This window comes from Loxodonta africana, chromosome 1 (genome assembly GCF_030014295.1).
Source record: "Loxodonta africana isolate mLoxAfr1 chromosome 1, mLoxAfr1.hap2, whole genome shotgun sequence".
NCBI lineage: Eukaryota > Metazoa > Chordata > Mammalia > Proboscidea > Elephantidae > Loxodonta > Loxodonta africana.
The window spans coordinates 119,022,154-119,145,324 of NC_087342.1; the positions used below are offsets into that span (position 1 = coordinate 119,022,154).

Below are 123,171 nucleotides of genomic sequence, written 5' to 3' on the forward strand. Positions count from 1 at the left end.
ATTCCAATTAAATACACCCTTTAATTCAAAAGTGGTCTCAGTCCCCAGTTCAGAAGGGTGAGGGTGCCTTAAAGATTCAGCAAGTGCTAAGTTAGCAAAGCCAACTGAAATGACTTTTGCATCTGTTCTGCTTGAGGAAAACATTACTTTCGTATTTGCATTACAATGACAAATGCACCAACAAATCCTATATTAACGATGTGTTGACATGCTGGTCATGTCTACAGACTCCACATGTCTGTGTATGGTTTACAGAAACTGCATGACAGAAATAGGGGAAAGAAGTAGAAAACGGGGTGATTGAACCGACAGAGAAACAGGTTGAAATAATTTTTCTTTACTTTCTTCTTCTTCTCTCTCCCTTTTTTTTTTTTTTTTTCTCCCTTTTCCCTCAGCTTCAGTTCTCCCTCAACGGGGGAGGAGGCTGTGGGCTGCTGCGTACTCAGTGCCGGAATGAGGAGTCATTGGGCTTGAGCCGAGCCAGAGGTAGCTTTCTCCTCCCGGTGTCATTGCTGCAGCCTCCAGTGCACGGTCCCTAGTCCCTCAGCCACCTCTCTTCCCGGTGCAAAATCGCCTGCAAAGACAGCAAAGCCGCCGCAGAAGTTGCCGGGCAGAAGACTCCGGAGGCATTGGCTCGATAACTTTTCACGTCATTTTCTTCTCTGGAGCTCCTTCTCGCCTCGCCTCGCAGCCTTTCCCACCGCAAATCACCAGTGCTCATGGGGCAGGGGAAGAGGAGCTTGCAGCACTGAGCAGAACCGGACCCGAGCCCGTGATGTCCGGCACCAAATTGGAGGAATCCCCCCCTTGTCGCAACTGGTCAGCTGCGTCGGAGCTGAATGAAACTCAAGAGCCTTTTTTAAATCCCACTGACTATGACGACGAGGAATTCCTGCGGTACCTGTGGAGGGAATACCTACACCCGAAAGAATATGAGTGGGTCCTGATCGCAGGGTACATCATCGTGTTCGTCGTGGCTCTCATTGGGAACGTCCTGGGTGAGTCTCGTCCTGGGCAGCCCTCCAAATGGTTGTCACCTCCCCTCCGCCTCAGACTGCAAAGGCTGAAGCCCCCTCCCTCCCCCTGGGATGTAAACAAAGAGGTCGCTGCTCTCACGGTGGGGTTTTCTACTAAAAAAAAAAAAAAGTTTTCTGATTTAAGGAACCAGGATGGAGCTCTGGAATTGTTATTCCTTTTCCTGCAGGAATAAGAGGGAAGCCCCGTTTCTTTTGCGTGCACCTAGGTCACAAGCGCCAGGAGAGGGGCAACAACAGGAGTGTCCAGGTGGATTTTGTTGAGTGTGGAGGCATTAGTCACTTTTTTGTAACACGGCTAGGTGTTTCAGGGGGGTTGTGGAGAGGTAAACATGTAGAATGCGAAGCCAAGCCCGGAATTTTTTTTTTTTTTTTTAAAGCAAGCTCTCTTTGGCTGTTGAAGTCACAAAGGATTTGTGATCTAGGCAGAGTGCCCTTTGGCAAGGAGGTTTAGGCTACCGTCAAGAAGTGGTAATGAAAGGGCACAGGGTGCAGACAGGGGCAAACAGGGATGTGAATTTAGGCTCTGAAGGTGAATTAAACAGGAACCACATGCCAGCAGCAAGAAGGAGGGGCATCTGAGAAAAGTAGCAAAGAGATCGCAATCATTCATCCCTTCATTCATTCATTTATTCATTCACACTTTAGTCAATATTTTTTTCAGAGCATACTAGGTACCAGGCTCAGGAAATATTTGTATTAACTGCTTTTCCTTCCCTAAGATGAGACCAGGCTTAATCCTGAACTCTGTAATTGTCCCTATCTAGATTTGTATACATACCTAGATTCCCTAGCTCCCTCTCAATCCCCTCACAATTTCTGGGGGTTGGGGGTAGGATGCTTTGGCGATATGACGGCTGTGGTGATGGTGGTTATTATAGCAGGAGGGGAATCCGCTTAAGGAAAAGGAGCTTTGGAAGGGAGGGAAGACTTAAAATAAATTGTGAATGGAAGGAGTGTGTACCTGAATGGAGAGTAGGAGGTGTTCAGGATGCAGAGGGCAGTGTGGAGAAGTCTCTGTTGAAAATGAAGGGGAAGGAGGGAGGCTAAGAGAAGATGCTCTTGATTTTCAGTTATAAAAAGGGGGAAGGTGAGTGAAGTGTGATAGGCTGGGGGGCTTTGAAGTCAAAAGCAAAGGATTTGTAGCTGCAACGGAGGATGATAAGGAACCTATCAGGCTTTCAGCAGTAGCCTGATTTTGCCGTCCCTCCCCGAGTGAGCAGGTCTGGTAGGAGCATCCAAAGTAGTCTCTCACAGATTCAGCAGGCAGAGCCGCTGATTGTGTGTGACTGAGAGGAATTCTTGAGAGAGTTAGTGGCATATTACTTGTTGAGAGCGGTAAGAAGTCTCTGGGAACTTTACTTGTCTCTTTCTATATTATTTTCATGCTAAATATTTTCCTTTTATTGATTTTTTAAAGGTAAACATCAGGGAGAGAATCTTTTTGGGATGCAGGCAAAGTGAATGAAGGTGGAAATACATATCCTTAGGCCCTGAGGTTACAAGGCTTTAAATGATAACACCCTTTTCCTTGCTTCCCTTCTTCTTGCCATCCATCTTTAGGGTTACAACTATTAAGACACACGGTCACTCACATAGCAACACTTTACTGCATTATGCAAAAAGTTAATATGTAAATAATCCAAACTGAACATCTATTTTGTACCTACTGTGTCCCAGACCCTTTTACATATACTCTCTGACTTAAAAATCACAATAACCCACATTTTACAGAAGACACAAGACTTAGAGAAAATGACTTATTAAGGGACATGATTCAGATTCAAACCCATTTATTTCGACCTCACATCCAGAACTCTCTTTTTCTGTTGCCATCCCACTCTAGAGCTAGAGGGAATTTTCTGGTCTCGGTTGCCTGCACACCTATTTAATGTGCTTCCTGATGTCCCCTGCATATATGTCCACTGTCAATAAATTACTGTGAGGGCTTAATGGCACTGCCATTCTCTCCATCAATAAACCTATCCTGGTAAGAACATGATTGCACTGCAGTAGAAATATGACTTTTTTTTTTTTTTTTCAGGAACAGCTACAAACTGTAACTATTTCCCTTCCTTCATTTTATTTCAGGCATTATTTCTGTGATAAAATGTGTCCCTTTTTGCAGTTATTTCATGTAGGTTTGCAAAGACCTGTGTTGCATAGCCTTCATATCCTAATTGTATTGTGTAGAGGTACACATCTGCTAGCCTGGGGAGTTTTAGTCTCAAGAAGTAAACACTTCTATGGTTAAGGCTACTGGTTTCATAATTTCAAGGAAAGAGCACTGTCCACAACCCACAGTGCTGAAATGGCTAATTCCACTCAGCTTTTCAGCTTTTTAAATTTACTCAAAGTACTGTGCTCTTAAGATACTGATAGCTATTTAGTTCAAGACTGAATAACACTGAAATCCTCTTTGGCTGAACTGAACCCCATTCTTTACAGACATATTCCCTGAAAGCTGATGCGGTTTAGGTTTGACATTTGAACAAATGAGTAGTGTCATTACTCACACACAACTTCCTGCTCTTTGATGTCACTGTCAAACTTGCAAAACGGATTAGATGGAGAATTGCTTTTTTTGCCCCTTTGGTATAAGTAATCTTCTGCAGAGAGTGACAGGACAAGAAATCACATTATTCATGCAAGATAAAGAGGCTACATTAGGTATGAAGGTGAAATACCAGTCTAGGCAGCAGATGTAATCCTTGCTCCTTCAGGGTCCAGTCACCATTTGCACTTTCAAAATCTCAACCTTGTTGACCTTGCAAATGTAATGCCATCAGTTAGAAGTCATTTCCCCCACGATGTCCTATTGTGATGTGATGTACCAGGATAGTCCCTCAACAGAATGACAAAGTCTTGATTGTTTCTACCTCTTTGTCTTCTCCACACAGTCCTTCTCTCTCAGTAAGACCCCCTCTACACTGTCAAGTGCTTCTTCCCAGAGATGGAAAGCAGTCCCCTGGGGGAAAAAATTGCGACAAAACTCATTTACGATAAGGTATAAATCACTCTAGATATAATTTCAGCAGTATTTGAATTTTAATAGGAGATACATAATGCATGTATCATTATGGAATTTTAAGCCCTAGGGAGGAGGATGGGGCAGGGTTTTCTTTGGAAGGGTGTTTTACCAATAACTGCAAAATCATGCCAGATATAACCTATTCCTGAGTATGTTTTTTTTTTTTACTATAGCCAAGTAGATGTATCTACTTATTTGACAAGTACATTTTGAACAATAGTGTGTATTTAAAATTAATATGTGTGTTGTGGAGGGTCTTTGGGACACTTGAAGGAATGTATTTGATGCAATTCCTACTCATGTTTCCTTCAGTTGAAACTAAAGGAAGAGTTGGATTTTGTCAGTTCAGAAATTTAAAAGCTTGGAAAAATGAACAATTCTACACCTGACTGTCTTAGTTCTGCACCCAAAGATATCATAATTTCCACCTGGCATTCTTCCCTGTTGTTGTCTCCATATGAAAATGGGGAAGCTATCAACAAATGTAGATGTCATTCCATCTGTGCTTCTCCCTTTGTGTATGACCACTATTGAGCAAGTTATTGAGATTTGCAAGTCTGGTTTTTTTTTTTTACAATTGCAACATAAGGTTGATAAGGCCCTGCCTTGTAGAAATATCATGAGGATATAGCAGTATTTTCTATATAGAGATATAGAAGGAAAGTTTATAAAAAATATATATATATATGACACTAAGTGATGCCAATTTCCATCCCTTTGTTGCCAACATTGAAATCTCTCCTTGATGTGATTTGCAGCCTTCTTCTGCCTCCGTGGTCAGTCTGTAGCTCTGTCGCTCTTTATGGCCTCTGTTCTAGCCTTTTCTTAATTGTGTTTTCCTAAAAGGTGTCAGTGGAAAGCAGCTGGCACATGTTACTCTCTTCCATACCAACTCCGCAAGGTGTTTTTGTGTCTTCATATAGACTGCTTAATATTGCCTTTCCACCACTCCATGAAAGCCATTCCTGACTCTCTTGATCATTTTTATCTCTTTCTCTCAATTTAAATTTGCCTTCACTGGGTTTCTTTCATTCAGAGATTTGGAATTGTTGGTTAGTCTATCATTATCTCTCTCTATCACACATACACACACAGACACACACACACTATGTTGATATAACTTAATTAAAGTACACTGCCCATTAAAGAATTTACCCATTAATATTTATGATAAAAATGGGTCGGTAGGATGGGGAGAATATTTGTGCATAGGGTTACTTCTTACAGAGCTAGTCCTATGTCCCAGATGTTGAAATGGCAGAGTTTCAAATTTCTTCCACTCTTAAGCCTATAAGACATTTTTGCTTCTCCCACTGCCTAATCCAGCTCCATAAATATTTGTGAACCCACCCTTTCTTACACAGAAAGCAGGAAGAGGTCTGATATAATGCATTATTCATCCCTATGAAAACCCAACAGAAGTCATGCATAGTGACTGTAAGAGGTAATATTAGCCATGAAGCTTTATGCCTGTTATGTGTTTTTAGTTACAGACTGCAAAACGTACTTATCTGAGTGTGAATTAAACTGATGCCTCCTCGATTTTGCTAAAAACCATAACCGCTTAGTTTTACTTGGTAAAATGAATCATGTCTTCAAATTGAACAGATCCCAGTGATAACTTTTTAAGTGGCTATGTTATAGATAACTGCAGCATTTATCATAGACGTACGATAATGAGAATAACATGTGCTAATGATAATTTAATTCTAACAGATTCTTCCTACATTTGAAAAAATATGAGCAAGGTGAAATTATGAAAAGCTACCCATCATCAAAAGAAGTCAAATCTCAAAAGTCAAATATGAATTAATGCAATGTTCCAACTTTTCTAAGTTCCCTTGGTTTTGTTGCTGCTGTTGTTAGTTACCATCTAGCCAATTCCAGCTCATGGTGACCAAGTGGACTGTGATCCATGGGGACCCCACCTGTGCAAGGTAGAACTGCTACATAGGACTTTCAAGCCTGTGAACTTTCAGAAGCAGATGGCCAGGCCTGTCTTCTGAGACACCTCTGTATGGGTTTGAACCACCAATTTTTTGGCTAGTAGTTGAGTATTTAAGTGTTTGTGCAATCACGGGATTTCCTCTTGGTTTTAGTAGGTCATAAATATGTTTTTCATGTATTTGTATGAATTTTAATTCTTTTGCATTTTAGATTATATTGTGATTGCTCATGCAGCACAGCTATGTTAGTGTTCCAAAAATCAAAAACCAAACCCTTTGCCGTTGGGTGTTTTAAAGTCCCTGAATTTGCACTCAGCTCCTCAGATTTCGGGAGCATCCACAGTGGGTATTATTTCACTCATGAAAAAAAGAAAGTTTCATCTTTCATTCTGTAATATTCCCAGCATATCCCACACCCCTGGGGATGCTGGCCTGGTTAAGTGATGGCTTACTAGTACTGTTCAGTCAAAGGCATGTGATGGATAAAGCTGAGGGTATCTGTCTTCAGCTCCTCTTTTCACAGCAAAGGAAAGGCAGATGTCTTTGCCAGCCTCCACTCCTAAGTATTGTGGTGATGCCTCACAATAGTCTTGCAGGAAGAGATCAAAAGTTTTATTTTACAAATGAGAAAAAGGAAAGGTTAGTCGGGCAGTAAGTGGCAGCCTTAGGCTTCAAATATGGATTTATCAGGTCCCATCCATGATCTACACTTGTCCCATTACTTCATTCTGTCTCTCTCCTCAGCTTCAAACTCTGACTGGAGAAGCACAGGAGCAAGGAGGGCGAAAGTGATGCTGAAGCGTATCCTCTAGACTATTTACACAGTCGGTCTGGCATATTGCTGTGCTATTTCTCTGATGGCCTCCATTTCTTTAGCTATGCTGATGAGTTTATTTGATAAGCTAATTAAGGTCAGGCTTGAGTTACTTTAAAAGAGAAAATTTGAAGGTAAAACAGGTGCTGCCAAAAATGCTTTTGTCTGCTAGGGTTGGGGAGGTGACTCACTGGAAAAAATGTTAGATAATTGTGGCCAAGGATTATTTTGTTATTGAAAGTTCTGTGGTTAGACACAATTGAAGGCTGAAAGCCTCATCATTTAAGACCTCAGATGATATACAGATCTTTTATTTCCTTTCTCCGTTTCCAAGGATAGTCATGCATTTTACTTTAAAAATATAATTAATGTTTACTTAAAAAAAAATAATGTGTTTCTATTGATTTTACTGATCAGGTCAATCTTTACATCTCATGGTAGATTTCTGACACCTAATAAACTGTAAGATAATAAACGTTTCTTGTTTTCAGCCACTAAGTTTTAGGGTCCCAGGCGTCTTTGGATGGCACAAAAGGGTAAGCACTGGGCTACTCACTGAAGGGTGGGTGGTTTAAACACACCCAGAGGCATGTTCAAAGGCCTGGAGATCTGCTTTCAAAAAGTCACAGCCACGAAAACCTATGGAGGGCCATTCTACTCTGAAACATACTGGGTTGCCAAGAGTTGGAATCGACTCAATGCCAACTGGTTAGTTAGTTAAACTAGAAGTTTTGGGGTAAGTTGTTATAAAGCCTCTAAAATTGTCATGATGGGGGAACAGTGAAGTGGGAAACATATACCAGCCCTTGCCTCCCTTGGCCAAGAAGCAACAAATACCAGCCATATTCATAATCATTTGACCAAAACTAATCACAATGTATCAACCCAACTGCAAGGAGACTCGGAAATGTAAGGGAACCTTGCCTCTGCTACAGAATCCATACAATAATTAAATGTGTTTTATCTTGCATAGTCTCAGAACAAGGGATTTACAGGAACCAAGTACTTAATAGTGTAAGGCAGAATAAGCTGATATATTTATTTCACATTTTGGATCTCTTCCAATTGAAGTAATTGATAATATAGAGAGACTTTGTGCCAATTACTATGCTAAGGGCTGAGGATACAAAGACAATAAAGCCTGAGATCAAGGAACCTACTCTCTGGTTGAAGATACAGACAAAATGTATAATCTCAATATAACATGGCAAGTGCTATGATAGATAGGCGCACAGGATACAGTGGAAGCATATGAGAAGGGCAGTTAGTTGTATTTGAGGGATTAGAGAAAGATCTAGGAGGAGATGTCACCTAAATTGAGTTTTAATGGATGAATTCAAGTTACCCAGGTGAGAAAAATTGGGTAAGGATGTTCTAAGCAGAGGAAACAACTTGAGCAAAACCAAAGAGGCGTGAAATAACATGGGCTATGAAGAGAATGTTAAGCAATTGGATAACTCCAGTGTTAGTGCAGATGGGGAGACTCTGGAGACAAGGCCAGAGCTGAAGACAAGGGTTGGGTCAGGAAAGGCTTTGTGTACCATAGTCAAGATCTGGGTTTGACACCACAGTTTAATGCGAGTCATTAAAACATTTTAAGGACAGTGTTGTCATTGGTTTGTATTTTAGATGGCAGGAGTGTCGGAGCAGTGTAGAGGACAGTGCAAAGGGATCAAGACTTATAAAGAGCTTTATAAGCTCTTTATAAGTCTTGTTTGTCAGATCAGCACCCTGTTTGTGGCTGATCTAATGAATTAAATGTGAAAAAAAATTATACTAAAAGGCATAATCCAAATCCTTTATTTATATTTACTTCCAGGAGGCTTTTGACATGCTGAATAAAGAAAGCATGAAAGGAGAAAGGAAGAAAATAAGTGAGGAGGAAGTAGAAGGATAAAAAGATAGGAAAAAACTTGTTATATTTAAATTTGAGAAGTATTTTATATTTCAAATGTTTATTCATTATTTCTTTTCTTGAAGGTATATTTATGAACCTTAATATTGCATGTAATAGTGCTATTGGTATGGTCCAATACCCTATAGATTTCACTAAAATCACTTCTGTAATAACTATTGGGATTTCGGTAGTTCACTATACACCAAACCATCCCTCATTTTGGCTTTTAAGTCATGTTTTGACCTATACTGAAACGCAAAAGATGAGAAATTTGAGACCTAATGAAAATTTTTCGTATTTTCCAAATAAATCCTTAATCTTATATCCCAAATTACTTACGACTTTTAAAGTATTCTCATTTAAAAATTGATTTAAATGGCATTTATAACGTTCATATAATCAATGAAGACATCACAATAGCCCCGAGTCTGCCCTTATGGAATTTCAGTGCACATTTCTCTACAGGTTGTCATGGCAACACACTTTAAATTTCTAAAACTACTGGTTAGTTTAAGAACTTTTATTTGCTATTCTCAGCTCACAATGGGAATATGGCACTGATTAAAAATCGTAATATACTTTCCTAGATTCTCAGTGAGTGAGTGTTTATCCCTACTCATAATTCTAAAATGAATTTATAAGGCTTGCAAGAGTGCTTTGTAACCATGTGGGGTCTTGATTTTATCACTACATTGCTAGAAATGTGGCCAGAAAGCTACCAACTCTAATAATTTGTTTCAATAAATCAGAATGAATTTGATGAGTCATCCACTTTGGTAGAGAACAATATTGCTTATAAATGCCATTTCGAAGAATATGATTTGTGCTTTTTAAAATGCCAAGATAGTGCTAATCTTTCTCCAAAAGGAATGGGAAGGTATGGTTACATGTTTACAAAACCATTTTGTCATTGTGTGAAACTGAATAACTTTTCATTTTAAATAAAACTGCTGAAAACTTGATCTCCCCTATTAGAATACTTGACACAAAAGTTACCCAGTTTTAGAAAGTCTAAAAACAAATACATTAACAAATTTCACTGCCTAGTTCAGGAAAAGGACTTCAGAGCCACTGGGACATTTATATGCTTGGGCTCAATTTACATTTTGGACACAGGAAAACCTAGAAAGGCCTTATTCTTTAAAATCATCATAAATGGTGATGATGACTCAGATTCCTGAAAGTCAGTAAGATTACCCTAGCTTATACATTTATGGTTTCCGCCCTACCCACCCTCCCGCCCCCGCCATAATGAACTTTGTGAACTGGTCGTTGACAAGAAGCCAAACTGTCTCAGAGGAAAAGGGAAAAATAGGAATTTAAGAACTAAAAACACATAAATAAAAAAACACGCATACACACACACACACAAGCACACACACGCACACACACATTATGGAGACTGAATGAGACGACTATTTTAATACATTCCAGTTTATTTCCTTCAGGATTAAAAAGCTATCTTTCAAACTTTGAAAACGCCAACAGCTGAATATAAGGCCTTGATGGGCTTTACAAAGTCAAAGAATATAGGAAACTATCACCTGAGTAAATGCACTATACAGGCTTTAAATCAAAAAACCAAACCCGTTGAGTAGAGAAGATTCCGACTCATAATGACTCTAGAGGGCAGAGTAGAACTGCTCTGTAGAGTTTCCAAGGAGCAACTGGTAGATTTGAACAGTCAACCTTTTGGTTAAAGCCGAGTTCTTAACCACTATGCCACCAGGGCTCCATAAATATACTAGGTATGAGTAAAGACACCCATATAAAAAGGAGCACCCCTTGGGTGCTTGATCATCATAGCATAATTTCTTTCCCTTGAACAGGCTGCATCTATTCTGCTTCAGAGTCTTTACACTTGCTCTGCCCCTCCCCCGACTGGCTTCTGCCCAGCACACATGTCAACTTGTCAGAGGTATCTCAGAAGGCCCAGTCTAAATCACTGTCCCTCTTGATATATTACCATATCATTCCATTTTATTTTCTCCGTAGTGCTTATTTCTGTTCAAAATTACATTAGTTATTTTTTTCATATTTCAAATGATCTCCCATATGTAAAATGCAATTTCCATGAGAGTAGTTTCCTTGTATTTCCTGTTAACAGTTGTGCCCTCAGTGCCTAGAATAGTGCCAGGTATGCAGCAAGTTTTATCTTAACAAATGAACTCAAGTTTAAACTTTTACCAGAAAGAGTACTTTAGGTACAAATACATTTTTAAGACTAGGCATTACAAACTTTAAATTTCTTCTATATGAATATTTAAAATATTATTAAGCCTCAGCAATTCAAATTATGTTTGTGATATTTTTGGTCTATATCTTAAGGAGTGCACACACATTATATTATATATTATATAAGTACTGAGGCAATGATTATGGAATACCATTTGGAAAATCTCTCCCTAGCGCTAAGATCATTTTGATACCATGAAGCTATTTTGCTCTTCTCGTGAGGAGCAAATGGGGTTTACAAACTGTGGCAGTTCTTTTATTTTCCTCAAGCAAGGTACACTAAGGTCTTTCCCCAAGTAATATGCTACATCTCTGCAGTAACTAAGAACTTATGCAAAGCCTCTTTGTTTCAAAATCATTCTTGGTTGTTTTTATGTTTCTATAAAAATCTAAAGAAACATCTGACCATCAACTTCCCTGATGAGTTAAGATAGTTTTGACTGAGTGTTACCATGAATCCATACTTTCTATGATAACCAAAACCACACTTATCCCCATCTGAGCCAAGGATATTTCATAAACGTCCACAGAAGCCCAACTTCAGGAATCGTCTATCATTCTCCCCCATTGACTGTGACTTATGCCAATTCTAAGGCTCTGAACTATTCAGGCAATTGAAAAAGAAATCACACTGTCGGGGGAGCATAAGCATAACGTTAGTAATAGCCAGACATTTCTAGACACTTCATTTAATAGGAAAGAAGGGAAACAATAAACTTCTTTGATCAATTCTGGCCCTCAATTTTTTTTTAAACAGCCATCTAATTATAAATTAGAAAATAAATAAATAATAGTACAGCCTTGCCCAGAAAAGGGAGGCATCACTAATTCTAGTAGACCCTCAATCAGTAACATTGAACCAATTTTATTAATATTTTCCCATAATTGTGAATCAAGTGAAGGATAGCAGAACTTAAGAGTTGTGCTTTTTGGAGTTGTTAGAGAATTGAAATCAACTGGATGGCAGTGGGTTTGGTTTAGTATAGAGCCTAAATTACATAATTCTTTCAACAAAAGCATTTGTCAAACACTGTTAATCCTACAACCAGTGTAATAAAGGCTATTATTGGTTCCTTTTCCCAGACAGTGAAATTTAGTATTAGAGAGCTGCTATTGTGTTAGTTGTCTGTAATAGTTTAACATATTACCACTTGACCTCCCTATTCCTGAACAGTAACTAAATACAGTGCTTTGTTCCCCACTTCCATTTGTCCCTTGATAATACGTCCCTGCTACTCTGCATAACAAGCTGAAAAACATGATCTGTAAAATTTAAGGGAGACACAATTCTCATGCACATTTTCTGATAAACTCTGCATAACAAGCTGAAAAACATGATCTGTAAAATTTAAGGGAGACACAATTCTCATGCACATTTTCTGATAAACTCAACTGAGAAAGACTTGAGTTCCCATGGCTAATCTCTACTGTCTCAATGATCTGTGACCGATTGTAGGTACCTGGTCACAGAGATCAGAGAGGAAGAGGAATGAGGAATGGAGGAGCAAGAGTCAAGTAAAGCATAGATTTTATCTCTTAGGAAAAAGGAGGGGAGGTTCCTTAGGAAGTTCTGAGTGCCGAGTCACTGACAGCAAAGAATGGAAGCATCTGTAGATTGTTGGTTTGAAGTCATCCAAGCAAGTCTTTATCATCCCTGTAGAGGTAGAAGCATTGTACAGCAGCAGAAGACTCAGCCCATCATAGTAGCAAAAGGAGCACAGAAAAATAAAGCAGCCTGAACCAACACTCTGGCTTTGTAGGGTTTATCTAATTTGGAGCTATTTCCTTTTCTTATTTCATTCAGCAAATATTTATTGAATATCCATAACATGTAACCTGCTCCGTTACATTCTGTGGAAGAAATACAGAAGTGAATGAGGCATGGTCCCTACTTATAAGGAATTTCTAATGTTATGGGGGAGACTAGCATGTAAACAGTAGCCTGTACTACCAGGGTTATTGAAGAAACACAGGCTAAGTGTTAGAACACAGAAGCACAAAAGTTGGATTCTGATTTGTAGTAAGAATTACTTTTTCACTAACTGTTGTCTTCAAGTCGGTTCCGACTCACAGCTACCATGCAGAACAGAGTAGAACTGTTCCATATGGTTTCCAAGGAGTGGCTGGTGGATTTGAACTGCTGACCTTTTGTGGTTAGCAGTCAAGATCTTAACCACTGGTATTATTGACTTGTGAGTATAATTTTAAAAGATCCCAAAGAGGGAAAAGAAAGTCTGTCTCAGTTGATGAAGTAGTAAGAGTAAAATTATGATGGACTGAAAAACATATAATTTTGCATAGGCCATGCAGAAAAAAATCATTCAGGAAGTTTCAATAAAAAGTTAAGTCTTTAGTGCACTTTTCTGGTAATAAGAACTTTTTCAAGTAGTAGGAATTTAAGCTCCTCTGATGCTTTTTGTTACTTCCATGGTCTTCTTTATTCTGTGGGTATCTGAATCACTCTTATCTTTAGTGTCGTGTCATGGTAGATTGGAATAAATGAGTTTTGAAATCCCTGGAGTTATTTGAAAATGACTTTGTTCTGATCCCTCAGAGCTTCCCAAAGGAAGATTATGCTAACGGCAATGGTAAAAAAAAAAAAAAAAAAAAAAATGGTAAGAACGGGTTAAACTTATGGGAGACCAGAGACTTGGGAACCAGTTAGAAGCCTGTCAAGGAAGTAGAAATAAATACGACAAAAAAAAAAAAAAAATGAAACAAATACATAAGACACTCTGGAGGTAGAAATCGGCAATTCATCAGGTGTGAGGAATGGATAGCAACAGAAAAGAATCTGCTGATTAATAGGAGTTTTTGGCAGACGAAAGTGGGGTGATTGTCCTGTTTGTGTTTTTCTTAAGAGAGACAGGGAATGCCAAAAGAAAAGTAAGTGGGGTGAATAGACAGGTCATGACGAATTTGCCCAGGTGCAGACTGAGTTTGAAGTGCGAGAGGAGTATCCACGCGAGAGGAGTATCCATGTGCACTAGCCAGCAGGAAATAAGACCTGTTCCCCAACACCATTCAGTTTGCTAAATTGAGGTTTTTTTGTTTTTTTTTTTTTCCTTTTTGTGTGGCTGTGCAAGCAAAATATGCAGTTTATGTGAGATTTGCTTAGATAATGTATTTGGAACAATTAAAAACACACAAGAGAACCTGTTAACGGATACATTGAGAAGCAAGACCTCTGTGCTGTGTTAAATAAACAGGAATTCATTGTTCAAAACATATTTACTGTGCAAGTATAGCAGCAAATAAAATAGATAAAACTCCTTCTCTTAAAAGGGAACTTATATTTTAGTGGTAATATTTAGAATATATTTTGAGAGAAGAACCAACAGAATTTGCTAATGGATTGCATATGGAGAGAAAGAGAAGAGTTAACTTTTTTTTATGCCAAGTTGGTGTATGGTGATGTCATTTAATGAGATATGGAGTCCTGGGGGAAGAGCAAGTTTGAAGGACGGGGAATCAAAAATTGTTTTGAAACATGTTAATCTTGAGATAGTGATTAGAAATACAGGAAGGTGAATAGTAGCATTTATATATAAATAAGGAGCTCAGGTAAGAAGTCAAGTCTGGCGAAATAAATCTGAGATTTATAACCAATATAGCCTTTTATGTCCATACCTTATTTCATATTTCCCATAGATATCAAAATCTACAGAAGATATTGCATAGCAAATAAATATTTTTTCTTACAGATTATTTTACTTTTGGTTTTCTCCTGTGTGAATTCCTCACAGCCATATTTCCTTAAAAGGATCATCTTTTGAATTAAGCAAAAACAAAACAAAACAAAAACAGGTATACCCAACCCAGTGCCGTCAAGTCGATTCCGACTCATAGCGATCCTATAGGACAGAGTAGAACTGCCCCATAGAGTTTCCAAGGAGCGCCTAGCGGATTCGAACTGCCGACCCTTTGGCTGGCAGCTGTAGCACTTAACTACTATGCCACCAGGGTTTCCCAAAACAGGTATACATGGTAAAAGTTCTGATTTCAGGAACAACCTCTGACTTGTTGAGTCAGAATTCCAGGAATAGGAGTCTCTGTAATCTACATTTTAAATACTGCCCCAGTACACTAAATAGGAGGATCCCTGCCTGAGGGAAAAGTAAGGGTAGGTCTCCTATTTGAGAAGAGCCAACTGGAAAGCCGTATATTTTTGTACTCTTGCTTCTGCTGATTTTTCAATTTCCATTGGGTTCTTCTTTGGCCTGCTTTTTAACCAAACCCTAGTCCTCGTCCCCATACTTCCTTCATGAACTCTTTTTCCAGTTCGCTTGTCTTCTTTCTTTCCCTCACATTCTTTCTTTCTCTAAGCATTGGAATAAAATGAGTAGCTTAAATAAACAACCAATGGTATAGACAAGAAAGTAGAAATATTTAAAAATATTTTTTATGCCTCTGTTGCCCTTATTTTTACTGTTATCTTGCTTTCATCAGTCTGGGATTTAAATTTATATTATGTTGTAAATATCTAGCCTACAGAGAACCTGTCATTTGGTGTTAACATTTTCATTTCCTCAGAATAGTACCAAATCCTCTTTTTTCTTGGTTTAGGATGAAAGGACTACTCTATCACTAGGGGAGGAGGAGAATACTACTTTGTTTTAGAAAACCTCCAACATTGGTATTTTTTTCTCTTCTTAGATTTAAACCCTGTGGTGAAATGGGTCACTTTTGTGTGGCCATTCTCTCCAAGGTCTTGTAACTCCCACTCACATGAATAGGTGGAAGTATGCAAATAAGGTAATTGTGGCCCACCAGGGGGATTGGATAGCTTGCTAATAATGCAAATAAAGTTAATGGTACCTGCATGGGGATGGAACCATGCAAATACAGTATATAGAACCCTAACAAGGGGATTGGTCAGTTTTGCCATCCTGCTAGGCTTAAAATGAGCCATCCCAGAGGTGGGAGGAGAGGATCTCACTGCCACTAAGGAAGAAGAGCCAGGACTGGAGTATATCCTTTAGACTTGGGAAACTTGCTCTGAGAAGCTCCTGGAACCAGAAGACTGTGAAAGAGACCTGTAACACAGTAGACTACAAAAAGCAGTGACAGAGAAACAGCGGCAGCAAAACCAGGAGACTAGTAGGAGATAACCCTGCCCACATAGTGAGAAAGCTGAGTGCCTTTGGTCAAGCAGTTTGTTTGCTGATGGTGGAGTGGGGTGCCTTGGGGCACTTAACAGTGGAGCTAAGAGAGCTTTGTAACACTTCCCCTAGCAAGGCACAGGCTGAGGGTCAGAGAGAGGTGTGCCTGTAGGCACTGCTGAGAGGTGAATGTTCTGATGGAAAAACCGTATCCTGGAGTGTCCTGGAACCTGAACTGAACCTGTTACTTCTTTAATAAACCCCATAATCTTGAGTGTTGTTTATGAGTTCTGTGTGGCCATTACAATGAATTAGCGAACCCAAAAGAGAAGTAGAGAGTGCCATGGGAAAGGCAGTTGGAGTCAAAGCTGATGAAGATGGTGGAGAGAGGAGGCAAGCCTGAACTTTGTCCCGTAGGAATTAGCCTTGGGCTGTTGATCTTGGTTTTCCTTCCCCCTTGGTGGTGGGTTTTTGTGAAGTTAGAGGAGGCAGACACCATACCATTTTTACAAACCCACTTGATGGTCCTATCTGTTGGATTTTTTTTTTTTTTAGTCTGTATATTGCATATGAGAATACCTAGTTCTAAGATGGTTGTGAAAATTAATGAGGATAAAAGAAAATAATGTATGTGAGTGTGCAAGGCATGATACCTAGTCCACAGTAGGTTTAAAGAAATGTTTGTTGGATCTAGCTCTTAATAAATGGCAAATGTCTTTGTGTGTGTGTGTGTGTGTTTGTGTATCTATGTAAATTGAACCATGAAGACGGGAATTGGTAGCCCTATCCAATGTCAGTAACAAGGGGAGAAGTCTGTTTGGATTTTAAAGAATTAAAATCAGTGTGAATAAAGAAGATATTGGCTAACACTTGGTTAAAAAAGGAAAATACTCTTTCTGAAATATGTTTATTTTCAAAGCCTAAAGAAATTATCTACTACTCTCGTAAGGACCTCCTTTAGGGGCATATTTTCTAAACACGCTTTCCTCTTGCTGATTATCTTCCCACTTTTACCCCTTAAAACATTTGCAGTCTCATGTTGTTACCATATTGGATTAATTTCTTCTGAGTAATCATTTTCAGTAGTGAAGTATAAAATAATGGTTAAGGGGACAGTCTCAAGATTCCACTTCCCAGCACAGTTACAGCCACATGATCCTAGACAAATTTTCTCTTTTCTCTGTGTCCCAGTTTCCTTATCTGCAAAAGGGCACTAAGCATAGTACAGGATCTCTGGTGGTCCAGTGGTTAAGAGCTACAGTGAGCTTTGACTACTAACCAAAAAGTCAGCAGTTTGAGTACACCAGTCGATCTTTGCAAACCCTATGGGGTGATTCTACTCTGTCCTATAGGATTGCAATGAGTTGGAATTGACTCAACAGCAATGGGTTTCTTTGGCAACGAGAAGTATACTACATATTATGTTTAATAGTTATGAAAATTAAGTGAATTAATATTTCAAGTGCTTAGAAGAGTGCTTCTCACATGATAAGAGCTATATAATATTTTGTTAAGAATTGCGTCTTAATGTCTTCTGTCAGAATTAAGTATTTTGAATTATAGCTACTCTTAATCAGCATGGATTACCAGACTTTACAGCTTCAGCCTTATGCCTCCTCTGCTTTGCTCTTATCTTTGCTTTATTTGGTTTTATTATTCCATTTTTCATGCCAGTTTAATTTATGCTGTCTTGTAGTATTGCATGTATTTTGGAAAAAAAAAAAGAAGGCACCATAAAACCTTTCTGGGAAAAAGAAGTACAAAATAAACATAAAATAAACATCTAAACAAATTCAAATTCAATCAGAGCGTTTTTGTCAATAAAGTGCTATTAAAGGAGAGAAAAAAAATTGTTTTAATTGTCCTGAAAACAGAGTAGGTATGTGCAGTGCAATGAATTAATATAGCCCTTCTAGCCGTAGTCTTTGTGACTCCCACATAAGGATTCGGTGGGACTATGCAAATAAGGTGTATGGAACCTGTGCTGGGCCATGGTTTTCAGTAGTTCAGTAGTTTTCAGTTCCAGTCATCCTCCATTTTGTTATCTGATGTAATTATTCTCCATTTTGTAATATATTTTAAATCTTAGCCTCTATGTCTGTGGCTATTTGGGAGTGAGTTTTCCATTATGTTAATGAGGCAGGATTAGGGTGGGATGTATCTTGAGTCACCACCTTACTAGAGAGTGTGACTCAAGTCACCACCCTTACCCCATTCTCCATTTTTATCACTCTTATTCAAGTCATACCCTTACTTGAATCATATCTTACAAGAGATAAAAGGAGAGAGAAGCAAGCAGAGAGTGGGGATCCATTACCACCAAGAAGATCTAGGAGTGAAACACATTCTTTGAACCCAGGGTCCCTAAGCTGAGAGCTTCATAGACCCAGTAGACAGCTGTAACACTGGAGACAGCACAAGATGGTAACAAGCAGTGGCAAGTGCAGCAGAGGACTGGCAGCACCAGAACCAGGAGACCAGTGGGAGATAGCTCGGTGGGCTTTCAGGCCCACGGAACCAGGTGGCTACAGTGAGTGAGTCAACAAAGGATCAAGCTGAGTACCTTCAGGCAGGAGGTTTCCCAGCAGAGTGGGGTGCTTCTGAACACTTGTTGGCAGAGCTAAGCTTGCCAATTCATAGAGCGAGAAGGCTGAGCTCCTCTGGGCCAAGGCTTACAGACGGAGTGGGATGCCCCCAGCCACTTACTGGCAGAGCTAAAGCGCTTTGTAACCCTTGCCCCAGCAGGGCTGAAGATAGGCTCACTGGCCCAGGGGCTGAGAGGCTTGCCTACAGGCACAGCTGAGGAGCTCTCCTGACCGAAGAACTGTATCCTGAGTTGTGCCTGATCCTCAATTGTAACCTGTTACTTCCCTAATAAACCCCATAATTGTGAGTATGTTCTGTGAGTTCTGTGTTGCCATCGGAATGAATTATTGAACCCAGCAGAGAAGTAGAGTGTGTCATAAGAGGTGCAGCTGGTGTGAGAATTGGTAAAAAGTTTGGAGAGAGGCAGTGTGTCTGACTTCCGTCTCATAGTAATCAGCCTTGGGCTGTTGATCTTGACTCTCCTTCTCCCTTGTGAAGTTAGAGGAGGTCAGATGCCCTACCATGCCATTTTTACAGCATGAAAACAAGAAAGTGCAGTAAAAAGATGACTAGGAGTTTGAGGAGATCAAGGAAGAGTTAGATGTGTGGATTTTTTTGGTGACAACTTTGAAATAATTTAGTTAGGTAACATTTCAAGTAGAGGTAATAATGTGCACGTTACATTGGAACAATTTATTATTGTATTAGGCAAATAATACACTTTTTGTTGTTATTGTTGTACAACTTTACCAAAACAAGGACATTTCAGAAGTCTGAAGTGATAAGCAGAATTCACTGTGTAGTGGAATTAATAGTGCAACATTTTTCTGTGTTTTCTAATTTATGATTTTCTGTGTGAAGTCAACCTTTCAGAGTTAAAATGAGCATTTTTTCCTTTTACTGTGGCCCCTAGAACCATTAAACAAAATCTGCACACACATTGTTACACATAATAAATGTAGCCAATCAATTACAGCATGGAAAGAATTGAAGGGTTGCTATGAAAACTGAAGATGTTTCATCTCAGAAGTATTATGAAAGACCAGCTTTGATTTAGACCTAGTGGTGCTGATTTATTAAATCATAAATGCCAGGAGTTGGTCATGGAGTGGGTATTAGGATTATGCAAAATTCTAATAACAGTAAAAACCTTTTCAGGCAATAATATTGGGGATAGAAAAGTACTGGATGGTAAAGATTAAGATATGGAATAATTCTCTTCCAAGGACTTGTCCACGTTCAGATTTTAGAAATGCAATTTTCACTGAACTATCCTTAATCCTCTGCATGGAAACAATAATCATAAGACTCTAGCAAGCTTTATCTAAACCACTGCAGACAGACAGGTACCTACTCTGTTCTTCAATACGATGGTAGTTTGCAAATATTGTACCTCCAAAGAGTAGGTATTGCCAAAATATTGTGCAAAATTTATAAGACTTGACATATATTTGACTATGGCTGTTAGAGAAGAGGCATTTTTGCTTTGAACTGCCACAACTCGGATTCAGAATGTGTAAGTTTACAATTTTTCTCTGTACATTTACATATGTGCGTATATACAGAAAAACCTGTGTGTACTCATATGTATTTTACGGGATTATCAGTGGTATTTTATGGGATTATCAGTGGTATCAGTTATAGCTAATTTGATTTTCTTTTATATTCAGTTCACACTACCCAAATTTAAAGCTCATATTTTCAGCCTGACAAAAATATTTAGGATCTATCTTGGCTTTTATTAAGAAAGTCGTTAATTATCTTCCACATTGCTAATACACATCTTCTGCATCTGGATCCCAAGTTTTCGCTTTGTGTTTACTTATAGTATTGATAAATACTGATTGATAAAAATAGTTTAAACTCATTCTTCACTAAATCTAATTTCCTTCCTCTTTTGCAGACAATCTCTAAGTCTTACATATTAATCTACATATTCTGAATATAACAAAGGAATTAGATGTATGTTGTAGTTTGTGTACCCATTTTCTATTTAATATTAAAATTAAGGACATAAAGTTTTATCTTTAGCACCAAGTATAAGAGAAACATGCTCTGGGCTCAGATTTTAGAAGTGAAAAAAATTTACTAAAGGCTTCTGGAATAATGACTGCCACATCACAGGGAGTGGGTTCCTTTGGAAACTCAAAGACAACCATTTTCTTGAGAGGAAATGTCCCATTCCACAACCTGGGTCCTGATGTTTTCCTGAGATCTTATCTGGGGTGGTGTGCTACTGTTGAATGGATATAAATTAAATCTAAATAATGTGAGAATATGTATTCATTCATTAATGAAATAATTATTGAGCATTTTTTGATCGCCAGATACTTTCCTTGGACTAAAATAAGCAAAGATCACAAAGATAATGTTGTCCTCAAGAAGTTCATGTTATTGTTAGGTGCTACCAAGTTGGTTCTGACTCATAACGACCCTATGTACAACAGAACAAAGCACTGCTTCATCCTTCACCATCCCCACAACCATTGCTATGCTTGAGTCCATTTTTGCAGCCACTGTGTCAATCCATCTCTTTGAGGGTCTTCCTCTTTTTCTCTGACTGTCTACCTTACAAAGCATGATGTCCTTCAGGGACTAGTCCCTCCTGATAACATGTCCACAGTATGAGAGACAAAGTCTTGCCACCCCTGCTTCTAATGAGCATTCTGGCTGTACTTCGTCCAAGACAGATTTGTTCATTCTTCTGGCAGCCCGTGGTATATTCAATATTCTTCACCAACACGGTAATTCAAAGGTATCAATTCTTCTTAGATCTTCCTTATTCATTGTCCAGCTTTCACATGCATATGAGGCAAATGAAAACACCATGGTTTGGGTCAGGCACACCTTAGTCCTTAAAGTGACATCTTTGCTTTTTAACACTTTAAAAGAGATCTTTTGCAACAGATTTTCCCAGTGCAATGCATCATTTGATTTCTTGACTGCTGCTTCCATGGGTATTGATTGAGGATCAACACATCCATCAGTTTGTCTTACTACAGTGGCTTGCGTGTTCTGTGATGATGAAAGTTATGCCACCAGTATTTCAAATACCAGCAGGGTCACCCATGGTGAACAGGTTTCAGCTGAGCTTCCAGACTAAGACAGACTAGGAAGTAGGATCTAGCGGTCTACTTCTAAAAAAATTAGCCACTGAAACCTTATGAATAACAGTGGAACACAGTCTGATATAATGCCGGTAGACGAGCCCCTCAGGCTGGAAGGCACTCAAAATATGATTGGGGAAGAGCTGCCTCCTCAGAGTAGAGTTGACCTTAATGACGTGGATGGAATCAAGCTTTCAGTAGGTGTTCATAGTTTCATAAGAAATACAGAAATGCAACATGTTAAAGCAAAGCATGACATAATGTCTGTAATTAAAGAGATACGTGCATGGAACTGAAGAATAGGACCGTATGCATAAAGTAGCTTGATTAGAAAGCAATTGCCTTTGAATCAATTCTGACTCACGGTGTATCAGAGCAAAATTGGGCTCCACAGGGTTTTCAATGACTGATTTTTCAGAAGCAGATCACCTGGCCTTCCTTCTGAGGCATTTCTGGGTAGACTCAAGTCCCTGTTTGTACCACCCAGGGACTTCGCTTGATGGATAAGAAGGAAACCTCATTCCTACAGGAGATCAGAGAATCATAGAATCAGATAAAAGGAAAGGCAAAGGAAGAAGAAAAAAGTTCTTTAGAGCCTGGACTCAAACAGGTCAAACTCTTGCCTTCTCCAATTTTTGTTATGTTCAGAGTGACAGAAATGTCTCTGGTCTTCAATTTGATGTGTGTGTGTGTTTTCTCCTGCTCCAAGTGGCAATTCTTGAAGTTCATTTACTTCTCCAGCAAACCAGAGTTTCTGAAGGGATACCCATTTCCTCCTACCCCGTACCATTCTCCTGTTTTAACTATGAGACTTGATCAAAGTTATCATTACCTCCAGATCTCTAATCAAATATCCTAGTTTGGTTTTCTATGTTTACTTTCTTTTTAATTGCTTTTAAAAATGTCCATAGTTAGCATCACTAATTTTATCGATGTCAGGGCTACAATGCTAGAGAGTAAATTCCATTAATGAGTAAGTTAATACCATTTGCTTTTCTGACCTTTGCATGTCTTTTCCTCTTCAGTTCCTTTTATTGCCTCCCTTATGAATGATCCTCAGCTTGTTACCACCTCAGCAATAGAACATAAATGAGAGAAAAATCTCAATTTGGTTGTCTCTCCCTGTAACGTTGGGGATGTTCTATTTTTTCTAACAGGTTTAAAAATAGTGCCCTAAATCAGGTTTTTGCTTCATTGTCTGTATTCCTTTTTATTTTCATGGCCATAGATAGTTGAGCTAAAACAACGTCTCCTACGTTTTTATTATTAACATTATTAGTAAAGAGAAACAATATTTCAAATCTTAGAATGGAAGTTTTGATAGCTAAAGACTTGGGTTTTATTTATTTACAGTAGCTTTAGGATGCATATCGTATTATTGGAAACATTCATCATTTGTACCTTCATCTATTTTAAAATTCTAAGAGGACAAAATATTTTATGTCGCTAAGTAACGAAGTATGTGGCCTCCCTTTAAAAGAGATTAATACTTTTTAAAATTTTATTTTGATGATGATGGTTTATTTTTGAACAACAGTAGTAAAATAAATACAGTTCTGTTAAACATATGGAGCCCTTGTGGCATAGTGGTTAAAGAGATCAGCTGCCAACCAAAAGGTCGGCAGTTTGAATCCACCAGCCGTTCCTTGTAAAAACTATGGGGCAGTCCTACTCTGTCCTATAGGGTCATCATGAGTCAGAATCGATTTAACAACAATGAGTTTGGGTTTGGTTTATTAAATATATATTCATATTATAACGCTTTGTATTTAAAAATGATAACAAGCACATCATGTGGGATCTGATAGTTTAGTAGAACTTTGAAAACAATTTAGTGCATAATTAAATATGGATATTTATTTTCAAATTTCAAATCAGGAAATACATCTAAGATGCTAACTAATCTCTAATTATATGTGTTATTCCTACCCCACCATCAACACTATGGGACTCAGAAGGTTAATATTAAAGTCTAATTTTCTAATAAACACAATGCATGCAGTCATAGAAGTAAATTTGAAATTTACTTTGTGATATTCTGTTCTGTTCAGCTTCATAATACTCGATTTCTGCAAGTGTGGTACTTAATTATGTGTCTTTGTCACTACGGGGGTTGGAAGTATGACTACTGGGACACCAAAACAATGAGCCATTAAAGACATCTCTTTATCATCAAGTTTGGTACTTTTTTGATCAAAGGAATGTGGATCACTTGGATTTCTGTAAAACAAAACAAAAAAATTATCCCTTTTAATTTTAAAAATCGTATGGAAAGACACTTAGATTAAAAAAACAAACTTAGAGTGATTTATATAAATATTTAAGAGAATAATGCAGACAGAGGCACACTGGTTCCTTCAGTCATCTTTTTTCAGTGAAATTATCACAAAAAAAGCATTGTGAAAGTGATAATTATCAAGTCGTTCACTTTCAGAATAAAGGGTAAGAAGAGGAATGAGTGAAGAGTAAACCCAGTAACAATACAGAACAGAAAGAGTGAATGAGAATAAATGAAAAATCAACAGCATATTGAGGTTTTTTAAAAGAGAGAAACATCAAAACATGAAACATCTCAAGGAAAGAACTGTCAAGGAAATAAGATAATAAAATGAAAGGAAAAACATAACAAAATGACTTGCAGACTGACTTAAAACTTTAAAATACATTTAGATAAATATAACATAGAAAAAGTGGTGTATCGGGTATTCTTGGTAACTATGGAAATAAAACTAGAGAAATGGCTTAAATTCAAATCAAAGAGAGGTATAGAAAGGGTTAATAGAAGAGAAAGAGGAACACAATCTTGTATGTCTTAACAATGTCTAAAATGTAAAGAATTTAGAACTTCACTGTAAAATTGTTCTTGGTTGCTATCAAGTTGATTCCAACTCATAATGACCCCGTGTGACAAAGTAATCTTTGCAGAAGCAGATTGCCAGATCGTTCTCCTTCAGAGCTGCCGAGTAGGTTCAAAACACTAACCTTTCAGTAAACAGCTGAGCACATACCTGTTGCTCCACCATGGCTCTTTTTTCACTGTAGAATAGGAATCTGTAGTAAATACCTGTTGCTTTCATCTTTCCAACAACTATATTTCCCCTTCTTCACATAACAGCACTCCACTTCCTTTAGGAAACTGTCCATTTACCATTCCATGGATGTGGTGGTAGGAGAGGAAGCTGTCAATCACAGCTGCTTAGGACCAGTGCCAGGGATAGCCAGTCATCTCCCATCATCCAACCACAGTGTTTGGCAAAGAAATGATAACTTGATTCAAAAAGAAATAATCAGATTCTGTTGGGTTTTACACACAGTTTATAAGAATCTCCATGTGGTGTAATATTGGCATTTAGAATTCACCCAGAGGAGCCTTAGAAGAAAGGCCTGGTGATCTACTTCCAAAAGATCACAGAAATTTCCTAAAGATTACAGCCATTGAAGATCCTATGGAGTGCATTTCTACTCTGAAACAAATGGAGTTGACATGAGTCAGAATGGACTTGATGGTACCTGGTATGGTTTTTGGTTTTTATGGGAGATAAAACGAACTTTTCTTCCTATGATTGTGCTACCTCTCATGATTAGACCTGGAGCTGCAAACCTAAATTAGTTTAGATTGAACCTAGTTGGCTTCGCTTGGGTCAGGTTGCATCCTTAACTGATCAAGGTTCAATTGAAATGATGCTCTGATTGGCCAGCTCTAAATCACATGCCCTCTTCTGGAGACAGGAGCAGAGGAGATCGACTCCATTGGGTGAACTCATATGAACAGTGAGAAGCTTGAGGCTTCCTCCAAAGAAAAATCAGATTACTTTGAACAGAAGAAGGGGAAAAGGATGTTGGAGAGCAAAAAACACAAAGGTTCACTGTAGATTTTGAGGTGGAATTTCCATTGGAGATCATCTAGCCCAATTTTGTAATTTTATAAATGAGAGTTTTGTGTGACAATTTCTTTTATTTATTTATTTTCTAATGCAACAAGCCATAAAGTTGGGGATGGGTCATCGCCTTGTCTTTGAGTATATGGAGACAACTAAAGCTGTTTACAAAAGGAAGATTGAAAAATTTTGAAAATGTATTCAGTGATCTTCTGTCTTGGGCAATGTAGGTTCTTGCTGGGAAAAATGGCTTATGACTGTTTGTTTCTAAATCTTTAATTCTAACCTTTTCAGGGTGTAATCTCTTTTCTTCTTCTAAGCTATCCAACCCAAGTATATATTTCAAAGTCATGTATTGGACTAATTTTTCTAGCAATGTGTTTGTCTATTTTTAAAAAAAAGTCAACAAGAAGGTAAATATAAAACAAAATAGTACATTTAGAGATAATAGTGTTTAATGTCTCTGATGTGTGCTTTAATATAATTACATTTGTTTTGTTTTGAAAAAAATTAATAAGAAGATGCAGTTTGGAGATAATTTAAAGCTAGAGAAAAAAACCTCCAATATAATTGATGATGTGAGAAAAATATTATATTAAAACTCCAGATTTCTCCCCTGTTTGCATGAATGAAATGAAAAATTCTTAAGGGAAGAATTTAATCAGTCAAAATATAAATCCATCAAAACATCATTCACTGCATACTATCAATATGCTAGGTACTTGGATGAATACATTAAAGAAATCTGCATCTTGTGCTATGAATGTGAATGAGTAAATCACAATGGCTAAGGGTTGGTCTTTGGACAGACCTGGACTCTACCACTCACTGACCAAGTGGTCATTTCCATCATTTGGTTGCTCCACCTGGAAGGCCTACCCTGATTGCAGCAATGAAGATGAACATGTATATCATTAATGACACTTTTTAAAAAAATTTTTGGTTAAATCTAGAAGCTCTTTTACTATGTTTCCTCCATCCTTAAAATATCCTTTCCCCCCTAATTTTAACTAGATAATACATGTTTCTGTGTGTCTTTGTTTTATTTTGATTTCTTTTGTAGTGATTTGGAAGATAAGACTCCAAAGTTCAGTTCTACTAACGGTTGTCTTTAAGTCTATCAATTGCTCATTAATGGCGTCCACTACTCTTTCTCTCTCTGCCCTTCTTACACTTATCCATGATTCCATATGTCTGTTTCCAATTTCCTTGCTCCTATTTTCAAAATTAAACACTATGGAAAAATTTCTAATTTTTGCCCAGGCTGTTAGTGTGATTTTTGACTCTTTTCGTCTGTGATTACAGGCTCAATTTATTTTTATAAAGTATTGTTATACACTCTATAAATCTCATTTTCTAAAATAGTTCTCAGCATTCCCTTTGAATTCTGTGTACGCAGTTGCAAATTATTTGTAGTTATTCTGTAATTGAATTTGTTTAATATTCAACAGTAGTTTACTCATACTTTGTTTTTTCATTGTTGATGTCTTGATTTTGATATATGCATTGGTTTTGTGGATCCGAATTCTCCTTTTCTGTCAGAAAATGTAATTTCACTACCTTTGCAAGTAACGTAAGATTGATCAGACGTAGATTTTTTGGTCTTATTGTTTTTAACTATGCATTCTGTACACATTTGACCAAAGGCCTTTGTGCTTCAGTGGTGTGAAGGAATAATTTTACTCAAACATGATCTTTGAGAGGTAACCTGTTTTTCTTCCTTCCTGGTAATTACTTATTTGAAATTGTATGAGTCTATTTGATCTGAATTTTAAGTTTAGTAAATGTTTCTATTTTTTGCTTGGTGCTGAATTTTCTTCATGTAGTTCTTAAACTGTATCTTTGTTCCCTGAATTATATTATTTTATATAATTTTATCTTCTTCTGAACTGAGGACTGTTTCTCACTGCATCATATTATTACAGTTTCTATTATCACTAATGCATGATTTAATAGAGTAAATTTTGAGTTTCATTGCGCTCCTTTTTTTTTTAATTAATTAATTTTTTTTTTTTTAGTTTTTAATATTCATCTTTATTAATTTTATCCTTCTCCAAACTTTCTGAGGTGTTTTAGGTCTGAGACAGGTTTCTTATTTCTTCTTGATCATGGAAGTTCTTGTATGTAGGAATTGGGCAAAAGCAGATAAAATATATATCAAGGACTTCTCTGACTTCCTAGGTGCCTTTTGTCCTTCTGAGCTTAGGCAGAGCAGCACATGTAGTCCAGAAATGTGCTTTTCCATCCTGCTGTATCAATGATGTAATTAGTAAAATTCCACTTGGACTTAGACCTTTGTTGTTTTCTCTTCTCTATTTGTGTTCAGGTCATGTTAGGTCTGGAAGTATTTTGTGCCATCATAAGCAGAAACTTTGGAGAAGGTACATTTAGAATATACAATAAGTTCATGCTAAAAGAACATATGTATGAAATTCTGAAAGTAAATTCCATCAAAGTAATTCTAATTTACAACAAGAAAAATGGAGTGCTTTTTTTGGTAAAATTTTTTTTGCCCAATTATAGATAATTAAAAGCTGGACATAATACATGAACTATCTTTTTTCTAGCTAAGTTACATTGATTTACTATTAGTAGAAGAAAAACCCAGGCAAAACTAATTTTTCATGAGCATAAATGAACCCATAAGTGACATATGAAATACTTAGGGGGGATTTTCATAAATCTTGGAGCCATACTCAGTTTCCTGCCAAGAGGCTAATTTAACATTCTATCTGAAGCCCTGGTGGCGTAGTGGTTAAGTGCTACGGCTGGTAACCAAAAGGTTGGCAGTTTGAATCCACCAGGTGCTCCTTGGAAACTCTCTGAGGCAGTTCTACTTTGCCCTATAGGGTTGCTATGAGTCGGAATCGACTCGAGGGCACTGGGTTTGATACTTCAAGAACATTCTGAGTAATCCTAAGTTTTCCAGATAATTTAGACCTGAAACTCATCTTTTACAGCAAGTACCTAGAAAAGTAAGCCAGGAACATCTATTATCATCTACTTATATTGCTCAAATTTACTATGTAATACCTGTTTTTGTTGGCTTTTAAATGTTTCTTGACCATGAATCTTAATAATTAGTTTATTCAAGAAGCAGTTTTTAAGAATATAATATCAGAAGGAAACTAGAGAAAGAAATATTTAAAAATTTAGGAATTCCCTGCACTCACAACAGAGATAAGTTCAAGCTCATAGCCCCTTGGATTTGGGACGATGAGGAGTAGTCCACATTTTTTAAATCAAATAATGTAGAAATTGAATTTTAAAGGAAGCTTTGATAATTTTTCTTTTTGCTATCCAGGCTGAACATGCTACTTGAGATCCCAGATCTGTTTCCATTTCCGTCAACCACCTATTTTTCCTAGATCCTCTTGGCCAATTTGCAAAATTAAATCCCATTGTAAAATATTTATTGAATACCCATAAGTGCAAGATTTTTCCCTTCTGCGGAGGTGGGATCAAGAAGTCAAACCTGCTCCCACGGAGTAGATTCAGATTCACGTGTTACAGTGTAGTATATAACTAATAAGTGTATTTAAGAAGACTTTAAGAAGCTGGTAATGAAGATCTGAGATGATTTAGCATTGGATGAAGAAAGTTTTGGATATTTTGATAGTAGAAAGGACTCCTTTATGGCTCAACCAAATTAAAAAAAAATGTGGATGTGTTTATGCAAACTATGAGTTAAGATCTTTACTTGAATTCATAAAATTGGAGAACCACTAGCAATAATTATAAAAATGTAAAATTGTAAGATAATTGTAAACAAGAAATGATCTTATAACTGAAATTCAAACTGGAGATTTTATCTCTTTTGAAAGAAAAATATTTAATCTCTTATTCATAATTATTTTATGAAACTAGCTGTTTTCAAAAGATGCAGTAAGGCAAATTATGGGGGAAAATATGGATTTTTAAAAAGAAACGGAAGATAATGGAAACTGTGAGAACATTAAGAGTTTATTAAGTATTGGTTTTATTTTAAAAGAAAAATGAGCTCAAGGAGTATGGTAAAAAAATATCTATCTAGAGGAATTTGCAAAGTGACTGATGCTTTAAAAAAATCAACAAACCTAGACTTAGGGTTCGTAGCTTTGGTTCATTCTAATTAGATAAAAAATAATGGGTGAAAAATAAGAAGTGTGATATTTATCAAAAATATGAAGAATTTTAAATGCATTATTATAGATCAGAAAGATTTTATCATTTATTTCAGAAACTTCTTAATGTGGCCTGTTTGTCTTAAAAATGTCACATCAGAAAAGGCAAAAATAATTGAGTTATTGTAGAATGATTTTTTTCTATGTATTATCATTGATTTAAGGTCAATTTCTAAGCTCAGTGTTCACCATTAAGTGAAAAAAAGTACATTTGCTTAAAAGACAGGTGGCTTCATTATATCCCTGTCTTTACAACTAATTCAGCTGTGACTACATATAATATGTATAACTTTATTGGCTCTGATTTGCTTTTTTTATAAAATAGGAAGATTGAAGATAATTTCTTAATTATCTTATGTGTTTAAGAAGCCTTGCCTTTAGATATGGAGATTGGTAGATGATTGAGATTGATTCCCCTTACCATGCTTTATAGGGGTTCTGAAGTGGCATAAATGGTTAACCACTTGGCTACTAACCAAAAGGTTAGTGGCTCAAATCCAACCAGGGGTGATTTGGAAAAAAGTCCTGGTAATCTAGTTCCAAAATATCGCAGCCATTGAAAATCCTGTGAAACACAGCTTTATTCTGAAACACATGGGATCGCCGTAAGTTGGAATTGACTTGACAACTGTTTTTGTTTTAATATGCTTTATTATAAGGTTGGAAATAGGTTCTGTATTCTATCCAATTTATATCAATTAGTAAATTAAATAAAACATTTCACTAATAAGGTAGAGATAATTTATTTATTTAGAGATAATAAGGTAGAGATAATTTATTTTTATTGGAGTGTGTTACTAGCTTGCAAAGTAAACACTGTTATGAAAGCTTTTGTTAGCATTCTTAATAAAATATGTCATATGTAGAATGAAATGTTTTCCTTTACCTTGAACTCAGTGAAAATTAAAAAAATTGATAAATTAAGGATTTCCATCTCCCTTGAATTTAATGATTATTATCTCTCTTTTTTCAATGGCCTCCACGTCATGTCTGAGAAATATGGATGCAGTTTTTTTTTTTTTTTTAAGCTTGCCATTTGAAAGAAACATAAAAACCCAGTTAGATTATGAGCATGTAGGAGGCCAGGATCGCACTGATACTTTTGTGGGGCTGGACCAAGACAAAAGGCTGGAAACAGTACAAAGAAAACTTTAGCTTACAATAGGGAAGAACGTTTAGCAATTGCAAAATAATGAAATAGGCTAAAATAATGACATAAGCTCCTAAACACTATAACTGTTTAAACAATTCCCTGTAACAGGCATATTGTATCAAAGATTTCTGGCTTGGGTGGGAGGTCAGGCAACGTGACCTGTAAAGTTTCTTCCAACAGTAAAATAGCACAACTCACTTTTTTCTAGCCTCCGAGAGTATCTAATATCAAGAGAAGGCATGCAGTAAATTATTGTTGAATGCCAACATGTCAGCATTTATTAAAAGAAAATCTGCCACAACTCCAGATATTGAAAGAAACAATCTGTAATCTTTGTGATCCCAGAATAAATTTGGCTTTTAAAATCATGCCAAATTTTCTTATTTTAATATATCTCTTTGGAACTAGCTAAGTTTTGATTTTATCCTATGATACGACTTCCACCACCCTTTGTCAGTTTGTCGTACTGTGATGGCTTGGTGTTGCTGTGATGCTGGAAGCTATGACTACAGTATTTCAAATACCAGCAATTACTTGTGGTAGACAGGTTTCAGCACAGCTTCCAGACTAAGATAGAGTCGGAAGAAAGGCCTGGCAATGTACGTTCAAAAATTAGTCAAGGAAATATTTAGGGATCACAATGGAACATTTTCCAACTTACCTTCTCTTCACAGTAAAGTAGGCTAAAAGTCCAAATTCAGGGCTTCTGTTCCAGGGAAAGGCTTTCTCTCCTTGTTGGGCTTCTCACCAATCTTCCCTGGGACTAGGAGCTTCTCTGCGCAGGGACCCTGGGTCCAAAGGATGCACTCTGCTCCCTGCACTGCGTTCTTGGTGGTTTAAGGTCTTTGTGTCTCTCTGCTCGTTTCTCTCTTTTATATCTCAAAAGATTGCCTCAAGACACTATCCAATCTTGTGGATTGAGTCCTGCCTCACTAACACAACTGCCGCCCATCCTCCCTCATTAACATCATAGAGGCAGGATTTATAACATGCAAGAAAATCACAGCATACCGGGAATCATGGCCCAGCCAAACTGATACACACATTTTTGGGGAACATAATTCAATCCATGACAGCTTCTTTTTACACTTCATTAAAAGGGATCAATCACTGGAGAAGGACATCGTGTTCGGTGACATAGAGTGACAACAAGAGTGAGGGAGATCCTCAGTGAGACAGATTGGCATAATAGCCACAACTACGGACTTGAACATGCTGGAGATTGTGAAGATGAAACAGACTGGACAGTGTTCTGTTCTCTTGTACATAAGGTTACATGAGTCGCAGTTGACTGGATGGCAGCTCTATCTATCTAGTTAGTTATGATATGGCTAGAGATTTATATTGGGGAAAAGCTTCATACAATGATGGCGTGCTACCCGAATGGGACCGCATTCAACTATTTTACCAAGAACTATTTACTTACTTAATGCAGAATTCTGGATTTTATCTGCCGACCCCCTTTTAAGAATGTATTATAAATTTGCCTCATTGACGATTAGATCTAACCCGGCAGGAATATGCGTTTTGATGGGAACAGGAAGGTTCTTCCAAGGTGTCACCCATCTCATCTATTCATTTCTGCTCTGATTCATATGGATGAAGTCGCACCTCACACTTTAGGTGGTGTCACAGTTTCTGCTGAGATGTGCATTTCAAGACCTCCAGATTAATCTATAATGGAATGCAGCCATGATGAATATTTACAGATATATTTAGATGGATTCATTGATGAGCTATGCTTTAATCAACATCAGGCTTAGATTAACTAGGTAAATAAAAGAACCATGCATTAAATTAACTATGTGAAAAAAGCATTACTTATTAGAGTTCATATGGAACAAAGCCGAGCACTTGAATTCAAGGACTTCCCTGAATTACATCATAGTTTAAACACCTCTTTTGGAGTTAGTTAACTGAAGGCTCAAGGGTGGGTACTGTTGCTGAGGCACCTTTCAGAAAGGAAATTGAAATAATGGAGAAAAAAAAGTATAAATTGGAAAAATATTATTTTACTTATAACAATTATTTTATTACCTGTGGGTTTTTCAGGTTTTAAAACTTTTTATTTGTATATTTAAAAAATTGTGCATTCCAATAATTAAAATCATTGGAGAAACGACAACAACAAAGAGGCACTCAGATTAAACTGCATTTTATGGCTGCAGGACACCTCGGTCCAGCTTTGCTTTTACCCTGTGTTTACTCACTGTCGTCCCACTCAGCTCCTTCCTTCCCCAACATGCAAGTTCTTTTCCTTCCACGCGAGCGAGATGGGCCTATGGAAATGACAGGCACAGCCTTCGCTGTCAGTAGGTCTCGATTTTTTGATGTGAAAAGGGGCAACACAGCCATTTAAACTTGATCCAACTTCTCTACGTCTTACAAAGTTAAACAGCTAAAAGCAGGAAAATAAGAAGGCAATGCTCGTGGAATGCACAGGGCATATCGGCGGCGCCTCCTGGTTAAGATAGCTTGCTTGCTTCTCCTGTTCGATCCACTGTTTGAAGGCAGTGGAATTTTCTCTTGCATTTTCTGTCTTCAATTTCTATTTATCGAATTTCTCAATCTCAGCCGTATCGGGTTTGTCAGACAGGGTTGCTGAGGAAACGAGTGAAGCGCAAACAAGCGGAGTCTGTGTGTGCAGTGGCCGCCGCAGAATACATGTGGATTTTTTAAGTTCACTCTTTGCATATTGAGTTTTGTGCTGTATAAAAGAATGAAAAGGTAAAACAGAAGGTGTTTTCTAAATCCATTAGAGTGGAGTTCCCACAGGAGTTATAACAAGTATATTCTGCCATACGTTATTGGTATGCTTCAAGAGATTTGATTTAATCTCTAGGCTACCTGAATCCATGTACTAATGAGTCATATAATAACAGGGGCTTAGTCATGCTATTTAAATGCCATGGAAAAAGGCTTATTGATCGAGAAAAAATACTTAGAAAAAGGTTACAGAAAATGTCATTGTACAGAACAGCCATGTTCTCCCACAAAATATCCTTGGTGTGCCTTTCAGAATGGCACCATTCAAAACTAACTCAGTATATTCTCTCTTACCTTCACACTGCAATGCATAGGTAAAGAGGTATATTTAGAAATGTATTTTTTCTTAAACCCTTTGCCCTTGAGTAGATTCCAACTCATGGTGACCCCCTGTGTTACAGAATACAACTGCTCCATAGGGTTTTCTTGGCTGTAATTTGTACAGAAGCAGAACCAGAGGCCTTTTTCTCCACATTCCACTGGATAGTTCAAACCTTCAACTTTTAAGTTAGCAGCTGAGAGCAAACCATTTGCATTACGCAGGGATCTTACGTTATTTCTTGGACAGGCATAATAGATACAACATGGCTAAACCAGTTGGGGTAGAGTTGATCCCAACTCATAGCGACCTCATGTGTGTCAGAGTAGAACTGCACTCCATAGGATTTTCAGTGGGTGATTTTTGGAAAGTAGATCATCAGGCTTTTCTTCCAAGGCCCTCCTGGATGGACAAGAACCCCCGACCTTTGATTAGCAGCCAAGCGTGTTCACCATTTACACTGTCCAGGGACTCCGTAATATGGCCATTGTTGCTGCTGTGCGCTGTTGAGTCGATTCCGACTCATAGAAACCCTATAAGACAGAGTAGAACTGCCCCATAGGGTTTCTGAGGCTGTCCTCTTTATGGAAGCAGATCATCAAGTCTTTTTCCTTGTGGAGCTGCTGTTGGTTAATCACTAAATATTGTAACATGATTTTTAGAATAAAAGATGTCTTCAATTTCTTACTGTTGTAATTGACTCTTTAGGATCTTTCCTGGCTCGGAGTGACACACTTTTTGTTGGGACTTGCTCTCAAAGCCCACAGGACTGGATAGTCAATCAACATGAACTCGGTAATCCTATAATTTTGATACTAAATGAAGAGACCAGGGGTGGGCATCTCCTCTGAACCTACTCAGGCATTTTCTCTTTTAAATGAATGGTATGGAATGAGAGCTTGTAGTTCGTCTCTGGCAGCACTTAGAATATGATGGATACTCGTAGTCTACTGTGGCTGTGGGAATTCGAAAAACCCAGTCTATAGGGAGAGAGTAAAAACGGAAAATAAAATAGGTAAGAAAGAAGAGGAGAGGAAATGAGACGCATAGAGGAGGTTCTGATGGTTTTCATTTCCTGATCATAGTCACTTCCTGTGGGTAGATATAGTCCTGTCTCTGGGCTCTGTAAGATACACTTTCCTCCTTATAAAACATTTTTATTTCTTTTCTTAAGCTAGAGAGAGAGTTTTTTTTGTTTTTTTTACCTTGACCGGCACAACCTGACTTTATCACCTTCTCCTGGATTTAAACACCCTTCTGAACATGGGTTGACGTCATTTTTACTTCTAACGAGTATTAAAATTATTAGCAAGTCTTTTTTGGTTTATAGCATTTGATCATGGGTCACTGAAAATAAATACAATTTTTAAAGGTACCCTAAATTTCAAACCATGAATGCCCTGGACCTTTAATCTCACAAGTATTTTGCAAAGTGTTAAATGATAATTCAGATCACTGTAAAAATGTCTGAAATTAACACAATGTGCAGTTTGGGATAAGGCATATTGAAGGGAAAGAAAGGGCCTTTTTTCCTATTCCTAAAATCTCCATTTAACTTGTTATTTCATTTAATCCAGGGCTTATGTGCTGCCTGTTCCTATTTGTCATGAAGTGGGGATGAATTTCAAATGCCTTGATATAATTAAAGGCCCTTCATGATGTGGCCCTATCTTTTATGAGTCATACTTTTTTACTCTCCCCTCCAGACATACTGGATTTCTCTCAGATCCTTGCACATATCATGCTTCCCTGACCCCTGAGCCTTTGCACATACTGTGTTTTTGGTGGGAACTGCCTGGCCAGCTCCTTTGCTTTCTTCAGGTCTTGGTTTAAACACCACTCCCTCTGGGAACCCTTCTATGATCTCCAGGGTACTGGGATATGTGCTCCCAAGCATGGTGGACTGTGTGTCTAGTGCCCACCTTACTCTATTGCTGTTATTTGTTCAATGATGTCTTGCCCCCCGGACTATGAGTACTGTCATGGATTGAATGAATTATGTCCCCCCAAAAGTGTGTGTATCCATTTGGCTGGGCCATGATTTCCAGTATTCTGTAGTTGCCCTCAATTTTGTGATTGTAATTTTATGTTAAAGAGGATTAGGGTGGGATTGTAACACCCTCACCAGGTCACATCCCTGATCTAATGTAAAGGAAGTTTCCCTGGGGTGTGGCCTGCACCACCTTTTATCTCTCAAGAGATTAAAGAAAAGGGAAGTAAACAGTGAGGTGGGGACCTCATACCATCAAGAAAGCAGCACTGGGAGCAGAGCATGTCCTTTGGACCTGGGGTCCCTGCACCTGAAAAGCTCCTTGACCAGGGGAAGATTGAGGACAAGGACCTTCCTCCAGACCTGACAGAGCGAGAAAGACATCCGGTGGAGCTGGCACCCTGAATTTGGACTTGTAATCTACTAAACTGTGAGAGAATAAATTTCTCTTTGTGGTATTTCTGTTACAGCAGCACTAAATAACTAAGACAGGTACCATGAGAGAAAACACCATGGCTGTCTTATTTCTGGAGTAGCACAGGGCCTCTCTATAAGTAAGTGTTCAACCAAATTAAATGTTAAATTAATGAATGCACACACAAGTACCTGCCTTTAGTGATGCCCAGGAAACACACTGATTGCCCAGCATTTGTTCATAAGTTCATTTCCTGGTTCTGAGGCTGCAAAATGAATATGAAGGATACCAAGACCTCCAGCATGCCTGAAGTTCTGAGTAGGAGGTTGGCTTCTAGTGTGAATGGAGGGGTTTTGACCTCTCAGGCTACATATGCTTGAAAATGACTCTGAGGCAGACATTGTTAGATATCTACACAAGCCATTTTCCTTTTTCTCTTCCTAATGGAATCCCAACTTTGTTCAAGGGGCAATGTACCCAGATTCAGGGAAAGAGTGTTATTTTCCTGAAGTAATCACATCAATCCTGTTCCATCTTCCCAGTGATTGGTCTGGAGGTGGGCATGCAAACAAGCTGTCTCCAGTGGCATTTAAGGGAAAGTTTAGCTTTGGACTCCTGCTTTCTAATGGAACGCAAAAGCACCAAGAGTAGAAGGCCGTTTTGGGCCTCCTTCCCCTCTTTCTGGCTGGATACGATTAGGAGAGAGTATGACGCCAGGGGTGGATTATCCAAACAGCAAGGTGAACACAGTGCTTACCTTGCTTACTAGATCATCTGTAGTAAATAATTTCATATTTTTTCACCACATCAAATATTCTACTTCTAGGCATGGCTGGCACCTGTCTCTCTCCCAACCCCACGGCACCTTCCTACGGAATCAAAGCTTCTTTTCAAATGTACAATCCTGACAGGGGTGGATGACCCAGTTAGCAAGGTAATCGTGGGCTTACTTGTGCTTACTTACTGATCTGTAGTGGAGAATTTCACATGAGTTTCACCACATTATGCAAAATTGCTCACTATAGTTTAGTGAGTAAGCATAAGTAAGCCTGCCCCTACCTTGGTTTTTGGATAATCCACCCGCGTACGACACATAGAGTGGAAGTAGAGGTGATGACTTACCTGAGAATGAAAGACCATATGCTGAAAATGCAGAGTGGAAAAATGGAAAGAGACTGGGTTCACAAATTGCTGAACTGACCCTGGGACTTAATTATTCCAGATTCTTATTTAATAAGTGTCCTTGCCATGTGAGCTGAGCTTTGCAGACAAACACATCATAAATGATGCAACCGTTCTTTGAGCCAGTCAAAATGTACCTGCCAAGTGGCCATCCAGTTTAAAATTTCAACTATTTAGGTATCCCAAACAGGGTCCGTATCTTGAAAAAGACACCACAAAAGTGCTGTACTCTTTCAGTGGCATTGTAATTGGGATTCCTCAGTTTCCTTTCTGGAGTGTATCAGATTTGTGATTGAGTGACTCTCAGGGGAGAGAAGGAAATGGAAGTATAAGAGAGGACAGAGAGGTAGGAGAAGAAAGATGAGAAGGAAGAAGAGCAGGACAAAATCAAACCCTGAGTAGGGGTAGAAAGGTGCCAGTACAGAGAGTAAGGCCACAGGTGATGGAGTACTGGGAGGATACAGCAGAATGAAGAGGAAAGAATACCACATGGGGACAGGTAACATCTTGGAGGTGCAGCAAATTCTAGTTGTTTATAGAAGGTCAGGTTTCAGTAAGGTAATAATCTACCTCATGGCATCGTCTTAAAATGATCGACATATTAAGCAAACAGTGATTACTTGCTATGGATACTGCCATTTATTACACATTTGGGAAGCATTAAAAATGAAGCAGCTGCTAGATAATTTGTCAAATGCAGTTGCAATAACTTGAGTGAAAATAAGATACCAGTAAAATAAGAAATGCAGTGCCTGAGTGTTGCAAGTGGTTAAGTGCTTGACTACGAGCTGAAAGGTTAGCGGTTTTAAACCACCCAGAGGTGCTTCAGCAGAAAGGCCAGGCCATCTGCTTCCAAAAGGCCACAGCCTTGAACACCCTATGGAGCTGTTCTACGCTGCACAAATGGGGTCACCAGAAGCTGGAATTTACTCGACAACAACTAGCAACAACAAAATAAGACATAGTGGAGTCTACCTAGTTTGTTAATATATATACTCTGTCATTTTAGGATTTTTTTTTTTTTTGGTTGAAGCAAGGTATGTAAATGAATTCTTTGTTCTAACAACTCATTTTTTTCTAATTTCCCCAAATTATTGACACCATATTTGACATTTTGTTAAATTCTTCATTAGCAGCTGGAATCTTTTTAGCTGCGTCTATACTGGGTAATTAGTAGTGTAAAAATGACATGGGGGTGGCTTCTAAACTCCTCTAACTCCATAACGGGGAAGGAGAATCAAGATTAAAAGCCTAAGGCTGATTCCTATGAGGCAGAGGTCAGACATGCCTCCTCTCTCTGCCATCTTGAACAATTCTGACACCAACCATCCCCCCCACATCACTTTATGCTTGTCTGCTGGGTTCAATAATTCATTGCAATGGTTACACAGAACTCACAGACAATATTCAGAATTATGGGCTTTATTGGGGAAACAACAGGTGAAAATTCAGGTTTGGGAACATTCAGGATACAGTTCTTCCATCAGGACAGCCTCTTCCCAGCTGTGCTGCAAGCATGCCTCTCTCTGGCCCATCAGCCCTGCCCTGCTCAGGACAAAGTGTTATAAAGCTCTTTTAGCTCTGCTAATAAGTGCCCAGAGGCACCCCACTCCACCTGTAAGCCTTGGCCCAAAGATGCTCAACTCTAGCTCTATAGGTGGGCAAACCTAGCTCCACTCAGTGCCTGGAAGCACCCTATTCCCACAGCAAGCCTCTTGCCCATAGGCACTCAGCTTTCATACTCTGTGGGCTGGGGAAGCCAACTGTGCAGTTTCCTGTCAGTCTCTCCTGCCACAATTTCTCTGCCACCATGTCTCTCTGTCTTCAGCTTTACAGCTCTTTCTCTGTCTCCTGGGCCCAGGAGCTTCTCAGAACAAGGATCCCAAGTCCAAAGGACATGCTCTCCACTCCTGTCTTTCTTTTCTTGGTGATGGCGAACCTCTCCTTTTCCTGCCTCTGGGATGGCTCATTTCAAGCCCAATGGGCTGGCAAAACTGACCAATTCCTTTGGTGGGCCACAATTACCCTATTTGTACAATCCCACCACATCACTTGGGTGGGAATTATAAGACCATGGTGAGAAAAGTCACACAAAAGTGATCCATTGGACCAGGAGTAGATTTTGTCAATTCTATGATAACAGTCCATCTGGTTACTTTGTTTGAACAGACCTTTATTTAGTTTCCATAAATTGATCCATTCCTCATTTATGCCTACTCTTTGAATCAGTAATGCCTTCTTTATGCTTTCTCTTTGAATAGCTCTTCGAGCCTTAAGCATAAATAAAAAATGTAGTATTTCCAGGTGTAACTTCTTGGAGGAATTTTTAACACTACAAAATGTAATACTTTCCCTTTTCTTGATGTCTTTTGACCCTAATTAACTTTTAGGAAAAAAAAAAAAAAAAGCTGTACTTCTTGCCAAATCATTTTCAATTTGGGAGGGAGGTGTCTTTCTTGACTATGTGTTTTTCATTATTTTTCTTACTTATATTAACTAATTTTGAAATTAACTTTAGATTTATTGCCTGTTGAAATTTTCATCATTTGAAGATTTCTTTGTTTTATTTTTTTCAACTCTGTAAAGGATGTACAATATCTCCAAATTTAGGATAAGCTATTGGCTCAATTAACAATACTCCCACTGCCATCGAGTCGATTCCGACTCATAGTGACCCTATAAGACAATATGGCTATCCTCATTTTGGATCATAAAGATCCAGAACAAAAATCTCTGGTAACTCACTCGATATAAAAAGTAATTCCTTACTACTGCTTCTTTTACCTAATCGACCTTTTTAAAATAATTTTGTTCATTATCAGCAATGAGGAAATTACTAAAAGCAGTAAACTACTACTTCTACTACTACCTCTACCCGTTAAACATAATAGTTGAACAAAAGCATGAATTTGGGGGCTCTGAAGTGCTTCCTGTTTGTTCAGGGTGGAGTATGAGGAAAACAAAATAAAAACAAAAAGAAAAACTTGATCCTTACAGAGTGAGGGAAGCATCTACCACCACCAGCTTTTAGCATCCAGTAGATTGGGCTCATGGCGACCCAATGGGTGTCAGAACACAACTCTGCTCCATAGCATTTTCAATGGCTAATCATTCGGAAGTAGATAGCCAGGCCTTTCTTCCAGTTTGGGGTGGACCGGAACCTCCAGCCTTTTGGTTAACAGCCAAGCATTTTAACCATTTGCATCACCCAGGTACTCTGAAGGGAACATGAGGATACCCAGACTCACTGTACTTATGTTCAATTTCTGAGCTGTATGAGCTTGTGGAACAATATAAAATCCCAAAAGATTCTCTGTAGTACTAAAGAACTCATAAAACAGGACATATAGATTACTGAAGCATTTTTTAAATTTTATTTTAAAAAAGCAGCCATTTTTGTTTCAAATTTAATTGTTGTTGTTTGCTGTCGTGTTGATTCTGACTCATAGTGACCCCATATGTGCAGAATAAAACTGCTCCATAGGGTTTCAAGGTTGTGATCTTTTGGAAGTAGGTCACCAGGTCTGTCTTCCAAGGCGCCTCTAGGTGGATTTGAAGTGCCAATCTTTCAGCTAGTAGTCAACTACATCTATTTTATGAAAGTCATAGAATTTAAATTTTAAAATATAGTTGAAGAAAAACAAGGGAAACAACATAATCTAATAATTATAATAGATGTTTACTGAGTATTTCCATTATATGTCAGCCGTTGCTTTAAGTGCTACTTGGATTTCCTCATTTCGTCCTCACAGTATTCTATAAAGTCGGTACAGTTTTTACCTCTGTGTTATAGATAGGCCTTAAAAAGGTTTAAGTGATTACCCAAAGCTTTGTCCTGCCAGAAAGTGGTTGACACCCAGCCAGCGGGAAAATATTTATTGACTATTTACTAGGAGTTAGACAATGAGATATCACTTTACATGTGTTATTTCAATTTATTATTACAATAACTTCATGTGGTAGGAATTATTGTTGGCCAGAGTCACAGAGGTCTTACATACTGAAATTGAATTGGAACCTAGTTCTTTTTAATTCAGTCTCTCCCCTGGCCCTTGGTGGGTGGGGGATATACATATTCATCTTATTTTTTACCATTAATGTTTTAAGATATGTGTTTGAATGGGGAATTTTGTACTGCATAAAAAATTATTTCTATACAATGATACAACATATCTAGCCAAGCACACACAATTAAACATTTGGCTGTTGACTGTCCTTGTATGCTCCTTTAAATTGTTTTATACCTTCATGAAAGCTTCATTATTCTGAGGACAGGTAGTGTGTCATATGCAATTCTGTGTCCTCATTCTACATAGTACTTGATACAACATAGATGCTCTTATGGGGACAGAGGACAGCTAAAAAGGAAGAGTCAATTTATGTTATAAACGAAGAAAGGAGAAAAAGGACAGATTAGTCCTTTTAATTCCTGGGTGCAATTAAATGCAAAACAAAATTGAAATTTGAGAGCATAGTTAAATCCATATAATGAAGTTGTCAATATACTGGGACAGAAAGATCAGCGAAGGCAAATAAAGATGAACATTAAAATGATTATTTATTCCAATAAGTAATAATTTGGCAGTTGGAAGACAGGAGATTTTTTAGGCACCAGGAGGAACCTGGAAAATGATTCAGGAGATTAGTTTGTTTGGGCCTAAGGCACTGTGGTGCAGACAGACAGTGAGGGAGGAGTCAGCTAGAACCCAGAACAAATGCAGAAGTCATGGTTGAGGTAGAGAGAGGATTTCCAGGACAGTGATGAATAATAGAATCACAGCAGAGAAAGCATGTGCACTCATAGAGCAATATGAATAATGATAAGACCAGGGGAAAATAAGTCAAGCTGAACCAGGGTAGAAATATGTATGTAAATGTTGACAAAATAGAGCTAAAACCTGGAAAACAGAGACTTTTTACCTGCAACTTGGAAAGCATGTAGGAGAGTTTAACAAGCAAAAGCATAATTTCAAAGCTTGAAATGAGGTGATATTGTAGCTTGTGAATGCAGTTTGTGATGCTGCTTCATGTCATCTCTGGCTTGAATGTAAGATTTCCTGCACCTTGCAGGCTGTGACTATTGAGAAATCAGGGCTATAATGCTCACTGCATTCATTCTTCCTCAAGAAAATCACAATAATCTCTTTGGCAAACTACTATTAATGTTAGTAAACATATAATCTATTAAAAATAAAAAAATAAAAATAAAAAAACCTCAGAGATAGTATAATGTACTAACCTTTTCCAGCAGAAAAGAGTAAAGTGAGCCAAAAAAATATTCTTCTGGAAATTTTAATGATTTGTCCCTAAAGAGTTTCCTTTTCATTTTTGAAAAAGAGTTTTCACTCACGCGTCCAATCATATGCCCCGATGTTTTGCAGCAGTCAGATAGTCCTTGAGATCTCTTACCTACATTCCACCTTCACAATACTACATTGCACCTTTACCGTTAAAGTCTCTCTCAACTTTCTGTATCAAGTGGAAACAAAGTTCTTAGACAGTGAGTAAGTTCACACATATCCCTAAACATTTTTAAACAATTAAATTTCTTTATCTTTTACAACAAAACAGCTGAAACATCGTCAAGGTCTCCATTTCATCTTAAGACCTGTAGAACAGGTCTACATGTGATAAACTACTAAGATTCGGCCAGCTACCACTGAATTTAACAAACAATGGTTAAGCATTCAGACTACCATGCGTCTGTCATAGTGTGGTGGCTTGCATGTTGCTGTGATACTGGAAGCTTCGACACCAGTATTTCAAATGCCAGCATGCTCACCCAGGGTGGATGGATTTCAGCAGAGCTTCCAGTCTAAGACAAACTAGGAAGAAGGACATGGCAGTTTACTTCTGAAAAAAATGGCCAGTGAAAACCTTATGAACAGCAGTGGGACATTGATATAGTGATGGGAAATGAGCCACTCAGGTCGGAAGGTACTCAAAAGACAACCGGGGAATCGCTGCCTCCTCAAGTAGAGTTGACCTTAATGACATGGATGGAGTCAAGCTTTTGGTACCTTCATTTGCCGATGTGGCACCACTCAAAATGAGAAGAAACAGCTGCAAACATTCACGAATAATCAGAACATGAAATGTATGACGTACGAATCTCAGAAAATTGGAAATCATCAAAAATGAAATGTAATGCATGAAGATTGATATCCTAGACGTTAGTGATCTGAGATGGACTGGTAATGGTGATTTTGAATCAGACACTCATACGGTCTACTATGCTGGGAGTGACAAATTGAAGAGGAATGGCGTTGCATTTCATTGTCAGAAAGAACATCTCAAGATCTATCCTGAAGTATAAAGCTGTCAGTAATAGGATAATACTCAAACACCTACAAGGAAGACCAGTTAATACAGCTATCAATCACATTCATGCAACAATCACTAAGACCAAAGATGAAGAAACTGAAGATTTTTTACCAACTTCAGCAGTCTGAAATTGTTCAAGAATGCATTGATGATTACTGGTGATTGGAATGGAAAGTTGAAAGCAAAGAAGGATCAGTAGTTGGAAATATGGCCTGGGTGATAGAAATGACACCAGAGATGACATGATAGAATTTTGCAAGACCAATGACTTCTTCATTGCAAATGTCTTTTTTCAACAATATAAACAGTGACTATACACATGGGCCTCGTTGGATGGAATAAGCAGGAATCAAGTTGACTCCATCTGTGGAAAGAGACAACGGAAAAACTCAATATCATCAGTCAGAACAAGGCCAGGGGCCAACTGTGGAGCAGATCATCAATTGCTCATATGCAAGTTCAAGATGAAGCTGAAGAAAATTAGAACAAGTTCACCAGAGCCAAAGTATGAACTTGAGTATATCCCACATGAATTTAGAGACCACCTCAGGAATAGATTTGATGCATTGAACACTAATGACAAAGGACTAGATGAGTTGTGGAATGACATCAAGATCATCATACATGAAGAAAGCAAGAGGTCATTAAAAAGACAGGAAAGAAAGAGATTACCAAAATAAATGTCAGAAGGGACTCTAAAACTTGCTCTTGAACATAAAGTAACTAAAGCGAAAGGAAGAAATGATGATGTAAAAGAGCTGAACAGAAGATTTCAAAGGGTGGTGGATCAAGAAGACAAAATAAAGAGTTACAATGACATGTGCAAAGAGGTGGAGATAGAAAACCAAAAGCGAAGAACAAACTCAGAATTTCTCAAGCTCAAAGACCTGAAGAAAAAGATTAAGCCTCAAGTTGTAATATTGAAGGATTCTACAGGGAAAGTATAAAATGACACAGGAAGCATCAAAAGAAGATGGAAGGAATACACAGAGTCACTGTACCAAAAATAATTGGTGAATGTTCAACTATTTCAGGAGGTAACATATGATCAAGAACTGATGGTACTGAAGGAAGAGGTCCAAGCTACGCTGAAGACATTAGTGAAATAAAAAAACAGGGCTCCAGGAATTGATGGAATACCAATTGACATGTTTCAACAAACAAATGCAGCACTGGAAACACTCACTCGTCCATGCCAAGAAGTTTGGAGGACAGCTACCTGGCTAACTGACTGGAAGAAATCCATATGTATGCTTGTTCCAAAGAAAGGTGAGCCACTGGAATAAGGAAATTATCAAACAATATCATTAATGTCACACACAAGTAAAATTTTGCTGAAGATCATTCAAAAGTTGTTGTAGAAGTACATTGATAGGGAACTGCCAGAAATTTGCCTGGATTCAAACAGGCTGTGGAAAAAGGGGTATCATTGCTGTTGTCAGATGTATCTTGGCTGAAAGCAAACAATACCAGAAAGATGTTCACCTGTGTTTTATTGACTAAGCAAAGGCATTCAACTGTGTGGATCATATCAAATTATGGATAACATTGCTAAGAATAGGAATTTTGTAACACTTGATTGTGCTCATAAGGAACCTGTACACAGATCAAAAGGCAGTTGTTCGAACAGAACAGGAGGATAGTGGGTGGTTAAAAGTCAGAAAAGGCATGTGTAACTGTTGTGCTCTTTCACCATATGTATTCGATCTGTATGTGGAGCAAATCTGAGAAGCTGGACTATCTGAAGAAGAATAGGGCATCAGGATTGGAGGAAGACTCGTTAACAACCTTTGTTATACAGATAACACAACCTTGCTCGCTGAAAATAAAGAGGACTTGGAGCACTTACTGATGAAGATCAAAGACTACAGCCTTCAGTATCGATTATACCTCAACATAAAGAAAACAAAAATACAACTGGACAAATAGCAACATCATCATAAACAGAGAAAATGTTGAAGTTGTCACAGAATTCATTTTACTTGGATCCACAATCAATACCCATGGAAGCTGCAGTCAAGAAATCAAACAGCTCATTGCATTAGGCAATCTGCTGCAAAAGACCATTTTGAAGTGTTAAAAAGCAAGACAACACTTTAAGGACTAAGGTGTGTCTGACCCAAGTCATGGTGTTTTCAATCACCTCATATGCATGTGAAAGTTGGACAATGAGTAAGGATGACCGAAGAAGAATTGAAGCCTTTGAATTATGATGTTGGCGAAGAATATTAAATATACATTGAACTGCCAGAAAAATGAACAAATCTGTCTTGGAAGAAATACAGCCAGAATTTTCATTAGAGGCAAAGATGGCAAGACTTAGTCTCACTTACTTTGGACATGTTCTAGAGAAGGACATCACGCTTGGTAAGGTAGGGTCAACAAAAAAGAGGAAGACCCTTAATGAGAAGGATGGACACAGTGGCTGCAACAATAGGCTCAAGCATAACAAGGATTGTGAGGATGGCGCAGGACCAGGCAGTGTTTTGTTCTGTTGTACTCAGGGTCACTATGAATTGGAAGTGACTCGATGGCACCCAACGACAACAACAAAGTGCTGGCCTGCTAACTGAAAGGTTGGCTGTTCAAACCCACCAGCAGCTCCATGGCAAAAAGATGTGGCAGTCTGCTTCTATAAAGATTACAGCCTCGGAGACCCTGTGAGGCAGTTCTGCTGTGTCCTGTAGGGTCGTTATGAGTTAGAATCAACTCGACAGCAACAGGTATTTATACTAATATCTCCATTAATAACAAGATAACATCAGCAAAGACTTTGAGATGGTGGGATCCTGAGATCCTTGCTACTAAAAGTATAGTCCATAGACCAGCAAAGTTGTCATCACTAATCCAGATATTCCAAAAACTTTTCAATACTTTAAAATGTATAGTTTAAACAATACACCGAGTTAGGGGAATTATGTTATTTCTCCTGCATTGACCTACCCAGGGATAAGAAGAGGGAAGTGTTGAAGGAGTACTCTCAGAACATTTTTCACTGTCACCTAGCACAGTGACTGACATGTATTAATTACTATTAAAAAAAAAAGTTCACTTAATATGAATAAATACATGAAAACAGAAATTATCTTAAAGCACTCTAACCACAGTACACAATTTTGTATTTCTGACAAAAAGAATCATATGTGAAAGTGCATGTAAGTTATTTTTGCAAATGAGGTATTACCTTAAATAAATATGTACTGAATGAATGAATGAATGAAAAAATAAGAATTCCAGAAAGACTCAAGTGTCCTTTAGTCATCCCAATGTCATTAGCCAAGTAAATAGTTCAAAGTCTTCCTTCCCAGTTCAATTGCCCAAGGCTTGTGCCACACATTAGCCCCTGTGTTTTATCCTGCTTCAGAACTAAACGCTTATGCCTCATCCGAACCTCAGCACTTGGGCCTGGAATAGCAGAGGATTCACTTTTCCCATGTGCAAAATCTAGTGCACGAACCAGTGAGAAGAAAAAAACAAACCAAACCCATTGTTGTCAAGTCGATTCTAACTCATAGCGACCCTACAGGGCAGAGTAGAACTGCCGCATATAGTTTCCGAGGAGTGCCTGGTGGATTTGAACTACCAACCTTTGTGGTTAGCAGATGTAATTCTTAACCACTGCTTCCTGTGTGCAAAATCTAGCACATGAACCAATGAGTAGGAAAGGTAATTTAATACTTTCCATGATTAACCACGGTTATTGCTACTTCCTGTAACTTCTAAGCCCCTAGGCTGCTGCCCCCCATGCTTACAGACTACAGCGTCATGCACAGGTGTGGTATAGGCAAGCACCAGGAGCTAGCCACAGTTTTTCTGAAAAATGTGGTCCAATCAACATCCTACTTAGAGCAGTCATCTGTAAATATTTCAGTAACTAAGCAAACATACTTGAAATATGCTAACCAAAAGGTCTGCAGTTTCCTTGGAAACTCTATCAGGTAGTTTCTACTCTGTCCTACAGGGTGGATATGAGTTGGAATCAACTTGACTGCAATGGATTTGTTTTTTTGTTTTGTTTTTGGTTTTATATGTATAATAATAAACATAGTCTTAGATGTTCTATTAAAGTTATCTTTATCCTTGGACCAGCAAAACATTTTAGTATCCACTTTCATTATTCTGTTTATTTTAATAAAATTAGATGTGTGAAGAAAATACTTTCTTTTAAAAAGGGAAGCAAGAACAAAATGCCCATATAAAACCACATTGTTGTTAGGTGTCATCGTGTCAACTCATAGCAACCCTGTGTACAACAGAATGAAACACTCTCTGGTCCTGTGCCATCCTCACAATTGTCGCCATGCTTGAGTCCGTTGTTGCAGCCACTGTGTCAATTCATCTTGAGGGTCTTGCTCTTTTTCACTGACCCTTTACTTTACCAAGCATGATGTCCTTCTGCCGGAACTGACTCCTCCAGATAACATGTCCAAAGTATGTGAGACTTAGTCTTCTCATCCTTGCTTCTATGGAGCATTCTGGTTGTACTTCTTCCAAGACAGATTTGTTCATTCTTTTGGCAGTCCATGGCATGTTCAATATTCTTCGCCAACACCACAATAGAAAGGCGATAATTCTTCTTCAGTCTTCCTTATTCATTATTCAGCATTTACCTGCATAAGACGTGGTTGAAAACACAATGACTTGGGTCAGGCACACCTTAGTCTTCAAAATAACATCTTTGCTTTTCAACACTTTAAAGAGGTCCTTTGCAGCAGATTTCCCCATTGCAATGCATCTTTTGATTTCTTGACTGCTGCTTCCATTAGTGTTGATTATGGATCCAAGTAAAATGAAATCCTTGACAACTTCAATCTTTTCTCATGATGTTGCTTATTGATCAAGTCGGGAGGACTTTTGTTTTCTTTATCTTTAGGTGTAATACATACTGAAGGCTGTGCTTCAAGTCTTTTTCACTTTCAGCAAGCAAAGTTGTATCATCTGCATAATACAGGTTGTTAATGAGTCTTCCTCCAATCCTGATGCCCCATTCTTCTTCATATAGTCCAGCTTCTTGGACTATTTGCTCAGCGTACAGATTGAATACATATGGTGAAAGGATACAACCCTGATACACACCTTTTCTGACTTTAAACAATGCAGTATTCCCTATTCTGTTCAAATGACTGCCTCTTGATCTGTGTACAGGTTCCTCATGAACACAATTAAGTGTTCCGGAATTTCCATTCTTCACAATGTTATCCATAACTCGTTATGATCCTCACAGTCAAATTCCTTTGCATAGTCAATAAAACACAGGTAAACATCCTTCTGGCATTCTCTGCTTTCGGCCAGGGTCCATCTGATATCAGCAATGATATCCCTAGTCCGGAAACCTTGGTGGCATAGTGGTTAAGTGCTATGGCTGCTAACCAAGGGGTTGGCAGTTCAAATCTGCCAGATGCTCCTTGGAAACTCTATGGAGCCGTTCTACTCTGCCCTATAGGGTCACTATGAGTCGGATTTGACTCGACAGCACTGGGTATCCCTGGTTCCACGTCCTTTTATGAATTCAGCTGGAATCTCTGGCAGTTCCCTGCAGCCACTTTTGAATGATCTTCAGGAAAATTTTACTTGTGTGTGATATTAATGATACTTTTCAATAATTTCCACATTCAGTTGGGTCACCTTTCTTGGGAATAGGCATAAATATTGATCTCTCCCAGTCAATTGGCCAGGTAGCTGTCTTCCAAATTTCATGGTATAGATGAGTGAGTACTTCCAGCACTGCATTCGTTTGTTGAAACATCTCGATGGTATTCCATCAATTCCTGGAGTCTTGTTTTTTACCAATGCCTTCAGTACAATTTGGGCTTCTTCCTTAAGTACCATCCGTTCCTGATCATATGCTACCTCCTGAAATGGTTGAATGTTGACCAATTCTTTTTGGTATAATGTCTCTGTATATTCCTTCCATCTTCTTTTGATTCTTCCTGTGTCATTTAATACTTTCCCTGTTGAATCCTTCAGTATTGTAACTCGAGGCTTGAATTTTTTTCTTCAGTTCTTTCAGCCTGAAAAATGCTGAGTGTGTTCATCACTTTTGGTTTTCTATCTCCAGCTCTTTGCACATGTCATTATAATACCTCACTTTGTCTTCTGGAGCCACCCTTTGAAATCTTCTGTTCAGTTATTTTACTTCATTTCTTTCTTTTGCTTTAGTTACTGGAGGTTCAAGAGCAAGTTTCAGAGTCTCTTTTGCCATCCATTTTGGTCTTTTCTTTCTTTCCTGTCTTTTTAATGACCTTTTGCTTTCTTTGTGTATGATGTCCTTCAACAACTCCTTTGGTCTCTGGTCATTAGTGTTCAATGTGTCAAATCTGTTCTTGAGATGGTCTCTAAACTCAGGTGGAATATACTTAAGATCATACTTTCACTTTCATTGACTTGGTCTAATTTTCTTCAGTTTCAACTTACACTTGCATATGAGCAATTGATGGTCTGTTCCACAGTCAGCCCCTGGCCTTGTTCTGACTGATGATATTGAGTTTTCCATGATCTCTTTTCACAGATGTAGTTGATATGACTCCTGTGTATCCCGTCTGGTGAGGTTCATGTGTATAGTTGCCATTTATGTTGGCAAAGAAAGGTATTTGCAATGAAGAAGTCATTGGTCTTGCAAAATTCTATCGTGCCATATCAGGCATTGTTTTTATCACCAAGGCCATATTTTCCATCTACCAATCCTTCTTCTTTGTTTCCAACTTTCCATTCCAATCACCAGTAATTACCAATGCATTCTGATAGCATGTTTGATCAATTTCAGACTGCAGAGGTTGGTAAATATCTTTAATTTCTTCATTTTTGGCCTTAGTGGTTGGTGTGTAAATTTGAATAATAGCTGTATTAACATTATAGCAATATGGATATTATCCTATCACTGACAGGGTCGTACGTCAGGATAGAATCTTGAAATGTTCATTTTGATGATGAATGCAATGCCATTCCTCTTCAAGTTGTCAATGTCAGCATAGTAGATCTTGTGCTTGTCTGATTCAAAACGGCCAATACCAATTCGTTTTAGCTCACTAATGCCTAGGGTGTTGATGTCTATGTGCTCCATTTCATTTTTGACAATTTCCAATTTTCCTAGATTCATACTTCGTGCATTTCACGTTCTGATTACTAATGGATGTTTGTAGCTGTTCCTTCTCATTTTGAGTGGTGCCACATCAGCAAATGAAGATCCCAAAAGCTTGACTCCAACCCCATCATTAAGGTCGACTCTAAGGAGGCAGCTCTTCCCAGTCCTCTTTGAGTGCATCCCAACCTGGGGGGACTCATCCTTGGACACTATATCAGTCAATGTTTTGCTACTATTCGTAAGGTTTTCACTGGCTAATTCTTTTCAGAAGTAAACTGCTGGGCCCTTCTTCCTAGTTTGTCTTCGTCTGGAAACTCAGCTGAAACCTGTCTGCTGTGTGTGACCCTGCTGGCATTTGAATACTGGTGGCATAGCTTCCAGCATCACAGCAACATGCAAGCCCCCACAGTATGACAAACTGACAGACATGTGGGGGATATAAAACCAAACAGTGGCTCAATCTCTTTGTTTTAATGGGGAGCAGAATTAAAATGAATGCCTACTTTATTTAACTGAACAACTAGAGCTGTCAGGATTGTTGATTTCTAATCTAAACTATGATACTTAACGTTTTTCTTTTATGAAAGAATACAAGGAGTTTTAAAACACCTATCTACTTCATGCGTCATTTCAAATTAGAAGAGAAACGTATGGGTCTAATGCAACAGGCTCAGTTGCTATAAAATATTACTTGACAAAGAAAAAAAGGAAGGGGAGAAGGGAAGGAGGGAGGGAAGAAGGAAGGAAGGAAGAAGAAAAAAAGCAATGAACTTAGCCATTAAAGGAAGATTTCTAGGGCTTAGAAAATTATTGGGCAGTGAAATGACAAACTAAAGAGAAATCAATATGTGCTATTTTGATAGGCCTTCCTTTTACAAGTACTATATATCCACTGGGTGGGTTTTTATAACATCCTAGGTGAGTCTCTCTCTTAAATCATGTATTTTTTTTGCTATTGTTCTAAATTTAGCTAGACTTCAGTATATTTCCTGATGTTTTTTATACACATCAGATTTAACATGTTCAAAACAAAACTCAAAGTCTCCTCACCTCTATCCTTCTACTCTGAGCAATTTCTCTATCTTTGTTAATTGCCCACCATCCTCCCACAGATGTGTCCTAACTCATTTTCCAAAACACAATTTTTTATATCAAATGATTTCCATTTTTTTTATTTCAAAAATCTATTCTGACAGAAACATTTGGCCTCAACGTATAATTAAAAACTTAACAATACTAATAATTGCTTCAAAGAGCATTCTCTTTTTGTCAATGTGCAATTATTTACATTAATTTGCATGTAATTCACTTCACACCCGTTCACTGGGGTATGAATATTACTTAATCAAATAGGCAATTAATTAATACAATCTTCACATATTCACTTATTTAAATGCACCACACAAGTTCTATTTCCTTGGATGTTCTCACTGAATCCAAGGGATTTCAATTTTGAAACAGCTGCAGCTATTTATGCCATTGCTCTTGTCTAGCAGAGCCAGGTGGATATTCTTTTTTTTTTTTTTTTTTTCTTTCCCTACACAGAGTTGAAATAAAAAAAAACAAACTCTCTCTGGCATGCTGCCTAAAAGGCTGTCATTTCATATAACTCAGGGCAAGGCCTAAAACTTGATCACTGATTGAAGGCCGAGCTTTGACTATCAAATAAAGACCAGCTACTTCAGTCAAATTTAAAAAATACCCAGTACGAAAGCCTTGGTTGTTGAAGGTCAGGGGTAACTTGTGAGGAATTTTATTAAATTGCACTCTTACTATGTCAAAGAAGGGATCCTGGTGGTACAGTGCTATAAGTGCTCAGTTGCTAACTGAAAAATAAGTGGTTTGAACCCACCAGCTGCTCTGTGGAAGAAAGATGTGGCAGTCTGCTTCCATGAAATTACAGCCTTAGAAAGCCCCTGGGGCAGTTCTACTCCATCCTATAGGGTTGCTATGAGTTGGAATAAGCTCAATGGCAATGTTTTTTGTTTTTGTTTTTTAAATATTGATAAACATATAATTTTTAGTGAACATCTGTTGTACATTAATATTCTGAGCTCAGTACCAAGTGCCTTATGTTCATTAAAATAACCCTATGGAGTCCCTGGGTGGTGCAAATGGTTATATGCTCAACTGCTAGGTGAAAGGTTGGTGGTTCGAGTCTACCCAAAGGCACCTTGGAAGACAGGCCTGGTGATCTGCTTCTGAAAGGTCACAGCCTTGAAAATCCTATAGAGAAGTTCTACTCTGCACACATGGAGTTGTCATGAGTCAGAACTGATTCAATTCAACTAACAAGAACATGAGATAGGCACAAATACTACAATCTTATACATGTCAAAAATGAAGCACATTTTTAATTAACTTGCCCAATGTTAACAGAATATTATGCAGGAATATGAATTTAGGATTTTTAGCTCCAAAATATATGCTCTTCACTTGTATAGCACTTACCTTTGATCGAGAATAACTTTAACCCATTTGCACTGAGAATTTAAACACTGGGCACATTTTTTTTTTTTTTTCCTAGAAAAAAATGTTTGTTTTACCAATCTAAACTCTTAACACTGATTTAGAAAACTGAATTTCTTATGATCCAAGAAAAGTGAGATACATTCTGTAAAGCCAAGTGGGAGACAAAGATGAATTTTTGAAAATTAATAAAACTTTTTTCGAAAGGGTCATTGTACATTATTATCAAACTTCATTTGAATTCTATAATCTTGGACAAGCCTCAACTTAGTAACATTTTAGGGTAATGCAGTCTTTGCTTCCATTTATTTACTCAGTTACTACAATCATATTCAGAGATAGCAATCCAAACCTGATTTAAAATTCTTTAGTGAAATTGAACATGCAGTGATAAGGAGCAAATCCATGTATGTTCATTAAATATAATACTACAAAATATAAATCAGTATGATTTGTAGACAAGGCTGGACTTTTCCTAATTATAATGTACCTGTGACCCAACAGAAAGGTTTTCTTTCACTCTCTTGCTTAGGTGGAAACACATTTCATGTTGTCCACCCTATTATCTAAAAGGCCATTTTGTTGTTTTCAGCCTTCATCTAACACTCTCTCAGATACTCTTTCAGGGATTTATGTGAGCAGAATGACCTGGTGGTAAAGTAAAGTAGAAGTAGACACTATGATTTACCTATTTTGATTTTTTTTTTCCAAGGATAACTATTTATAAGTTCTCTAATGTTAAAAAACAAAATCTGAGTCATGTAGATTTTGTACAGTCAATCACTTAGAAAACATTTATCGGGCATGTACTCAAAATATAGACCCTGACTTCAGAAGATAAAAATTATAAGATAAATCCCAGATTTAAGTAATTTAAAATGACATATACAATATAATGAAAGATAGATTGTGCTAGATGTAAGAAACATAAATGATGACAAAGTACTATAGGAATTCCAGTTCCTTTCTAGTTCCCATGGAGTCAATTCAGACTCTGTGTGTGTCAGAGTAGAACTGTGCTCCACAGGGTTTTTAATGGCTGAGTTTTTGGAAGTATATTGCCAGACCCTTCTTTTGAGATGCCTCTGAGTATACTCAAACATCTAACCTTTCAGTTAGTAGCTGAGCACATTAACTATTTGCACCACCCAGAGATTCCACTATAGGAATAGAGGAGAGAAATGACTACAGTAATTTGAGAGATACTTAGTTTTTAACAAGTCCAGATTTAAACCAGGAAGCCATCGTATTAATTCTGGATGAGATCATATCCTAAAGTAGCCACCATATTGTTCCCATTCAAATTTTTAATAAGATTTCTGGAGAACAACAAAAGTGCTAGAGAATAATGTTCTATTTCATTCCCAAATATCTACTAACCATAGACAAAATTTGCTAAGTTTTACCCACTGGAATAGCTGAAAAGAAAAAGACTGACAATACCAAGCAGTGATGAAAATGTAAATCAAATGGAATTCACATACCTGTTAGTGAGAGTAAAAATTAGTACTTGACAAGCACTTTGGAAGACTCGGCCAGTTAGCTACTAAAGGTGGTCATATGTATGCCCTATAACACAGCAAATTCATTCTTCAGTATATAACTAACAGAAATCCATATGTATATACACCAAAAGGTAGCCTTGTTTACAGTAGCCACAAATAAAGAACAGCCAAAATGCCCATCAATAGTAGAGGAGATAAATGGTAATCTAGTCATACATTAGAATACTGTAGAGTAATAAAAAAAAAAAAACAATGGAACTACAGCTACACATAACTTGAATGACCTTAAAATATAAAGTTGACAGAGAGAAGTCAGAGACAAAAGAATACATACGTTTTTATTCAATTTAGATAAAGTTAAAAACAGGTAAAAACTAGCCTATGTAAATCAAGATGCAGGTTGCATTTTGAGTAAAAGTAGGATGTCAGTGGAGAGACCTTATGAAGGGGGCCTCTGGGGTGTTGAACGAGTTCAATTGCTTGGTCTGAGTAGTAGTTAAAGAAGGTGTGTTCACTGTGGTAATTTGCTGAGTGGAACATTATGGTTTGTACATTTTTCTATATGTGGGATACTTCAATATTAAAAGCAACAGCAACAACAACAAAGCCTGTAAACCACAAGTGATGGCTTTAGCCACTATCTCTGCGTTGTTGAATTCCAAACACTTATCTATAACCGAAATCATGCAAATTAATGTTTTTCAAATAAATGCATTGTAAATATCTTTTCCAACTCTGTGGCAGCATTTTTATATTCTATTGATGTACCCTAAATTTATTTTATGTTCAATAGTTTTGAGGAAATATGTTCAAGAAATGTTTATCTACTCCAAGGTCATAGTGATAAAGTTATATTCTGGAAGCTTTATTTCTTATCTTTCATATTTAGTTCTATAATTGACCTGGAATTAATATTTATATATGCCATGACATAGATATCAAATTTCATTTTTCCATATAGAAATCAATCAACTCAATACCATTTACAGAAAAGACATTTCTTTCACAATGCAGTGATGGCACCTTTGTCATGCATCATTTATATATATGTAACTGTGTTTCTCCACCACGAATCTGTCAGTTTGTCCTCCCGTGGTGGTTTGCATGTTGCTGGGATGCCGGAAGCTATGCCACTTGTATTTTAAATACAAGTAGGAATACCCATGGTGGACAGGTTTCAGTGGAGCATCTAGACTAAGACAGACTAGGAAGAAGGACCCTGAGGTCTACTTCTAAAAATAAAATAAAATAAAAAACTGGCCAGTGAAAACCTGACAGATGGTAGGGGAAATTTGTTTGATATAGTACTGGAAGATGAGCCCCTCAGGTTGGAAGGCACTCAAAATAGGATTGAGGAAGAGCTGCCTCCTCAAAGTAGAGTCGGCCTTAATAATGTGGATGAAGTAAAGCGTTTGAGACCTTCATTTGCTGATGTGACATGACTCAAAATGAGAAGAAACAGCTGCAAACATCTATTCATAATTGGAAGGTGCAATGTACAAAGCATGAATCAAGGAAAACTGTAAGTTGTCATCAATGAAATGGAGCAATTGAAGGTCGATATCTTAGGCACTGGAGAGCTGAAATGAACTGGTATTGGCCATTTTGAATTGGACAATCATCTGGCCTATTATGCCGGAATGACAAATTGAAGAGGAAGAGCATCACATTCATTGTCAAAAAGAACATTTCAATATCTATCCTGAAACACAGTGCTGTCAGTGATAAGATGATACTCATGCCTAAAAGGAAGATCAGTTGGTACAATTTTACTCAAATTTACCCACCAACCACTAATGCCAAAGGTGAAGAAATTGAAGATTTTTACCAACTTCTGCAGTTTGAAATTGATCGAACATGCAATAAGATACATTGATAATTACTTGTAATTGGAATGCAAAAGTAGGAAACAAAGAGGATCAGTAGTTAGAAAATATGGACTTGGTGATAGGAATGTCTGCAGAGATCACAGGACAGAATTTTGCAAGACCAAGGACTTATTCCTTGGAAATAGCTTTTTCAACAACAATGACTCTACATACAAGTGGACCTCACCAGATGGAATACACAGAATCAAATCAACTACATCTGTGAGAGAGGCGATGGAGAAACTCAATATTATCAGTCAGAGCAAGGCCAGGGAACTGTAGAACAGACCATCAGAACTGCAGAACAGACCATCAATTGCTTATATGCAAATTCAAGTTGAAGCTGAAGAAAATTAAAACAAGTCTATGAGAGCCAAAGTTTTACCCTGAGTACATCCCACCTGAATTTAGAGAACATCTGAAAAATAGATTTGATGCACTGAGCACAAATGACAGAAGGCCAGAATAATTGTGGGATGACTTTTAAGGACATCATTCATGAAGAAAGCAAAAAGGTCATTAAAAAGACAGGAAAGAAAGAAAAGGCCAAAATGGATGTCAAAAGAGACTCTGAAACTTGCTCTTGAACACAGAGTAGCTAAAACGAAACAAAAAAACGATGAAGTAAAAAAGCTGAACAGAAGATTTCAAAGGGCAGCCTGAGAAGACAAAGTAAAACAATGAAATGTGCACAGACCTGGAGTTAGAAAACCAAAAGGGGAGAACATACTTGACATTTTTCAAGTTAAGAGAACTGAAGAAAAAATGCAAGGCTCGAGTTGCAATATTGAAGGATTTTAGAGTACAGGTGAAAAATTGAACAATGCAGGAACCATCAAAAGAAGATAAAAAGAATATATGGAGTCTCTGTACCAAAAAGAGTTGGTTGACTTTCAACCATTTCAGGAGGTAGCATATGATTAAGAACCAATGGTACTGAAAGAAGAAGTCCAAGATCCACTGAAGGCATTGGTAAAAAACAAGTCTCCAGGAATTGATGGAATACAATTTCGATGTTTCAACAAATGGATGCAGTACTGGAGATGCTTACTCGTTTATCCCAAGAAAATTGGAAGACAGCTACCTGGTCAACGACTGGAAGAATCAATATACATGCCCATTCCAAAGAAAGGTGATCCAGTGAAATGCAAAAAATACTGAAAAATATCACTAACATTACAGGCCAGTAAAATTTTGCTGAAGAGAGTTAAAAAAAACGGATGCAGCAGTACATTGACAGAGAACTTCCAGAAATTCAAATCAGATTCAGAAGAGGATGTAGAACAAAGGATATCCTTGTTGACTACAGATGGACCTTAGCTAAAAGCAGAGAATACCAGAAAGGTATTTACCTGTATTTTATTGACTACACAAAGGCATTCAACTGTGTGGTTCATAACGAATTATGGATAACATTTGGAAGAATGGGAATTCCAGAACACTTAATTGTGCTCACGAAGAACCTGTATGTAGACCAACAGGGAGTTGTTTGAACAGATTAAGGGGATACTGAGTGGTTTAAAAAAAAAAAAAAGTGTGTGTCAGAGTTGTGTTCTTTCACCATACTTATTCGACCTGTATGCTGAGCAAATAATCAGAGAGCCTGGACTATATGAAGAGGAATGTGGCATCAAGACTGAAGGAAGTCTTATTAAAAATCTGTGATACGCAGATGACATAACCTTGTTTGCTGAAAGCACAGAGGACTTGAATCACTTACTGATGAAGATCAAAGACTGCAGCCTTCAGTATGGATTACACCTTAACACAAAGAAAACAAAAATACAACTGGACAAATAAGCAACATCATAATAAATGGAGAAAAGCTTGAAGTTGTCAAGGATTTCATTTTACTTGGATCCACAGTCTACACCATTCATCAGTAAAGAAAACAGAGGGTGTATTGCATTGGGCAAATCTGCTGCAAAAGACTTCTTTAAAGTGTTAAAGAGTAAAGACGTCATTTTGATGACTAAGGTATAATTGACCCAAGCCATGGTATTCCCAGTCACTTCATATGCATGCCAAAGCTGGACAAGGAATAAGAAAGGCCAAAGAAGAATAGATACATTTGAATTATGGTGTTGACAAAAAAGATTAAATACACCAAGGATTTGGAAACTCTGTGGGGCAGTTCTACTCCGTCCTATAGGGTCGCTATGAGTCAGAATCGACTCGACAGCACTGGGTATACCGAGGACTGCTAGGAGAACGAACAAATCTGTCTTGGAAGAAGTACAGCCAGAATGCTCCCTAGAAGTGAAGTTGGTGAGACTTTGTCTCACTTACTTCATACATGTTACCAGGAGAGACTACTCCCTGGAGAAGGACATCATGCTTGTGAAGTAGAAGGTCAGCGAAAAAGAAGACCCTCAACAAGATGGATTGACACAGTAGCCTAAATAAAGGGCTTAAATGTAATGATTTTGAGGATGGCACAGGACCTGGCAGGGTTTATTTTTGTTGTACATAGGGTGCTTATTAGTTGTAACCAATGCAATGGCACCTAACCACAACAACGTAACAGATGTCTTTCTGAACTTTTTCCTGTTCCCTTGATCTATTTCTCTGTTTCTGCTATGCTACATTGTTGTTTTTACTACAGCTTTATAATAACATCTGATTGCTTTTAAATTTGTTTTTCCTCAATATTGTCTTGGCTATTTTTGTCTACTTAACTTTCATCTAAATTCTAAAATTAGCTGTCAATCTTAACAACAACAACAACAACAAAAAAAGCTGGGATTTTGATTGTCATTGCACTAAATATACATACCAGTTTTAGAGGAAACTGACATATTTACAAATTGATTCTTCTAGTCCATTAGTATAGTTTATCCCTCGATTTATTTAGATTATTCCCCAATCCACTCCTAAAATTTTATGTTTCTGTCATTGTTGTTTTCATCTCTAATTAAATTTATTCGTAGTTACTCAACATTTTTAATGCTATAGCAAATGGTATCATTCTTTTAAATTGCATTTTCTAGTTGTTTATTGTTGATTTATAGAAGCTAAATGTACTTTTGGGTATTGTCTTTCTATCCAGAAAATGCAATAAATTCGTTTCTTAAGATTGATTGTTATCTGGAGACTCTTTGACACTCTTACTTACAAAATTCTGACTTTGGAGGGTAATGACAGTTTTTAGTTCATCCTTTCTAATCATTATACATTTAATTTCCTTTTTATTGCTTTATAGAACTTGCCAGGAGCTCCAACACAAGGCTGAATAACAGAAGCGGCCATAAGAGGCATCATTTACTTATCCCTGATCTGGGAGGAAAGACTGCATATGAGAATTGGTGTAATTCCTTTTGTAGGGTAGTCTTTCTCAGATTAAGGAAAAGCTGTTTTATTCCTAGTACGCTAAGAATTTATTTATTTTTATGAGGTGTTGAATTCTTTGAAATGGTTTTTCTGCATTTATTGAGAGATTATATACACCTTATACATTTTGTTTCTTAATCTCATGAATTACATTGTTTTACATCTTAAACCAAATTTATATTCCTGAAGTAAAACTAAATGGGTTGTAATGGATTATTCTTTTTCATATATCACTAGATTTATTTTGCTGGTATTTTGGTCAAGATTTTAGCATCTATTTCCAATAGAGTTCATGAGCTCAAGGCTTTCTTTTCTTGAAATATCTTTTTCAAACCTTAGTGTCAGGATTTTCCTCACCTCATAAATGATTGGGAAGTAAACTCTTTGCTTCTATTCTGTAAGAGAGTTTGGAAAATTTAATTTCTTCCTTTAATATTTAGAAAAATTCACCAACAAAGTCATACAGACCTGGAGTTTTTCAATTCTCAGCTGGTATTCTCCAAAATAGCCTGTAAGTTCTTGAACATATTAATCTAATTATTGTAAAATTTCTGAAAGCTTTATTATTTTTATTTCCTATTTTTTAAAACTGTTTTTTGGTCATGTGGTAGCATCTTTCTGTTTGCCTGTTTTTTTATTTTTTATTGAATGAAGGATATTTTGCTGGGAAAATTGTAGACATCAGTGCTCTAGATAATGTTATTTCCAGAGAGACTTTGCTTTTGCATCTGGCAGGCAGTTAGCATGGGGGCGGAAAATCTCTATCCAGTTAGTAAATGGAGGCATTTGAATCTGGGTTTCATTCTGTAGGACACTGTGTCTACTTCACATTCATCCCTACTCCTAGAGTTTCACCCTTTGGTGTTCCAGCTAAAAGACAGAGTTATTTACCTAGCCGATGTGTCTTGAGGTCCAATTGTCCAGAAAGACTACTCAAACTCCTGCTCAGCTTCTCATTATCTCAGCAGTTGCTTGCTGTCTCTTTTTTAAATTCTCGCTTAGCTGATGCTTGCAAATTGCAATAAGCCTTGAGAAGAAAAGAAATCCTGTTATAGTGGTTACAAGCTATGTCTGCTAACCAAAAGGCTGGCAGTTCAAATCCACCAGGTGCTCCTTAGAAACCCCATGGGGCAGTTCTACTCTTTCCTGTAGGGTCACTATGGATTGGAATCAACTCCATGGCCACAGGGTTTGAGAAGAAAAGCGGTCCTGAATATCAGGCTCACATCTCTTCTCTGTTCTTTTCTCCAAGATATTGGTCCTTCAATTTCTAGCTGCCTTAGTACCTTTCCAATGTCTAAGGAGAAGCATAACTCTTTTATTTTTATGTGGGAAGTTTGTTCTCTAACAAACTAATCTGCCATTACCGGAAACGGAAATTATTTTGTAATAGTAAAATGAATGTACACTTCAGTACTATAGCATTTAGTATTTCAGAGGGCAACAGACACTTTTTTGATATTTCCTATTCAGAAATTTGTGATTGTAATTACACAGTTCTCTGGAGGTGACTTAAGTCCTTTTATTCCTCCTCTATCTCTCTGGGTGATCTTAACCTATCACATGGCTTTAGCCACTCTCTCTATTCTGATGAGTCCCAAATACTTACCTGTAACTGAAATACACCTCCTGAAGTGTAGACCCACAAATCCAAATGCCAACTGGATGTTGACACTGGTGTAACTCACAAGTACTTTGAACTCAGCATATACAAAATGGAACTTATCATCTTCTGTGTCTTCTAAATGAAGCCTTTTCATCCTCCTTTATTTCATAGCTCACTGAGCATCATAATCTTCTCCCCAGCTGCCAAGTAATATACATGGAAAACATCCTCTATTCTCTCTCTCCCTCATCTTCATAGCTAATCCCTCCCCAAAGCATCATATTTCAACCTTATTATTATTTCTTAAATTCATTAACTTTCTCTTCTCTTCTTTTGTCACTACCTTACTTCCCCAGTATTCTAAAACAATCTCAAGATGGGTCCCTCTGATTCCAGTTTAAAGGCATATATATTTTCCAGATTCCTCATATGTCATCTTTTAAGAAATAAAAATGGGATCTTGTCACTCCCTTGCTTAAAATCTTTCAGTGATTCTCCATAACCTATAGAGCAATGTCCAAGTGCTTTCTATATATATATACATATATCAGGAATTAAGTTTGGAGTAAAGGTGGAATGTCTAAAAGATGAAAAAATGTAGTGAAAAATTCTGATATGGAAAGCAAGAGAGACAAGAATTATAGTTTTAACTAGGAGTTAGTCTTCTAGAGAAGAGAATTGAAGTTGTGAGAGTAAATAATAACAACTAAGGAGAGAACATGAAAGAAAAAGAAAAGGGGGCTGAAGATATGTATGGGGTGAAAGAAGGAAAGCATTTATGCAAAATAGACCAAAAAGACAAGTTTACGTCAGGAAGTAAGATAAACAGAAATCAAACATCACTGTAAGGATAGGTTGCTTGTGTATATTTACTAATGCAAAGACATCAAAGAGAAGAGCTGACCATATACCTCTGAGGTGCTCTGAGAATGGGGTAGAAATCCAGGCATAATTCTGAGAGCTGTACTGAGAACAGGAACTTGTATTGCTTTATCTGTAAAGAGTAAAAAGACATGGGTAACCAAGAAGTTGATATTTTCCTCAAAAAAGAATTCCACTGAAGTGAAATTATAACTTCTAGATATAGCCGTTAACAGACCTGCAGATGTTGAAAGAAGGGAGCCTTCAGCCTTCTAACCTTCCCCTCTTGCCAGCCTTAATGGCCTGTGAGTACCTATTAATAACAGCACTGTTTTTTTTCTCTGGAAACTCCTGTGCAGAATCCTTGGTGCCAATTTGTGGATGAGCCCCTCCCTGAGAGGAATCATGCCATCCAGAGATAGTTGAATAAGTCAAGCCTAGTTCTCCAATATCCTCACACTATTTTCCTCTCTGAAGGATTTGATTTTGGGCTTGATTCCTATGGACGATTATTGTTGCATTTCTGTTTTATACCATCTTTCTATGCATCATTCCTCCCAGTACATTTGTGTGTGTGTGTGAAGATGCTGTCTTTCTAAAACCCTTCCTAAATGAATTTTTTAATTGTGGTAGCTTAATTACATATTTCCCACACCGTCTCACTGATAGGGAGACCTTAGTGATACCATTGTTTCCATGAAAATTTCTGCTCACATTAACATAATGAGTGGGTGCCAATGATACTTGTCAAATTATAGATTTTCATATTCCCTTGAGAAAATAAAAAAAAAAAACCTTCTGAAATACATTTTAAACATATTGCTGTGTGTGTTGTGTTTGTGTGTATATAGTGACTTTTTAAAGCTTGCCTTCTATTAATATTAGATAATCTTTTGGGTGGCACATTTCACACCATAGATGTGGTTTTTGGCAATGTCTTACCTGTCAGACTCTTAGAAAAAGAAGTTGCATGTTTGCGTGCTGTTCTTCTGAGTACACACAGAAATTTATAGAAAACCTTGCCCAAGTATGGAAGTGGAGAGTGGGATACTAAGCCAGGCATATCAGCATATTGGCCCAGGGAGAGAAGGAGGTGGAGCAAAGGATTGAAGAAGGGGCAAAACCAGGGTGATATGGTATGGTGAAGGTGAGAAAAAGGAAAAAATCTTTGGGATTGTGAGGAGAGTTTGTTTTATTTCTTTAATACTAAACTGATGGTCAACTTTCCAGCTTCTTAATCTTCACCTTGTAATGATCCCGAGCAACTTCATTCTGTGACCTGCTTTCTAGATACGTTCCTTACAGGAGTTAAATACAGGCTATCTTCCGTGTGTTGTTGGTTGCTTTTCTTTCTTTTTTTTTTTTTTTTAACTTGAAAATTACTTTATTTCACCATTGTTCATTCATTCATATTTAATTTAGAAAATCCTATTGACCATTTTATTCTTCTTTCGTAGAGATTATTTTTGGTCTAGAAAATTCCTCTTGAAACAAATATATTCATTTCTACATTATAAAGAATGTTACAATTAATTTAATGTGTAAAACATTACCCTGACATGACAAGGTAAGTGGTTTCAAAGGCTTTCACTGACACTTTGTGGCAAAAGGTGGAACTACAGTATTTGTGAATAATTACATTTTCTTTCACAATTTTAGCTGCTTGGTTGTTTCAAGCACACATTTATGAAATAATTAAGACTGTTCTCTAGTGTTTTCACTCTGTGTTTAAGATTTTTGAGGGTTATCATTATTGGCTCAAAAATTTTATTTCCCCTTTTAAAGCCTGTTTTAATGTTACAAAAATTAATTTTCAAGTGCTTAAAATAAAATTGATGTATTCCATACAGATCTTTTCAAGATGTTCAGTAATATACTAATTACGTACTGTGCATCATCACATCTTGACATCATAAGTTTCATATTCAATTATTAGTTGACATTTTAAGATCCACCTATATCTTTAATTAGAGATTCAATCTCACCTGTATAGTTTACATGTCCTTAACCATGTGGTAACATCAATATATTAACAGTACATCAATTTAGTTTAAATTTTTCTGAGTGCAAAAATTGATTTCAGAAAGTGACTTTGTCTATGTGTGGACTGATAGATGTTAAAACAAAAGTGAGTTTAGTCTAACTGCAAAAATGAAATGGCAAAGGCCTTTTTCAAACTAACGTTTTCTTTTTTCCACATGAAAGTGAGTTTAATTTTGGTTCGAACAATAACAAGCAAAGAACTAAGGTTATTTCCTAAAGACTGTATCTGTATATTATTTTTGAAATCTCTCTTTACATTACAGGCTACATATGACCCATGTAGCCTGAGCCACTTTCCATCTGTCAGTCCTGCAGAGAAATGGTAGGAGATGTATAGCATCAGATTCTCACAAAGAAAGAAATAGGAAAGTGAAAGACGAGAGAGTAAAGAGAAAGAAAAAGAAGAATTTTTATTTTCCTGGAACCTCTGCCATTACAGACATCATTTTATCAAGAAAGTCAGTCTTAGAAGTGGTATTTCATTGTATCTGCATTCTTGCCTTCTGCTGTCTTCCTTCACTCTTATGAGTTCAGCCATTTCTCACTTATTACTGGCAATGGAGACAGTCTTTTAAGTGCAAACTACAAATTTAATATCATGGTCATTCACAGAACAGGTTTAAAAATTACGTGGAATACAGTACCAAGTTCAGGTCTTGGGACTTACCAAACCTCAACTGAGAGTAGAGCACAGGGAATTGAGATCTATAGCTTACTATGTCCAAGATAATAATCGGCAAGCAGATAAAATTCTCTGTCAGCTCTCAGACTTTATTCAAAAGGAATGAAAAAGTTAACTGCTCTGCACAAGCACTGGGTTTTTTTCTCTCCTTTTAAAGGAGCTCATGGGGGGATTGTTGTTAGTTGCCCTGGAGTCAATTCCAACTCATGGTGACCTTGTGTTTGCTGAGTGAAACTGTGCTCCACAGGATTTTCAAAGCTGTGAACTTTCAGAAGTAGGTTGCCAGGCCTGTCTTCCCAGGAGTCTTTGAGTGGTTTCAAACCACCAACTTTTCGACTAGTAGTTGAGCACTTAACTGTTTGCATCACTCACCGACTCATTCATGGGAAAATACCAAAAACCAAACCAAACCCATTGCCATCAAGTCAATTCCGACTCATAGCGACCCTGTAGAGCATAGTGTATTAAATTGGTTCCATGAATAGGTATTGCAAAGTATGTTCCAAGTGCGGTTTGTGTTGAGAGAAAGGCTATAGAAACCAAGAAGAGTATGGAGAAGGGAAAGGCCAACACATAAGGATAAAGAGCCTTTGTGCACATAGGGATGTAAGAGAAAATACACAAATATCCATAATAATCCATAATAATTAAAGAATGTGTCATGACCAGGAAAGAATACAAGGTATGATAAGGCTTCAAAGAGGAAAGAAACCATGTTGAGTTTGGCAAGTTAGGAGAGATTTCGTAAAGTAGCAACTTTTTTGTTTGTTTGCTTAGTTTTAGATAGTATGAAATAAGACTTAATTAGTTGGAAAAGCGTTGAAATGGAGTATGGACATCTCCAGGAATGACATGAGCAACAGCCTGGGTATAAAATACACTCGATGTACAGTGAGATATCAAGTTTTCATGGAGTTCCAAGTATTTCCTGGGGAGCCTTGCAAGATAGAGATGGAAAGTTCAACTAGAGTTTGATGGTAGAATGATCATCTGAAGATTTTGTATTGAATTCAAAAGAAAAGGCGAGCTCCTGTTGGAATGAGAGAGTTAATATAACTGGAGCCAGTGACAGCAATGAATGAAATGGATAGGAGTAAGGACAAGTAGGCCACAGGGAGAACTGTTAGAGGTTTTCTGCAGTACTCTAGCTAAAGGTTAAGACAGTCTGACAAAGAGTATTTGACTATTAGTAGTAGAACCACACCTCAACATAAAGAAAACAAAAATCTTCACAACTGGACCAATAAGCAACATCATGATAAATGGAGAAAATATTGAAGTTGTAAAGGATTTCATTTTACTTGGATTTATAATCAATGCTCACGGAAGCAGCAGTGAAGAAATCAAAAGATGCTTCACACTGGGCAAATCTACTGCAAAAAGACCTCTTTAAAGTGTTAAAAAGCAAAGATGTCACTTTAAGATGTTTTTAAGTGCCTCATATGTGTGTGAAAGCTAGACAATGAATAAGGAAGACTGAAGAAGAGTTGATGCCTTTGAATTATGGTGTTGGCAAAGAATATGGAATATACCACGGACTGCCAGAAGAACAAACAAATCTGTCTTGGAAGAAATACAGCCAGAATGCTCATTAGAAAGAAGGATGGAGAGACTTCTTCTCACATACTTTGGGGATGTTATCAGGAGGGACCAGTCCCTGGAGAAAGACATCATGCTAGGTAAAGGGTCAGCAAAAAAGAGGAAGACCCTCAACGAGATGGACTGACATTGTGGCTGCAGCAATGGATTCAAGCATACCAATGATTCTGAGGTTGGCACAGGACTGGCAGTGTTTTTTCTGTTGTACATAGGGTCCCTGTGAGTTGGAACCCACTTGATAGCACCTAGCAACAACTAGAAAGAAATCGACAGAGGTAGGAGATATTTTGAGGATTTCAAGCACAGGTCACAGGTTATTGGAGAGAAAAAGGAAGAAAACTACACTTAATAGAGATAGAAAGTTATTGATGAGTTTATAGGAAAAGGTGGGAAGTTTAACTTTGTATTATAGTTAACATGCTAGGAGGAGAGGGGACTTCATCACATTGCACCTGTAATACTTTGAATGGGAGAATGAATGAACAAATGGATATCACCCAACTCACATTTAAGGAATGTATACCTGATAGGTGCATGCAGTTCTAAATGGCTCATTTAGAGACAGATATTAATAACTGGGGACAGGTTCAGCATGCCAGGGTGATGAGTAATGCAAAATCCTACTGTTGTATATGAAGGGCCTCTTGATACTTAGCCCAGAGAAGCAAAGACTTGAGAAATAAGCTATACGTGTATCTGAATATTTGAATGAGAATAATGTAAATATCATACCTCAGATATTCAAAAATTAATACAATAATATTATCTAATATGAAGCCCAAATTTGAATTTTTCCAATTGTCCCAATAATGTTCATCATAGATTTCTTCTTTTTCTTTTTTTTTCCTCCAGTATTCAAAGGTAAAGATTTAATCTAACATCTACAATAGGAAACCAATTTCTAGTAATTGTATACATGTTTGATTAAAAAAAGCACGACTTGGCTTCTCAAAAAGCTAGCCAGCTGAGTGAAATTAGTCAGTTCCAAGAGGACAAATATTGTATAAGCCACAATTATAAGAACTCAAGAAATAGTTTAAACAGAGAAGAAAATGTTCTTTGATGGTTACGAGAGGGGGGAGGGAGGGATAGTGGGAGAGGGGTATTCACTAATTAGATAGTAAATAAGATCTACTTTAGGTGAAGGGAAAGACAAGGCACAATACAGAAGAGGTCAGCACAACTGGACTAAAGGAAAAGCAAAGAAGTTTCCTGAATAAATTGAATGCTTCGAAGGCCAGTGTAGCGGGGGCCGGGGGTTTGGGGACCACGGTTTCAGTGGACATCTATGTCAATTGGCATAATAAATCTATTAAGAAAACATTCTGCATTTCACTTTGGAGAGTGGCATCTGGGGTCTTAAAAGCTAGCAAGCGGCCATCTAAGATGCATCAATTGGTCTTCACCCACCTTGACCAAAGGAGAATGAAGAACACCAAGGACACAAGGTAATTATGAGCCCAGGAAACAGAAAGGGCCACATAAGTCAGAGACTACATCAGCCTGAGACCAGAACTGGATGGTGCCCAGCTACAACCAATGGCTGCCTTGACAGGGAACACAACAGAGAACCCCTGAGGGAGCAGGAAAGCAGTGGGATGCAGACCCCAAATTCTCGTAAAAAGGCCAGACTTAATGGTCTGACTGAGACTAGAGGGACCCCAGTGGTCATGGTCCCCAGATCTTCTCTTAGCCCAAGACAGGAACCATTCCCAAAGCCAACTCTTCAGACAGGGATTGGACTGGACAATGGGATAGAAAAAGATGCTGGTGAAGAGTGAGCTTCTTGGATTAAGTAGACACTTGAGACTATGTTGGCATTTCCTATCTGGAGGGGAGATGAGAGGGCAGGGGGGTTAGAAGCTGGTGGAATGAACACGAAAAGAGAGAGTGGAGGGAAGGAGCGGGCTGTCTTGTTAGGAGGAGAGCAATTAGGATTATATAACAAGGTGTATACAAGTTTTTGTATGAGAGACTGACTTGATTTGTAAACTTTCACTTAATGCACAAAAATAATTTTTAAAAAATCGGCTTAAAAAAAAAAAAGCTAGCAAGACCTCAGTCTGTCTGTCTCAGTAGACAGATAGTGACCAAAGCAATCCACCTGCTGTTCGCTGCCTTGGTCAGACCGCTCCTGGAGATGCGCATGCAGTTACAGATGGCTCATTTAGAAACAAGTACTGGGAATCCGGAGCATGTTCAGCATGAAAAAACAAGGGTGACGGGTGTAAAATACTGCCCTTGTATATGAAGATTCTGGAGCTATTTAGCCCGAAAAACCAGAGGCTTGCACCATGAGCATAGCTGCCACTCTTACATATTTGAATGAATTCATTGTAGAAAAATAGGCTTATTCATTGAGTTCCAGGAAAGAATTGAGAACCAGTGAGCAAAATCGAAAGAGAAGATTTCAACTCAACATGAACAAGAATTTGCTAGTTGTCAAAGCCACCACAAAATTAGCTCAAAGGCTTTAGTTCACTGTGAATTCTTTACTAATAAAAATGTTTTAGAAGGCTACATCAAGGCTGTTGCACAGATGATTTGTGCAGATGGCAGGTTCGACTAAATAATCTCCGACTCCCAAATTCTATGATGTTATGTCATAGCCCTGTCAGATCGAGGATAGTAGCTTCATTTTCATCTTCCTTTTTAATCAGTTGTACATACCACCACAGTCTAACATAGTGGATAATATTTGAATTCATGCTCTACAACTTACTACCTATTTGTTCGGGGGCAGATTACTTAATCTTTCTGCCTCAGTTCCTCATCTATAAAATGGAGATGTTAGTAGTACTCACATCGTAGTGCTATCATGAAGATTCAATCGGTTAACATTTTTAAGTGTGTGTAATAGAACATGGCACATAGTAAGTACTACACAAGTGTTTATTGAAAACATACTTGCTTTAATATTGGTTCAACATAATGGCACTAACATTGTTCTCTTGTCGTTGCCTTTCTTCACCTCCAAACTATTCAGAGTTGAAAGGTGGACTAATTTTGTTTTTTTTAAAAAAAGACCTGTTTTCTTTTCTAGATCCAAATTTGCACCATTTGGGCATTTTGTTGACCAAGTCCGGCAGGGTGATATTTTTTGTCTTAGTCAGCCATGAGGGTGGGTTTGTACATGAATGTATGTGTCAGCAGCTTCATTTTCAAGAAATAAATGCAGTTAACCTTGATTAAGCCCACCTGAGTTTTAGGGCACTAGTGTCCTGGAGTGAGCGGTAGATGTGACATTTCTGAAATTAATTCCTCAGAAATTCAGATATTTTATTCTATTGGCATCTTTTGGTGCCTGAAGGGCAATTTCAGCTTCAGGAGCTAGGAAAAACATTTATATACCATTTACATAATGCGGGGTTGGTAGCATTTATTAAGAGTTTCTCTTAATAAATGGTACATAAATAGCAAAAAATAAAGCCTTATTTGGCAACTTAAATGTAACAAACATTCTTTTATTTCTTCACTATATAATATTCCTAATCGCTGCATCGTTTGGGTGCACAGGTGACAACACTGACAGGTTAATGATACTCCAGGCTAATTCACAGTTACTTTCAGTGAAGTAAACCCATGAAGAGATGTGGGTAGCAATGTGTACACCTATATAATTCTGGAACCAGTGATTATGTAAACTTTGGGTCAGCCTGACAGGGAAAGGACAGAGAAAGGAGGAACTGGATGTTACTTCAATACAGAGAAACTAAATGAGATAGCAAAGCTTTTAAACATGGGGATGTACTGAAAAGCAACAAGGGAGGCCCAGCCATGAGAGTATTGAAAAGCATGTTTGATTTCAGCTGATGGTTATAGGCCATCAAGGGTAATCAAAAGGAGAGAGGATTGAGCTTCTAGAAGTTGTATGTGCTTTGTTATAGCTCCTTCATTTTTATGAAAGGAGGAAACTTGTGCAGGGAAAAGACCATCTTTTTCACCTGGAGATAAATCTCACTTGTAACTGTAGTCCTATGCTTCATGAGCCTTGTGTCTTTAAGCAACGTTCATGAATTCCCTGTGTTTCAGTTACCTCGTGTGTAAAATGCAGATGATGCCATCTTCCCTCGGCATTATTGTCGGGATTGTCGTTGTTGTGGTTAGGCGCTGTCCAGCTGGTTCTGACTTATACCTGCCGTATGCACAACAGGATGAAACGCTGCCTGGTCCTGTGATGTCCTCACAATTGTTGCTGTGCTTGAACACATTGTTGCAGCCATTGTGTCAGTCCATCTCCTTGAGGGTCTTCCTCTTTTCCTTGACCCTCTACTTTCCCAAGCATGATGTCCTTCTCCAGGGACTGATCCCTCCTGATAACATGTCCAAAGTATGTGAGATGTAGTCTCACCAACCTTGCTTCTAAGGAGCACTCTGGTTGTACTTCTTCTAAGACAGATTTGTTCATTCTTTTGGCAGTCCATGGTATAGTCAATATTCTTTGCCACACCACAGTTCAAAGGCATCAATTCTGCTTTGGTCTTCCTTATTCATTGTCCAGCTTTGCTTGCATATGAGACAATTGAAAACACGGAGGCTTCGGTCAGATGCACCTTAGTCTTCAAGGTAACATCTTTGCTTTTTACACTTTAAAGAGATCTCTTGCAGCCCATTTGCCCAATGTAATGCGTCTTTTGATTTCTTGACTGCTGCTTCCGTGGCTGTTGATTGTGGATCCAAGTAAAATGAAATCTTTGACAACCTCAAACTTTTCTCCTTTTATCATGATGTTTCTTATTTGTCCAGTTGTGAGGATTTTTGTTTTCTTTATGTTGAGGTGTAATCCATACTGAAGGCTGTGGTCTTTGATCTTCATCAGTAAGTGTTTCAAGTCCTCTTTAATTTCACCAGGCAAGGTTGTGTCATTTGCAAAACTCAGGCTGTTAGTGAGTCTTCCTACAATCATGATGCCCTCTTCTTCTTCATATAGTCCATTTTCTCAGATTATTTGCTCATTATACAGATTGAATAGGTATGGTGAAAGGATACAATCCTGGCACACACCTTTCCTGACTTTAAACCATGCAGTATCTCCATATATATATATATATATATATATATATATATATATATATACTGTATCTCCTTGCTCTGTTCAAACAACTGCCTCTTGGTCCATGTACAGGTTTCTCATGAGCGCATTTAAGTGTTCCAGGATTCCCATTCTCCACAGTGTTATCCATAATTTGTTATGATCCACACAGTTGAATGCCTTAACATTGTCAATAAAACACAGGTAAACATCTTTCTGGTATTCTCTGCTTTCAGCCAGGATCCATCCGGCATCAGCAACGATATCCCTGGTTCCATGTCCTCTTCTAAATGCGGATTGAATTCCTGGCAGTTCACTGTTGATATACTGCTGCAGCTGCTTTTGAATGATCTTCAGCAAAATTTTGTGATATTAATGATATTGTTCAATAATTTCCCCATTTGGTTGGTTCACCTTTCTTAGGCATAAGTATGGATCTCTTCCAGTCAGTTGGCCAAGCAGCTGTCTTCCAAATGTCTTGGCATAGGTGAGTGAGCACTTCCAGTGCTGCATTCTTTTGTTGAAACATCTCAATTCCTAGAGCCTTGTTTTTACCGATGCCTTCAGTGCAGCTTGGGCTTCTTCCTTCAATACCATAGGTTCCTAATCATATATTACTTCCTGTAATGTTTGAATGTCGACCAATTCCTTTTGGTATAGTAACTCTGTGTATTCCTTCCATCTTCTTTTGATGCTTCCTGCATCATTTAAGATTTTTCTCAAGGAATCTTTCACCATTGCAACTTGAGGCTTGAACTTTTTCTTCAGTTCTTTCAGCTTGAGAAATGTTGAACGTGTTCTTTCTTTTTGGTTTTCTATTTTCAGGTCTTTGCACATGTCATCATAATACTTTATCTTCTCAAGCCACCCTTTGAAATCTTCTGTTCAGCTCTTTTACTTCATCGTTTTTTCCTTTTGCTTTAGCTACTCGATGTTCAAGAGCAGGTTTCAGAGCCTCTTCTAACATCCATTTAGGCCTTTTCTTTCTTTCTTGTTTTTTTTTAATGACCTCTTGCTTTCTTCATGTACGGTGTCCTTGATATCATTCCACAACTCCTCTTGTCTTCGGTCTTTAGTGCTCAACGAGTCAAATCTACTCTTGAGATGGTCTCTAAAATCAGGTGGGATATACCCAAGGTCATACTTTGGCTCTCATTGCTTTGTTCTAATATTCTTGTTTCAACTTGAACTTGTATATGAGTAATTGATGGTCTGATCTGGAGTCAGTATCATCTGACTGATGATATCGAGCTTTTCCATCATCTTTTTTCCACACTTGTAGTCAATTTGATTCCTGTATATTCCATCTGATGATGTCCATGTGTGTAGTCACTATTTATGTTGGTGAAAAAAAGTATTTGCAATTAAGTCATTGGTCTTGCCAAATTCTATCATGGGATCTCTGGCATCATTTCTATCATCAAGGCCAGATAGATAATCTAAATATACGAACCACCTAGCTCAGTGTTTGGCAATTGTAAGAGCTATGTAATTTTCAGCTCCTGACTTATCTGTTAAAAGTCCCAGATGCAGATATTGGGAGCAGATATACGTCAACACCAAGGATGAGGCAAAGCATGGTTCATTGAAAACAGCCAGCTCCTAATTCACGTCAACTCAGAAAATATTTCTTGAGTTTCTACTACATACTGATTACTGAAGGAATAGAAGAATGAATCAAAGGGAGTCACAATTCAAAATCAAATAAAAATAGTCTTTTGATCCATTAAGAAACGTCTTGCAAGGTAAATGAACTGATTTTAAGCATGTAATTCAGCATTCATCCAGGTTGGCTCAGTGAAAACACAGCAGAGCCCTAAATTATTTTTCCTTTTTAATAATTATGTGCGGGCTTTACAGGAGTAATCATTAGTGTGACGATTTCTCCTCATTAGTAGCTATTTTCTTTGTCTAATTACTATTGCTTTTTCTCTCCAATTTAGTTTGTGTGGCAGTGTGGAAGAATCATCACATGAGGACAGTAACCAACTACTTCATAGTCAACCTTTCTCTGGCTGATGTGCTCGTGACTATCACCTGCCTTCCAGCCACATTGGTCGTGGATATCACTGAGACCTGGTTCTTTGGACAGTCCCTCTGCAAAGTGATTCCTTATTTACAGGTATTTATTTATTTATTTATTTAAATAATATTTTATTGAGTTTTTGGTGAGAGTTTACACAGCAAGTTAGGTTCTCATTTGACAATTTCCTCACGAATTGCTGTAACATTAATCACATTTATCACAATGTGTCATCAATCTCTTTAACTGTGTTCAGTTTGTTCTGTTTCCAGCACTCTAGTTTCCCTGCCCTCTTATCTTACCATCTTTGCTTTTGAGTAATTGTTGACCTTTCGGTCTCATACTGATGGTTTTTAAGTAGGGCACCAATCTTACAGGTGGTATCCTTTATTTTATGCACCACTCTGCTATTTCACTAAAAGATGATCTCAGGGAATAGGCTTGGTTCTAGGTTTAAAGTGTGCCCCAGGGTGATAGTCTCAGAAAATCGTCTGTTTCCTACTGCTCCAATTTGTCTGTTTTTTTTTTTTTTTTAAGCAAAAATTTGAGTTCTGCTTCATATTTTTCTCCCCTTCTATCTGGGACTAACTATTTTGACATGGGTCAGAACATCAGTGGTGGTAGCCAGGTGCCATCTAGTTCTTCTCATCTTGGGTAGGCAAAGTTGTGGCTCATGTAGACTTGTTTTGTCTCTGTGTTTTTGGATATCTTCTTATGATTTTCTTCCTGCAAGTAGAGACCCATAGTTGTGTCTTAGAAGGCTGCTGGCAAGTTCTTAAGACCCCAGAAGCTATAGATTTCACTAGAATGCATATCATGACTTTAGTGGATTACATTATGCCAATTGACTGACTTGTCTTGTGAGACTATGGTCCTAAGCCTTCAAACCCAGAAGACCAATGTTGGAAGGTGTTTGGCTACGTCTGAAGAGTATCTATACTTGTGTCTTCAATGAATATATGTACTACAGGTATTTTTTATTCCACAATTCTGGTTCAAACACAAAAACCACTGTGAAAATGTTTTCAGTCATAGTCTTGGCTCACTGGTAAATTAACTAGTGAGTTAAAGAAGAAATACACCTACTGAAGAAATTGCTAACCTTATGGAAAATAATACCTGAGACTGTCTAGAGAAATAAGCTAAGTTCTAGATGAAAATAAAGCAACAGTAACCCTAAGTCATCATTTAATGCTATATAAATTTTTACTTTTGTTATTTTTCCAGTGTAAAATAAAGAGCTTGAGCAAGTTGATGACTGAAGTCTCTCTCAGGCCAAATAATCATGGGCTACCTGTTTTTATAAGTGATTTCATTTCACAGGAAGAATTTAGAGTTGTGTGACCAAAGCAGTATAGCAAACAGGCTTCAGTGTAGGTTCTTAAGTCAAATACTAGGTTTGAAATCTCTGTTCTGCCATTCACTGACTATATGGCATTGAGCCAAATACATAAACTCTTTGTGATTCATGTATTTAAAACGATAGTAATTTTAGTAATAGCTATCCCATCTGATTGTTTTGATATTTTTCTTAGATACTTCATGTAAATTATATGGCACAGAATCATACTGTGGAAGATGATGTTATAAAAACATAGTGTGTTCTCAATAAACATCAGTTATCATCATTATCATCTTCACTCTCGTCATCAGATGTTTTATTGCTCAATAGAGAAAGAAGTCTTTCTATAAGTTAGCCTCCTACTAGAAATTGAAAACATTTTCAGAAAGTAATTTTCAAATTGATTTTCCAGTAGCGCTAAGAGCTTTGAAGAAAAGACTCCCAAGCTAATGGCCCCAGAAACAGTGCCGAAAGGGATTTACTGTGGAACTGTCCCCTTTGAATTGGGGCAGTAAAGGGGAAGGTAGCCACTCTCTACTTGTCTTTCCGTAACCATCCCCTCGGTCCTTACTTCATCTATTCTCTTACATTGTGATTGTAGGATTTGTGAGAACACAAAATATGCTCCCGATAACAAAAAGTTGAGTGAAGCCACAAATAGCACTTTACTTGAGATTAGATTGCATAGGCTCTTGCCACTGAAATATTACAAAGAGACCTTTAGCTCAGTAGTTCTTCAATGACCTCTTAAAAAGGGAGACGATCATTTTTTTCAGGTCATGGTGACTCAGACATCATTGACAGAATAGTAAGTGGAAAAGGCCAGGAGAGTTACAAGCTTCGTGTAAATGTTAAGTTTAATTATAAGGTATTATAAGGTTAGGTTGATCTGCTGAAAACCATGAATGGATTACGAACATGAACCATAGCCATTTTTCTTTTTTGAGAGAGAGAAATAGTACATTGAGCAAAAGAGAAAAATATCATCATAGAACTAAAATTAGTAAGAGATGCTTCTGATGGTTTTTGCGTGGAGACCCTGGGGAAATCATAAATAGCAGAGAATGCTAGTATTTCACTTATCTCTGTGGTACTTCTGGTAAGCTTTTTATTTGTCTTGGTTCCAATAATCCCCACGGTGAGAATTTGGGGACCCTCATAAGTTTCAGGATGGCTCCAGTTGCCCGGAATCTTCAAAGGGATGAGGATATTCATGCTCCCTCTGTAAAACACAAGATTTTCCAGCAGTCGTTAAGAGTGCTAGCCTAAAGGTCAGCAGTTTGAATCCACCAGCCACTCTTTGGAAACCCTATGGGGCAATTCTACCCTGTCCTATGGGGTCGCTGTGAGTCCGAATAGACTCAACAACAATGGGTTTGGGCTTTGGTTCTTTAAAGTTGGCCAAGTAGAGGAGGGGAGGAGCATCACACTATGGCAGGTATGGTCTTGTTCTAATGCACAGAGATTCTTTCTTATAGACTAGGTATTCCAGGGTCTTCCATGAGTGAAAGAGGACAGACTGGAAGTAGTCTGTAACCAGTGAATGCTGCAGGGCATGAGTCAGTCTTAGCAGTATTGAGATTGCTCTTTCACATAGCACAACTCACTGACAAGCTCTGCAGTTGAAGGAACATCCTTATTTATCTGCTTCTCTATAAACAGTGTCCAGTCTAGTCAACACCTCAGTTGATTCTGTTCTCCATGGATCAAGGAGAAAACTGCAAGATCTGAGTCAGATGGAAAAGAATAGCTTCATTCATTACCTTGTTCTACACTACTTCTTGGTGGAAAGCTGTAAATGCACAAAGATTGGGGCACTGGTAAAACTAGTACAGTAATTCCATATCAGTTCAGTATATATTACCCATCTTCCATAGAATGTTCTCAAATGGGAGAGAAAGTGTCAATGAGCACTAAGCCTAGCATTTAAATTTGATTCATTTTTTTTTCCCCCATAGGTGTGATGTTCTAAAACTGATGGCTTTTATTTCTGATATGATATTTACATCCTACTGAATGTTTAAAAACATATTACGTGATGCCCAACCAGATCTTTAGGTTATTTGGTTGCATTTAAGATTATATGAACATTTACTAATTTGCTATGAATTATATGTTCTTTTTCTTCTAAATACAATACAAAATAACCTTTATATTTGTAAGTGATATACTGTAACACTTAAAAAACTTGCAAAAATCTTAAAAGTCTCATTAATGCAATAAAGTTTAGCTCAATAATTAAAAAGACCCTTTTGTGTCTTTAATAATTCTATAAATCTAAGACCATTAACATTTATTACATTATTTGCTGAATGATTATCATGTATTTCTTGGAAAAAAATTATCATGTATTTCCGTTCTTTTTTAACACTGACAGGAGCAGTTGGCTACTTTTTCAGAGTGATTTTTTTTTTTTTTTTCCACATAGAAACATAGATTGTGTCACTGCAGAAAAGGCACTGCATAGGAAATGGCAGGAAAAGAACAAAAAAGAACAGAGATGTGGGTGGTGAGGTGTTAGTGCTGGGTGGTGGGACAGGCTCGTTCACTCTCTCAGTCACAATTTCCCACCTTCCAAATTATTTGTGCCTATCATTCAAATCTTTGATTTAGCAAAACTTCAATTTCTACTTGTGATGAGTCTCTGAAGTCTTTTGGGGATAACTATATGCCAGCATGTCATGGGTTGAATTATGTCCCCCAAAATATGTGTCAACTTGGTTAGGCCATGATTCCCAGTATTGTGTGATTGATGTAATTTTCCTATATGTTGTAAATCCTAATCTCTGCCTGTGGTTAATGAGGCAAAACTGGATTATGTTGAAGAGGATTAGGTGGGATGTAACATCTTTACTTAGGTCATATCCCTCATCCAATGTAAAGAGAGTTTCTCTGGGGTGTAGCCTATACCACCTTTTATCTTTCAAAAGGAAGGGAAGAAGCAGAGAGTGGGGAACCTCATATCACTAAGAAAGCAGTGCCGGAAGCACAGCACATCATTTGAACCCGGGGTTCCTGTGAGGAGAAGCTCCTAGTCCAGGTCAAGATTGATGATAAGGACATTCCTCCAGAGCTGACAGAGAGAGAAACCCTTCCCCTGAAGCTGACACAGTGAATTTGGACTTCTAGCCTACTAGACTGTGAGAAAATAAATTTCTCTTTGTTAAAGCCATCCACTTGTGGTATTTCTGTTATAGCAGCACTATATAACCAAGACACAACATATAAGAAGCTCCTTCTCCACCGAAAAAAAAAAAAAAAAAACCTGTTGCTGTTGAGCCAATTGCAACTCATAGTGACCCTATAGGACACAGTAGAAATGCCCCATAGAGTTTCCAAGGAGCACCTAGGGGTTTTGAATTGCCAACATTTTGGTCAGCAGCCACAGCTCTTAACCATTATGCCACCAGGGTTTCCCTACCTAAAATATAGTCTCTGAATGTGACCTTGTGTAGAGTGAGCCTGTTGTATGGGTGTATGGAGAGAAGAAATTTCACATCATTTCATTTCACTTTATTCACAGCATTCATAAAACACATTGGATTCATTTTTCAAATCATTTATTAACAGGATAACTTGAACCAATACCAGAATCAAAATGAAAAAGACACCCAGAATATACTCCTAAGAGTAAAAAACAGCAACAAAACTCTTGTTTTTGCTCATGATAACATGCAATTTTTTTATCACCTCCTCAAAATATTTTAAATTGGATGTGACTTGTATACTTGTGTGTCTTATATACTGGCAAATGTATTAGTTGAAACAGTGAATGTTAGATCATTCAATGCATTCTACTGTCAGATTGGCCACACAAACAGAATATTTTCCGTGAGACAGAGGGGTCACTGTACCCTGAGTCACCGTTGGCACTGGATGTCAGTCATTCAAGTGAACTGATCTGAATTAATTATTACTTGAATTAATTATTACTACTGGAACTGGGTTTACCTCAGTAGTAGAAGAAAATACTAGGAATGACATTCAAGTTTGAATCACACTGCTTCTACCCCATTCACCCTAGATGATTAGAATTCATAGATAATAAACCACTAAGCCTTGATGAACACTTCTATATACTTCTACTTGCTAGAGATAAGAACTACAGTCCTGGTCAAGCAGCTTTGAAAGTTTGACTTTTAGAATCTAGACTGCACCTGTTCTGTGCTCAGGTTAGCATTGGTCGCGAGCAGCCTTGGGTACTTGGCTAATGCGCAAGGAAGGAATTGAAGCCGAGTGGGATGGGTTTCAGAAGGAATACACTTGAATACACTCTAAGGTAACACCAAGACACTTCCAGGACACTTCAACCAACCTATACCACCAACCAGTTGGCGTTGAGTTGCTTCTGACTCATGGCAACCTTATGTGACAGAGTAGAACTGTGCTCCATAGGGTTTTTGAAGGCTGATTTTTCAGAAGTAGATTGCCAGGTTTCTTTCAAGTGCCTCTGGGTGGACTGAAGCTGTCAACCTTTCCATTAGCAGCCAAGTACTTAACTATTTGTGCAACCCAGCAACTCCTCAACCTACCTAAAACCAAAAACAAAACTTATTGCAGTAGAGTCAATTTCAACTCATAGCGACCCTATAGGACAGAGTAGAACTTGCCCCACAGGGTTTCCAAGGAGCAGCTGGTGGATTCGAACTGCCAACATTTTGGTTAGGAGCCAAGCAGTTAACCACTGCACCACTAGTACTCCAACTTAAAAATGAAATTAACCCCTAAGAATTCAGTATACTTAAGCCCTTCCTTATATTCTCTATGACTACTCTGTACTTAAAATCAGTCTGTTCTGATTAAAATATAGGACTCTAGGTTTGGGAATAGAAGAGAAAACTTACAGTGCATTCCTCATCATCATGATCACCACACTCTATTACAGCAAACACTTACATAGTATTGACCCTCTGCCTGGTGCTGCACTAGGCATTTTACATCCCAACTAATTCTCCCTATAATTTCATGGTTGGGTATTATTCTCATTCATATTTTACAAATGAGTAAACTGAGACACAGGGCAGTTATGTGACTTACCCAAGATCACACACTTCAGTGAGTGGTGAGATGCGATTCATGTCCAGGAAACCTGGTTCCGGAATAGACTCTAACTACACTCTGCTACCTCTCACAGAGAGATGTATCAGAGCTGGAAAGAATCTTATTCTGTCAATTTTCTTATTTTACAGGAAAAACCACACCAGGCCTAAAGCTGTGAAGTGGGTGACCCAACATTGTACAGAAAATGAGAAATAGGTCATCCTGAAGTCTAGCCCAGAGCCCTTTCTCTTGTGCTGTGCTGATCCTTAAATCTTGGTCACTCATACGCACCTACAGTCAGTGCACAAACCCATAACAATAATCAGTGACCCTCATATAAGAAGCAGAGATACCCACCCTTGCCATATACTGTGGGATAAGTACCACTTACCAAACCAAACCCTTTGCCATCAAGTTGATTGTGACTCATAATGACCCTTAGGACACACAAAAAAAGATGGCTAGAAGCCATCCATTTCCTTAGGTTAAGGCTGACCAATATTCATTGATTCAAAACATATTCATTAGTACTTAATGTACATCAAATACTGTACCAGGTACTAGGGGTACAAATTAAAAAAAAAAAAAAAAAGCAGCAGCTTCTCCTGCCATAGACCTTTGTTCTAATAGAGACAGTCAATAAATAAGTAAATAAAACCAAATGATGATATCCTGTGTAAAGTATAGAGAAGAAAATAAATAGGAATCTGTAATAAAATTAAAAAAAGGAAAACAGAAAGGGGCACATCTGAAAAGCTGGAATTGAAAAGTGACTTCTGAATCAATGGTATACCCAGTATAAGAGAGTACATTAAATATAATCACATAAATTGAATTATAGTTCTAAAGTCCATGAGTTTTGGCATGGTTAGTGTATTTATTTTTCCCTTAAATTTCCAAAAATCACTTATGATATGTTTTTAGAATGTAGAATTGTGGACTGGATGAACCTATATGATTTTTAGAGGCAACTTGTTTATGCCAGCAGTGAGCAAACTCTGGTGATGAGATCTATGGACAGAACTGTCCATAATGAGGTCTATGCTTTCCTTTGTATACCACATGTTGGAATTGAATGGAAGCATAAACAGCCCTTGTTATATGAAAATATGAAATGATGTACCCAGCATTTAAAAGGCTGGCTAAATGCCTTTTCAGCCAAATTTCTCTATGGTAATTTAAAAGAAAGAAAAAAATGTCATATTGCTGCTCTATAAGGAAATGAACGATAGTTTTCTAGTTCAGTCTAAACATGCCTTTTTTTTTTAACCCATTTGAAGTTATAATTTCTTTTATCAATGGAAAAGTTGCTAGACAAAATAATGACAGTAATTCTTCAAAGAATACTATGCTATGAATTAAAGTGTCTGACAAAATAAGATTAGAATGTTTTCATAGCATTTTTTATGTTTAATAGGAAACATATTTTTCTCCTAAAAAGAATCTAATATTAAAATATTGTCCATTTGGCACACTTTTAAGATAGAAAGCACTTGAATGAATTGCTTTTTGGCAACTTTGAACCTGGTTATCATTTGTGACTATCTTTCTAACACGGTAAAAATATCAAGAGTGATCCATTTAATGCCTGGCGATTCTCTTGTACTGTGTTCTATTTTTATCTAGACGGTGTCAGTCTCTGTGTCTGTCCTTACCCTGAGCTGCATAGCCTTGGATCGATGGTATGCCATCTGTCACCCTTTGATGTTTAAGAGCACAGCCAAGAGGGCCAGGAACAGCATTGTCATCATCTGGGTCGTCTCCTGCATTATAATGATTCCTCAGGCCATCGTCATGGAGTGCAGCACCATGCTCCCCGGCTTAGCCAATAAAACCACTCTCTTTACAGTGTGTGATGAGCGCTGGGGCGGTAAGTATATTATGGCCCATAAGCTAACATTTATATAACAGCTACACACTGAAACTTGGATTAACATAGCCATTGTGAAGTTGGGCTTCTATGTTCTATTGGCCTTTGCTAATATAGTTTTGCAAAAATGTATAAACCGAGTTGAAACTCCAGACAATGTCATGGACTAACTCCACCTATCTGTCCTGGTGGTGTAGTGGTTAAGAGCTACAGCTGCTAACCAAAAGGTCAGAAGTTGGAACCCACCAGGTGCTCCTTGGAAACCCTGTGGGGTAGTTCTACTCTGTGCTATAGGGTCACTGTAAGTTGAAATCGACTCGACAACAACATTTTTTTTTTTTAATCTGTCCTTTGGAAATGCCGTGCACTATTTCCTAGTTTTAATATTTTTCGGATAGGGACTGAAAGGAGCTTACTCCACAATTCAGATTTGGTTCCTAGTTTTTCTTAAATTCTTTAAATAAAAAGCATTCAGTTATACAAATCCAAATATGCATTATAGAATAAGTAGCATTTCACAAGCTGGTTTAATTTGTGCTACCTCAAGTGTCAGGTTCCCTTGTTGTTGTGTGCCTGCTCCTAGTGATCCTATAGGACAGAGTAGAACTGCCCCATCGGGTTTCCTAGGCTGAAATCTTTACGGAAGCAGATCGCAAATTCTTTTCTCCCACAGAGACCCTGGTGGGTTCGAACTACCATCAACCTTTTGGTAAGCAGCCAACAATTTAACCATTTATGCCACCAGGACTTCTGTCAGGTTCCCTAATGGGGCACAAATACAATTGGCTTTTTCCTTCTTAAATACCAGATCCTGCTTGGGAGTCTGACTGGATGTGAATATGTGGATCTATGCTATTCTTGAGTGAAATTATCTAAATTGCTTTCTCCGTTGATGATATATTAAATTGATGAGCTCTACCACTGGGATCATAGCAAAACACACTGTGGGGGCTTGTATGTTGCTGTGATGCTGGGAGCTATGCCACTGGTATTCAAATACCAACAGAGCTACCCATGGTGGACAGATTTCAACTAAGCATCCAGGCTAACACAGGCTAGGAAGAAGGACCTGGTGGTCTACTTCTGAAAAGAATTTGCCAGTGAAAACCTTATGAATAGCAGCAGAACATTCCCTGATATAGTTCTGGAAGATGGGCCCCTCAGGTTGGAGGCACTCAAAAGATGACTGGGGAAGAGCTGTCTCCTCAAAGTAGAGTCAACCTTAACGATGTGGATGGAATCAAGCTTTTGGGACCTTCATTTGCTGAAGTGGTACGACTCAAAATGAGAAGAAACAGCTGCAAACATCTATTAATAATCAGAACCTGGAAAGTACAAAGTTTGAACCTAGGAAAATCGGATATCATCAGAAATGAAATGGAACACATAAACATCGATATCCTAGGCATTAGTAAGCTGAAATGGACTGGTATTGGCCATTTTGAATCGGATAGCCGTATGGTCTACTATGCCGGGAATGACAACTTGAAGAGGAATGGAATTTCATTCATCATCATAAAGAACATTTCAAGATCTATCCTAAAGTACAACACTGTGAGTGATAGGATAATATCCATACACCTACAAGGAAGACCAGTTAATATGACTATTATTCGAATTTACGCACCAACCATCAGATATTCAAAGATGAAGAAAATGAATATTTTTTACCAACTTCTGCAGTCTGAAATTGAAAGAACATGCAATCAGGATGCATCAATAATTACTGGTGATTGAAATGTGAAAGCTGGAAACAAAGAAGAATGATTGATAGTTGGAAAATATGGCCTTGGTGATAAAAGCGATGCTAGATGATAGAATTTTTCAAGACCAACAACTTCATTGCAAATACCTTTTTCATCAACATAAACGGTGACTATGCACATGGACCTCAACAGATGGAATACATAGGAATCAAATCGACTATATCTGTGGAAAGAAATGATGGAATACTCAATGGCATCAGTCAGAACAAGGCCAGGGACCAACTGTGAAACAGACCATCAATTGCTTGTATGCAAATTCAAGTTAAAACTGAAGAAAATGAGAACAAGTCCACCAGAGCTAAAGTATGGCTTTGAGCATATCCCACCTGAACTTAGAGACCATCTCAACAGACTTGACTCGTTAAACACTAATGACCAAAGACAAGAGGAGTTGTAGAATGACATCAAAGACATCATACATGAAGAAAGAAAGAGTCATTAAAAAGACAGGAAAGAACGAAAAGGCCTAAATGGATGTCAGAAGAGACTCTGAAACTTGCTTGAACATCCAGTAGCTAAAGCTAAAGGAAGAAATGATGAGATAAAAGAGCTAAACAGAAGATTTCAAAGGTTGGCTCAAGAAGACAAAGTATTATAATGACATGTGCAAAGACCTAGAGATAGAAAACCAAAAGAGAAGAACACTCTTGGCATTTCTCAAGCTGAAACAACTGAAGGAAAAATTCAACCCTCAAGTTGCAATAGTGAAGAATTCTGTGGGGAAAATATAAAATGACAGGAAGCATCAAAAGAAGATGGAAGGAATGCAGACAGTCACTATACCAAAAAAACTGGTTGATGTTCAACCATTTTAGGAGGTAGCATATGATCAGGAACCTATGGTATTGAAGGAAGAAGTCCAAGCTGCGCTGAAGGCATTAGTGAGAAAACAAGGCTCCAGGAGAGTTGATGGAATACCAATTGAGATGTTTTAACAAACAGACGCAGCATTGGAAGTGCTCACTTATCTATGCCAAGAAGTTTGGAAGACAGCTACCTGGCCAACTGACTGGAAGAAATCCAAGAAAGGTGATCCAACCAAATGTGGAAATTATTGAACAATATCATTATTATCACATGCAAGTAAAATTTTACTGAAGATCATACATAAGAGGCTGCAGCAGTATATCCACAGGGAACTGCCAAAAATTCCAGGCCAATTCAGAAGAGAACGTGGAGCCAGAAGTATCACTGTTGATATCAGATGAGTCCTGGCTGAAAACAGAGAATAAGAGAAAGATGTTTACCTGTGTTTTATTGACTCTGCAAAGGCACTCCACTGTGTGGATCATAACAAATTATGGATACCATTGCAAAGAATGGGAATTCTGGAACACTTAATTGTGCCCATGAGGAACCTATACATTGATAAAGAGGCAGTCGTTCAAACAGAATGAGGGGATACAGCATGGTTTAAAGTCAGGAAAGGTGAATGTCAGGGTTGTATCTTTTCACCATACTTATTCAATCTGTATGCTGACCAAATAATCTGAGAGCTGGACTATATGAACAAGAACGGGGCATCTGGATTGGAGGAGGGCTCATTAACAACCTGCGTTATGTGGATAACACAACCTTGCTTGCTGAAAGTGAAGAGGACTTGAAGCACTTACTGATGAAGATCAAAGACTACAGCCTCAACACAGAGCAAATAAAAATCCTCACAACTGAACCAATAAGCAACGTCATGATAAACGGAGAAAAGATTGAAGTTGTCAAGGATTTCATTTTACTTGGATCCACAATCAACACTCATGGAAGCAGGAGCCAAGAAATCAAAAGATGCATTGCATTGGGCAAATCTTCTGCAAAAGACCTCTTTAAAGTGTTGAAAAGCAAAGGCGTCACCTTAAAGACTAAGAAGACCGAAGAAGAATGGACATCTTTCAATTGTGGTGTTGGCAATGAATATTGAATATACCATGAATTGCCAAGAGAAGGAGCAAATCTGCCTTTGAAGAAGTACAACCAGAGTGCTCCTTAGAAGCAAGGATGATGAGACTATGTGTCACATAATTTGGACATTTTATTAGGAGGGATAAATCCCTGGAGAAGGACATCATGCTTGGTAGAGAGTCAGCAAAAAAGAGGAAGACCCTCAACGAGATGGACTGACACAGTGGCTACAACAATGGGGTCAAGCATAATGGCGATGTTGAGGATGGCGCAGGACCAAGCAGTGTTTTGTTCAGTTGTTTGTAGGGCATCTATGAGTCCAAAGCGACTCAACAGCACCTAACAACAACAACAACCACTGGAATGTCCGTGGGAGGTGCAAAAGGTGAACACACTTGGCTGCTAACCAAAACGTTGAAAGTTTGAGTCCACCCAGAGGCACATCAGAAGAAAGCCTTGGTGATTTACTTTGAAAAGATCAGTCACTAAAACCCCTGTGGACCCCAGTTCTACTCTGACACACATGGGATCACTATGAGTCAGAATTGACTGGTGGGCAACTTCTTGTTTGTCTTGTTTTGTTTTTAACCACTGAGATAATTATTACCTGATTCAAGAATTACTTATTTTATTTATTTATTTCTTTATTGTACTTTAGATGAAGGTTTACAGAACAAACTAGTTTCTCATTAAATAGAACACATATTGTTTTATGACATTGCTTAACAACCCCATGACATGTCAACACTGTCTCTCTCTATCTTGGGCTCCCTATTGCCAGCTTTCCTGTCCACTCCTGACTTCTAGTCCTTGCCCCTGGACTGTTGTATCCCTTTAGTCTTGCTTTGTTTTATGACCCTGTCTAATCTTTGGCTGAGGGGTGAACTTTGGGAGTGACTTCATTACTGAGCCAAAAAGGTGTCTGGGGGCCATACTCTTGGGTTTCTCCAGTCTCTGCAAAGCCAGTAAGTCTGGTCTTTTTCTGTGAGTTAGAATTTTGTTCTACATTTTTCTCCTGCTCTGTCTGGGACGCTCTATTGTGATACCTGTCAGAGCAGTCAGTGGTGGTAGCCAGGCACCATCTAGTTGTACTGGACTCAGTCTGGTGGAGGCCGTGGTAGATGTGGTCCATTAGTCCTTGGGACTAATCTTTTCCTTGTAGGTTTAGTTTTGATTTAAGAATTATTTTAGTTATGAATCTTTTCTGGTTGCCCATCCTGATATGTATCCTGTTGAAATTTAAACAAGCAGAAGTTTGGAGGCCTTATGCTCCTTTGGTTCATAACTCTCAGCAGAGTAACTGAGGTTCTCTGTAAGTAATAACTAGTGATGGCCAAGATCTGGGCACAGCAAAGAGTGGGCAGAAAAATTAAATAGCCACCCTGCATTTTTGCATAAAATGTACTAGTTATAAAATTATTTTCACACAAAAATCATAGGAAGTACCATCTGGTCTCCAGAAAAAGAATCTGATCTGTTCTAGGTATCTAACAATGACTTGGATTTAGGGAATTTGAACATTAGGAAAGCATTTACATTTATTAGAAAGATGATCATTATAAAGATAAATTATAAAAGCAGTGTACTCCATGGACTGATTGTAGATCTGATATTTTCCAACATTTGAATCTTCGAATTAATGGTAATTCCTACACGTTACTTGAACTGGAACATTGAAAAGAGAAAAAGTCGCTATTTTGAAAATTAGGTGCTATATGCTTTTACTGTGGCAAATTAAAATTTAAAACACATTGGGATTATTTCATATATTTTCAAAATATCTACAACAGCTGAACATTTATAATTTACTACTACCTCAAGCACTGAATATCCCCTTTTATTGAAATTCCCCTGTCCTTTCTAACATTTTTTTTTAACATTGCAATTCTTTTGTTGTATTTTTTCTTTGGATCATCAGATATTTTACAATTTTCTCCACCAACAGTGCACACCAAAACAAAATTACGGAAAATTCCAAAATGGTGAAAATATTTAAGTGTCTAAAGTTCCATTTTTTTGATATTCTAACATCTTGAGGACTTAGAATATGCCAGGCATTATGCTGACTTGGAGAGAAATAGACTCTGCCTAAGGCAACAAATTGTGTACAGGGAGGCTGAAAGGTAAATAAACAAATGTTTATAGTGTCATTAGTATTTCAATACACTTAGGTACAAAATGTTAGGAGCACAAATGAGAGAATAAACCAAGTCCTGGCCATTTTAGCAAAAGTTTACAGAGTAGCTGCTAAGATTCCAGCAAAGCATTGAAGAATGAGCAGAAGTTCTCCAGGTAGGTAAAGGGAAAGAGGTGTCCCAGGAAGGGAGAAAACCCACACAATGGCACCACATCTTGAAAAAGAATGGAAAAAAGGTCCAAAGTTGAAGTTGCTGGTATGTAGGGTCAGGCAGTTTAAGGAACTGAGTTTAGAAAGGTGGGCTGGGGACAGATGGTGAAGTGTCTCATGCACTTCCTTTATAATGGGTTATACTTGGAAAATAGCCTAAAGGTTTCTTGTTTACACACATTTACTTCTTTCATGAGGAAACTGAGGCCTAAGAAAAACAAAAACTCACTGCCATTGAGTTGATTCCGACTCATAGCAACCCTATAGGACAGAGCAGAACTGTCCCATAGAGTCCAAGGCTGTAAATTTTGACGGGAACAAGCTGTCACATCTTTCTCCCACAAAGCAGTTGGTGGGTTGGAACAACTGATCTTTTGGTTAGCAGCCGAGTGCTTTAAGCACTGTGCCACCAGGAGAGACTAGATTATTTGTTCAGTATTATGAGGCAACAAGTACACTTAAACCCAAAGCTTCTGACTCAAAGAATTGGGATTCCTTAAGTTCATGCTGATGCTGATTAGATAAAATACCCACTTGTTTTTCAATGGGGAGCCCTGGTGGCATGGTGCTTAAGAGCTCTGCTACTAAAGAAAAGGTCAGCAGTTCCAGTCCACCAGCTGCTCCTTGGAAACCCTCTGGGGCAGTTCTACTCTGTCCTATAGGGCATATATGTGTTCGAATTGACTCCATGGCCGTGGTTTTGTTTTTTCAACTAATGACAAAATCAGTAGCATTTTCTTTAAGTATTTTGGCAATTTGTTTCATTTATAAGTTTGTGGGCTGCTTTTATAAACCTTTTTTTTTTTTTTTTTGCATTGCCCTGAATGATTAAGTAGCATTGATACCCATTAATAAAAAGATACCAAAGCTATGGAATCCTGTCAGTTATTCTGATGAAGTGCCATGTGATGAAGTAAATAACCATAAATATATAAACTCATTTTTACCTCTAGTATTTTATTATCCAGGTCTAGCATGGATATGTTCCTAGAGTAAAAAATTACTTTTGAATACCTAAAAATCTAAGCTTATCCTCCAGAAGCCATTTAAAAAATCTATTTGAAAGCGATTTTATAATAGCCCGTAATTACTTTAAATGCTTATGAAGGCTAGAATTAAAGCGATCTTGAATTGAGTTGATCATCCACAAAATAAAACATAATAAAAGCTATAAAATTAACTTTTCAGATGTTAAATGGAATTAATCTCTTAATATTTTCAAGAAGAACATAGAACGACTCAAAGCAGGTTGTTATCATTTTGCTCATTAGATATTTTTAGTTTTCTACAATGATTTTTACATAGTATGAGCCCTATTAATGTAGGTTATTTGTAAGTCCATGTCCAACACAAAATGTTGAAACCTGGGCATATGTATGATAGCCACAAACTAAAAACTGTATGGGAAGTTATATTTTACAGTGTCAGCTCTCTAAAATTTAAGCATCTTTAAAGGTCAAACACCTTTTGGCTCAATCTTTAAAATTTTGGTGTAAATTATCTTTTATTTGAGATTAATTCATAACCTATATTTTTCACCGTAATCCTAAATTGAATTAATAATATAGCTACAACATTAAAAAAAATTCTATCATAATTGTTCCATAGTCGGTAAGCAAAGTGGTCAGTTGGTTCAAATCTATCAAATCAGAGAGGCATATACTATCCTTCGCATGGTGCAAAATGACCAGGACCTCTGTTTTACTAAGAGTGTTACCAAAAATATGTAATAGTTTATGGGTAAATTATTTCTGCAACTCATTGTAGTCCTTGTTGCCTATGGCTTCTTCAAAATAAGGATCATAAGCCGTAACTTCTTACAGATACATCAGACACTCAAGAACATATAAAATGCCTTGATATTTCTTTTAAGGATCTTTACAAATATGCCTTTGTATATGTTCATCATTTGGTTTAGTTATATCAATTCAAACTTCTAAAATTTTTTAAATTGCTCAAGAATAATATCCACACTGGTGATTCCTTGGAAACCCTGGTGGCGTACTGGTTAAGAGCTATGTCTCCTAACCAAAAGGTCGGCAGTTCAAATCCACCAGCCACTGCTTGGAATCCCCATGAGGCAGTTCTACTCTGTCCTATGAGGTTGCTATGAATCAGAATGAACTCGATGGCAATGGGTGGTGGTGTAATGAGTGTTGATTGCTTGGTTTATAAGTGCATATTCCACAGGAACACATATATTTTAAGGAAAGAAACTCTCTGCACATTCATTAATCAAAAATATAACTGTCTCACTACTAATTCATCCAACCTGTTCAATGAGCACATACAATTTGTCAAACATTGTCCTGGGCAGTGGGAACTTATGATCCCTCTCCTCTTGGATCTTACTGCCAAAAATGTTCTTTGGTGGTCTGGAAAAAAAAAAAATGTAATAGAGCCCTTCTTTCCAGTTAAAGTAATTATGGCATCTGGCCTATTCTGTGGTCTCGAAAGTATATAAACATGTGAATTAATAAGAATGTAACAAAAACATTTATTAGGAAGAAGACAATAAAACATATTAAAGACTCAGTTAAACTTTAACGGACCCATAAACTTTGAAAAGACAGGCCAAACTGAATATTTGGAAAAATATTTTTAATTTACTTGTCCATTCAAGCCCCAAAAAGTGTAGCATAAAGGTGAAAATTTTTGTGGTATTTTAAATAATTAGATCAAAGTGTTGACTGAATAATGAACCTGAACTCATCTGAGGGAAATTAATTTATGCCTGTTTGTTTAATATATAACATTACTCTCTAATGCCTGATTTCAAAGACTAAAATACATCCACATTTGCTGCTTATTTGTTGGTTTGATATATATATATATATATATATTTTTTATATATATGAAAGACTTTATTTGGATTATGCTTGTTCATTAGTTGAGTAGAGACATAGATACCTAATAGTTGTCAATCTTTAAAATACTGCTTCCTCAATTAGATAATGCTTAAGTGGAACAAATTTCATGTAGCTACAATCCAAAACCAAACCCATTGCCGTTAGTCAAATCCAAGTCATAGAGATCCTATAGGCAGGAATACAACTGCTCCATAACGTTTCCAAGTCTGCAAATCTTTATGAAAGCAGGCTGCCACATCTTTCTCCATTGGAGCAGAGCAGCTAGTGGGTTCGAACTGCTGATCTTTTGGTTAGCATCTAAGTGCTTAAGCACTGTGCCACCAGAGCTACGTTCTAGGTTACATAAAAATGTCTTAAAATATATTGAATATGTTGCCCATCAATTACAAAGAGCCTTCAAAGATAGTTTCATCACTTAAAATTTAAAAATTTGTGGCATAATACCAATTAACTTAGACTCTAACCATGAAATAAGAAATTTAAGTCTATCATGTTTCCTCAACTATCTGTAATAATCTCTTTATTAAAGCAATCTATCCTAGCCTATAAGTATAATTTTGCTTGATTGACTTTTTTCTAAGTGGTTGTTCATTATTATAGTATCTATTTACCAGGCAATTACATATTTTTCCAAATATTTATAAATACACCAACCACAGCTTGAGCTTTCGCTCACATCTGTTTAGAACTCCAAACTGTTGTCACATCCACAGCTACAGTTTAAAAAAAAAAAATTGTTACCTATCAAATCTATCTTCCTCCACTCGCTCATTTTGGTTGGGTGCAGATATCAGGGCTTCACAGATATCTAAGCTTCAAAGATCTATTTTTATGTGGGAAGCTCATGTGACATCTCCTTCAAAACAAATAAAACTTCAAAGCCACTCAGGTGCCTGGGAAGTGCTGAGGTCACCTTCCAATTCCTTTGAAATTGGTTCGCCAAATGCTTCTCAGGCTGTAGCACTTCAAAGGGAAAGGCTGGTTTGTTATTCCTCCAGTGTGGCTGCCTGGATTCAATTACTTTTTATGTAACTGGCCTGATTTACACGATAAACTTGAAAGGAATTTAGAGTCTGATGAACTAGGTGAATGCCACCTTAACAAGAGAGAGGTTAGAAATGACACATTAAATTGGTGTCTTAGACCTCCTAGAGGCAAATGTTCCCTGCTGTCCCCACTGAAGATTATAGTGTCTACCCAAGAGAAGAGGAAGACAGAATTATAGAAGGGAGAATAAAGTCAGCACACTCTGGCAACACGACTAGGAAATTAAGACTGTGGAAGATATTAAACTCATGTTGTTGTGTGCCACCGAGTCGATTAAATGCATAGACATGTTTAAAATATATCCATTAAAAATTGAATGTTCAAATTCTCATGGACTCCAGACTTTAAGGAGCCATGGAGGTTGGATGAACCCCTGAAATTATTACCCTGAGATAATTTTTAAACCTTAAACCAAAAATATCCCCTGAAGTCTTCTTAAAACCAAACAATGGTTTAGCTTAACTGGTAAAATATGTCTGCCTGAGCATTATACTCTTTTAAGAGCATTTACATGGGATAAAAGTGACAACAGCAACTCAAAAGATTAGATAGGAATCTTAGAGGGTAGTGAGTTTATATAATGGGGGAGGAACAATTCGTAAAAGAAAAGTGAGGAAGGTTGCACAACTTGAAGAATGTAATCAATCTCACTAAATTGTACATGTAGAAACTGTTGAATTGGTGTATGTTTTGCTGTGCATATTCTCAATAGCAACAAAGAAATAAATAAAATTTAAAAAAAGAATTAAATGAATTTTCAATAAGTATTATCTATTTTTTTTTACTATTTTGGTCATCACCGTAAGTTTTATTGGTTAAGCCTGATTATAAATTGCCTTTACCACAAATTTGATCACATAATTGGGCCTTCATGTTTTTACATGTCCTTCCGGAAGTAATGAAAAGAATAAAATGCATGGGAGTGACAGCATTATCCCTCAAAAATAGTATAGAACCATAACCCTTGCCAGTGATATCAAAGTCAAATAAGGTGTGTGATTTTTAGAACTGAAAAAAACCCTTTGGTTATCATTCAGTTGAAATTATATCAGGTTATTGATAGTTATTATTAGACCCAGGTAGATATATTCTGTTCCCTGTTTCACACTGCAGTAAAAGTAGGTGGGCGATGTGCTATATTCAAATTTGAGGATAAGGACAATATTCCTTAAAGTATTTTAAAAACTAATAATAATAGATACATCATAGAAAGGTAAGAAATTAATATTAGATCACAAGGACATTAATTAATTGATAAAATTTACTCTTTAATAAATGCTTACTTAAGGTAAGAAAAAAAAACTTTTTTTCTTTTTTTATGCTAGATATTACCTGCATTTGTAGGACTGCTGATAAGAAAAGCCATAGCCTTAGAGATAATTATGACTAATAATTGGGGTGGATATTAAAAAAAAAAAAAAAAAACTACACATTGGATTAAAAAACAACTACAAAAAAGACCTAAGAAATCTCATCTTTTACGGGAATCATAGGAATACACACATATGCACATGTATACATACCAAGCTTAAGGAGGGATTTTGGATACATTCTAGTAAGTCCACAAAAGGAAACATCATCGAACATTTGCTGTATTTATTTTTCCAACATTTTCCGACATTTGCATTTAGAGATATAACTGGGAATAGCTTCTCATTTCCTAGGGACGTTATATTCTAATGAGGAATCAATTGAGTTTACATTCTCTTCCCACTTTAGCAAAAGTTTAGTATTTAGGTTTTGATTGAGTCATGTCCGTTCTTGTAAAGGCAAAAAAAATAGGGCAACCCAAATTAATTTTTATTAATTAGCCAGATAAAATAATTGAGACAAAAAGGACCTTTTGATAAATGAATGCTTGACTTTGGAAAGATTGTGGTAACACAAATTAAGAAATGACTAATTGTTATTTCTGATTACATTAAATGAAATCAAGATTTCACATTTAATGTACACTTACATGTACACATATGTATATACGGAAAACTTGGTGGTATAGTGGTTAAGTGCTACAGCTGCTAACCAAAAGGTCGGCAGTTTGAATCCACCAGGGGCTCCTTGGAAACTCTCTAGGGAAGTTCTACTCTGTCCTATAGGGCCACTATGAGTCAAATTGACTTGATGGCAAAGAGTTTTTTTTTTTTTTTTTTTGGTATGTATACACATATGCTGAGTAAATGCAAGTAGCTTAATACTGTAAATTATTTTTCCCTTTTGGATATATAACACAAAATCATACTGAAGGTAAATGTGTACTTTCAAGGAAAGACACTAGGAGATGTATATTTAGAAAAAAAAAAAATCTGTGAATTATAAGATTGTGTTACTTTGCCTTTCATTCCAGGTGAAATTTACCCCAAGATGTACCACATCTGTTTCTTTCTGGTGACATATATGGCACCACTGTGTCTTATGGTTTTGGCCTATCTGCAAATATTTCGTAAACTGTGGTGCCGACAGGTATGTAATTTCAAATAATGTGCTTGTGTTTGATTTAGTATGTGCTTAAACACAAAGTTTAGAAACCTAACATGCCCAGCAAAGGAATCCATATTATTACAAAATAAATGAGGCACAGTCATGGAAATACGTTTAGACTTTAATTTAGAGCAATATTTATGGAATGTAATTTATAAACTGCCTTAGTGACTTTAAATTTTAAAGCACAATTTAACTCTGTGATTAGTTGACTTCTTTTTTATCTAGGAAGTAACATGATTGATTTTACTTTTTATGAAAAATAGCAAATAAAAATTCCCTTAAAGCATTCCAAAACTATTAAGTCTAGACCATTGCATTTTTGATGAGATTTATTTAATGCCTTCTTATCATGTGGTCTACATAAAAAAAAAAAAAAAAAATTTTTATTCAAGTTTAAAGATTTTATTTTTTAGAACTGTAGAAGAATCAGGCAGAATTTAGAATTTTGCAAAACTGCTTATAACGCTGATTTGAAGGACTTGCAATTTGTTGGATAATTCTGCTGTCGGTGAATGTTTGTATTCATTTTTCAGTTATTCAGTCTTCAAATATTTATCACGTACCTTTTGCATGCATGTCTGATAAAAAGCTAAACCGCTCCAGTCTACACTGTGGATGAAGTCAGTCTAGAGTAGGGATACAGACAGACACAAAATGAAAATCACCTTAATATATATGAGCTCAGTGGCCAGGAGAAGGCAAAGTAGAGGAGGATCTAATGAAGGGCAGGTAACATTTAAGCTGAACCTTGAGGATTTGAAGGACTTTACCAATTGACACTTGCAGTGGTAATTTTATAAAGACATAGACCAAGGATAGGGCTCAGACTCTCCTATTTATAAATTTTTTTAAACATGTTATTTTTGGAAGGTATTTTATAAATGCAGTAGCAATTTTCTAGCTAGGACATTTTTATGGTTCAGAAGAACACAGTATAACATATGTATCGATCAGCTTTAACTGGTTTATCCTATGATAACAACAAACCCTCAAACTGTGGGATTATAAACAGATCATCATAAGAGCTCATTCTCCACTCTTATTACATGTTTGTGGGTGTGGTTTAACTGCTACAGCTTTTCTGCATTTGTCTTCTCTTTCTGGAACCCAGGCTGATGAAGCAACCCCCATCAGGGACTTATTATTTTTGTGGCAGAGGAGAGAGCCAGAGATCTGGGAAACATGCAATGGCTCTTAAAGATTCGGGTTGGAAATGGCATACATCATTTCTACTCATACTTCCTCAGCCAAAACAAGTGCCAATCTTGCCAAAAAATCAGAAAAGTATTCTCCTCCTACAGAAAAGCACTTCACGTAATGTAGCAACGGGCCAAAATGTTTAATCCCGTTATAGGGGAGGAAACAATCTATTGTGGTCCACAATCTTGGTCACTAATACTCACTTTCCTTCTTCATACAAAGTATTCACTTTCTCCAGTGAATACGACCCCTATAAAACCCATTGTCGTTGAGTCGTACTCAAAATGACACTCTACCGGCCCTATAGGACAGAGTAGAACTGCCTCCATAAGGTTTTCAAGGCTGTCATCTTTACAGAAACAGGCTGCCACATCTTTCCCCCATGGAGCAGCTGGGGGTTCAAACTGCCAACCTTTTGGTTAGCACTTGAGCACTTAACCACTCACACTACCAGGACTTCTTACATCCCCCATGTCCCGTGCAATCCTATCATCAGACCCAAAGTCAAGGATCTCATGACAATCCCTACATTCACATCTGGATGTAGCATTCTTTGATCAGATTGCTAGTAACTAAAAAAAAAAAACAGTTATCCCTCCATCCCCACCATCTCTACAAACATAAAAACACACATCTAGCATAAAACAGTGAAACAAGACCCATAATAAGCACTTAAATTTATAAAGAAGAAGAATGAGAAATATTTTAAAATCACTTGTTAGTTGCCCTCAGGTCGATTCCGCCTCATGGCAAAGACCCCATTTGTATTCCACGGGGTTTTGAAGGCTGTGACCTTTCAGAAGTAGATTAGTAGGCCTGTCTTCCAAGGCGCCTCTGGGTGGGTTCGAACTGCCAACATTTCAGCTAATAGTCCAGAGCTTAACTGTTTGCGCCACTCAGAGATTCCTTTAAAATCACTACTTCATATCAATTCTAAAATCCCACCAGACCGACCTTGAAAAGGTGCTATACCATTGGGACCATAAATGAACCTTGAATTGCCCCTACTTTGACTTTCTAGAGGAGCCCTGGTGGCACAGTGGTTAAAGCACTCAGCTACTCCCCAAAATGTGGGTGGTTTGAACCCACCAGTAGCTCTGAGGGAGAAAGATGTGGCAGTCTTTGTCTTTAAGGATTATAGCCTTGGAAATCATATGGGGTAGTTTTACCCCGTCCTAGAGGGTTTTAGAGGGTTGCTGTGAGTCAGAATTGACTCCAAGGCAATGGGTTTTTCACTCTGCTTTCTGGAAGTAGGTTCCCAATCTATTGTTCTATTGAGTCCACCCACCAGTAGGCCCTTCCTTTTCTATCATGCCTTTTGGTCATATCTGATGAGCAGATTGAATCTGAATCCATTCAAGGCACACAACGAAAACAAAAGATTGAAAAATATTTCCTCATGGGGGTTAAATGGGCCTCTCAGCCTGCTTTGTGCTCTTAGAGAATTGGTTGACCAAAAACCCAAATTGACTCCTTCGAGTCAATTCCGACTCATGGTAACCTTATAAGACAGAGTAGAAATGCCCCATATGGTTTCTGTGGAGCGGCTGGTGGATTTGAACTGCCAACCATCTGGATAGCAGCCTGAGCTCTTAACCACTGCACCACCAGTGTCAGAGTTGGTTGACAAGAGGTATTTTATCTCCAGAGCACTCAGTCTTCTTAAATTAGTTTTTCTTTTAAAAATGAATTCGTTCTTATCAGCTCTTAAACTAATAACCACACCCACAACCCTTTGAGCTGTATCTCTCTCACTGGCTAAACTTATTGCCAGTACTTTGAGCCTATCAGGCTCCTGTGGAGAGCCATGCCTTTAGTTCATTTTCTCTGACATATTTTATCCAAATGAAAGGATTTACTGGGGCTCCCTTAATTCATTCAAAGATTTTCACAAATCTCTTATTTGGGAATAGGTCTTAATTAGGGTCTTAACAGCCTTTGTCACTCAACATGTTTTTCAAGATAATCTTTGACAGGTTGGATAAGAGCAACAGTTGCATTTTTCAACACTGTAAGTTTCACAGTTCCAAGATCTTCTCTTTTCTCTTGCTCTGTCTTTTTTTTTTTTTGTAAGAAGTCATTTGTTTCCTAACTTTTAAATGCAACCAATAGCAACATTTAGCAACATTCTGTTTCCTAATCTTGTTGCCTTAAGGGTACCACCGTAAACATGGGTTGTAACTTTCCAGACCCAGTGACAGTTTCCTTAACACTCACTACCTGGTCATGATGCCAATATCAAGTATTTTAGGGTGTTAGTTACAATAGCAGGTTCCTGGGTGGCACAAAATGTTTGCACTCAGCTCCTGCTACTAAGCATAAGAGCCCTGCTAGCACAGTGTTTAAAGTGCTCACTGGTTCAAACCCACCAGTGGCTCCATGGGAGAAAGATGTGGCAATTAGCTTCCATAAACATTTCAGCTTTGCAAACCCTATGTGACAGTTCTACTCTGTTATATAGGGTTGCTATTAGTTGGAATTGACTTGATGGCATCCAGTTTTTGGTACAAATCAAAAGGTTGGCAGTTCAAATCCAGCCAGTAGCATCACAGAAGAAAGACCTGGCAATTGGCTTTCCTAAGACTACGGCCATTAAAAAACCTATGGAGTGCAGTTCTACTCTGACACGAATGGAGTTACCCTGAGTCAGAATGGGCCGGACTGCAACAGGTTTGATTTGGTTACTGTAGCACCGACTTCTTGGCACCCATTTTTGTATTAGTCAGTTTTTGCTAGGTTCTTCTGTTGTAAGGGAAAACAAAACAAAACAAAACACCAGCAACAAAACACAAAGAGCAGCTTATGTCTCACTCATGTTAGGGTGGCTGTGTCCCTGCTCCACGTGCCCTCTCACTCCGGAAGCCAGGCTGAAGAAAAAGTTCTTCTTGGAACATGTCATGGTGTGGCAGGGGGAAAGGGCAACAGAGGAATTTCTGGAGGATATGTATACAAATCTCTTAAAATTTCCTGCTTCGAACTGGCATGTGTTACATCTGCTCACTTTTCATTGACCCAACTAAGTCACATGGTTAAGCTTTACCACAGAGATGGAAAATATTCACCTCTTACAGAAAGACATTAAAAGTCACATGGCAATGGGGATCTTGTTACGAGCTGGGGAGCAAATACTGGAGAATGATATAGTATAAAGGGGGCCCTAATGGCGCAATGGTTAAAGAGCTTGGCTACTAACCAAAAGGTCGGCAGTTTGAATCCACCAACCACTCCTCCGAAACCCTACGGGGCAGTTCTACTCTGTCCTACAGGTTGCTATGAGTCAGAAGTTGGAATCAACTCAGTGGCTTTTTTTGTTTGTTTTTTTAATAGTATAAAGATATTGAAACACAAACTCAAGAGCCAGCCTGCATGAGTTCAAATACTGACTCTGCCACATGAATTTTGCCAACTACTTAAATTTCTGTGCCTCTGTTTTACCATTTTTAAAGTAGAATAGTATAGCGTCTACCTATATGTTATGCATATTAGATAAATTAATACAAGTGCCTAGAGCCTAGAAAGTGTTCAGTAAATACAATACCTTAATAATATATGCCATTAATCAGTCTTTCAACTGATTCTGCATATATTTCTAAAATAGCAGGCATGTGTTGAGTTTGTGTGTGTGACTACTTTCTTAAACACACGTCTTTCACGCTCATTGGCGTCAAGTAGATGTCAACTCAAAGCAACCCTATAGGACAGAGTAGAACTGCCTCGTAGGGTTTCTAGGGAATGGCTGGTAAATTTGAACTGTGGACATTTTGGTTAGCAACAAAAGACTTAACCACTGTGCCACCAAAAAAAAACCACCAGGGCTTCTTAAATAGTATTATAATGACTTTTTTTTTAAATCTATGTCCTCAGCTCTAAAAAGAAGAAAACAGTACACTTTGAACTTCATTGTGTGTCTCTCCAGTTGTACCTGCTTAGCACAAATTAGTTATTTAATAACTGCTTTGTAATATAAAAAGGAGTAGAAGAATAAGAAGAAGTGATGGGAAAGAAGAGGACAGGGGAATCCAATGCCCAATTACTCAGAGAAACATTCATAGATATATTAGAATTTTAAAAATTCCTCAAAGTAAGGGGAAAAAAGGCATTTAATACACTTGTAGCAATAAAGATATTTCAAGTTTAGCTTGAGATTTTTGACTGGGGATGTTCAGTGTTAAGAGTTTTTCCGTATTTCTACTGGTTAGCATGAATTATATACATATAATAGATGCTCATACTTGCTTATTTATTCATTTACAGACTGATCTAACTATAAAACTCCTTGAGGGTTATACCTGGATCTGTCTTATATACAATTATAATCCCAGCACTTAATTAACATGGTGCCTTGCATAGATAAATATTAAAAAAAAAAAAAGTTTGCTGAATAAATGGATGGCTAACAAACGTTTGTCTGTTGAAGCGTGGGGACTTAACGTGTTGCTGTGATGCTAGAAGCTGTGTCACTAGTATTCAGATGCCAGCAGGGTCACTCACTCATGGTGGATAGTTTTCAGCTGGGCTTCCAGACTAAGACAGAGTAGGAAGAAGGACTCAGCAGTCTACTTCTGAGAAGCATTAGCCAGTGAAAACCTTATGAATAGCAGCGGAACACTGTCTGACATAGTGCTGGAAGATGAGCCCCCTCAGGTTGGAAGGCACTCAAAAGATGACTGGAGAAGAGCTGCCTCTTCAAAGTAGAGTCAACTTTAATGACATGGTAGAAGTCAAGCTTTTGGTACCTTCATTGGCTGATGTGGCATGACTCAAAATGAGAAGGAACAGCTGCAAACATCCATCAATAATCGGAACTTGGACAGTATGAAGTATGAATCTAGGAAAACTGGAAATTGTCAAAAATGAAATGGAACACATAAACATTGATATCCTAGGCATTAGTGAGTGGAAATGGACTGGTATTGGGCATTTTAAATCAGACAATCATATGGTCTACTATGCTGGGAATGACAACTTGAAGAGGAATGGTTTTCCATTCATGGTTAGAAAGAACATTTTAAGATCTAACCTGAAGTAGCAATGCTGCCAGTGATAAGATAACATCCATGGGCCTACAATGAAGACCAGTTAATACAACTATTATTCAAATTTATGCACCAACTACTAAGGACAAAGATAAAGAAATTGGAGATTTTTACCAACTTCTGCAGTCTGAATTGATCGAACATGCAGTCAGGATGCATTGATAATTACTGGTGATTGGAGTGCCAAAGTTGAAAACAAAGAAGAAGGATCGGGGGTTGGAAAACATGGCCTTGGTGTTAGAAATGGTGCCAGAGATCTCACGATAGAATTTCCCCAGACCAATGACTTCTTCATTGCAAACCCCTTTTTTCATCAGCATAAATGGCAAGCATACACATGGACCTTACCAGATGGAATACACAAGAATTAAATCAACTACATCTGTGGAAAGACACAATGGAAAAGCTCAATATAATCAGTCAAGACAAGGCCAGGGGTCGACTGTGGAGCAGACCATCAATCGCTCTTACGCAGGTTCAAGTTGAAACTGAAGAAAATTAGATCAAGTCCACAAGAGCCAAAGTACAACCTTGAGTATATCCTACCTGAATTTAAAGACCATCTCAAGAATAGATTCGACGCATTGAACACTAATGATGAAAAACCAGACGAGTTGTGGCATGACATCAAGGACATCATACATGAAGAAAGCAAGAGGTCATTAAAAAGACAGGAAAGAAAAAAAAAGACCAAAATGGATGTCAGAAGAGACACTGAAACTTGCTCTTGGATGTCAAGCAACTAAAGCTAAAGGAAGAAATGATGAAGTAAAAGAACTGAACAGAAGATTTCAAAGGGCAAATCAAGAAGAAAAAGTAAAATATTATAATGACATGTGGAAAGAACTGGAGATAGAAAATCAAAAGGAAAGAACACTCTCAGCATTTCTCAAGCTGAAAGAATTGAAATAAAATTCAAGCTTCAAGTTGCAACAGTGAAGGATTCTACAGGAAAAGTATTACATGACTCAGGAAGCATCAAAAGAAGATGGAAGGAATACACAGAGTCATTACACCAAAAAGAATTGGTCGACGTTCAACCATTTCAGGAGGTGGCATATGATCAGGAACCGATGGTACTGAAGGAAGAAGTCCAAGCTACACTGAAGGCATTGGCGAAAAACAAGGCTGCAGGAATTGATGGGATATCAACTGAGATGGTTCAACAAACGGATGCAGTTCTGGCAGTGGCCACTCCTTTATACCAAGAAATTTATAGGACAGCTACCTGGCCAACCGACTGGAAAGATCCATATTTCTGCCTATTCCCAAGAAAAGTGTTCCAACTAAATGTGGAAATTATCAAACAATATCATTAATATTACAGGCAAGAAAAATGTTACTGAAGATCATTCGAAAGCGGCCGTAGCAGTGAATCAACAGGGAACTGCCAGAAATTCAGGCCGGATTCAGAAGAGGATATGGAACCAGGGATAGCATTGCTGATGTCAGATTGATCCTGGCGGAAAGTAGAGAATACTAGAAAGATGTTAGCCTGTGTTTTATTGACTATGCAAAGGCATTCAACTGTGTGGATCATAACAAATTATGGGTAACATTGCAAAGAATGGGAATTTCAGAGCATTTAATTGTGCTCATGAGGAACCTGTACTTAAATCAAGAGGCAGTTGTTCAGACAGAACAAGGAGATACTGCATGATTTAAAGTCAGGAAAGCTATGTGTCAGGGTTGTATCCTTTCACCATACCTATTCAGTGTGTATGCTGAGCAAATAATCCGAGAAGCTGGACTATATGATGAAGAACGGGGCATCAGGTTTGGAGGAAGACTCATTAACAACCTGAATTATGCAGATGACACAACCTTGCTTACTCGAAAGCAAACAGAACTTGAAGCACTTACTAATGAAGATCAAAGACCACAGCCTTCAGTATAGGTGACACCTCAACATAAAGGAAACAAAATCCTCACAACTGGACCAATAAGTAACATCATGATAAGTGGAGAAAGGATTGAAGTTGTCAAGGATTTCATCTTACTTGGATCCACAATCAACACCCATGGAAGCAGCAGTCAAGAAATCAAAAGACACATTGCATTGGGCAAATCTGCTGCAAATGACCTCTTTAAAGCTTTGAAAAGTAAAGACATTTCCTTGAAGACTAAGGTGCTCCTGACCCAAGCCTGATCCAAGTATTTTAAATTGCCTTGTATGTATGCGAAAGCTGGAGAATGAATAAGGAAGATCGAGGAAGAACTGACACCTTTGAATTGTGCTGTTGGCAAACAAAGGTGAATATACCATGGACTACCAAAAGGATGAACAAATCTCTCTTGGAGGAAGGACAACCAGAATACTCCTTAGAAGCAAGGATGGCAAGACGGCGTCTTACTTACTTTGGACATGTTGTCAGGAAGGATCAGTCCCTGGAGAAGGACATCATGCTTGGTAAGTAGAGGGTCAGTGAAAAAGAGGAAGACCCTCAATGAGATGGATTAATACAGTGGCTGCAACAGCGGGCTCAAGCATAACAACGACTATGAGCATGGTGCAGAATAGGGCTGTGTTTCGTTCTGTGGTGCATGGGGTCGCTATGGGTCAGAGCCAACTCGATGGCACCTAACAACACAACAACAACAAACTTCAACTAGTTTATTTCTCCATTATTTGATCTTATAGTTCTCAATTCCCCAAACTGTAAATAAGTGCAAAATTGTTTACAAATAATCCACATTCTTTTGAAGAATTGCCCTAGTTAGTATAAGCCACATGATTTGGAAAGAAGATCTGCAATAAAATGCCTGAGCTGTGAAACTAAGAACATTATAAAACAGATTGGAATGGAAAATGGCAAGTTCAACTGAGCTCACTTTAGCAGGCACAATAAAGTAAATTAACCCCAAATGAGTGATTATGTAGATGTCTGCTTGAGCAACTCTCAATTTCCAACTGTTAATGTCTATAAACAGAGTTCTAGGGTATTATGTGTGCCATAGGCTATATCAAGTGAGCCATCAAATGGAAGGTCTGTCCTATTTGTTTAAAATTACAGAGATGCATGGAATCTATTACATACTTCTGAATTAGTGAGGGTAAGGTGATTAGTAAGAAAGTTGTGTCCTTTTCTGACTTTCTCAAAAAGTTTTTAAATCTCATTAAAGAACTATCCAATGCTTTTCTATAATCATTTAATTAAATTCTCTCTTTCTTTGACAATATGACTCAGAGAACTCAGCCAGAAAACTCTACATGCTTTCTCAAGCTTCTTTTTAAAAACTGCTTAGTCTTAGCTTGCTCGTCTTATGTGCTTCTGTTGGCATGTTTTACAGTTCTGGGCTTCATGTAAATCAAAATTTCAATTTTAATCATCATCTGAACTTACGCTAATTCATTTAACAAATACTGATTAAGTACCTACTGTGTGTCAGGTAGGAAACACTGGTGGCGTAGTGGTTAAGTGCTACAGCTGCTAACTAAAAGGTCAGCAGTTCAAATCTACCAGGCACTCGTTGGAAACTCTATGGGGCAGTTCTACTCTGTCCTCCAGGGTTGCTATGAGTCAGAATTGACTCGACAGAAAATTTTTTTTTGATGTGTCAAGTGGAGCCCTGGCGGTGCAGTAGTTAAGAGCTTGGCTGCTAACCAAAAGGTCGGTGGTTCAAATCCATCAACTGCTCTTTGGAGACCCTATGGGCAGTTCTTCTCTGTCCTATAGGGCTGCTATGAGTCAGAATCAACTCAACAGCAATGAGTTTGGTGTAATGGGATGTGTCAGGTACTGTGGGAGGCACTTGAGATTAACCGTAATAGGTATTTGAGTCTGAAACCATATTTCAATTTTCCAAGAACTACAATTTGAAAGAGCTTCCCCATCCCACCTCATCACAGTCTCTTCTATTGTCCTTTATTCTTCAACTTTCTTCCTTGAAAACTGAAAATAATTAATATTAGGTAAAGACAAGTCTGCCTAATATGAGGAAATACACAGCAAAGTGTAACTGCAGAGGCAGAATCAGTAAGATGGTAAGTCAAGTTCTCACAAAGGAATAAAGAGTACCAATTAAAGTAACTATATGGATAAATATAAAAGAGTATAGGTATAGTTTTGTTTGTAACTTCTTTCTTCTCCTATCTTATTTAAAAGATAATTGCATAGAGCAAGAATTATGAAACCGTAAAAATTGAGACTACAAGGTATAAAGACCTAATTTGTACGACAATAATAACACAAAGGAGGATAGGAGGGGAGAAGCTATATTGGAGCAGTTTCTTTTTTTTTTTTTACATTATCAAAATGGTTGGCATTAATTCAAACTGATTGTTTAACATGTTAATTGTAATTCCCAGGGAAACCACTAAGATTAACTAATAAAAAACTGCTGTGAAAGAAACAACAATGGATTTAAAATGATATAGTGGAAAATATCTATGTAACAGGGAAAAAAAAAAAAGCAGTAATGGAGAATGAGAAAAACAAGATGTAAGGCATATAGAAAATAAATAGCAAAATGGTAGTAAATCATACTTTCATCAATAATTACATTAAAGGTAAATGGAAAAAACACTCAAATCAAAAGGCAGGAACTGGCAGAATGGCTAAACAAACACAGTAAGACTTTATGCTGTCTACAAGAGACACTTTAGATTCAAAGACACAAATAGGTTAAATGTAATGGGAAATGATATACCATCCAGACAGTAACCAAAAGAAAGCTGAAGTGGCTATACTAATACTAGACAAAAGAAAATTAAAATATATATGTATTAGAATAGATAAAGGGGGACATTTAATAGTGGTAAAAAAAAATCAATCTATTAGGAGGGTATAAAAATTATAAATATATATACCTAACAGAACACCAAAATATATGAAGCAAAAACTGATGGAATTGAAGGGAAAAATAGACAATTCAACAGTAAATGTTTAAGACTTAAATACCCTGTTTTTAATAATGGATAGAACAACTAGGCAGAAGTTCAATGAGGAAATAAACTTGAACAAAACTAACAACCAACCTTACCTAACATATCCATAAAACACACCACCAAACAAGAACAGAATATACATGCTTCTCTAGGATAGACCCTAAAACCAAGTGCTAGGTTATAAAACAAGCCTCAATAAATTTAAAAGAATTGAAACCATAAACCTTGTGTTCTTCTACCACAATGGAATTTTATAATAAATTAATCATAGAGCATTCCAAACATGTGGAAATTAAACAACACATTGCTAAACAACAAACAGATCAAAGAAGAAATCACAAGGGATTTAGAAAATATTTGGAGATGAATAAGAATGAAAACACAATGTACCAAAACTTATGGGATGCAGCAAAAGTAGTGTTTAGAGGGAAATTAATAGCTATAAATCTTATATTAAAAAAAAAAAAGCTCTCAAATCAAAAGCCTAGACATTTGCTTTAAGAAACTAGAAAATAAAGAGACAAAACCAAAGCAAGCAGTGTTACTTTTTCTGATTCCATGTTTGATTTTCTGATTGTTTATTGCTAGTATACAGAAACACAATTGATTTTTGGTTATTGGAGCTGTGTTCTGCATCTTTATAAATTCATTTATTAACTGTAGTAATTTTTTTGTAGATTCCTTAGTCTTTTTTATGTAAACCATCATGTTATCTGCAAGAAAAAGAAAAGAAAATCACTCTTTTCAATCTGTATGATTTTTATTTATTTTTCTTGTGTTCTTGTACTAGTTAGGACCTCCAGTACAATGATGAATAGAAGTGGTGAGAGAAGTATTCATCACCTTATTCCAAATCTTAGAGGAAAGTGTTCATTTTTCACTATTAATTACAAAGAGAGCTAAAGGCTTTTCACAGATTCCCTTTGTCAGGTTGAGAAAGTTTCCTTTGATAACTGGTTTACTGAGAGTATTTACACTTTTTATTTATTGATATGATCATATTTTCTTTTAATTTGTTAATAAGCAACAAAACAAAACAAAACCTGCTGCCCTTGAGTCGATTCTGACTGATAGCAACCCTGTAGGACAGGGTAGAAATGCCCCATAGAGTTTCCAAGGAGAACCTGGTGGATTCGAATGGCCAACCTTTTGATTAGCAGCCATAGCTCTTAACCACTACACCACCAGGATTTCTAACTTGTTAATATGATCATAATATTGACTGATTTTCGAAAGTTAAACCAACATTGCAATGCTTGGATAAACCCAACTGTGTTAAGGTGGGTTCTCTAGAAGAGAAAAGCCAGTGAAACTCCATATATATATATAGAGAGAGAGAGAGATTTATTTCAAGGAAATGGCTCACACAGTTGTAGAGGCTAGCAAGTCCCAAATCTGTGAGTCAGGCATCAGGCTGGGGGCTTTTCCTGACTCACGTGGTTGCAGGGGCTGACATACCCAAAACCTGAAGGTCAAGTGGCAGGCTGCTGGTTCACGTCTCATGAACTGGAGGTCAGAGGATGTTGAGTCAGATGCAGGATCCAGAGCAAGAGACCTTTGCCAGAATGTCCATATATATTGGATGCGTGCCATAATCCCAAGGAAACTCCCCTTACATCAGATCACAAAATGGAGGATAATTATATAATATTGAGAATCATGGCATAGCCAAGTTGACAGGTAACATTAACCATTAATATCAGCTGGTTAAAATATATTACCATTTTTATATATCTTTGGATTGGGTATAATTATAGAGTTTTGCATCTCTGTTCATGAGGGATATTTGGTCTGTGGGTTTCTTTTGTCATGTCTTTGATCATCAGGGTAACTATGGATTCATAAGATTAGCTGAAAAGTGTTTCTCTTTTCTTTGAATTTCAAGAAGAGTCTGTAAAAGATTGGCATTATTTATTCTTTAATATGTGATAGAATTTATCAATGAATCTATCTGGCCCTGGAGTTTTCTTTGTTGGAAGGTTTGTGCTTACCTTGTCATCTTTGGTAACCTCTGTCTTTCAAGGAATTTGTCCACTTCATTTAATTGGCAAATGTACCGGTTGCTCATTGTTTTCTCTTACTCTCCTTTGAATGTCTGCAATGTGTTTTACCTTTATAACGCCATCCTGATCACAAACACTTCTCAAGACAGGGCAGGTTTTAAGGTTCATCATTTCCATGCTACTTCAAATTCACAACTGTTGTAATACCTCTTCGAAGATGCATTTTCATATCAAAGATGGTTTGTAAAGCTTATTTATAATCCCAGTGCCATCGAGTCGATTCCAACTCATAGCGACCCTATAAGCCAGAGTAGAACTGCCCCATAGAGTTTCAAAGGAGCGCCTGGCGGATTTGAACTGCCGACCCTTTGGTTAGCAGCTGTAGCACTTAACCACTACGCCACCAGGGTTTCCCCATTATTTATTATTTATAATAGTGGAATAAAAGTGGTACATACCTGTGTGTGTTTGTGAGAGTGTGTGTGTGTGTGTGTGAGTGTGATCTTTCCACAGTCACGATACAGAAGGAAATAGCCATTTCCTGGGCTCCTGAGGTCACAGCACATGCACAGCCTCCTAGGCTGATTCTCTCAAAGTTCTTTTGTATGATGATATTTTTCCTTTTATATAAGTAGGCTTGTAGTAAAAAGTTCAGGCATCTATATAACATTATCTTTAATTTTTTAAAAATGGAAACTATATATCACAACCAAAAACAATGAGCTTTGCAGTCAGACAGACCTGGGTGCAAATTCTGACTTGTCACTTGTTAAAGATATGGACTTGGATATTTTATTTAATCCTTCTCAGTATCTACTTGGTCATCTGTAAAATAGAATTTACAATGATGTATTTTTTAGCAATATGTTAAAGATTACTCAAAATTATGCATAGTGCCTGGTATGCAGTTGGTATCAGTGCATGGTCTTCATATTAAGCTGAGCAAGGGTAGCTATCAGTGGGGAAATTTTTATGTCCCTTAAGTTGAGTGGCGAGTTCATGGGTTCTGCAAACTGTTAACTCACTCAGCTGTTAACTGAAAGTTCGGAAGTTTGTGTTCACCCAGAACTGCCTTGGAAAAAAACCTTGGTGATCTGCTACTGAAAAATCAGCCACTGAAAACCCTGTGGAGCACAGTTCTACTCTGACACACAAGGGGTCGCTGTAGGCAACTTTTTTTCTTTTTTGATAAGTTGAGTGAAGGATTAAGCATCTTATGTCCTTATTTAGCTCCTCATCTGAAAGGTGGTATCGTTGCTTTTTTTTTCCCCTGATTTCAGGGACCAGGGCCATGCTCCTGTGTCAGCTTCTGCTTATGGGAACTCTTGCTGGTGGTTGCAAAAGTCATCAGATACAGGACATTGATTCTCTCCTTCAGGGGAACACTCAATAATCAAATCACTAAAGTTGAAATGATTTCTCAGAGATCATTTAGAAAACAGTTCAAGATCATTTAACAGACACTTCTAGGGTTACTCATGCTAGAGGTCTTCTAGAACGTTCCCCCATCTATTGCTGCGTCCTCACAAACCTTGTTTAAAAAGAGACTCATGGAAGAGGAAGGATGTCAGTTCCTGTTTCCCCCCACCAATGAATTTGTTCAAGTGTGACCATTACCAAGAGCAGTTTACATGATACAACATGCAGAGTTAAAAGAGAAATAATTTGTGAAATGTTTTTGTACTTAAAGGCAGACTTTTATTAACATCGTTTCCTTTTCTCTTCTTTGAGAGAATAGTTACAGACAAGGAGAAAATCTTATTAATTCATCTGTGTGGACATCAAAGTAAAATTCTGTCCTTAAATTAAAGATTATCTAGCAGACTCGGATCTTGTGGTGTATAAAACAACAGAACTCGTCCAAATTCCATTCCCAGAGACCACAGGAACACATTGGTCTGTCCTGGCTGACTTGCAGCAGACAGATAAAGCAACAGTTGAATAATCTTAATAAACTTAATAGAACTAAAATGGCCTTTTTTTTTTTTTTTGGGATATTTTCCAGTTTAAAAAATTACACATGTTGAGTTTGTTTTGTTCACTAAACCCTATCACTCTTCATAAACTTGTAATTAAGAAAATATACTCGGAGGGACTCCCTGCTATTATCAAATAATTTTGAAAGGAAATGGAAAAGTACAAGTTATGTAACTTGTTAAATTCCTGCTGTTTGAAATGGTAAAGCAGGAACATAAGCGATTCTCAATGTTTTTGTGTGTCTTTTCAAGAGCCGGACCTCAAAATTGGTTTTAAGAATTTTATAACCACAGATAGAAAACAAAAAAGAATATTTGATTTGTTTTTTTATTCCCATCGTTCGAGGGTTTGGATGGACCTATTTTAACCTGAGAAGCAGACAGCCTAGTAAAAGGTATTGGGTGGCTAAGAACCATCTCTCCATCTGGCAGCAGATGGCAGTATTGATGCATGAAAAAAATCCACTCAGGTTACTTTTACAACTCATTACCTGTTAGGTTTTTTTTTTTTTTTAGCAAGTTTAGGTGTCTGAGCAGAACCAGCATTTATACTAATATGGAATGTATCTCTTTGCCTCTCTCCTCCAGTTTTTGCTTCTACTTTTATAAAGGTATTTCTTTCCATTTGCAGCTCCTTTTAGGCCTTGACAAAAGTGTGATGTTTCAACTATGTTTCAGCCCAAACTGCTATTTGGTACTCAACCTATTACCCAAGAACATACTAAAACTCGGCAAACATTCAGAGGAAACAGGCCCTCAAACCTCTCAGATGCTATCAGAACTGTTCTGAACCTCAGGCCTCTGGAACATTCTCCTGACTAACTCCATCGTCTAATTACTTCTCCAAAATGGAATTTTCCTAAGCCAGAAAGCAATAAAATGTCTGATTCTCATTCTCCTTTCAGATTCCTGGAACGTCATCTGTAGTTCAGAGAAAATGGAAGCCCCTGCAGCCTGTTTCACAGCCTCGAGGGTCAGGACAGCAGACCAAGTCTCGAATTAGTGCTGTGGCCGCTGAGATAAAGCAGATCCGAGCCAGACGGAAAACAGCCCGAATGCTGATGGTTGTGCTTTTGGTGTTTGCAATTTGCTATCTACCAATTAGCATCCTCAATGTGCTGAAGAGGTAAAGTTCACCCAACTATTTGCAAATGAAGCGATTTGTAATTTCTTGGACCTTAATTAAGGTTTATTTTAAAAGCCAGAGAATAATGTAAACACTTTGCCTTGACACCTTGTCCGGCAGGATGATACTGACTAGAGAGCCAACAGGTAAGAAGAACAGCTTTTTAGAGTGCCCAGACATATGCTTTTGTCCATGTGAATTCTCTTTTGAATGACAGACACAAAACAGATGTTCCCCCCCAACCTCTTCAAGCTAATTGCTGAGCCTTAGATGCAGAAAAAGTTCTAATGCAAAAAACTCATTTACAGCTTTGGAGTTCTGTTTTGATCAGGAGAAATGGGTTTTCCAAAACTTTGTTCTCAAAGACATAGAGAATTGTGACAGAATTCTATTTAAAGGATAAAGAGAGATAAGAGTGTGTTGTTAGCATTCTTATATTTAAAAGAATATTGGTGAGCGCTAAAAATAAATGAAATCAAAGCAGATACTGCGTGCTGAATGTATAAACAGAGAGAAAATCCATTTCCTGAAGTCTGTGTGTAAAGCCTAGGGTGGATATTAATAAAAATCTGCACACAATGTTTTCGGGTAGAAAAATATGTTATTTCTTACAGTGAAGACACAACTATGAAATTAAAACAATTGACCAGTGACTTGAATGGCATGCAGATGTAGGGGCAGTGAGTGGTACACCCTGAACTTCATAGCCACCAAGTTTACTGGGAATTATCATAACTGTTGCACACTGACAGGTCCCAAGGCAATACTAATTCTGTTTACAAAGGGTTTTGAACTTAAGCTAAGGTTGCTTCTCTTACTTTTCCCTGATTCAGAGTCAGTATCAGATTCCTTACAGCTGAGGACTCTGGAGAGAGGCAGGTTTGGCTGGAGTCACACAGACTAAAGGTGGCATAAGCAGTTGCAAAAATTTCTCATTCTCTTTGGCCCTTGTTTTTGATTGCTTAATGATTTTTTCATTGGAGAAGAAAGGAAAAAAGAATTTTTGTTCAGTAGTAGTATTTACTACAGACACAGTCTTAAAGATGTACAGTTTTCAGCAGCTTAGGTCCTTGAGGCACATGCTGGCTCACAACAAAATGCAACTTATTTTGCCCTCCATATCCTTTCATGCCTCCCCTCTTATTTTCCTGACTCATGGAAATCCAATTCAAATTTATTTTGGTCTTTTCCTAGATGATGTCCTCTGATCTTAAGAACTTTATGATCTTGGATGGATTTTCTTCTCTTTTTTGTACTCTTTTAGTTACTCTAAATTCCATAAAAATACCAGTCTGTGGAGTTGTTGTTAGGTGCCATCAAGTCTGTCCGACTCATAGAGACCCCATGTATGACACAATGAAACACTGCCTGGTTCTGTGCCATCCTCACAATCATTGTTATGCTTGAGCTCATTGTTGGAGCCACTGTGTCAATCCATCTCGTTGAGGGTCTTCCTCTTTTTCACTGACCCTCTACTTTACCAAGCACGATGTCTTTCTCCAGGGACCAGTCCCTCCTGGTAACACATCCAAAGTGAGACGAAGTCTTGCCATCCATGTTCTAATGAGCATTCTGGCTGTACTTCTTCCAAGACAGATTTGTTCATTCTTCTGGCAGTCCATGGAATATTCAATATTCTTTGCCAACACCACAATTCAAAGGTGTTAGTTCTTCTTCGGTCTTCCTTATTCATTGTCTAGCTTTCACATGCATATGACCCACGGCTTGGGTCAGTCACACGTTAGTTCTTATTGTGACATCTTTGCTCTTTAACACTTTACAGAGGTCTTTTGCAGCAGATTTGCCTAATGCAATGCATCCTTTGGTTTCTTGACTGCTGCTTCCATGGGCATTGTTTGGATTTCCTATATCTCAGCACTTGAACCTCTTCCTCGGCCCCTCTAAATATCTGCTTGGCCATAGTATTTCTCTTGTTCTTCTGACTTAAGCCTTCCTTTCCAAGGAAAACAAATGGCTTTTTATGAAGAAAGTAGAGTGTAAATTAGAAAGATTTTCAAGTGCTTGAACATTCTGCTCTTTTATACACACACACACAGAATTAGAAAATAACCTTGAAAAGTGTTTTTCTCTTTACCACACAGGTTTTCTTCAAATGTTTATCTCTTCGTTTACCCTTGCATATTATGCTCGTGTTTTCTTCTTTCTCCCAAATAAATTCCTAAGGTCTTTTCCTTGCAAAGTAATATTTTTGCCTCACTAATAAAAACCAACTTCTTTAAAGCAGTTCTGCTTTGTCCAGGATGCCAAAGATATACTGAAGTTGAGGATCACAGCATAATATTAATTCTATTTGTCTATGTTGTTTCAGTCTGTGTTGAATTTTTGTAAAACACTGGTACACCGTAGAGCATCACTTCATTCAGCAAATGCATTTCTATTTTATGCCTTCCCGTTGGAAAGAAAACATAGGAGTAGCACACAATGCACACCCCTGTGATGGAGCCTCCTGCAGGAAATACATTATAATCTTCAGCCTGTAAGTTTACTGGGTAGCTGTAAGTTACCTGGTGTAGGTTAGTACATGAAATTTGAAAGGTCAAATATTTCTAAGTATGGAGCCAATCTTAAAATATTCTTTAAGGCTATCATAATTAAAAAGTTGTTTTAGAATTTAAAATAATAAGTAAAAAATGCAAAGTCATTAATTTTAAGAAACTACCAAAATTTTGCCTTCTGAAAACTACTTCTCTGCCTACAAGGGGTTCCCAGAAGCCAATTTTCAGCAAGTCCAATAAATTTGGAGTTGAAGAAATGTAATAATTTGATCAATGCACAAATTGAAGTACAACACAAGTACTTCATGATGCAGTTTAGAAGTGCTTTTTAAATAGTATGCGTGATGGAAAAGTAATCCAACGTTCGTTGATGATATTTGAAAAATAAAACCAAATAAGGGGAGGTAGAGGTATGTTTAACTTCTGCATTCTTACCCTAAAAAATATTTTATTTGCTCTTTATTCAAAGGAGAGACCCTTCTCTGACAGAATTTGACTTTTGACTTACTAAACATGCCATGGAGTTCCAGTCAGGTGGTGAAATTATCTACACCCACTAAAAGAAATCAAACCAAATCCCCATTGCCACTGAGTCAATTCTGACTCATAGTGACTCTATAGGACAAAGTAGAACTGCCCCATTTAGTTTCCCAGGAGCACCTGGTGGATTCGAACTACCGACCTTTTGGTTAGAAGCTGTAGCTCTTAACCACTACGCCACCCAGGGTTTCCACCTACACCCACTAGGTCTCCACAAACCCACCAGTGGCCAGTGGCTGCCAGAGGTCAGGCACTGTCTATCAAGATCCTTGTTCAACCTTGAATTCAATTATTTAAACATTTTTTGTTTTTTCCAAATCATACTGAATTTTCTGTTGTTTCTTTTTCTGCAGAGTATTTGGGATGTTTACCCACACTGAAGACAGGGAGACTGTATATGCCTGGTTTACATTTTCACACTGGCTTGTATATGCCAATAGTGCTGCGAACCCAATTATTTACAATTTTCTCAGCGGTGAGTGTTCACTGTTTCTCTTACATAAACCACAGTCCTAACCAAGGGTTGTGGATCAATGGCCAGAACCTTTGGAACAGTCTTGAATGATGTGAACAGCTTAGTAACTGCACATGAGAAAAATTTTCCCTGATTGATTTGTCGTGAGATTTTTTTTCCCTTATGATAGCAAATACATGTTCCATAACTCATCAGAGAAAATTTGCTGTGTTTTTTTTTTTTTCCTTCTGTAAAACTTAGAAGAAATGTTGAAATCAGAGGAAAGCAAAAATTGTGAGAAAAGAATCATATAGAATCTTGCTTGTCATCCTAAACCTTATGATTTACGGAAATATCAAATAATTTTATCTGAAGATACAACATCGTTGCTGTATTTTTTCCTTAGCCAAAATCTGTAGCCTAATTGAGATTATATGGGGACCTTTCCACCTTTGGATATTTTCTTCTATTTACATTTCTCCTATGGGTAACAGTCCTTGGGTGTATCTCAAGTTTTTTCATTGACCACAGAAAATGAAATTACTCCTAGATATCTCATCAGCTAAGTGACCACATTCCTCTGTAACTGATTTAACCTACCTCTGTTTATGGAATCAAAATGATTATCAAAAGTAACAAATAATTATTGTTTTATTTACAAACATTTGTACTTTGGCTTTTAAAATTGTGTTTTAATTAGCAATATCTTTACATGGTTCTCCTGTCAAACCCATTGGCTACTACTTTTTCACCCCTATCTTCAAATATTCATCAATTTTATAGGGAAGATTCAGTAATTAATGTTATTGCATACTTAATAAAGTATGTACATTTTTCCAACATCATCTTTGGCTTTCTGTTTGTGTAAGTAAAAAGAAAGACAAACAGCCAGTCAATTAGATTTAAAAAAAAAAAAAGAAAACTTTGTATTTTTGAATCATGCATACACGTGTATGTACAGGATTCATTTCACTTTTCGGGAAATCATGTGGCGTGAAGTGAGGTTTGTTTTGTGTCCAATCGCTTCCCCTCCCTGCCTTCTCCTGCCCCACCCAATCATGTGTGTGTGCTATCCAGTTGATCCCAACTCAGAGCAAATCTACTGGACAAAGTAGAACCACCCCTAGGGTTTTCTGCACTGTAATCTTTCTGGGAGCAGATCTCCAGGTCTTTTCTTCTGCAGAGCTGCTGGTGGGTTCTAAGTGCTGACTTTTTTGGTTATCAGCCAAGCAGTTTTCCACTGTGACACCAGGGCTTCTTAACCCAATCCTAGCCACCATAATAAAGACCACATTTTGTCCAAGATAACTAGATATCTCTGTTCTTTGGTCGTGTTTGAAGGAGAAGGAGTGACGTGGAGCTGTGGCCCTGGAAGCACTGGGGAAATGATGCTGATTTCGTTCAGGATGCCTAAAGCCTTGCACTGAGATAGTAAAACCTAGTGGGGAGGAGCATTTAAAGCTGAAGCCGTGGGGTCAAGCCAAAGTCCCCATCTGGGAGTTAAGAGTGAAGCAGGAAAGGAGTCCGATGATTACTGAGAACTTGCTATATCCCCGGCAATGTACTGAACCCTTCAACATTCATGTTTTCATTTCATTCATGCTTTCTCAATAACCCACTGGGGTAATTGAGGCTCCCAGAGAACAAATGATAATTCCCAACTCTGTCATACCTTTGTAAAGATGATTATTCCATTTTCATAGATCTCCTATCTTCTATCAGTAAAGACGAAGTTTTTAAGTTTCTTTCTTTTTTTTTTTTCCAGCAATAGCATTAGTTCTTTCTTCTTAATTATCTTTCTTTTCAGCAATAGCATTAGCTCTTTCTTCTTAATTATCTTTCTTTTCAGCAATACCATTTGTTCCGCCTTATGGAAATTTTTCTATACATTTTAATATATTTTTCTAGATATTTTGATGAACTCATTGTGTCGGTAGAACAGTGTCTTCTTCAAAGTGAAATACAGAAGTAATTTCTGCATGATTTTATAGGTTTCATCATTTCTGAAATTACTAAATACCTCTGAGAATCTTTGTACCGATGACCACTCATATCTATATATTTAAAGTCCCTGAGTGGTCCAAATAGTGATTCACTTGGCTGCTAACCAAAAAGCTGAAGGTTTGAGTCCACCCAGACTCACCTCAGAAGAAAGCCCTGGCGATCTGCTTCCAACATCAGCCACTGAAAACCGTATGGAGCCCAGTTCTGCTTTGAAACAGATGGGGTGGCCATGAGTCAGAGCTGACTCCATGACAATTGATTTAACTGGTTTTATGTGCTTAAAATATGCCTACCTTCACAAATACATGAGGTTTGAGTATAAATGAATGAAAAACTGTGAGGGTCACACATAAAAATCAGCCTCATTATTTTATGGAAAGACCTCATTGTTTCAAAAGTCTACCAAGTTTCCAATAAACTCAATTTCCTTTTCCTATTTCCCCATCCTTGCAAAATGTTACACCTCATTGTTAGTTTGGCTCAAGGGAGCAGCTCAGTTGTACCCTATTCATGATTTGTTGAAACCTATTTTACACATAATTCCTTTTCCTTTCATTCCCCCTGGTTTGCCAGGAAAATTTCGAGAGGAATTTAAAGCCGCATTTTCTTGCTGTTGCCTTGGAGTTCACCATCGCCAGGAGGAGCGGCTCACCAGGGGACGAACAAGCACAGAGAGCCGGAAGTCCCTGACCACCCAGATCAGCAATTTTGATAATGTCTCAAAACTCTCAGAACAAGTTGTGCTCACCAGCATAAGCACCCTCCCAGCAGCCAATGGAGCAGGGCCACTTCACAACTGGTAGAATATTTATTCATACGTCAAGTGTAGCTGAGTAAAACTATCCTTTTTTTTTTTTTTTTAATCTCTGTAAACAGAAATTTTATTATTCCAATGATCTAAAGCTAAAATTACTTTGTGGATAATTTTTGTTTTTAATCTATTGCTTTTTGGAAATAAAAAGTCAGTTTAAAATGATTTCACAGCTTTTGATTTAAACATGTTAGAAATTTAACCTCCAACTGAACTTATTTCACTTTTAGTTTCATGTATTATGATTTAAGTGTCAAGTAAATGTGTGAACATTTCTAAATCTTTTTATAATCCCTTGTTGTTTTAATCGCTCACATTCAATTTGATTGCTAAAAATTACCAAAAGTTATCCAATGATTTTCTTTTAGCTACTGAAAGAAGTATCAGTTACTAACTCTGAATTAATAACAGACATAGTTAGTTGACTTTATTGTTTTAAAAATCACAATAGACTGAAGTTACAATGTGACATCTGGGAGAATATTTATATATAAAATAGCATATTGCATTAGGTAATTCAAAAGCTATCTCTCAAAAATATGTAAGATATATACTATTGGACTCTCTTTCATTCACTTTGCCACTCATTTACACAATTTTCTCAGGTTTGCAGTCTCACCATTGCTAATTTTTTGTCTGAACATATGACCAGTAAGACTCTATTAAAATAAAAGTGTTGAAGTAACTGCTAATTCATAGCAGTTTCCATCTCTAAGGCAAGGGCTAAAGAAAGACTTCAACATTAAAGAATAAGATAAAATCACATTATTATATTCTTCTAACCAACAGAAACGATGCAGCCAGCCTTGCTGGGTTAAATTAAGAACACAAGTTACAAAGAAAAGGAATAGTAGACTACCAAATCAGGGTTGAGTTCCATTTGGACAGGTTAATGTCATGGATACTTGATGGTAAATATTTGCATTTATTTAAAGTTAACAAACATTTTTAAATACCTACCAAAAAACGCCCACAGGGCTAGGTGCTAGAGAATGAGGTACGTAGGAAATGCAAATATGGCTTTTAGAGAGTGTCTACTAAAGGAGACAGATCCACAGTGACTGCAAGGCAGCCAATAACTCTGAGGGACAGATTGCTGGACATGGGCAGAATAGCGAAGTGACCAACCACAGTCCCCAGAGGAACACTGGAAGAAAGTTTGCCTTTTTTTCCCCGCTTAATTCCAGTGACACTTTTGATGATGGCAAACTCCAGCAGGACCTGGCACTGAGTACCAGGTTAAAGAACGGAGGGGCTTGCTCTTCACCCTTGCCTCCCCCCGCCAAAAAAAAGGTGTATAGTTTGTACAAATGTAAGACCTGGTATTTAAGCATTAAAATTTGTTCCTCTGAAAAATTCTTCTCATTCAAATATTCATTTTAAAATTAAACTAAATTTAAAAATAAGTATTCATGGAAAGATGCTCTTCATGTCACATTATAGCAATAGGTTTTCTGATTTTATTGAAATGAAAGATATGGAGCACAACATTTAAGAGATTTTCATAGAAGGTCAAAATATCTTGTTTTTTTTTTTTTTTTAATCCAGTGCATCACTCTGAGAAAAAAGTAATACAATCAAATTATACATAATTTGTTTTCATATCTTAGCATTTGTGATGTTATTACCATGTGCTTTTTACTGCTCAACTTAAAGCACAACCTTCTCATCTGAGGTTTATTGAAAATATATTACTAAAAATCAGAACAATATCACAAAGGCAAAGTATTGTAACTCTGTCCTTTCTTCCCTTTGTACATTTGAGAACTTTTTTTTTTTAATGCTGCATCAAAAAAAAGGTGTTATTTTCAGATTGTGGTGAAAGTTAGCACTTTAAATAATATGAGAATAACTGCAAATGATATTGATGATATGTCTTAAGAGCCAAATAATATATCAGCATAAGAGATATATTCTTTAAAAAACAAACAAACTCATTGCCGTGGAGTCAGTTCTGACTCATAGTAACCCTATAGGACAGAATAGAACTGCCCCATGCGGTTTCCAAGGAACACCTAGTGGATTCAAACTGCTGACCTTTTGGTTAGCAGCCAGAGCTCTTAACCACTATGCCATCAGGATTTCCAGTACATTCTTTAGATCCTTATACATATAGTATTTATCATTAAAGACAAAGGGTGGAGGACAGAGAGAGAATGAAAGACGGACTATGAGAGACAGTAGTTGTACAATTGTGTGTTAAGGACAAATCTGAAAGTCAAAACTCTTCTGTTCTAAATGGTGGTTCTCAAAGCGTTGTTCCTGAACCATCAGCATCAGCATCACCTGAGAACTTATTAGGCATGCAAATTTCCACTCTATCTCAGACCTGCTGAACTAAAAACTCTGGGGATGGAACCCAGGAATCTGTGTGTTAACAAGCACTACAGGTGATTCTGAAGCATCTTAAAATTGGAGAACCACTGTTCTAAATGAAACCACCTGGCACCTGTTTATTAGCCTATGTGAAATAAAGTCTTTCACTGTGCAGGTATCTACAGCAGGGGACGTCATCATCACTACTGTCCACCTGATTGGAGGTCTGAAAGAAGAGACTGAATATCAATGTTGAATCTCATGTGTCATCTCACTTGAAGAGATAATCATATGCAAATCTGTTGCCACTGGTTTATAAGTGCAATGTAAAAGAAGACTAGTTACAAAGCCTTTGTGTGCTTTACAGTTACCAGATGACTTGAGTATTGAACTAAAAATTTCAAATTCTCAATTTTATTTATACTTACTAAAGTCTAAGTTTTGTGGAAGAGACAGTTTCTAAGAATGATCATGTCCTGGCAGGGGGAGGAAAAAAAAAAAAAAAAAACGCAAAATCAGAACTTAGGAGAACCTCTTGAAATGAAATAATGGACCATACACATAGCTCTCAACACCTGGATCCAGGAATCCTTCTAAGAGGTCTGGATTGGGTATGATTACTGTAATGGGGCAAACGGTAAGGACATAGGTGTTCTGAATCCCTGCTAATCTTATGAAACAAAAGGTCAACTACTTACCTCATTATGTGCTAAAGACACAAATGAGCAGACTTCCTATAAGAGGGATATGTTGTGACTGTTTTATGCTTTATATTGAATATGTATCTCCTATTTTGCTATATTTTAAAGATTTAATGTAAGATGTCATTAATGTCATTAAAATTTTGTTATCAATAGTGATGAAAGAATAATTTTATCAAATTTAGAATCCACACCATTTGTGCATTTCTACAAACCCATGAGAACTTTGTCATTTGAATTCATTCATGGCAAAAGATGACTCCTTGTTTTTGAGGAAAATGACTGCTAAAATCTTCAAGACTTGGAGGGTTTCTTGGATATTAAATAACTGTTATGAACCATTGATGAGCTATGAAAGTGTTACATGCAAAGATATTGAATTTACCTCTCAGTGTCCATTGTTTTAATGAAAATTAAGGAAAATATACTTATAAAAATTGTCTGGATGTGCTTAATATCAGAATGACAAAAACCCTGAAGCAGTTTTATGTACCCAAATTTTGAGGAGGGCTATTATTATTTTCATACTATGTGATAATAAAATGTTTTGCACTTGATATAAATCATAGTAGTAACCACCTGCATTTCAAAATAAAGTGAACTGTCATTAAAATTTAAAAAGCTTTTACAACAGATGACTTTTCTACTTCATACCAGTCATAAGTCACAAAAGTAGTAAATTCCATTAGGTTTTTTTTTTTTTTTTTATGTGCAATTAGTTTTAAATTGCATGAAGCAAAATAACAGATTTTTTAAAAGAAACAATAACAAACAAACAGAAAAATATTGTTAATTTTAGTCTATTTTATTACCTCATCTACCACAGAAGGTGAGGGGCAAAGGCGTGAGAATCCCTATCATCTCCCACAGTTTGAAGGGGATTTTTTTCTACAGAACCACCGCTACTAAAGACAGAGGGCAAAAGAGCCCCCTCCCACTTGCCACGTATTTCTAGTCTCAAGTTTTCTTAATAAGCTTTGGAGTTAGACTGTCTCTTAAGTTTCTCGTGAAATGTGTTTATGTAATTGTTATATTCTATGTGTGTACCTTCAAACTATGTCACTGGTTTAACAAATATCTTATACATTTAAAATTCTCTATGCTTGGTTGTGCTGTGTCTTCATGAAGAAATTTTTTACCACATTCAATGTGGTTACACACGTCCTGCTGTGAAGAATGTTCATTATGTAGTTATAAGTAAAAACCATATTGAGAATTCTATAATCCCATCCACACTGCCCTTTCTATTGTGTGAAAAATTTTGTCACTGTTGATTAGATAAATTGGATATTTATTCATAATTAGCGTCAAACCTTTGCAGTTGAAGATTGAATTAAGTCCTTCCGTGCAGTGCTTAATGATCAAAATATTTTTCCAATAAGTTACATAACCAGAGCTAATCATGATATAAGAGGTTTTTTATGTCATTTTTGGAGCTGGTATTATAATAAAAGAGGTTAAGATTATATATAACTTTTCCATAAAAATTATGTAAAATTATATAAATATAGTATTACATTTTGAAGCTTTTATCTGATTCAGGAGAATTATCTAATTTTACCTTAGAGAAAATAATGACCTGTTGATTTTCAAAATCTTATCAGACTGATAAGCAGGTATTTATATATTTAAGTAATTTTTCCTTTATATATACGTGTGTGTATATATATGTACATATATATATAATTTTTAGAACTATTTTAAGTTCCTAAATGATTCTGATAAATTACAGAATCAGGGCCAATAGTTTTAATAAAGAAATGCATTTTTATTCAGCACTGTTTATTCTAAACTTTATCAAAGATGTAGCCAGAATAACTGGGCAAGGTAAATAACTTGACTCCTTCCAGCTAAATGTAATTTGAATACGGGGTGATTTCACAAGAAAATGTGAACCTCTCGTAGTGAAATCCCAAGAAAGACTGGCTCTTTCAGTGTTGAGAATGTTTTGCTCTGAGTCCCCTCTTATCACAGACTAGGTACTTGGTTTCTGGATACTCCTAGTCCTAGAGTCAGCTCTAAAACAAGGTCATCATATCTTCACAAACTTCACACACTTCCCACTGTATAGGATGTAGACTCTTGCTATTTTTATGAAGTGAACAAATAGTAAATATGCAGTTTGAGAACAAATGAAGCATAGCTCAAGGACAAAAAAGTCACATCTTCAAAAAGATCCTTTCATTTTCTTCCCAGGGTTTCTGTGTGTATCAGTGGTCTTTGGGATTTGTGTTAAAGGCTACCCTCCCAAGCCCCATCTAAGGTTGCTGCTTCAAACAGAAAGGCAGCTGAGTTTGAGAACCCTAGGTCAATGTGATGTCAGGTGAGCAGGGTACCACTTCTTTCACCTTCAGAAACAAAACACCTATTCCATTACTTTTCATAGGGCCAGCTCCTATGAAAAAGTAGAAAGATAAAACTCAAATAAAAAAAAAACAAGAAACTGTTATTATATATTCCATTTCTTATTAACTTCACAATATTTGAAGTAATATATTAATTATCAAGGGAGAATGGTACAAACAGAATATGTGTGGGCCTGGTAAATCCTTAACAGTGCATGATATAACACACAACTTGATTTATTGCACGTGAGATAGGGAAAGTGTCTCCTGAAAGAAGCGCTGTTCCCCCTTCAAATGGGGGACAGATTTAAAGCTCTCTTTATACAGTTCGGAAACCCTGGTGGAGTAGTGGTTAAGTGCTACGGCTGCTAACCAAAGGGTCAGCAGTTCGAATCCACCAGGCACTCCTTGGAAACTCTATGGGGCAGTTCTATAGGGTCGCTATGAGTTGGAGTCGACTCAATGGCACTGGGTTTGGTTTTTTGGTTCATATGGCTCAGGTAGGTAAAGTGGAGAATTGTCTATAAAGTTATACCTAGATCATGAGGACTATCC

The 123,171-nt window shown here is 37.4% G+C and overlaps 1 protein-coding gene across 1 annotated transcript; it reads left to right on the forward strand.

The window, feature by feature from the left end:
• Window positions 1–775: 775 nt before the first annotated feature.
• On the forward strand, window positions 776–120,043 carry HCRTR2 (hypocretin receptor 2). The gene is made up of 8 exons (XM_010587000.3): window positions 776–998; window positions 73,962–74,140; window positions 82,050–82,293; window positions 94,564–94,679; window positions 110,709–110,929; window positions 114,339–114,460; window positions 117,017–117,242; window positions 119,746–120,043. Exons 1-8 carry the CDS (start codon window positions 776–778, stop codon window positions 119,786–119,788), a joined length of 1,374 nt encoding a protein of 457 aa, XP_010585302.1. The 3' UTR covers window positions 119,789–120,043.
• The last annotated feature ends 3,128 nt before the right edge of the window (window positions 120,044–123,171 follow it).

Excerpts from the sequence above, each read along its gene's own strand:
- HCRTR2 (XM_010587000.3), top strand. The coding sequence starts at position 776 with ATGTCCGGCACCAAATTGGAGGAATCCCCCCCTTGTCGCAACTGGTCA. Across the intron at positions 999-73,961 it reads TCTCATTGGGAACGTCCTGG|TTTGTGTGGCAGTGTGGAAG; the intron begins GTGAGTCTCGTC and ends TCTCCAATTTAG. Across the intron at positions 82,294-94,563 it reads GTGTGATGAGCGCTGGGGCG|GTGAAATTTACCCCAAGATG; the intron begins GTAAGTATATTA and ends CTTTCATTCCAG.